Source organism: Aegilops tauschii, chromosome 4 (assembly GCF_002575655.3).
Source record: "Aegilops tauschii subsp. strangulata cultivar AL8/78 chromosome 4, Aet v6.0, whole genome shotgun sequence".
Taxonomy (NCBI): Eukaryota; Viridiplantae; Streptophyta; class Magnoliopsida; order Poales; family Poaceae; genus Aegilops; species Aegilops tauschii.
In genome coordinates, this window is record NC_053038.3 from 347,297,878 (window position 1) to 347,442,056 (window position 144,179).

Below are 144,179 nucleotides of genomic sequence, written 5' to 3' on the forward strand. Positions count from 1 at the left end.
TTCTGAAACTCCACAAAAGTTATTTTTGGAAATAATAAAAAATACTGAGCGGAAGAAATACCAGAGGGGGCCCACACCCTGGCCACGAGGGTGGGGGCGCGCCCTACCCCCCTGGGCGCGCCCCCCTGCCTCATGGGCCCCCTGTTGGCCCTCCGGTGCTCATCTTCTGCTATATGAAGTCTTTCGTCCGAGAAAAAATCATAAGCAAGCTTTCGGGACGAGGCTCCGCCGCCACGAGGCGGAACCTTGGCGGAACCAATCTAGGGCTCCGGCGGAGCTGTTCTGCCGGGGACACTTCCCTCCGGGAGGGGGAAATCATCGCCATCGTCATCACCAACGCTCCTCTCATAGGGAGAGGGCAATCTCCATCAACATCTTCACCAGCACCATATCCTCTCAAACCCTAGTTCATCTCTTGTATCCAATTCTTGTCTCTAAGTCTGGGATTGGCACCTGTAGGGTGCTAGTAGTGTTGATTACTCCTTGTAGTTGATGCTAGTTGGTTTATTTGGTGGAAGATCATATGTTTAGATCCTATATGCATATTAATACTCCTCTGATTATGAACATGTATATGCTTTGTGAGTAGTTACGTTTGTTCCTGAGGACATGGGAGAAGTCTTGCTATTAGTAGTCATGTGAATTTGGTATTCGTTCGATATTTTGATGAGATGTATGTTGTCTCTCCTCTAGTGGTGTTATGTGAACGTCGACTACATGACACTTCACCATTATTTGGGCCAGAGGAAGGCATTGGGAAGTAATAAGTAGATGATGGGTTGCTAGAGTGACAGAACCTTAAACCCTAGTTTATGCGTTGCTTCGTAAGGGGCTCATTTGGATCCATATGTTTCATGCTATGGTTAGGTTTACCTTAATACTTCTTTTGTAGTTGCGGATGCTTGCAATAGGGGTTAATCATAAGTGGGATGCTTGTTTAAGTAAGGACAGCACCCAAGCACCGCTCCGCCCACATATCAAATTATCAAAGTACCAAACGCGAATCATATGAACGTGATGAAAACTACCTTGACGATAATTCCCATGTGTCCTCGGGAGCGCTTTTCTCCATATAAGAGTTTGTCCAGGCTTGTCCTTTGCTACAAAAAGGATTGGGCCACCTTGCTGCACTTTATTTACTTTTGTTACTTGTTGCTCGTTACAAATTATCTTATCACAAAACTATCCGTTACCTATTATTTCAGTGCTTGCAGAGAATTCCTTGCTGAAAACCGCTTATCATTTCCTTCTGCTCCTTGTTGGGTTCGACACTCTTACTTATCGAAAGGACTACGATAGATCCCCTATACTTGTGGGTCATCACCTACCTTAATAGGCAAGAACTCCCTGAGGACCAGAATGAGGCCCTCCGCATTGTTCGGTGTTCGAAAGCCTAAAAAGTTCATGACGGAGAACTCTACAAGAAGAGTGCTACCGGAGTACTTCAAATATGTATCTCTGAGGACGAAGGGCGGCAGCTCTTGGCTGAAATTCATTATGTCTTGGCGGTCACCATGCCGCGGCTCGGGCCCTCGTAAGCAAAGCCTTCCATACAGGTTTCTATTGGCCAACGGCCCGAGCGGACGCACATGACCTTGTCCAACGTTGCGTCGGATGTCAGCTTTTCGCCAACCAAAGCCATATGCCACCCACCGCCCTACAAATGATCCCCATCACTTGGCCCTTCGCGGTCTGGGGGCTCGATATGGCCGGACCCCTTAAAGGGGGAAGCCATAACAAAAAGTATCTGCTGGTTATGGTGGATAAATTCACTAAGTGGATAGAGGCCAAACCAGTTAAAACGGCCGAGGCCGGGCCGGTGATAGAATTCATATCCGGCGTTGTGCACCGTTATGGTGTTCCACACAGCATCATCACCGACAACGGCTCCAATTTCACAGCCGACGAGGTGAAGAATTGGTGTGCTAATCTGGGCATTAAGCTCGATTACGCCTCTGTCTATCACCTGCAAAAAAATGGCCAAGTCGAAAGGGCCAACGGTCTTATTATGAGCGGCATTAAACCCAGACTAGTGCGGTCTTTGAAAGAATCAGACAAGCACTGGGTTGAGGAGCTCGACTCCGTACTCTGGGGGCTACGGACCACGCCCAACCGCACTACTGGATATACACCTTTTTTCATGGTGTACGGCGCAGAGGCTGTGCTACCCTGCGACATTATTCATGACTCACCTCGAGTGCGCATGTACGAAGAGAGAGAGGCCAAGCTCGATCGGCAGGACAACCTAGATGCCCTGGAGGAGGAGCACGACGTTGCAAAAGCCTGTTCTGCATTTTATCAGTAGCAGGCTCGCAGTTATCAACACAGAGAAGTGCGGGCCAAGACTTATAACGTTGGTGAACTGGTTCTACGCCTACCGGAGAAGAAAAAGGACAAACTCAAGCCCAAGTGGGAGGGTCCCTTCATCATTGATGAAGTTCTCACTGGAGGAGCGTACCGCCTGCGTGATGTGTCAGACAATCGCCTAGAGCCGAACCCATGGAACGCGGCCAGACTCCGAAGATTCTACGCCTAAGCGCCGAACTATTTGTTCGTCTCCTTCTCCCAATTGTTTCTATTATTTTTTCCTCTTTTTCGCCTTTTCTTCCTTTTTTAGCCTTCAAGCTTTTTTGTGCGGCTCGACCGCACACCCGCGACGAATACATACTCAACTATGTACGTCCACTATACCTGGGGGCTTCTTTAACAGAAGCTTAGTAATGTTATTCTCCGAGCATCAAGCTCATCACATATGCGTTTCTTTTTTTCCATATGTGCCTTTTCTTCGCCATTATATGCATCGATATGACTTAAGTTTTGGCCAAGTTGGGTTGCCTAGCTCCTGTGCTTATGCCCTACGTTCCCGTTAGTTCGGCTAGGGCATAAAGGGAGCACCTCTGCGATTGTTACTGCCGGGTCATTCGGATGTGTACCTCAGAATGGGTGAAGCCGAAAGCTAGCGTTCTTAAGGGAATATTCGATCGGTGAAATAAAGATGTTCTTGCACTCACTCCATTGTGAACCCCCAGAAGTTACATATACTGCGATATTTCAATCACAGTTCGGACATGCACGTTAACGCATGTACACCCAGGGAAAGGAACCCTTAACGGAACTATTCTCTCTGGAAGATGTTTCTTACAATTTTAATGTAATATAACATACTAGCCGGATACTCGTTTGTTCAAGCAACTATAACCCCTACGACTGGTTTCCAAGCATACCCCGGTCTACTCGGCCGCTCGGGTATTCGGAAACACTTCGCGCCTTTGGGCCCAGAGGTTGAAGTGAAAAGGTCTGCCATGACAAATGTTTTACAATTCAGCTAGAGTTACATATGAAAAGGAAAGTACATAGTCATTTAAGACTCAAAAACTTCCTGCTGAGAATAATTGGCGTCTACTTCTACTTGGTTATACACCAAAATCACGGGAATTTCCTTCCCATCTGACCCTAGAGGCCCGACCCGGGCCATATGATTTGGATCAAGCTTGGTATACCGTGTCTTCACCATGGCCCAGGCTTCTCGCGCACCCTTCCGGCAGGCCGATATCTTCCATAATCGGATACGCCGCCGTGCTCCCTTGTATAGCTCTACAAGCTCCTCCATACTTCCTGGAGGGGAGGCGGATGGCCATAAAGCCTTGGCAACACTCTGCATTGCCTGCCGAGCCTGCTCGTGCATTTGGGACAGCCCTTGAAGCAGATCGCTCGACGATCCGGATACCTCCGCCACGGGACGGCCAGTCAACATACCTATAGACATAACTCTGTTAGTTCCTTCCTTGCCGAATTACACGGTGGTAAGTTTGAACACATACTAAATATGCCGCCTCGCAGCCTCTTATTTTCCCTCACGGAGTCGGCTAGCTGAGCCCGCACGTCCTTCAGCTCTTCGCCCAGATGGGTCTTGGAATCCTGGAGCTGATTTTTCTCCGCAATGGCTTGTTTCAGCACACGTTCGCCCACAACACATAGCCTTTTGGCTTCTTTTTCATTCGCTTGCGCGACTTCCAGTGCCTCCGCCAGTTTATCTGACGATCATGCCATGATACATGCAAAATTGTTAGCATTACTGACATATACTTATATTTCCTCGCTGGAGGGGAATATTACCAGGTGACGCCTTCTCGGATTTCTCCAGTTCGGCGGTAACAGTGCTTAGCTGTGTCTGGCACTTCTCCAGCTCTTGAGACAACAGTCTGTTTTTCTCTGTCAACACCTGGGTACACAACGATCCTTAAATTAGTTGTGCCAACTGCTCCAAGTCTCGGGGGCTACTGGTATATAACCATTGCATTTGGACGAAGTAAAATTACCTGCACATCTTTCAAATATTGGTCCGTGGCTCCGGCAAGCCCGTCTCGGGCAGTCCGGATGTATGCATCAGCTGAGTTGAAGGCATTGAATGCCTCCGTTGAAAAGCCGGGGTCACGAAGAACGGCCCTCCGGTGCCGATGATTCATGGCGCTCTCCACTTCCGAGTTGGTGACGGACATATTGTCCGAATCCTCGGCCGGAGGACAATCCGGCGTCACCCCCATATCAGCCCCTGTCTTTACGGCAGGATTTGGATCCCGGCTGTGGGGAGTCCGACCGGCCGAACCCCCAGACATAGTCCGGCTTACTTTTTTCCTAATACAGGACAAATATATGAATCGCAATTCGATGCAACTACTGAAGCACATATTTGCAAACCCATACCTCTAGGACGAAGGCTCGGTCGTATCTTTGTCTGCCTTCCTCTTCGAAGGCTCGCCCGGTGTGGGGACCGCTCTCTTAGGAGACGCCCCTGGTGTGGCATGGCGCGCCGTACGCCTCCCCTTTTTAGCACAGGATGGTGCGGTGGGTGAGGCAGAATGATAAAACCCCTTCGGGGAAAATATCTCCCAATTACTTACATGGGAGGCGGGAAGAAGACCAGGGTAGTCGGCGATGATGGCCACTTCCGTGCCGTTGTAGCTCGCCTGGTAAAACATCCCGTCCGCGAGCGTCAGGAATATATCCGGATCCTCCTCGAATCCAGGGTCGAGGTCCCGCTTGTGGTCCTCTCGCTGGGGGGCGGGGCTGTGAAGCCCCTCGGAGACCTTTCGCCAGTGCTATAATAAACAGGCGGATTACTAATTCATTAAAAGATGACTTGAGGAGGGGAGTAAGCAGAACGGAGCAGAGGGGTTAAGACTTACCCAGCTAGGTGGATTGTACATGGAATATCCATCTCGGCGCTTGATATGAAGGAAATCCTCCTCCTCCCCTTTGTACAGTTCGGCCAATATTTTGGCCAGAGCGGCGGGGGTGTCCGGACCCTTCCTACCGCAGCGGGAGGCGTCATCTTCCCCGTTGTAGTGCCACATGGGAAGCACTCAATATTGGAGTGGCTGAACCCCCCGCACTATTGAAGTCGCCATTACTTCGACTATTGATAATCCGGACTGGGCGAGCGTCTTTATCTTGCCCATGAGTTGATGAACTTCCACGTTGTCGTCTTCTTCAAGACTCCGGGGGCGCCAGCTGTGGCGTTTCTTCAAAGGAACTCTCGCAAATTCGGGGAGACCCCTCCGAACTGGTTCCGGAAGCGCGACGTCCTCAATATAAAACCATTCGAACGACCACTCTTCGGATGCCTTCTTTGGTGTGCCGGATAGGTATCCGCTCTCGGCGATGCGCCATATTTTGCTCCGCCCACTTCAAATATTGATCCCTCGTGGTTGCGCATGACAAGACAGAATAACTTTCTCCACAATTCAAAATGGGCCTCACAACCCAGGAATAGCTCACAAAGGGCCACATAGCCAGCGATATGCAGGATGGAGGCCGGAGTAAAGTTGTGCAGTTGGAGGCCATAATACTCCAAAAGCCCGCGGAGGAATGGATGAAATGGAAATCCGACACCTCTTAGCAGATAAGGGACAAAGCACACCCGTTCCCCCGGATGGATTGGGGAAATCTTCAGCCTGAGCCCCGCCATTGAAGACGGTCAATCCTGCTCGAACAGGGACTAGATCTACGGGGGGAAGAAATCCCTGTGTTTGTAGCTTCTCCAGCTGACCATGGGATACAGAACACCTCTCCCACTCGCCTTTTTCTGGGCTGCAGGGATGGGAGGAAGAGCTGGGTGCGCTCGCCATGTTGGGATGGTCTTTCCTGGCTGTCTCTAAGGATTTCTTCCGTGTGGTGCCGAATGGATCTAGGATCCAATCTCTTTAAGTAGAGGCTCTTTTTCATGGCTAGGGTGTTATATGCAAAAATACTATGACCTCTCGCATTTGCTCGACAGGTGGAAGCTGAAGCCGTTGACGCACAGAAGTCGAGGGGTACGACATTAAATGGAAGGCCGGATACATCACCTTGAGGTCATCGGAGGAAGAACTCGCCTTTCAATGTCGAAGACAATCTGCGCGCCGGACACCTCGTCATTGAAGCCTTGTTCGGGGGCTACTGAGGGAGTCCTGGACTAAGGGGTCCTCGGGCGTCCGGCCTGTTTGCCATGGGCCGGACTGATGGGCTGTGAAGATACGAAGACCGAAGACTTCACCCGTGTCCGGATGGGACTCTCCTTGGCGTGGAAGGCAAGCTTGGCAACCAAATATGAAGATTTCCTTTCTCTGTAACCGACCTTATGTAACCCTAGATCCCTCCGGTGTCTATATAAACCGGAGGGCTTAGTCCGGATCAAGACATTCATTACCATAGTCATACAGGCTAGACTTCTAGGGTTTAGCCATTACGATCTCGTGGTAGATCAACTCTTGTAATACTCATATTCATCAAGATCAATCAAGCAGGAAGTAGGGTATTACCTCCATAGAGAGGGCCCGAACCTGGGTAAACATTGTGTCCCCCGTCTCCTGTTACCATCGATCCTAGACGCATAGTTCGGGACCCCCTACCCGAGATCCGCCGGTTTTGACACCGACATTCACCTCGCGGGCAAATTGCTTGAAGATGCGCTGGGAGGTTGGGGCCTGAGCGCCACCCAAGATGCAAGCGATGGCGCGCGGCTCCTGGAAGCCCCCAGCCCCCTCGTCCTGATGATGGTCGTCGTTCCTCCTTGGCGGTGGTGGTAGCGGAGAGAGGCCAGCCTTGCCCTAAGGATGGTCCTCACGAGGCTGGTCCCTCCACGCGCCCTCGCGAGGCTGGTCCTGCCAGCGGTCCTCACAAGGCCAATCGCGCCACTCCTGGCGGGGGTCGCGGTTGTCCCAGCGTCCTCCACTTCGTCCTCCTCCTCGGTCGTAGCCTCGGTCGTTGCGCTCGGGGCGTTGACCGAAGCGCCTACCATGGATGGCCCTGAGCTCTTGACAGTCATTGGTGTTGTGGTTGTGTACGTTGTGGAAGGCGCAGAACGGTCGGCTGCCCTTGGACGACTCCGGGTGGTCACAGCCGCGCTTCATCTCTGGCTCGGCCATGAGCACGGCTGCTCCCTTGCGTTTCACATCCTTGGTCTTGGCCTTCTTGTCCTCTGGGTCGGCAGATGGGAGCTCGAGGAGAGAAAGGCGCCCTTCCTCAACTCTCGCGCACTTGGTCGCCATGTTGAACATCTACAGAGCTGTGCATAGGTCCTCGTGGATGGCGAGCTCTTCCTTCATCTTGACATCACGGACGCCATCGAAGAACGCTGAGATGATGGCCTCGTCCGTCACCTTGGGGATCTTGAGGCGAACGCTGTTGAAGCGCTGGATGTACTTCTGCAGAGTTTCCCCTGGCTGCTGCTTGATGCACTGCAGGTCAGCCACGGGTGGCGGGTGGTCGCGAGTGCCCTAGAAGTTGGCGACGAAACGCTCGCGCATGTCGCCCCAGGAGGAGATCGATCCTGCGGACAAGTTCAGAAGCCATGAGTGCGCGCCATCCGTGTGGGCCATGGGAAACCAATTCGCCATGACCTTCTCGTCGCTGTTGGCTGCCTCGTTTCTTAGCTCGTAGAGCTGCAGGAACTCGACTGGGTCGGGGGTGCCACCATAGCATGGAGGCAGGTCGGGCTTGAACTTGCGGGCCACACGACGCTGCGCAGCTCGGGAGTGAAGGCACGACAACCCGCTGTAGTCACTGGAGTCCGTAGCGGAGGCGGAGCCTGGTCCTGGTACCCACGCGCCGCTGCCACAGGCGGCACGCGGTCCTGACGTGGTGGTGCTGGGAGTGTAGGAGCGTCTTCTTGTGGCCGAGGGATTTCTTGGCATCTTCCTTCTTCGTGCACGGGCGCCCTGCGCGGTGGATCGCGCCGCGGGGCCGCGCGTCTTGGTGCAAGGGTGTCATCTTGATGCGGAGGCGGTGGAGGTGCTCCATGGGCTATGTCGCTCGCAGCAGGAGGTGGATGAGGCAGCGAGAGAGATGGCGCGGGAGAGCCCCCAGCTGTGCTGACGAGCTCGGCGATGCGGTCCAGCCAGTCCTCGTAGAGATTGTCGACGGGGCGGTAACGCAGGAGCTCGCATGCCATAAGCAGCACGGCCTGCGCGTCCATGGGGGCGCGACCAATGTGGGACAATGAGCCGTTCGGAGTCAGCGACGGGGTGGCGGTGCATCCGTCCTGCCGCACAGAGGTGTGCATTGACGAAGCTTGCTGCTTGTTTCCCGCTGGGCCGGTGGCGGCGTTGGCAGCAGGTGATGGAGAGCGACGGGGAGGCCCGCCGACGGGCGCCGTCTGGGCGACGCGGGCGTTGAGAGCGGTCTGGCGCTGTGACGCCCCCGATTCAATCGTACTCTAATCATGCACGCAAACGTGTACGATCAAGATCAGGGACTCACGGGATGATATCACAACACAACTCTAAAACATAAATAAGTCATACAAGCATCATAATACAAGCCAGGGGCCTCGAGGGCTCGAATACAAGTGCTCGATCATAGACGAGTCAGCGGAAGCAACAATATCCGAGTACAGACATAAGTTAAACAAGTTGCCATAAGATGGCTAGCACAAACTGGGATACAGATCGAAAGAGGCGCATGCCTCCTGCCTGGGATCCTCCTAACTACTCCTGGTCGTCGTCAGCGGGCTGCATGTAGTAGTAGGAACCTCCGGTGTAGTAGGAGTCGTCGTCGATGGTGGTGTCTGGCTCCTGAGCTCCAGCATCTGGTTGCGACCACCCGGAAGAAATGGAAAGGGGGGAAAGAGGGAGAAAAGCAACCGTGAGTACTCATCCAAAGTACTCGCAAGCAAGGAGCTACACTACATATGCATGGGTATATGTGTAAAGGGCCATATCGGTGGACTGAACTACAGAATGCCAGAATAAGAGGGGGATAGCTAATCCTGTCGAAGACTAAGCTTCAGGCCACCTCCATCTTGCAGCATGTAGAAGAGAGTAGATGGTAAGTTCACCAAGTAGCATCGTATAGCATAATCCTACCCGACGATCCCCTCCTCATCGCCCTGTTAGAGAGTGATCATCGGGTTATATTTGGCACTTGGAAGGGTGTGTTTTATTAAGTATCCGGTTCTAGTTGTCATAAGGTCAAGGTACAACTCCAGGTCGTCCTTTTACCGAGGGACACGACTATTCGAATAGATAAACTTCCCTGCAGGGGTGCACCACATAACCCAACACGCTCGATCCCATTTGGCCGGACACACTTTTCTGGGTCATGCCCGGCCGCGGAAGATCAACACGTCGCAGCCCCACCTAGGCACAACAGAGAGGTCAGCACGCCGGTCTAAATCCTATGCGCGCAGGGGTCTGGGCCCATTGCCCATTGCACACCTGCACGTTGCGTACGCGGCCGGAAGCAGACCTAGCCTAGCAAGCATTCCAGTCCAATCCGGCGTGCGCCGCTCAGTCGCTGACGTCAAGAAGGCTTCGGTTGATACCACGACGTCGAGTGCCCATAACTGTTCCTGCATAGTTGGTTAGTGCGTATAGGCCAGTGGCCAGACTCAGATCAAATACCAAGATCTCGTTAAGCGTGTTAATTGAAGTATCCACGAACGCCGACCAGGGCCAGGCCCACCTCTCTCCTAGGTGGTCTCAACCTGCCCTGTCGCTCCGCCACAAAGTAACAGCCGGGGGCCGTCGGGAACCCAGGCCCACCTCTACCGGGATGGAGCCACCTGCCCCTTCAGCCCCCATCTCCGAACAGTATCATAAGTAAGGTAACAGTATAAGGTATATAGTATATGCCTGTGATCACCTCCCGAAGTGATCATGGCCCAGTAGTATAGCATGGCAGACGGACAAGAGTGTAGGGCCACTGATGGAATACTAGCATCCTATACTAAGCATGTAGGATTGCAGGTAAAGGTAACAACAGTAGTAGCAAGGACAGGCTATGCATCAGGATAGGATAAACGGAAAGCAGTAACATGCTACACTACTCTAATGCAAGCAGTATAGAGAAGAATAGGCTATATCTGGTGATCAAGGGGGGGCTTGCCTGGTTGCTCTGGCAAGGAGGGGCCGTCAAGACCGTAGTCGAACTAGGGGGTCGCCGGCAGTCTCGGAGTCTACCGGAAAGAAGTAACGGAGGGGGAAACACAATAAATAACAGAGCAATCAAAGTATAACATGGCAATGCGCGATGCTAGAGGTGACCTAACGCGGTAGTAAGTGATACTGGTGAAGGGGGGCAAACATCCGAGAAAGTATTCCCGGTGTTTCGCGTTTTCTGATAGACAGGCCGGAGGGGAAAAGTTGCAGGTTTGATATGCTAGGGACGTGTGGCTGACAAACGGATTGCGTATACGGATTCGTCTTGTTGTTCTGAGCAACTTTCATGTACAAAGTATTTTCATCCGAGCTACGGATTATTTTATATTAATTTATAAAGATTTAATCATTATTGGAATTATCTTATAAATTTAATTAGAAAAAGCAATTATGATGTCAGCGTGATGTCATCATGAAGTCAGCAGGGTCAAAGGTGGACTAGGTCAAATTGACGTGTGGGTCCCATTCGTCATAGGCTCAGACTAACTAAACAGTGTTAATTAGCTTAATTACTAGATTAGGTTAACCCATTTAATTAGTTTAGTTAAATAGGATTAATTAACTTAATTAATTCGCTAATTAATTAATTAATTTTTTTATTTACTTTAAATTCTCTTCTCTTTTTTTAAGGGACGACCCCACATGTCAAGGGCACAATGTGCCCCTGCAGTGGCTGTGTGTACGCGGGGGGGGGGGGGGAAGGGAGACAGGTGACTCCGACGGCCTCATCCAGGAGCCGCGGCGAGCTCTGGCGGGGCGCGCGGCCGTTGGCCAAACGCGGCGACCAGAGGCACGCGAGGCGCGGCGTGGCATGCGGTAGCAGCAGGCAGAAGGGCGAGTGGGGCGGACGGGTGAGGCGCGGCGGGTGCAGCGGGACGGCGAGCCCGGGTCGTCCGGCGCGGGCGCAGTGATGGGGTGGCCGAGGCACGCGAGCGAGCAGGGCAGCGCATGGCGAGGTAGGCGGTTGCCGGAGCCGATGACGAAGCACGGGACCGAACGCGTCGGCGCGCGACGGACGACAACGGCGACAGAGAACAAGGGGAGAGGAGGCCTGTGGCCTCACCAGCGTTGCAGGTGATCGGGCAGCGAGGCTCGAGGGCGACCCGTGGGGAGGATGACGGGGACGACGTGTGGCGGTCGAGGCGGAGGAGCTCCAGTCGACGGCGGTGGTTGGCGCCGGGTGGCGATCCAGCGACGAGGGGCGACGGGCGGTGAACGACGAGGCCGATCCCCCAATCCCGATCTGGATCGAGAGGGGGAAGAGGGAGAGGCGATGTCGGGAGAGTGGGGTGTCGGTGGATAAGGTTGGGGTAGTGGGGGGGTTAAGGGAGGCGGGGTGGGCCTGCCCGGCTGGGCCGGTTGGGCTGGCCGGCTGGGCCGTTTGGCCTAGTTGACCAGGGGGATCCTTCTCTTTTATTTTTGTTTTCTGTTTTGATTCCTTTTCTTTTATTTATTTTTCCTTTGATATTTTCTTTTATTTCCTATATACTTTAGTTTAAGTAAAATACCAAAGTTGTATCTAATTTAGTATATGTAATTATGTCACTAACACATTAATTTGCTACCCAAACTAAAATAGTTTTGTAGTTATTTAATACTTAAAGCATTTAAATAATAGTTTTTACTTCTGTTTTATTACCATTTGAATATTTAAACATTTTTGTAAAATTGTGGTTTCTCCACCATAATTACTTAGGCATTATTTGGCTCACTCCGAACATTTTAGTTTTAATATTTGAAAACTTTTATTGTTTGCGAGATTTCGAACTTGAATTCGAATCGATTTTGAACTAGCGCGAGATTAGCAACTGTAACTGTGGTGACGTGGCATCATTAACGTGGGATTTTCTGTAGCTAATCATCCGGGCGTCACAATTCTCCTCCACTACAAGAAATCTCGTCCCGAGATTTAAGAGGTAGAGTAGGGGGGAAATTTTGGTTACGAAATTCTAACGAGTCTTCTCGTTCTTGGTTGCCCTTCTCGAAGAAGTTGAACCCTCTCGTTGATGTCTCCATTTCTCTGATTTGGTCATCATGATGAAGTCGTCATCCTTTCTTCGGAGTCTTCATCGTACTTACGAAAAGGGTAGAACGGGAAAATTATAAGGACAAATGTCGGTGAGGACTGACAATCGGTAATTATCTCAGGGAATGAAGCTCAAGGTATCCCTCGAGTTGAAATTCAAGGAAGTCATCGAGAGCAAAGTAAGAAGGTGCAATGAGAAGCTTCAAGTGGATAGGCAAACGTTCGTTGCCCGAAACAGAGTGTGAAAGGGCAGCAACCATAATAAGTATTGTGTCTGATACCAGAATTGATGAATTTTCAGAAGTGGCTCGTGAATTTACATACGAGGCCACGCGCAAGGAACAACCTTGGGATCAGGGGGGTGTACAGAAGAGTCAGGTTTCGATCCTGTGGAACAGTGGGTTATAGGCCCACCTTGTGAGTTAACAGTAGGAAGGGCGGTGACGTCTTGTATGACCATGTAGGCAAGACATGTCAGCGGATAGCCTCTCAGTATGTCGGCAACAACGTGGGTACCAAGGGCGAGGGACGAAGAGAACCATCTTCCTGCTCGTTGAACGAGGCGGACCAATAGGCAAAGTTCTCGTCCATCGGTGGTTACCAAAATGTCATCAACAATAGTAACATGGTCTTGCTGACAGAATTGTACACCGAGGTGTTTACATAAGCAGGAGAATATTACTGCTTAGATCACATAGATCACAAGGAAGGTTAAACCAAACAATGGAAAGGAAAATTATGATTGTCAGTTTAAACAGGACAATGGAAAGGAAAATGTGTTTAAGCACATACTTCAAGGGTATATCCTTGCCAAGGACAAGCAGAGCATGATATCCATGACAGGATATAATGTAGAAGACTCTTTAGGCAAGGGGAGAGAAATTGCATGTCGTTTCCCATACAACGGTGTTTGGATAATTGATGAAGAAAATTTAGCATTGTGCTTCAGATGTTCTTATTGAAATTCGGAGTACCAAAGACATGCTTCGAGATAGCATTGACATGGTCATTGGGTAAAGCTCAGACTTTGGGTACATAAAGGATCCATCAGGAACAACTTATAGGATAAGTTTTACAATTTTCCTCATGGGAGAATGGCTAACCTTGCTAAAATGGAACTATATCAATAGGTCCTTCGGCTAGGTGTGCTAAGCATGACATCAACTTACCAGGTCATATAAAGACCAATGTTATAACTCTTGGAAATATGTTCCAACCATCATATCTGACCGAGGTTCAGATCTGATTGGTGTCAGGATACCTCAGACATCAGGATGCCTGAGAAGAAAAGGTGCAACACAATTTGACGAGATGACATTGTCAGATTCTCGGAAATGATCTAGGAAAGCGAGTTCAGAAACCAGAGTTCATCATTAAACCAAGGAGAGGATGAGGGGGTGGCTGATGAACTAAACGACCATTCATCGAGATTTCCAAAAGATGGATTTCCACAATCATGTGAACAAAGAGATAACATTTGTCAGATCAAATGATATAATGAGGTATGCTCGAGGAAAACATACCCAGTTAAACATTGGTTGAAAGGTGCACCCAAAATATGGACTTAGGTAGCATGATCAATGTTAGAATGGTGATTCGATAACCAATGGTCTAAGAATGAAATATCGATCGTTAACTTCAAACAATAGGGTTGCTAGAAGTTTTGAATTCACACATCATAGTCTAGTTGTCGGTATTCCAGTTAGAAACAACAAGGAGGGACCAAGGAATGAACAGAGATGGCGAGAAGTAATAATATATCAAGAATTCTCAAGAGGTGGAGAAATTCTCACGACATTCTTGACATAACAGATGTTAATACTCCAAGGTAAAGAAGAACAAATGTTGGATAGCAATGAACTCAAGGTATAACACCAAACACGAACAAGTTTGTGTTGAACGTAAGGCAATAAAGTGGTCGATGATAACACAATTCATCGAGGGCAAGGATGGTATTTCTCATCATGAATTCAATTGATATCCTGGAAGAGCTCAGAATGCTGATGATTATCACGACACATTTGTCGAGAGATTTCATGAAGATGTAATCGATCGGCGATGACATCAAGCCAAACGGATTATGAAGTGAAAGGTTATTGCAACCATGGGTACGAGACAAACTCGAAATCCAGTTTGCTGTTCAAGGAGAAATGATATGACAAGGAAGACCGACGTAAGATTGGCTCACCGTCGAAATTTGTGCTCCGGGAAGAAGGACCAGGTAGCACCGTTAAAATTTAGCACAATAATGATATAGCCGATTAGGCTAGGAATGACCTAAAGGATTATTAAACTCATAAGCAACGAAAATTACTTGGGGTTATCGAACCGGAATGCGTAATCGGTTCACATATCGGTGTTCTCGGTTGATGACAACCCAGAACCGGGGGAAATCTGAAATCGGTGAGAAGCAATACTAGATGAAGACTCATAGGGAGCAACACAGTTCTTTGATATTCTTGAGATACCGGGGGTAATACTCGACGACAGATCAAAGTAGAGGTTGGACTGGGGTATTGCTCTGCAGAAGACAAGTGCTTAAACTTGCACGAGAAATGGTATTTAAAGGAGAACATGGTCGGAACCACGATTGCAAAAGACCAGATCCCAGATATAAGATGATCTTATACCGAAGGAATAATTAATTTAAGAGAAGCTTTAATGATAAGATCTACATCGTATCCATGGGCATGAACACCAAGTTCAAGGTCGACTCCCACTTCTCCAATGCATAACCTTTCATTCACTTCTCACTTTCGAAGAAGTTGTAGTGTTGAAATTTTATCTGGCAAAATACCAGAAGAATATGACTCGTGAAAACTCTCGGATTCCCACAGATTAACGAAGGCATAGGTTCAACCCTTAGGGGCATCTTGGGAACTTATACCACAAGCTTCAATAGTAAATAACGCAAGCTCGATAGTAGAGCATGGGTGACAAAACGAGAGGATACAATTTACCGAAGACATTATGTATCAGGGAAAGAACTTCTCGAGGTTTTTGTATACGAAGGACACTGTCGGATGATATTTCAACAAAGGATCCGATGGTCCATAGCGAAGCTGATGTGAGTATCGGCACACAACCAGAGGAAGAAACAATGCGAAGGCATTGGATTATAGAAGCAACAGGCTAATACAAAGCTCACATGTAAAGGAATTATGATTTCCAAATCAAAGGATCAGAAGCAAACGCTCTGATTACGCATGGATAAGTTGAGTAAGATTAGGGGTAAAATCGACAACAATTTGATTGGTCGAGATTCAGCTCATGTTTAAAATGACGTCTGAGCCGAAAGGATGAATTCTAGGATCTGATTGAGGATTGCGAGCATTCGCAACATTTTGAATCAACGGACTCAAAATGATAATGACAAGGGATGCCAATATGATTACGAGACTTATGGGATTAACCATAATGCAAGCAAGCAAGAATTTCAAGAGCAATAGGCTCCTGAGGATTTTTGGAAGATCGAATGGTATTTCGAAGATTGGTGACATACATGAATCAACTGGGAATAGTGGATACTCGGTAAGTGCGAGAAATTATCCGTAGGGATATTCATGTGGCAAGAACTGCAAGGCAGTAGGCACAAAGTATTCTCGGAATATTAGAGAGAATTTCGGGGTATCTTGTAATAACAAGATCAACTGGGAATAAAAGTAAGAACGACAGGTGTAAGTATTTATCCATAGGGATGTTTCGGTGGTAGGGAATTGCAAAAGCGACAGGCACAAGGTCTCGAGATAACATCGGAGAGTATCTTCGAATTCTTCTGGTTCATGGAGCAATCATCTGGAGTGAGGGGTTCTCCGGAAGGAAGTAGTAACGAGATCCTAAAGTTAGATTTTAGTAAATTCATTAAACCCGAATAGGAGAGAGATCAGAGTCCCAGAGTATAGGTCAAGGAATAAAAAGATCCTAATACCAACCAATGGCGACGTGGGCCCGTAAGCCACACAGCCATGTTAGTAAAACAGTTTTCACTGACTAGACTCAACTTCGGCCAAGGAGTTTGGAAGGGGGATTCCTACAGGCAGTCGGCTCTGATACCAACTTGTGACGCCCCCGATTCAATCGTACTCTAATCACGCACGCAAACGTGTACGATCAAGATTAGGGACTCACGGGAAGATATCACAACACAACTCTAAAACATAAATAAGTCATACAAGCATCATAATACAAGCCAGGGGCCTCGAGGGCTCGAATACAAGTGCTCGATCATAGACGAGTCAGCGAAAGCAACAATATCTGAGTACAGACATAAGTTAAACAAGTTGCCATAAGATGGCTAGCACAAACTGGGATACAGATCGAAAGAGGCGCATGCCTCTTGCCTGGGATCCTCCTAACTACTCCTGGTCGTCGTCAGCGGGCTGCACGTAGTAGTAGGCACCTCCGGTGTAGTAGGAGTCGTCGTCGACGGTGGCGTCTGGCTCCTGGGCTCCAGCATCTGGTTGCGACCACCGGGAAGAAATGGAAAGGGGGGAAAGAGGGAGAAAAGCAACCGTGAGTACTCATCCAAAGTACTCGCAAGCAAGGAGCTACACTACATATGCATGGGTATATGTGTAAAGGGCCGTATCGGTGGACTGAACTGCAGAATGCCAGAATAAGAGGGGGATAGCTAATCCTGTTGAAGACTACGCTTCAGGCCACCTCCATCTTGCAGCATGTAGAAGAGAGTAGATGGTAAGTTTACCAAGTAGCATCGTATAGCATAATCCTACCCGACGATCCCCTCCTCGTCGCCCTGTTAGAGAGCGATCACCGGGTTATATCTGGCACTTGGAAGGGTGTGTTTTATTAAGTATCCGGTTCTAGTTGTCATAAGGTCAAGGTACAACTCCGGGTCGTCCTTTTACCGAGGGACACAGCTATTCGAATAGATAAACTTCCCTGCAGGGGTGCACCACATAACCCAACACGCTCGATCCCATTTGGCCGGACACACTTTTCTGGGTCATGCCCGGCCGTGGAAGATCAACACGTCGCAGCCCCACCTAGGCACAACAGAGAGGTCAGCACGCCGGTCTAAATCCTATGCGCGCAGGGGTCTGGGCCCATTGCCCATTGCACACCTGCACGTTGCGTACGCGGCCGGAAGCAGACCTAGCCTAGCAGGCGTTCCAGTCCAATCCGGCGCGCGCCGCTCAGTCGCTGACGTCAAGAAGGCTTCGGCTGATACCACGACGTCGAGTGCCCATAACTGTTCCCGCGTAGTTGGTTAGTGCGTATAGGCCAGTGGCCAGACTCAGATCAATTACCAAGATCTCGTTAAGCGTGTTAATTGAAGTATCCGCGAACGCCGACCAGGGCCAGGCCCACCTCTCTCCTAGGTGGTCTCAACCTGCCCTATCGCTCCGCCACAAAGTAACAGTCGGGGACCGTCGGGAACCTAGGCCCGCCTCTACCGGGATGGAGCCACCTGCCCCTTCAGCCCCCATCTCTGAACAGTATCATAAGTAAGGTAACAGTATAAGGTATATAGTATATGCCCGTGATCACCTCCCGAAGTGATCACGACCCAGTAGTATAGCATGGCAGACGGACAAGAGTGTAGGGCCACTGATGGAATACTAGCATCCTATACTAAGCATGTAGGATTGCAGGTAAAGGTAACAACAGTAGTAGCAAGGACAGGCTATGCATCAGGATAGGATAAACGGAAAGCAGTAACATGCTACACTACTCTAATGCAAGCAGTATAGAGAAGAATAGGCGATATCTGGTGATCAAGGGGGGGCTTACCTGGTTGCTCTGGCAAGGAGGGGTTGTCAACACCGTAGTCGAACTGGGGGGTCGCCGGCAGTCTCGGAGTCTACCGGAAAGAAATAACAGAGGGGGAACACAATAAATATTAGAGCAATCAAAGTATAACATGGCAATGCATGATGCTAGAGGTGACCTAACGCGATAGTAAGTGATACTGGTGAAGGGGGGCAAACATCCGGGAAAGTATTCCCGGTGTTTCGCATTTTCTGATAGACAGGCCGGAGGGGAAAAGTTGCAGGTTTGACATGCTAGGGACGTGTGGTTGACAAACAGACTGTGTATACGGATTCGTCTCGTCGTTCTAAGCAACTTTCATGTACAAAGTATTTTCATCCGAGCTACGGATTATTTTATATTAATTTATAAAGATTTAATCATTATTGGAATTGTCTTTTTAATTTAATTAGAAAAAGCAATTATGATGTTAGCATGATGTCATCATGAAGTCAGCAGGGTCAAAGGTGGACTAGGTCAAATTGACGTGTGGGTCCCATTCGTCATAGGCTCAGACTAACTAAAAAGTGTTAATTATCTTAATTACTAGATTAGGTTAACCCATTTAATTAGTTTAGTTAAACAGGATTAATTAACTTAATTAATTCGCTAATTAATTAATTAATTTGTTTATTTACTTTAAATTCTCTTCTCTTTTTTTAAGGGATGGCCCCACCTGTCAGGGGCACAATGTGCCCCTGCAGTGGCTGTGTGTACACCGGGGGGGGGGGGAGGAAGACATGGGACTCCGGCGGCCTCATCCAGGAGCCGCGGCGAGCTCCGGCGGGGCGCGCGGCCGTTGGCCGAACGCGGCGACCAGAGGCACGCGAGGCGCGGCTTGGCATGCGGTAGCAGCAGGCAGAAGGGCGAGCGGGGCGGACGGGTGAGGCGCGGCGGGTGTAGCGGGACGGCGAGCCCGGGTCGTCCGGCGCGGGTGCAGTGATGGGGTGGCCGAGGCACGCGAGCGAGCAGGGCAGCGCACGGCGAGGTAGGCGATTGCCGGAGCCCACGACGAAGCGCGGGACCGAACGCGTTGGCGCGCGGCGGACGACAACGGCGACAGAGAACAAGGGGAGAGGAGGCCGGTGGCCTCACCAGCGTTGCAGGTGATCGGGCGGTGAGGCTCGAGGGCGACCCGTGGGGAGGATGACGGGGCTGACGTGCGGCGGTCGAGGCGGAGGAGCTCCAGTCGACGGCGGTGGTTGGCGCCGGGTGGCGATCCAGCGACGAGGGGCGACGGGCGGTGAGCGACGAGGCCGATCCCCCCAATCCCGATCTGGATCGAGAGGGGGAAGAGGGAGAGGCGATGTGGGGAGAGTGGGGTGTCGGTGGATAAGGTTGGGGTAGTGGGGGGGGGGGGTTAAGGGAGGCGGGGTGGGCCTGCCCGGCTAGGCCGGTTGGGCTGGCCGGCTGGGCCGTTTGGCCCAGTTGACCAGGGGGAATCCTTCTCTTTTATTTTTGTTTTCTGTTTTGATTCCTTTTCTTTTATTTATTTTTCCTTTGATATTTTCTTTTATTTCCTATATACTTTAGTTTAAGTAAAATACCAAAGTTGTATCTAATTTAGTATATGTAATTATGTCACTAACACATTAATTTGCTACCCAAACTAAAATAGTTTTGTAGTTATTTAATACTTAAAGCATTTAAATAATAGTTTTTACTACTATTTTATTACTATTTGAATATTTAAACATTTTTTATAAAAGTGTGGTTTCTCCACCATAATTACTTAGGCATTATTTGGCTCACTCCGAACATTTTAGTTTTAATATTTGAAAACTTTTATTGTTTGCGAGATTTTGAACTTGAATTCGAATCGATTTCGAACTAGCGTGAGATTAGCAACTGTAACTGTGGTGACGTGGCATCATTAACGTGGGATTTACTGTAGCTAATCATCCGGGCGTCACAGGCGCTCAGCGTGGGCTCGACGAGCATCAACCATGAAACTGGCGGAGCAGTGGAGCGTGGATCGACGGAGAAAAAGCCTCGGCGCACCCCTACCTGGCGCGCCAAATGTCGGATTCAGGGTTCCCGCAAACCCTTGTGAGGTTCGAACTCTAGGGTGCGCACGAAGAACTCTCTCTCCCTAGTTCGCTCGCTCAACGATCTCACAGCCTAGCTCAACGAACCCAAAGAACACGAGACACAGAGGTTTATACTGGTTCGGGCCACCGCGTGGTGTAATACCCTACTCTAGTGTGGTGTGGTGGATTGCCTCGCGGGCTAAGGATGAACTAGTACAATGGGTGAATAGCCTCAGGAGGAGAGGTGTTCTTGAGCTTGGTGAGCTGGTGTGTGTGGGGGTGATTCGAATGATCCATCCCCTTCCTACGGTGGTGGCTAGTCCTATTTATAGAGGCCCTGGTCCTCTTCCCAAATGTAGGCGGGAAGGGATCCCACAACGGCCAATTTTGAAGGGAGACAACTAGTACAAGCTATCCTGATAAAAGGTGGTCTTCGCCTGCCAAAGGCTCTGGTGGTGACGCTGTTGTGGGCTCCGTGGTGACCTCCGTCCTGCCGTCCTGCTGGTCTTGGTCTCGCTGCACCGATATGGAAACCTTTGCCTGATGCCTCGGGACTCCTCGCCTGCGCTTGCCTCTTTAGCACCAAAGAGGAAACTGGTACACCGCGCCCTCTGGCACCCGCCTGGCCTTGGTCGTCATGGCTCACATCACGGGAACCTCGTGAGGTGCCCCTTGCATAGATATCTCCGTTCCTCGGGAGCCGGCCTAGTGAGGCCGCCCCCAGGGAGGTCTTGGTGTCATCCGCCTTGCGAGGCTTGGCCCCTCGCGAGGGTCTTGAGTTGTTGCTACCGAAGCTGGGCCGTACAGGGCCGTCGGTGGAGCCACGCCATGGGCCGCAGGCAGGCAAGTCTGGGTACCCCCGTTCCCAGGACGCCGACAGACACCTCCCCTGCCTTTCCCCCCCACTCCAAATAAGGAAAGAAGGGGCGCGGATTGGGAGGGACCCCTGTAGGTGTCAAAACCAGCAGATCTCGGGTAGGGGGTCCCAAGATGTGTGTCAAAGGATCGATGGTAACAATGGACAATAGGGACACAATGTTTACCCAGGTTCAGGCCCTCTTAAAGGAGGTAAAACCCTACGTCCTGCTTGATTGTATTCGAAGAGTACGTATAGGGGTTACAAGAGTTGATCTACCTCGAGATCGTAATGGCTAAACCCTAGCTGTCTAGCTTATGATTATTCTCCTAGCCTCTATAGACTAAACCCTCCGGTTTATATACACACTGGAGGGGCCTAGGGTTGGACAGAGTCGGTTTGCAGAGGAAGGAAATAACATATCCGGACACCAAACTTTCCGTCCACGCATGTGGGAGTCCTTCCCGGACACGGGGGATAGTCTTCTACTTTATCTTCACGGCCCATCAGTCCGGCCCATATCGAATAGTCCGGACACCCGAGGACCCCCTAACCCAGGACTCCCTTAGTAGCCCCTGAACCAGTCTTTGATGACGATGTGTTCGGCATGCGGATTATCTTCGGCATTGCAAGGCGGGTTCCTCCTCCTGAATACTTTAAGTTAACTTCCTGCAGCAAAGGAACTGTATCCGGCTCTGCATAATCAATACATCCCTTGGCCACGAAGGCAAGATGTCAAAATAAAAACAGTGACTTTTGCTGACAACTTTTTCGGTGAAGCGTCACACTTGACTCTTTAACATTTTGAACCATTTTCACGCCTCCTGTTTCGCATTTCGAGGCTTAGCCTCCATTGGCACATCCTATCAAAACAGAGATCGTGCCCGCCCATTACATGATTCTATCAATACGGTTTGGGTAATCTAAATGCGCCTTATGCACGATCTCTTTGGGAACATGTGAGGTTTAAGGCTTGAGAGGGGGACGGTTGGTATTTTCACCGTCTATAAGAGGATAAAGATCCCTCCTTTTTCCCCACGCCTTCTTCTAGCTCCTGTCCTCCAAGCTCAAGCACCCACAACTTCAATCTTTCCTACTGAGGGAGTCCTGGATTAGGGGGTCCTCGGACAGTCGGATTATATACTTTAGCCGGACTGTTGGACTATGAAGATACAAGACTCAAGACTTCGTCCCGTGTCCGGATGGGACTCTCCTTTGCGTGGAAGGCAAGCTTGGCAATACGGATATGTAGATCTCCTCCCTTGTAACCGACTCTATGTAACCCTAGCCCCCTCCGGTGTCTATATAAACCGGAGGGTTTAGTCCGTAGGACAACGACAATCATAATCATAGGCTAGCTTCTAGGGTTTAGCCTCTACGATCTCGTGGTAGATCAACTCTTGTAATACTCATATCATCAAGATCAATCAAGCAGGAAGTAGGGTATTACCTCCATCGAGAGGGCCCGAACCTGGGTAAACATTGTGTCCCCCGCCTCCTGTTACCATCCGCCTTAGACGCACAGTTCGGGACCCCCTACCCGAGATCCGCCGGTTTTGACACCGACATTGGTGCTTTCATTGAGAGTTCCACTGTGCCGTCGCGATAAAGGCTTGATGGCTCCTTCGATCATCGACAAGGATGCGATCCAGGGCGAGGCTTTCCTCCCCGGACAGATCTTCGTATTCGGCGGCTTCGTACTGCGGGCCAACTCGCTTGGCCATCTGAAGCAGATCGAGAGCTACGCCCCTGGCCATCAGGTCAGGTTTGGAAACTTGAACTATACTGCCGACATCCGCGGAGACTTGATCTTTGACGGATTCGAGCCCATGTCAGGTGCGCTACACAGTCACGACGAGCATGACTTAGCCCTGCCGTCGGACAGTGTTCGGGAGATCACACCTGCAACTACTCCGGCCCTCAATCCGGAGCAGATCGTGCCATCCGAGGAAGGGTGGATAGACCCCGCCGCGGAGGCCGCGCACGCAGCGGCGATAGAGCCGAATACTGACTTCACCTCTTATGAGACTCGTGTTGCCGGACACTTGGATTTGTCCCCGGCCACGGGCTTCGAACCGCCTGCATCCGTGCCAATCGAATCTGATTGGGCACCGATCATGGAGTTTTCCTCCGCGGATATGTTTCAGCACTCACCACTGGGCGACATGCTAAACTCATTAAGATCTCTCTCCTTGTTAGGAGACCCTTGGCCGAACTATATCCGGCTAGAGTGGGATGCGGACGATGAAGAAATTCACTCCCCACCCACCACCCACTTAGTAGCCACTGTCGACGATTTAACCGACATGCTCGATTTCGGCCTCGAAGACATCGACGGTATGGACGAAGATGCAGGAGAGGAACAGGAAACACCGCCCACAGGGCGCTGGACAGCCACTTCATCACACGATATATATATATGGTGGATACACCCAAAGAAAACAACGACGAGGAACGGAAGGATGCAGCGAAGGATAATTCCCTCGAGAAGCAACCAAAGCGACGGCGTAGGCGCCGCTCAAAATCCCGCCTCGGCAAAAACAGCGCAAGAAAAAATAACACCCCGATCGACTCCAGAAGAAACAACGACCACATGGACCCAGCGACAGAGCAAGATGAGCCAGCGGACGGTGAACATAGTACGGAGCCGCCGTCCGACAACGGTGACGCCGAGGGTAAAACTAATCAACCTGTCTCCGGAGAGGAGAACAGTCCGGACAACGATGCACACATCATCCCAGAAAGGCACTTGGAGCAAGAGAACCTCCATAGAAGGCTTCTTGCCACCGCGAGGAGCCTAAAGAAGCAGAAACAAAGGCTCAAGGCCGTGCAAAATACACTCAACAGTAGATGGAACAAAGTGCTCGACACTGCAGAAAAGTACGGTGGCAGTCGCCACACAAAGAGCTATCCAAAGCGCAAGCTGCTGCCTGAATTTGATGACGAGGCTTTAGAGCCCACACAGCCAAAAAATAAAACGGCCAATCAGCCGGATCGACCACCCCGTGGCCGCGATAGGGCGGCTAACGATGTCGGTATGACCAGGTCCATCTACGGATCTAGGAAGCGCGCTCTGGCACAGAATCAAAACCGAACACTACAACCGTCAGAACGTCATGACACGCCCAAGTACAGGGGTGCCGTGCACCCCCTATGCTTCACCGATGAGGTGCTGGATCACGAATTCCCAGAGGGATTCAAACTCGTGAACATAGAGGCGTACGACGGAACGACAGACCCTGGGGTCTGGATTAAGGACTTTATACTTCATATCCATATGGCTCGCGGAGATGTTCTCCACGCCATCAAATACTTGCCCCTCAAGTTGAAAGGACCAGCTCGGCATTGGCTGAAGAGCCTCCCTGAAAACTCAATTGGAAGTTGGGAAGAGCTTGAGGATGCTTTTAGGGCTAATTTTCAAGGGACCAATGTCGGACCTCCGGATGCAGACGATTTAAGTCATATAATTCAATAGCCCGGAGAGTCAGCCCGAAAGCTTTGGAACAGATTCCTCACTAAGAAGAATCAAATCGTCGATTGCCCAGACGCCGAAGGTTTAGCAGCTTTCAAGCACAGTGTCCGGGACGAATGGCTCGCCAGACACCTCGGCCAGGAAAAACCGAGGACAATGGCAGCCCTGACAAGCCTTATGACCCGCTTTTGCGCGGGCGAAGATAGTTGGCTGGCCCGTAGCGGCACCAGCGACCCAGGCACATCCGAAGTTAGGGATGGCAATGGAAAACCACGACGCAACAAAAGCAAGCGTCGAAACAATGAAGACAACCCAGACAAAACGGCGGTGAACGCCGGATTCAGGGGCTCACGATCCGATCAACGGAAAAAGCCATTTAAAGGCAGCAGAGATGGACCGTCCAGCCTAAACAAGATTCTAGACAGATTATGTCAGATTCATGGCACCTCCGACAAACCTACGAATCACACCAATAGAGAATGTTGGGTTTTCAAGTAGGCCGGTAAGCTAAACGCCGAACACAAGGGGAGGGAGACACCAAGTGAAGACGAGGATGAGCCTCGCCAGCGAAATACTGGGGGACAGAAAAAATTCCCGCCAGAGGTCAAAACAGTGAACATGATTCACGTAATGAAGAGGAGGAGCAAACGCGCACTCCGAGACGTATGCGCCGTGGAGCCCGTCACCCCCAAATTCAACCCTTGGTCGGCCTGCCCGATCACTTTCGATCGTAGGGATCACCCGGGTAGTATCCGGCACGGAGGATCTGCTGCCTCGGTGCTAGACCCAATAATTAACGGATACCATCTCACCCGAGTCCTTATGGACGGCGGCAGTAGTCTCAATCTGATATATCAGGACACAGTCCGCAAAATGGGGATAGACCCGACAAGGATTAACCAAAGCAATACTACCTTTAAAGGAGTAATACCAGACCCAGAGGCCCGCTGCACGGGCTTTCTAGTACTAGAGGTTGTATTCGGTTCTCCCGACAACTTCTGAAGTGAAAAGTTAACCTTCGACATCGCTCCATTCCGAAGCAGCTATCAAGCACTACTCGGAAGAACGGCCTTCGCTCGTTTTAACGCAGTACCGCATTACGCTTATCTTAAGCTTAAGATGCCCAGTCCACGTGGCACCATCATAGTTAGCGGAAACGCACACTACAAAAAAAATACACTTCCGTGATGATACGTGTTTGTCACAGTAGGTCGCGTTTTCTTTCATGCATGTACATCCATGACAAATTTATGACATAATCAAGATAGTCATACCTGTGCCATCGTAGAAGTGTTCCATGACATTGCCAAAATTATCATCACGGAAGTGTCCACTTCCATGACGATAAATCGCGCGTCACAGAAGTGCTTTCGTCAAGGGTGACGGACACATGGCATCCACCGTAACGAAACGCCGTTAAGCTATCGGGTCGGGTTTTGGATCCGATAACCCGTTAACAGCCCCGACCAATGGGGATTTTCCACGTGTAAAATCATCATTGGCTGGAGGAAACACGTGTCGGCTCATCGTTGGGACAGATGTCATCCACTCATTGGACGGAAGGCGTCTATGATACGTCGACACATGGCACGGCCCAACAGAGGCCCATTCCTGTGAAAAGGCCGGCCCGTTTGACTTGGTCAAAAGGTGGCGGGCCGGCCCATGGAAAGCCTGTTAACGGCCTGTTCGCATATAGCCCATTTACAGCCCGCTAACCCAAGGCCCGTTACGCCCTATCCGAATTAGGCCCAGTAGCGTCATCTGGGCCATCCAATATGATTCCAGCCCGTTTTCACTTCTGGCCCATGTATGGCCCATGACGTCTTTCGGCCCATATGAGGCCCTATGTAACTCTTGGCCTATTAACGGCCCGTGGTGAAACTGGCCCGTAATGAACAATGTATCACTTTACACCCATTAACGGCTCATGGTGAAACTGGCCCATAATGAACAGCGTATCACTTTATACCCATTAACGGCCCGTTATTCCGTTGGGCTGTTTCCAGCCCATGTTATCTTTCGGCCTTCTCAGAGCCCATTTATTCTTGGGCTCATTTCCAGCATTCGTTTACTTACGGCCCGTTACTGTCATTTTCTGCTTGTGGGCCAAATTCAGCCCGTGGTTACAGTCGGCCCGTTTGTGGTCCGTTAATACGTTGGGCCATTTTCATAGCGTCATCAAATACGGCCTATTAATGATGGCCCGTTATGGTCGGCCCATGAACGGACGATTCCAACTCTAGCCCGTTTACGGCGATAATGCGGCCTGTTATTGGCCCATGTTTGGCCAATCGATCATACGACCCGTATAAGGCCCATTGATGATACGGCCCGTAGAAGGCCCATTGTTTCTACGGCCCATAGAAGGCCTACTGTTTCTACGGCCCGTAGAAGGCCCACTGTTTCTACGGCCCGTAGAAGGCCCACTGTTTCTACGGCCCGTAGGAGGCCCAGTGTCACTACAGTAAATATTAGCCCATGGTTATTGTGGCCTAGTTTTAAAAAATAGGTTATTGCAGCCACTAGCAAACCGCAGAAAAAGAACTGCACTGACTACAAGCAAAAAAATAAACAAGACAACAAGGAAATAAATAAGCAAGCAACTTATGCTAGGCTATCACGGCTATTACACATATTACATCCACTGGGCATCAAAGTTCGCCACCAGTGCAAATATAGGGAACAAAGCAGCATATAAACGCCGCAGCAAAACAAGTCCAGAACTGAAACCACTTCAGAAGAGTTCAAGAAACAATATCCTGGGTACCCATAATGCTGGCAAGATGCTTAGCAAGCTTATTAACTTTCTCTTGTTTGGCGCTTAAATCCTCCAGCGCTTGCTGTTGCACAAGAAAGTACGCATCTGAATTCTGCAGGGACTTCCTCAGTCCTTCGGCTTCTTGCCGCAGCACAGCTGACTGATGCCTTTCAGCTTGTAGCTGAGACTGAAGAAGCTGAAGTGATTCAGGCAGCAAGTTCGAAGAGCTTGTGCCAGCGGTACTGGCCAGTAACTCGAACACTACATCAACGCAGGACTGTGGGGTTTTCTCACTGTCTACAAGATCATTTTTATCACCTTTCTTGGAGACCAACAGGGTTGTCTCACTATCTTGAACCTTATCTACATTACTTTCTCTACCATTGCATAGTGGGGCGCTCTTCTCCAATATTCTGTTTGCATACTACAAGAGAAACAAGCAGACACATCACAGGTTTAGCTTGTAGTATACGAAACTCATTTTGGTAAACCGGTTCAGTAGTAAGGTGGACAGGATAACAACATGAAACAAACATATATCTATGTACTATGGTCACTGTATTGTCCATATCATTCTAGTTTATGTTCCCTAATCAAAATAGAGACACAGTTCAACTCATATATTTTTAAGACACAGCAGCATAGACAGAATATAAGTGTGAGAAACTACACAGCATTGGCAGCACTTGTAATGTGCATCACATGAGAACATAACTGTTTATACAACTTAAACTGAAATCAATATAGAGCAAGAAGTTAGAACAGCAATCCAGTTAAAGAAATAGGTTTAAAACATACCTGTTGTGCCATTGGAGTTTCAATTGGATCCTTCAAATTCGAAACTAGTTGGTATGAGTAAATACAGTGATGCAACAGCAAAGGAGTATGGACCATAGCTACGGAATCTGACCTGAGAACAGTTGCTCTTCTGCTTTAAACGTGGAGTTTGGGTTAGCTGTGGTGGTCTTCGTGCTTTGGGCACTGCAGTAGCTTTACAAACTGCTCGTGTGGGGGTACTCTGTGGTGGACATGGTGCTTTGTCAACTATAAGTGGGTTACTATCCGCTGGGGTTGCGGTTAGATGGGTTGTAGCTGGTTCTCTGCCCAACGGTGTAAGTGTGCAATCTGGAAGAGTCTCGATTATTTGTAGTGGGGCTAGTTTGTGGGCCAGTACAACCATGGTTCTATCTGCATCGACGGGTAGCACTGTCTTTTGTGAAGAACGGGTTTTTGCTCCCTTAGATACCGCCACCACCCCCTCCAATTCAAATGGCTGATAAACAAGAAAAGAAATTGAACGTACAGACATTGTATGATAGACAGATGTGGTAATTCACATATATGTTGTCTAACCAAACAGGACAGCATGACACAATTTCACATATATGATGCCTAACTAAACAGGATAGCATGACACAGTTTCAGATATATGATGGATAACTTAACAGGATATAATGGCATAATTCAACATATGATGAGTACCTAAACAGGATGACATGACAAAACTATATGATGTCTTTCTAAAATAGGTTGGGATGAAATAATTCACATACATGTTGTCTAAGTATACAGGATGGCATGATATAATTGACATAATTGATTCATATACTAAGCAGCTGGCACTCGCATGTATGATCTCTAAACTAAGCAGATAGAATTCAATATTGTGCATATGATGTCTAAACTAAGCAATGCAAGACACCATATGCATCATATGAGAAATATAAACATTGCAACTTAGAGCATACACCTCAGGTGGGATATAGGACTGGTCATCTGTCTCTGAATCCTCCTCTGAGGAGCTCCCTGTAACCATCGAGATATATGCTTCAACAGGTACCATTGCCTGCTCTGAAGACCTTGTTTTCACTCCAGATTTTTCCATAACCGGCTCAAATGGCTGATACACATGAAGAGTAGTTCAATATACACAGATTGTCGACAAATGGAATACGTAATGAAAAAAAAGATGGCATGAGATAATTCACATATATGATGCCTGGCTCCATGGCGGTGCATAATTCACATATATGATAACTGGCTGAAAAACATGGCATTGCATAATTCACATATCTGATATAGAAAGCAAACAGGAGGCGTTCACACAAAGCATGTCTAATCTAAGCAGATGGCATGGCAATGCAAGACACCATATGCATGATATGAGCAATATAACCCAGCCAAGTTAGAGCATGCACCTCGGGGGGGGGGGGGGATACGACTGGTCATCTCTCTCTGAATCCTCCTCTGAGGAGCTATCTGTAAGCAGCAAGAAATCTGCATCGACAGGTAGCACTGACTGCTCAGAAGACCTTGTTTTCACTCCAAATTTTCCCATGACTGACTCAAATGGCTGATGCACAGGAAGAGTAGATGAATGTATAACATTGTTGACAAATGGAATACATTATGGAAAAAATATGGCACAATACAATTCACATATACGATGACTGGCTAAACAGGATGGCATTGCATGATTCACGTATATGATGCCTGGCTAAAGAAGATGGCATTGCATAATTCCCATATACTCCCTCCGTTCCTAAATATTTGTCTTTTTAGAGTTTTCAAATGGACTACCACATACGGATGTATATAGACATATTTTAGAGTGTTGATTCACTCATTTTGTTACGTATGTAGTCACTTGTTGAAATCTCTAAAAAGACAAATATTTAGGAATGGTGGGAGTATGATATAGAAACCAAACAGGTGGCATTCACACAAAGCAAATCTAAACTAAGCTGATGACATATAAGATGTATAATGTAAGCAATGCAAGGCGCCATATGCATGATATGACCAACATCAGCATGCCATGTTAGAGCAAACACCTCAGGTGGTAAACAGGCGTGGTCGGCTCCTTCTAAATCTCCATCTGAACAGTTATCTTCCTCTGGAATACAATCTGGAAATGCAGGAGGGGGGGGACTTCGCCCACCATGGAGCGGCGTCTGCATGACATTATATTCGCACGCAACGGTCTTCTCTTTTTCTCTACATGTTCAGTACGATTGTGTACAATATCTGACATGCATAATAATAAAAAATAGTTAGATTTTGTAAGGCCTAAGGGGTGCATGCAAAAATCAAGACTGATGGTAGCAAACGAGTGGATGGATCAAAAACTAATGATAACACGTAGATTATAGCTTTAGTTTAAAAAGATAGACAATGGATCATCTATTGTTTGTTGCCCACCCAACATGAACCACATAGAAGACCCCAGATGAACCAGATAGTAGACAGATACTATTCGTTGCTGGCTCGATATGAGACCCATGGGCAATTCAAAACTCAAGATTGAACGATAAAGTAGCAGGTAATAATAACCGATGTATAACGTAAGCAAACACGAAAGACTGCGACCTCTCTTCCGGAACTGTGTAGTCCTCAGGTTCATCTGCTCAGTCGATGATGGTAATGCAGTTGGCGTGGCTGCCGGCAACGGGGAAGATGATCTGAGGCGGCGAAAGGAAGTCTGCAGGGGGATCTCTGCTGCAGTGAACGCTTCTGTCGATGGTGCACCTCAGGTGGGGTGGATGACGGCACGGCAGGTGCAGGACATAACACACAGAGTTTTCTTTGACGCCTATCTGAAAATGAAGTAAATCTGTAAGGGCTCCTTAGAATTGGAGGATTCGATAAACGCAGGGACAGGAAAAACACAAGAATAGGATAGGAATGCACGTGCAAAACAGAGCATTTGGAAACATAGGATTTCAGTCAACCTGGGTGTTTGGCTCACATGAATTGGAAGAACAGAGGAATGGAGAAACAAAGTGATGCGACGAGTGTACAACCTCTTTGGCATAGCCTTGTGGACCTCAGCATCATTGGGTTGGACGTGCAGGATGGTGATGATGCTGGTGTGACTGTCGGAGGCGGGGAAGAAGATCCGAGGCCTCTGGAAACGGCGCCGAGGGTACTGCTCCGCTGTGATGGACGGTTCCGTCGTTGGAGCAGCTCCGCTAAGGTGTACGGCGACGAGGCTGAAGCATGACAAGACAGACAACGTTAATCTGAAGTGGGAACCTAATATCATCTGCAATAGATGATGTAAAATACATCACCAAAAAGTGCTAGATGTAAAACGCATCAGCCGCGCCACGGCCGCTCTGACAGATGTTGTAAGTATTGTTCACTCCGAACTTAACTGAAGAAAATGAACTTCACAGTAAAAACTGAATTTTACTGTCGAAACTGATTGAACTAGTAACAGAGCATTGCAGTAGATGTTTAGGGTGTTCGAGCACTAGTAGCAGAGAAGCAGTGATCTAAAACAGCAGACGCTCGAGCAGGGAACGCACTAGCAGAGAGCAAGTCGTGCAGTAGCACCGCGAGCGAGTGCTAAAGCAGCAACTCCTGTAGCTGTCGGAGGTCGTGCAGCAGCAGCAGCAGCGCAAGCGAGAGCAAGAGTAGAGCAGCAGCACGAACGAAAGCAGGAGCAGTGCAGCAGCGCGACCGACAAAGAACAGAGCCGCAGTGCAAGCGAGAGCCGGAGCAGCTGCAGCTAGTGCCGTTGTGGAAGTCGCCGCCGAGGAAGCAACGACATGGGGGAGAGACGCCGTGGATGATGTGGCCGGCGATGGCGCCGTCGATGGAGACACGCCATGTCTTCTCGATATCGAGCACCGGCAGCCCCGTAAGATCGAATAAAAGATAAAATGCAGCGGTGAGTGCAGAACCTCCTTGGTGGCGCCGAGTTGGCCTCGGCTTCATCGGAGGAATTGGTGAGGGTGCTGCGGTTCCGGTGGGGCAGGTCAAGACGGTGCTGTGGGGATTGAGGGGTTGCGATAGACGAGGCGAATGTCGGGGCAACTCCTTGGAGGTGGAGGACGGGGCGGCTGATCCGGTGGGACGACGAGATCGACAACGGATCCTCATCCAGTGCGGTGGATGAGGGACGGCGAGCTGTTGCGGTGGACGACGTAGTCGGGGAAGAGTCTCCGGCTGGGCGGCGGTCGGGAGGCCGACGGAGGAGCGTGGGGTTTCGCGGGTTTTGGCGGCCTCGGTGTACGAATGGGGGGGGGGCGAAGGGGGAGGGGGGAGCCAAGCTTAGGGCGCGCTTGTCCGAAATGTAGGGTAAGTTACCAGTGTACCCCCACCGGTTTTGACACCGCGACGTGGAGCTTTAGTTCCGGCTGAGGGGTAGAAGGGGGATTTCGCGTGTCTGGGCTGCGGGAGCGATTTCGGATGAGGAGGGAGTTCTCGCGCGCGTCCAAATTTCGGGATAACAAGGCGTGGCGCGGGTTGAAGAAGCGGGAGTTTAAAAGCAGGTGAGACAAAAGATACTCGAGGTTGAAAATTTCGGGATAACAAGGTGCGGATTCCTTGTTCGGCAGAACAAACTTAACATGTAAAAAAAACAATTCATACAAGACACAAGAGAGTCATGTCCCCTTTTACTATATTGCTATAGATGCCATTGAAAAAACTACAAGAAAAATGTAAACAAAATCGGGAGAACAAGATTACCCTGCACAGTACCAAATCGATTCGCACTTCCCTCAACAACAACAAAAAACAAATCAATTCCCACCAAAGAAAGAGTAATGTCCCTTTTTATATGATTACAGATGCCATGATCTCGAATTTCAATTTTTGAATCCACGTTATGGTGAATTCGAATATATCGTTAGGTGACCTTGCGGTTTATAATTGATGTAGTCGTACATTTTGATCTTCCATCATATATGAACATTTTACTCCACCATGTGAACATATATATTGTCGTCTACCATATGGACTAAATTTGAATCAATTTTCCTTATTTGAATACGATTGTTGTCAAGTTATACAATAATTTAAATATTATCTTGATAACAAAAAACATACATATAGCAGTAATCATATTTCACTATGAACTACATGTACCATACGCTCTCCAATTCAAATATTTGTATCCATTTTATGGTGAATTCAAATCATAGTACATTATTGGTCTAGGTAGCGAGATGTTTGGGATAATCAAAACCCTGATTTCATACGTATAATTTTTGGCTGAATTGGGACAAGTTTTGGTATAAGCCTCTTGCAAAACCGGAGATTCTCTCAACAAGCCTCATGGTTCCGAGAGGGAACGTGTCACCTTTGTGTGCGAAACGATATACGCTGCCTCCCCCCTGATTTTATTTACAGAGGCAACATAGAACTATATGAGTGCCCTGTTAAATTTTGGAATTATTTCGGGTTCATTTGGCCTTTTTATACATTAATTGAGTTTCTGGACTTTTAATGTGCATAATCTAAATATGAATTGCATGCACATGCTTCGGTGCACCAAAGTGGGTTGAAAAATCACATGTGTGTCCTTGGTTGAATTTCTAGGTCCCATGGAAGAAATGAGAATGAAATTCAAACACCTGGGCGTCATGACTCGGCTGAGAACATCGAGAAACTTTGATTTTAAATTCATGTAAATCCAAAACTCGCCTGGAAATCATGAAACTTGGCATGGTGTCATGTCATGGCACTAACATGTTGTGGTAAAAAATTGGGCCGATTTGGAAGCTCGTGGTTCTAAGAGGGAACGTGCCACCTTTGAGTGTGAAACGATATACGCTGCCCCCCCTTCAGTTTCTTAACAAAGGCAACATAGAACTACATTAGTGCCCTGTTAAATTTTGGAATTATTCCGGGTTCGTTTGTCATTTTTATACATTAATTGAGTTTCTGGTCATTTAATGTGCATAAGTCAAATTTGAACTACAAGCACATGCTCTCGTGCACCAAAGTTGGTTGAAAAATCACATTTGTGTCCTCGGGTGAATTTCTAGGTCCCATGCAAGAAATGAGAATAAAATTAAAACATCTGGGCATCGTGGCTCGGCCGAGAACATTGAGAAACTTGGTTTTAAAATTCTTGTAAATCCAAAACACGTCTGAAAATCATGAAACTTGGCATGGATGTCATGTCATGGTACTACCATGTTGTGGTAAAAAAATTGGCCGAATAGGAACAGATTTTGGTATAAGCTTCTTGCAAACCGAAGCTTCTCTCAAGAAGGCTCGTGGTTCTGAGAGGGAACGTGCCACCTTTGAGTGCGAAACGATATACGTTGTCCCCCTTGAGTTTATTTACAAAGGCAACATAGAACTACATGAGTGCCCTGTTAAATTTTGGAATTATTCCGGCTTCGTTTGGCCTTATTTACACATTAATTGAGTTTTTGGTCATTTAATGTGCATAATTCAAATTTGAACTACAAGCACATGCTCTCGTGCACCAAAGTTGGTTGAAAAATCACATTTGTGTCCTCGGGTGAATTTCTACTCCCTCCTTCCATCTATATAGGTCCTAATGCGTTTTTTGAGGCTAACTTTGACCAAACGTTAGAGCAATAATATATGACATGCAACTTACACAAAGCATACCTTCAAATTTGTATGTCAAAGGAGCTTCCAATAATATAATTTTCATAGTATACATCTCATATGCTATTAATCTTGTCAATAGTCAAAGGCTGTCTTGAAAACACATTAGGCCCTATATAGATGGAAGGAGGGAGTAGGTCCCATGCAAAAAATGAGAATAAAATTCAAACATCTGGGCATCGTGGCTCGGTCGAGAACATTGAGAAACTTGGTTTTAAAATCATGAAACTTGGCATGGTGTCATGTCATGGTAGTACCATGCCGTGGTAAAAAAATTGGCCAAATAGGAACAAATTTTGGTATAAGCTTCTTGCAAATCGGAGCTTCTCTCAAGAAGGCTCGTGGTTCTGGGAGGGAACGTGTCACCTTTGTGTGCATAATTCAAATTTGAAATACAAGCACATGTTCCAGTGCACCAAAGTTGGTTGAAAAATCACATGTGTGTCCTCGGGTAAATTTCTAGGTTCCATGCAAGAAATGGGAATGAAATTCAAAATTCTGGGCGTCGTGGCTGGGTTGGAAACATTGAGAAACTTAGTTTTTTAATTCCTGTAAATCCAAAACACGCATGAAAATAATGAAACTTGGCTTGGTGCCATGACATGGCACCAACATGCTGTGGTAAATTTGCAGTCCGATTTGCGAAGGTGCACACATTAACAATCAACAAAGTCATTTTGGAACAAGTGCTATCACGTTACAATCGGAAACACAAGTATTATTGAAACCGTGGGCGTTCTTACTAGTACCATTTACGTGCCGCCACGCGTCCCCATTTTTATTAGCTAGGAGGCGCCGTGCAGGGTAGCTATTTGAGTACGAGAGGCGTGCGATCAGACCCCTGCGCGTGCTTATCGGGAGGAGAGCCCTTTAACCTCCATCTGCCGTCCACCTCTCTCCCAAGGTCTCCATTAATGGCGCCCGAGCCTCTGTTTAATGGTGTGGCTATGTCTCACTCGACTGAGATTTAAGAGAGAAAAAAGAAAATCTGAAAGCACGGTTCTTGATGTAAGATCCGACGGACCTATATAGCATCTACTGCGACTTATAGCAAGACTGATGAATATATAAGGACGATTAATTTTTTATATCAAAGAAGGGCTTGCCCCTTCCGATTTTCGTTACTGAAAACCACCACAATTCACAAGAAGTTCAGCACAACTCCAGCCTAACACGAAGGACTAAAAGCTACCAGACTGAAATCGCAACATCCCAAGAGGCCAACAAAGGCCAAACATCCGCGCTAGAACCCAACATTTCACAACCGACGACACAATCCACATCCTAAACCGATTATTACATCAAAAGAAACCAGGAAACTGAAGGAAGCCCAACAGCAACTAGAAGAACAGCAACGCCAGGGTCGCCACAGCAAGAGTTTTCTTCATTCCAGCCTCGCAACATTGATCTTCCACAGAAAGATAAGGATGACTAATTGTCTTACATAATTAGAAAGATAATTAAAAAAGCCACATGCGGCTACGCCCGAAATACACAAGGGCAAAAGAAGAAGGAAGACAAGGATCTGGCTCGCTGATCTCTACTTTCTTGATGCGTTGCTGCAGGCCGCGGGAACTAGTCTCCGCGGCGAGCGGCGATGAGCTCTTTCGTGTCCTCAAGACGCTGCTTGAGAACATCCACGGATTCCTCCACCAGCCTTTGGCGCTCGTTGCGGAGCATGTCATTCTCGTCCATAAGTTTCTTGACGATGACGCCGATCCTCTTCAACAAGGCGCTGGTCTCCTCCTGCTGGTCTGCACTTCGGACGATCTTCTCCCTCAGCAGGTCGCGCTCGGCCCGGAGCCTCTCATTGCCCTCCCTTAGTTGCCGGATGATGCCGGTAGCCTGTTCAAACGAGGCTTTCATGTCATCCTGCAACCTCGCCCAGCCGGAGATCTGATCCATCTGGCTATGGACGATCGCATGCATGCGCCTGTAATAGTCGTCGCCTGCCCGCGAGAAATTTTCCCAGGCCGCCGCGGCGCGGCGGGACATCTCTGCTGCATTCGTGGCGCGGCGGGACATCTCTGCTACTTCCGCGGCGCGGCGCGACCAGTCTGCTGCATCGACGGCGCAGCGGGACCTCCGTGTTGCTTGAGCGGCACGGCGGGACCTCTGTGCTGCTACTTCCGCGCGGCGGGACATGTCGGCTGCTCTTGCAGCGAGGCGGGACATCTCTCGTGCTTCCGCTTCCATGCTCGCCTCTCCCTGGTGGCAATCTCTCGACCCAGAACTCACGCTGGCCATGGCAGACGCAAGGGAAGGATGCTAAATGACTTGTTTGTTTTTGTGGATGAGGAGTTGAGGAGGAATGTGCAGTCATCTTGGCATACTAGTATTTATAACCGAGTACTAATGCGCTCCTAAGTGGGAAACCGTTTAGGTTGTGATCGGTGTGAACAGGTTTGCAATTCAATATAGTGTGGTACTAATACGCTCCTAAGTAGAAAACCGTTTAGGTTGTGATCGGTGTGAACAGGTTTGCAATTCAATATGATGGCGTGGAGTAATTTGGAATGTGACGAGACGCAAGCTCAAAATTTATTGACGGTTCTAGTTTCGAAGTGCGGCACTATTCCCGAATGGAGTACTTCTTTTTCTACTCCCTCCTTTCCGGTTTTATAGGGCTTATCTCAAAATTTTAGTTTTTCCATTTTATAAGGCTCAATTTGGTTGTTCCCCAACACATGTTCAGATTCCAAGGTGCATTAAATCAGTGCATGCAAGTATTAAGAGAAAATTGACCAATCCATGTACTTTATGCATGCATGCATTGCAATTAATGCATTGATAAACATATTTTTTTGAGAAAAACAAGAGCATTAATTAGGTGCTTTTGCAAACTATAAAAAATATTCCACCACTCACCATCTTGGTTGGTGAGATTTTTGAATTAAGCCCTATAAACCGGAAAGGAGGGAGTACTGCTGTGTACGTGCAATAACTGGCACCGTCGTATACATATCTTACGGTTAATGGGGCGTTCGACAGGAATAGCCGCGTGGCGAGCTCTCACACTCGCGTCTGTTTTTTCTCGAAAAGGAGGATGATGACCCCCGGCCTCTGCATCTGGGAGTCACACACGCATCTGTAGCTACGAATTGTAGTGTTCTCAACCATCCGATTGGCTCTATCATGGATGTACCTATATACTAAAACATGTCTAGATGCATCTATATTTTGACAAATGGAAGGCATGTATTGTGGAACGGAGGGAGTGCTTGTCATCAAAATGGATAAAAAGGGACGTATCTAGAACTAAAATACGTCTACATACATCTCCTTTTATCCATTTTGATGACAAGTAGTACTTCTTACCCAAAGGAACTTTATATCCAACAGACACAAAATATCCGTTCGACTGTTGGAAATTACTGATCTGATGTGGAAGTAATTGCTGCATCGCCACCAAAACCCACCATTTCTTAAGCTAAAGTAGACCAAGGTAATCCCTATATTAGCATATTACTAAGATAAACAGAAGGCACTGTAGAAACATTTAGGACGTGAGCTTGTCAATCTGAATGTGGAGGGACACAAGCTTAGCCCCGGCCAGCAGCTTGGGCGGTACTGTCAAGAAGGTCAGCTCCTGCACGTCGACGTCGCCGGGATCCTTGCTGCTTGTCACCTCCATTTCCACCTTGACGGCGTCGGTCATGCCTTTGGGCTCCCCTGGCGGGCTGTTCGCCCACAGCTTGGCCACGTAGTGCGGCAGTGGGGACGCCCCCACTCTGATGCAGATGACCGACACGGCGATAGGCACGCCGATGTCGAGCATGCCGCCGACCAAGAAAAACGCGCGGCGGTCCTCCTCCACGAACAGCAAGAGCCGTGGCTCTGACAGTGGCACTTGCAGCTGGAGCACCTTGCCGTACTAGATCCTGTGCACGGGCATGGGATGCGCGGTGCTGATGTGGTGGTAGAGTGCCGGCGGCGGGCCTTCGTAGCCGCATACGGGCACGGGGCATTTGCAGGGCGTGAGCGGACACACGCTCTGGTGATCGGCGAGCTTGTGGTAAGTGACGTAGAGCCCACAGCCTTCATGCGGGCACTCCACCCTCACCGACGAAAGGACGGAGTCCACCGCCGTGTTCCGCACGTCGAAGCCACTGCCGCGCTTGCACTTCTTGCACTGCCGCTGGTTCCCGTGGCGCTCGACGCGGCAGTCCGCGCAGGCCAGGTGCCCTCCCTTGCACTGCAGAAATCAATCGAACAACACATCAATCAAGAAACCTGCACCTTGCTCAATCAGCCGAACGGACGAGGTGTATTCGAACCTCATACACTGGAGGCGTCAAGGGGCGGAGGCACAAGGGGCAGTGGAGCACGGTGAGGTCCATCGAGACCTTAGAGAGCTCCATCGTCGGGTCCTGTTCGGTCTGCATGATCTCGCCCTCCTCGTGCACAACCATCTCTCGACTTGGGCCGGGGTATTACAAAGCTTTACCGTCACATATTTTATACTACTTCAAGGTGCATTAAATCAACACATGCAAGTATCAAAAGGAGAGTCACGGCATGCATGCATGCGTTGTAATTAATGCATCGGTAAACGCAAATTATTGAAATATATCGAGTGCAGTGCTTTGATGTGTTGCGTCAACTCGTACACCAACGAGAAGTTTGATTATCCTCTCCTCGCGGACTTAACTGCACCTGCCTTTGGCTGTATGACAGGTTGGCCACACACCTGTCGGGCCCACCTGTCATACACGCAAAGGCAGGAGCGTCCCTCCCTCGCCCATGAGCGTGGTGGCTGGCAAGACTAGGAGAAGCTTTCGCTACACGCTCTCCCTCCCGCACGTGGTGGACATGCAGCAGTTCAATCGGTGTCAGATGGCCAGAAGCGTACTGTAGTACTCCTCCAGTGCAGTAGTACTCCATCATTGTTCGACTTCCCGAAGAGGCGAAGAGCCAAGCGCAGCCCGGACGCTCGTGTGGCAGTTTCATGTGTAGAGTAGTCTAGGATAGCGTGTACCGTGCATGTAAGCTTAAAATCGTTGGGGTCGGCTCCATGCTATGTGGCCATCTCGAAGTTTAAAAATAAATAAATTAAAATAGTCTTCTGGCCCTACCTAACACCCTGGTGATTGTAGTTTGCACGCTCATCTGGTCAAGACAGGAATATATATTTTAATTTCTTTTTTTTCGAAAAGGGGGGACTCCCCGGCCTCTGCATCAGAACGATGCATACGACCACATATATTTTAATTTGTGGTGGGTAAATGTTAGAGGTTGCAGCAAATATATTGTACACTGCGGGTCTTTCAGCCAAGTTTAGAGGCAAGCATGTGGGGCCAGTGCTATGATGTGTCGCGTCAACTCGTACAACGAGGAGAAGCTTGATTTTACTACACGCCTTCTCCCTCACCCATGCGCGCGGTTGCTCGCAAACGAGGACAGGCTTTTGCTTAGTAGTACTTCTACAACAAGCTATCCGTCCCGCTCGCGGTGGACGGACACGCGGCAGTGGATTCGACACTGTAGAAGCAGTAGTAGTAACATCATTGTTCGTCTTCTCGAAGAGGCGAAGAGCCAAGCGCAAACCGAACGTTGCAGTTGCGAACATTGGAGCACGCATATAGCCAGGCTCTTGCATGAGACAAAATTGCTATGTGAGCCCACTATTGTACTAGTACGTACAACTACTTGCTAGTATAGCCCTTTAAACCAGAAAAGAGTATTTGCCCTTCTAGAGATTTCAACAAGTGACTAGACTACACCGAGACGGAGTACATATGGAGCAAAATGAGTGAATCTGCACCGTAAATAAATACGTACTAGTTCTATTGTTTTCCTCTCCGAGGTGCACAGTATTGAGTATACTGACTAGTCTCTTTTTGACACGCATTTACTTTTTTTTACACAGTACAGACGCAAGCGCTCATATACACGCGCATACACTCACCCCTATGAACGGACGCGTGCACGACACTATCATCTTGAAATTTACGAGGTCACCATAGGCACCTCGTCGTCGACGGGTCCATAGGTGCTTGAATGCCAAGGAGGGAGAGGGTAGCGGTTCTCGAGACGTTGAACGGTCAATGATGCATCCTCAATTACATGCAGAGGGAATTAATTGGAGAAGCAGAATAGAGCCAGCACGATGTGAATGCAACACAGTTTGGACTCTCATATAATAAAGGCGCCCCACCACTCCAATCCATCTACTCCCAAGTCTCTGCGCAACACTGCTCACTCCAATCCAAGACCAAGTGACCAGAAGCCACAAGCACCTATGGAGGCGATGGACGCGAGCGGCAGTTGGCTATGCCAAATCATCCAAGGCGCCGGCCTGCGGCCCCGCACCGCGCAGCGTTTCCAGACGGTGCTGGCGACCGCAGGCATCGTAGCCCTCGCCGACGCCGGCTTCGCCTCTCGCATGGACGACATGATGGTCAACTCCATCCGCAAGTTCACCGCCGTCAAGAAGCGCGCGGACGACCTTGCCGTACTGCTCCAGCCCGCACGCCCAGGCTCCTCATTGCCTGCCACCCTCATCGGCCTCCATGGTGACGAACTCTTTCAAGCCCTGGTGGCCCTGCAGGTGCCGGAGGTCGCGACGAAGAATGTGCACCTCGAGGCCGCGCTCGCCGTGCAGCGCCTCGCCATGCAAGAAACCGTCGACCTGCACATCCACGTCTACGAGGAAATCGTCTACATAGGCCACTACAAGGCAAGCGAGGACAGAAAGACGTTGGCCTTCTTCCAGCGGCTGGAAGCTTTGGACGCCATTGTTCAAAAGCACGTCGACCTGGCCACGAAAGCCGCTGCTACTTAGGCGCCGTTCGGTGGGACGGCGCCCTGAGTCGAGGAGGTGGACGTTGTCGATGGATGCATCTCTTCTTGCCTCCTATAACCAGCACTGCATGGCCTCGTGGCCTTAATGTTTTATTAGTATAGTACTCCCTCCGTTCCCAAATATAAGTCTTTCTAAAGATTCCAGCAAGTGACTACTACATACGGAGCAAAATGAGTGAATCTACACTCTAAACTATGTCTACATACATCTGTATGCTGTATTCCATTTGAAATAGTATCTAAAAAGGCTTATATTTATGAACGGAGGGAGTATATGGCATTTTTATTCCAGTCGTAACGTTTTCACTGTGAGGTGGGGCCGCAGTTGAGCAAACCCACCCCGCCCACCGGGCGTCGGCCGAGTTTAGAATTAGAAACGAGAAACGAGGGAGGAGAGCTAGCTGTAGCACGGACGCTGTTGTCAGATGGGACTCGTGTTTATAGAATAGGAGTACCGAGCACTCGTGCCTCTTTTTTTTTTGAGGGAAAAATTAGTCGTATGTCTAGTACCACTAGTTGGGTGCGTGCGACCTATAGCTGTCATCACTTTAGGTCTCCTTTTCGAACCGCGGCTACGCTTCACAGTACATATTATTTCACGCATTTATCCTCCTATATGTACTCCTAGGCTATTTCCACGTGCTCCCATTCGCCGACATGTGGGACATAGAGCATCTGGGTCGTAGTGCATGCACGACTCGGAGCATATGCTGGGGTACTTTACATTTCAGACCTCATGAATTACATGCAAACCCCCGCAGAAGAATAAATAAATGAATGAATTACTACATGAAACCGGATTATTTTCGTGGAAACCGGATCACGTTCATTAAATTTTGGACATAACACGTTTATAAAAAATGACCGGACCGAAACCAGTCTAAGGGCCTCTTTGATTTTTCCCGCAAAAAAAGGGCCTCTTTGATTCCCAGGATACTGAAAACACAGGAATGGGGAAAGTATGATGGCGATGAACCGAGACGAGGAGAACTCTAACTCAGTTAGAGGTTAGAGTTAGATTCTAACCCTGAACTAACTCTAAACCAAAGAGGTGTATGGATGGCAGGGTTAGATTGACAATAAATGCTCTATCTCAATCATTTGAATACTTTGGACCCTATTTCCTGCCGGATTTGGAGGGTGCTTGGATACGTTTTAGTTCCATGACTAAAAGTAGTGGGACTAAAACTTGCTAGCCTCACCCATGCTTGGATCCAAATACTAAAGAGAATAAAATCAAGTTAATGAGCATTTATTATCCTCCAAACCCTCCAATCCAGAACTCGCCTGTGTTAAAGGAGAGGAGTTAAATGAGGGGAGAGGGGACTAATCCACATTTTAGTAGGGGTACCTGTCGTGGAATAGTCACGGCAGATGCCCTCATGAAAGGACTTAGTCATGGAGCCATCGCAACTAGGAAGCTTAAAGGGGTTAAAGCGGGATAAAGGACACGAGGGTTATACTGGTTCGGCCCCCTTACGGTGAAGGTAAAAGCCTACTCCAGTTGAGGTGGAATTACTAGGGTTTCGATGACCAGGGAGCGAATCCGCTATGCCTGGCTACCGATTTGATGTTACTTGCCTTAAGCCGCCGGTGAGTCATCCCCTTATATACACGGGTTGACGCCCCGCGGCCTACAGAGTCCCGGCCGGCTTATAAACAGTATCCGGCTCGGTGACTAGTTAATCTTGCCTTACAACACAAGTCATGCCATTACGGCGGTTTATCACTACGGGCCTTAAGTCGTCTACAGGCTTTAAGCCCTTTATTGAACCGCCATCTTCAAGCTTGATATTGGGCTTCATATAATGAATTGCTATAGCGCAACCCGGCCCCTCCTGGGCGGGTTACACCAGTAGTTATATCCCCAACATTAGGCCCCAGATTGATTTGAACCGGTTCATGTCAATCTTCAATACTTTAAGAAAAAACCTTCTGGCTTCTGTCTGTGCAAAAGTTATAACCCGCCATGACGTCATCTTCTGGATTCATGATAACCCGCCATGACGTCATCTTCCATTAATTTCATTTTTATTCTGTCATATCTCAACGGATCTTTATCTTAATGACCATCCGAAAATCGAGGCTTCGCTGTAGTTGGATAATCATGTTTCCGGCCTCCTCATTTTTCGCGCCCACTTATCAGTCTTCCCTTATAAATACGCACGGCCTTTAGGTATTTCTTCATTCTCCCCCTTTCTGTCGTCTTCTTCCTCTCGCGATTCCGCTGCTGCTCGAGCTCCGCCGCCGCCGCCGCAGCAGAGCACCTCATCTTCATCTATCTTGGCCGCTGCATCAACCTGAATCGACCAGAGAACGGCGGCGATCCTCCGCAGTAGATCTACAGCTGTAAGTCTTCACCTTCCCGCACTTCAGATCTGCATTTAGGGTTTTCAAGTTCTTTCGTGTTCTTCATGGTTCAACACAGTTTCTTCATAGCTCCTCCACCGCGGCTTTATTTGATCCAAAAGTAGTATGGTACTCATGCGGTAGTTGCTTCGCATCCATTTTCAATACTAGCAGATCCCTTTTGCTTGTGAAAAGACCTTATTAGAGCTCACGAACTCATCTGTACTAGTTTTTAGGTCTAGAATATTTTCTTTTCTGAACCACCGTTTGATCCAAAATAGCAGCTGCAACCTGTGAAACCTGTTTGTGCGATACTTCGGCAAAAAACTGTATCCGTTAGCCATGGCGGCTCTTATCGCCGGCTTAGCGAGACAATGCTCAATGAATAATCCTGATCACTCATAGTGGACTTAAATAACTTAATTGCTTATGATGCCCATGGCGGCTTAAACAATCTGACACAATTAGCCATATATCATTAGGCCCCTTCGTAAGCCGCCATCTTGAATATGATTTGAAATATTTTCTCTGGCTTAAATTTGAACCGGAAATTTTTATTTTGTCATAGGCTTCCCAAAGCACCCATCACATGCAACTGGGTTAAATCCACCGTCACTGATAACATCTTAGATGGTTTTGTGAAGAGTGGTCATCTGCCGAAGAAAGAGATCTTGTCTTATCATGCTGCTGACCCGTCAGAAGAAAAACCTCAACCCAAGGATGGGGAAGTTTTCATTTTTACTGATCACATGAGCCGGGGCTTTGCTCCACCCAGCTCAAAAAATTTCAGAGACGTCTTGCACTTTTTTGACCTGCGGCCTCAAGACATCGGACCCAATTCCGTGTCAAACATCTGCAATTTCCAAGTATTCTGTGAGGTGTATCTTGGAGAAGAACCCAGCATACTACTCTTTAGAGAGTTATTTTATCTGAACCGTCAAAACGAATGTGCCCACGGGCCCAGCTTGGAGCTTGGCGGAATCTCAATCCAGCGACGTAGAGATTGTCTCTTCCCTTATGCCGAGCCGCCGAGTCACCCTAAAGATTGGAACCAGACGTGGTTCTACTGTCAAGACACTTCTCCGGCTAATGAGAACCCTTTGCCCGGCTTTCGCACCCTGCACCTGGAGTCAACTCATCCCTTACCAGATAAATTATCTCCAGCTGAACGTCAGACACTTGCCCCCACCATAAACAAGATCAAAGCTCTTCTGGGGAATGGCCTAAACGGCATTGACTTGGTCCGGGTTTGGATTGCCTGGCGGGTGATTACTTTGAGCCGCCGCCCCGGCTTGATGTGCGATTATACAGGCCAGAAAAATGATCCTCTACGGCACAGTCCTGACGACTTACCTGAAGATGTCGTTGATGACATGACCAAGTCTCTTCTGAACGAGAGCCTGGCAGATTGCGGGAAAGCGGGCTTAAGTCCTTTCTGCAAGGCTAACCCGGCTCCAGCGGTAAACCATTAACTTGAGCATCTTACTTTCCACTTCGATAATTTCATCTTTACTCAAAAACTCTTGCTATATTTTATAGGTTGGTGATAAATTCTGGAAGGTCAAGTATGACCATGAGGCTGCAAAGAAGGCCAGAAAAGCCAAGAAAGCCGGCAGGAAAGCCACTGCCCGTAAGAAGGGAAACAAACCTAGCGCCTCAGATATGTTTCATCTGGACGATACCTCCGAGTCAGAGGTAACTCTTGACTCTTTAGGCTCCTTCTTTAACCATCTTATTGACACTGATTATCAGCAGGAGGATACGGGAGCAAGTCATGCAGTAACTGAAGAGGTAACTATAATTTCCTCCGACTCCGAGCCTTTGCCGAGACAGAAAGTCCGAAGGGTAACCCGAAAACTAAGATTTTCACATCCTTTAGCTTATCAAGATCCTCAATTTCTTTTGAAGCAAAAGATTCACGAGAGTCGGAGGCAGACCCGGACCAGTAAAGATGCGGACGTCTCCTCCGGCTTACCCGATGCAACAAGAAAACGCCGGCCTGAGGTTATCTATGATTTATATTCTTTGTATCCTTTAGCGGGTTTCACTCGTCAACCACTCAATTCCTCTGACTCAAACTATCAGGGAACTTCACCTTCCTCCGGCGAATCAATGCAGTCCAGCATGCCAGCTTTCAAAACCGTTCCAGGGTAATGATAATCTGTTTATCTTGTGCTTATCTTACTCATGTTTTTGTACTAACCCTTTAATTTTCAGTGTACAAGTAAAGCCCAGCAAGAGGACGAAGAGAAGTAAGCCGGCCGAAGAGCCAGTCTTTGCTAAACCGGAGCTCAGAGCGGCTGCTCCTGATACTTCCGCTCATGAGCCGCCGCCTGAACCAGCCCATGATACTCCAACTCTCACCACTGATCCGTCCATCGAACAAACTATGGAAGGTTCTGAGAACCCGGAGAACCCTAGCCCGGCCAAGGCGGATGACCCGGACGTCGAAATCATCCGGACTGACTTCGTTGAACCGGGGAGACCCACCACGCTGGCCAAGTGCTCCGCCAAAGAAGAACTTCTGGAACGTCGCAAAACCCGGCTGGATGTCACTGATTATGCTCATCTGAGTATTGGAGAAATCGTCTCTGGTTATGTAAACCAAGTGCACAACAGCCAGGATCTGGAAGTTGATATGGTGAAACAAATACACCAAAAATCTGAGGTATAACTCTTGTTGCTTGTTCCTTAGTTATCCTTACTATGCCAGCCCCCAAGTCTATTACTTATGATGAAATATGTTATAGACTTATCACCAGCTTAATAATCACTGCAAGAAAACCGGCTTATCCGGTAGCACCCAAGGGCCGGTTTAGACAACATATTTGAACCGGTCTTCACCGTATTTTAACCAAGTACTTGAACAACAATATGCATTAGCCCCCAAGTGCCAAGTATCTTTGCTTGCAAAATGCTTGGGACTTTATTTCCATGAACCACCACTGTAATTAGAGCTCTTTAGCATACATTAGCCCCCAAGTGCCAAGTATCTTTGCTTGCAAAGTGCTTGGGACTTAATGTTGCATTATGATAATCCTAACTGTAACCCAGAATTTATACAGGCCGCCATTAAGCAATTTGAATCGGAGATCTCCGACTTGAAGAATCGCCTGAAAACACAAGAAAGTGAAACCCAAAAGGTGAATTCCAAGTTTGAAGTTAGTGTATCTGCACAAGAGAAATTGAAAAAGAAGTTTGAGGCAGAGAGAAAGGCCTGGGCGGATGAAAAGACCGCTTTACTCAACCGGGCTGAACAAGCGGAGGCCACTCTTGCAGAAACAACCGCCGAGCTATCCGGCTTAAAATGCCATATATCTCAGATGGTCTCAACAATCTTTGGTAAGTTATTCTATAAGTGTTAGCTAGCTTGAATCTTTTTCAACAAACATCTCAATTGTCCTCAGCTCACCTGACCTTGTAATGCAGGCTCCAGGAGTGCCAATCTCAACCAGAATATGCTGACAAAACTGAAGGGCGTTTATACCCTGGTGGAACAACTCTACACCGGGTCACAACGTGCCTTAGCCGTCGTGGCTCTGTCCAAATGAAGTTCCCACTCATCTGGCGGATGTGCTAAGGCGGCTTGCCGTGCTACCTCAACGTTTCCAGGAATTGAGACGGGCTTCTGCGAGAGCCGGAGCCATAGCTGCTTTAAGCCGGGCCAAGGCGTGGCTACCGGAGCTAGACCCGACCGACATCGCCCTTGGGTATCCCAGTTTGAAGGAGGACGGCACCCCATTTGACCAGAAGGATTTCGCCGCTTGCGTGAAGGACGTACGTCCTGTGGCCACTCTGATCGGTAATGATACGGATCTTACCAAATACCAACCGGGTTATGACGCCGATAATCAGAGAATTCCAACACCACATTATGAGGCAATCAGTCTGATCCCTCCCCCTCGTAAGCATACTTTCGCCCCTGAAGTTGATCCGGCCGGGTTAATTGATGATGAAGCTGAATTTGAAGCCTTGAGTGGCATTGACTGGAAATCATCAACCTTCCAGGACAAGGAAACAGACGGAGGAGCGGAAAGGGATGAACCGGAAGCTTCAGCCCAACAACACCTTTGATCCCTCAGGCGGCTCATATTTATGTCTTGATAAAAAACAATGCTTCACTATTTGGACTCGGGGAGTCATGTAATAGAGTAGGAAAACACTTATTTTTGTCGTGCCATCACGCATTTGTGTGGCGCTCAACACTGTTTAAGCCGCCATCTTATATTCCCCTGTTTTATGCCGATCCTCTTCTTTCCTTATGTTTAAAGGGCTGCCTTTAACTGTCCTGCATAGAGAACAAATTACAAGTCCCTTGGCGGCTTACCGCATAGAGGGTCATATATTTTACATATAACCCGGAGTATGAATCAAAATCATAAAAAGCCGGTTCTCAATTATATCTTTGAGACAACCATAACAGCATACCTATGACCCTTCAATTATACTTCCAGTTTATGTGACCCGAACAATGAGGGTGAGAACCCAACTCTGTAATACGATGTTTATTATATGCAATCATCTTTATTGATCAAGGTTAAGCCGGTGGAATAGGAACCACCCTTGAAAAGTTTAGACATGATCAAAAGAACTTCAAATGGAATCCAAAAAATTGTTTACAAGAAGAGACTTCAAAAATTTGGAAGCTTCTAATTCGAATACGACCAGAAAACCATCCCAAAGGGGTTAAGCTAAGATTCGAATACGATCATATAGCCCCCAGTGGCTTTGGCATTGCCGATCAAGAGGGTACCGACAGCTATGTTCTCTTTGGTTCGAATACGACCTATGTTTCAACAGGAAGCCCCCAAATGACCTTGAGAGTTGTTTAACGACGCTGATTCGAATACGATCCACGTTGGTTCCCAAAGGGGGTTGAGCTATGATTCAAATATGATCAAGAAACTCCCCAGTGAGCTCGGCAGTGTGCCGATCAAAAGGGTATCGACAGCTATGATCTCTTTGGTTCGAATACGACCTATGTTTGAACAGGAAGCCCCCTAGTGATCATGATTTTTAACGGCTAGATTCGAATACGATCATAAGCCGGATCAGCCCCCAAGTGATCATGTGATATCATAATGAAAATAACAATGACACATTTACCTTTGAGGGGAAAAAGGACAGAGGTCCTGCTTTATTATTTATCACAATATATACATTGTCACGGAAGTATGTACATTATGAGAGCCGGTGGCTCAAGTGTAAAAAGGCAGAAGCTGAGCTATATTCCACGGCCGGCGGGTCTCCTCCTCCGACTTACGTGAATCTTTGTGTTCTCGAACATCGATGAGGTAGTATGACCCGTTGTGCAAGTTCTTGCTGACCACAAAGGGCCCTTCCCAAGGCGGGGATAACTTGTGTGCATCTGTTTGATCCTGGATGAGCCGGAGTACCAAGTCACCTTCCTGAAAGGTTCTGGACTTAACCCGGCGGCTGTGATAGCGGCGCAGGTCTTGTTGGTAAATCGCCGAGCGAGCTGCTGCTATGTCACGTTGTTCATCCAACAAGTCAAGAGCATCCTGACGCGCTTGTTCATTGTCCGTCTCAACATAAGCCGCCACACGAGGCGAGTCATGACGGATGTCGCTAGGTAGAACCGCCTCGGCTCTGTAAACCATGAAGAAAGGCGTATAACCCGTAGACCTATTAGGAGTAGTATTGATGCTCCATATCACAGAGGGTAACTCCTCCACCCAACAACCCGGCGTCCGCTGCAAAGGGACCAAAAGCCGGGGCTTGATGCCTTTCAAGATTTCCTGATTGGCTCTCTCAGCTTGACCATTGGATTGGGGGTGAGCCACTGATGAAACATCAAGTCGAATATGCTCTCGTTGACAAAATTCTTCCATGGCGCCTTTAGACAGATTGGCACCATTGTCAGTTATAATCCTGTGTGGAAAACCAAAGCAAAATATCACCTTTTTCATGAACTGAACCGCCGTGGCTGCATCACACTTACTAACTGGTTCTGCCTCAACCCACTTTGTGAACTTGTCAACCGCCACCAAGAGGTGGGTCTTCTTATCCTTGGACCTTTTGAAAGGTCCAACCATATCAAGCCCCCAGACTGCAAATGGCCAAGTGATTGGAATCATCCTCAACTCTTGAGCCGGCACGTGAGCACGTCTTGAGAACTTCTGACAACCGTCACATTTACTGACTAAGTCCTCTGCATCAGCATGAGCCGTCAGCCAATAAAAACCGTGACGAAAAGCTTTGGCCACAAGGGATTTTGAGCCGGCATGATGGCCACAATCCCCCTCGTGAATCTCGCGTAAAATTTCTTGACCTTTCTCAGGGGAAACACAATGCTGAAAAGCCCAGTGACACTGCGATGATGCAACTCGCTATTGGCAATTATCATTGACTTAGACCGCCGGGTTATTTGTCTGGCCAAAATTTCATCCTTAGGCAATTCTCCCCGGGTCATATAAGCCAAGTATGGCACTGTCCAATCTGGGATAACATGAAGAGCCGCCACCAACTGTGCTTCAGGGTCCGGAACAGCCAAGTCTTCCTCTGTAGGTAACTTGACAGAAGGGTTATGCAGAATATCCAAGAAAGTATTAGGCGGCACCGGCTTTCGCTGAGAGCCAGCCGGCTTAAGGCATCAGCCGCCTCGTTCTTTCTGTGGTCAATGTGCTCTACTTGGTAACCCTGAAAATGTCCGGCAATGGCATCAACTTCACGGCGATAAGCCGCCATGAGGGGGTCCTTGGAATCCCACTTGCCTGATACTTATTGGGCCACCAAATCTGAGTCGCCAAAGCACCTTACCCGGCTTAAGCTCATCTCCTTAGCCATCCGAAGACCATGGAGCAAGGCCTCGTACTCAGCTGCATTGTTAGTACAGGGAAACATCAACCGTAGTACATAACAAAATTTGTCACCTCGAGGGGAAGCTAACACGACTCCAGCCCCCGAGCCCTCCAATTGCCTGGACCCGTCGAAGTGAATAGTCCAGTATGTGTTATCCGGTTTCTCTTCAGGCATCTGCAGCTCTGTCCAATCGTTGATGAAATCTACCAATGCTTGTGATTTGATAGCCATGCGTGGCACATACTTTAGACCATGAGGCCCAAGTTCAATGGCCCACTTAGCGACTCTTCCTGTGGCTTCTCTGTTTTGGATGATATCTCCTAAAGGAGCAGAACTAACCACAGTGATAGGGTGGCCCTGGAAATATTGCTTAAGCTTCCGGCTTGCCATGAATACCCCATAAACAAGCTTCTGCCAATGTGGATACCGTTGCTTGGACTCAATAAGTACTTCGCTGACGTAGTAAACCGGCCGCTGAATCGGATGTTCCTTACCCACCTCCTTGTGCTCCACCACGATGGCCACACTGACGGCTCGTGTGTTAGCGGCTACATACAATAATAAGGGCTCCTTATCAACAGGAGCAGCAAGAACTGGCGGTTCAGCTAACTGTCTTTTCAAATCCTCAAAGGCGGTGTTGGCAGCATCACTCCAGACAAAGTCATCTGTTTTCTTCATCATCTGATACAGTGGTATGGCCTTTTCACCCAACCGGCTTATAAATCGACTTAAAGCAGCGATCCGACCCGCCAGACGCTGGACGTCATTTATATACGCCGGCTTAGCCAGAGAGGTGATTGCCTTGATCTTCTCCGGGTTAGCTTCAATGCCTCTATGAGAAACCAGAAAACCCAAGAGCTTGCCTGCAGGAACACCAAAAATACACTTGGCCGGGTTAAGCATCATCTTGTAGACCCGGAGATTACCAAAGGTCTCCCTCAGATCGTCTATCAAGGTCTCCTTCTCTCTGGATTTTACCACAATATCATCCACATAGGCATGAACGTTGCGCCCAATCTGATTATGAAGACAATTCTGTACGCACCGCTGGTAAGTCGCCTGGGCGCTCTTGAGCCCAAAAGGCATAGACACATAACAGAAGGCTCCAAAAGGGGTAATGAACGCCGTCTTCTCTTGGTCCTTAACTGCCATTTTGATCTGATGGTATCCAGAGTAAGCATCCAAAAAACTCAAACGCTCACAACCCACCGTAGCATCAATAATTTGATCAATACGGGGGAGAGCAAAAGGATCAGCCGGACAAGCCTTGTTTAAATCCGTATAATCCACACACATACGGCAGGTGCCGTTCTTCTTGAGCACGAGCACCGGGTTAGCTAGCCATTCTGGATGAAAGACTTCAACGATGAACCCGGCCGCCAAGAGCCGGGCTACTTCCTCACCAATGGCTTTCCGCCTCTCCTCATTAAACCGCCAGAGAAATTGCTTGATTGGCTTAAATTTTGGATCAATATTAAGAGTGTGCTCAGCGAGTTCTCTCGGTACACCCGACATGTCAGAAGGTTTCCATGCAAAGATGTCCCGGTTCTCACGGATGAACTCGATGAGCGCGCTTTCCTATTTAGGGTCCAGATTGGCACTGATGCTGAACTGCTTAGACGAGTCGCCTGGCACAAAGTCTATAAACTTAGTCTCATCGTCCGACTTAAATTTCATTACCGGCTCATGCTCCGTGCTCGACTTTTTCAAAGACGTCATATCTGCCGGGTCAACATTATCCTTATAAAACTTTAATTCCTCTGTCGCACAAACAGATTCAGCGTAAGCAGCGTCACCTTCCTCGCACTCCAAAGCTATCTTTCGGCTGCCATGAACCGTAATGGTCCCATTGTGACCCGGCATCTTGAGCTGCAAATATACGTAACACGGTCGTGCCATGAACTTGGCGTAAGCTGGCCGCCCAAATAAAGCATGGTACGGGCTTCTGATTTTGACCACCTCAAAAGTCAGTTTTTCCGCCCTGTAGTTGTACTCATCTCCAAAGGCTACTTCCAGCTCGATCTTACCAACTAGATACGTCGACTTACCGGGCACCACACCATGGAAACCAGTATTGGACTGGTTGAGGCTTTTATCAGTTAATCCCATACGATGGAAGGTCTCATAATAGAGGATGTTGATGCTACTACCTCCGTCCATGAGTACCTTAGTGAATTTATACCCACCAACCTGAGGAGCCACCACCAAGGCCAGGTGACCAGGATTATCAACCCGGGGAGGGTGATCTTCCCTACTCCATACAATCGGCTGCTCAGACCATCGCAAGTAACGTGGATCTGCCGGCTCAACATCGTTCACAACCCTCTTATGAGGCTTCTGGTCTCGCTTGCACAAACTGGTAGTAAACACATGATACTGTCCACTGTTGAGCTGCTTTGGATGGGTCTGGTATCCCCCCTGCTGCTGCTGCTGATTACCCTGGCCAGATTGCTGGTTAAAACCACCTTGATTACCTTGAGAATTCTAAAAATTGGAATTTGAACCGCCGCCCGGGCCATGAAAGCCGCCGCCACCTGAGCCGCCGCCCTGCCCATTGTTACCGTTGAACATGTTGGAATTCTTGAAAGCTTTCATGATCGCGCAGTCTTTCCATAGATGAGTGGCCGGCTTCTCCCTAGAGCCATGCCTTGGACATGGCTCATTTAACAATTGCTCAAGCGTCGGGCCAGACCTGCCAGACCGGGGAGGTGGTCTCCCCTTACGTCGGTGATTGTTACCCTGCGCGTTGGTGTTAGCCACAAACTCCATACCATCATCAGCCTTACGTTTATTACCTCCTTGACTCGCCGGGTTATGCTGAGGGCCCTTGCCGTTGCCATTCTTCTTTCCCTTCGCTGTCTTTTCATCATCAGACGCGGGATCCTTGGTACTATCAGAGTCGGCGTACTTGACCAGAGCCGCCATCAGCGTACACATATCGTTGCAATCGCGCTTGAGCCGCCCAAGTTTCATCTTCAGGTGCGCAAAACGACAATTTTGCTCCAACATTAAGACCGCGGAGCCGGCATCCATCTTATTGTTAGAAATATGCCCTAGAGGCAATAATAAATTGGTTATTATTATATTTCCTTGTTCATGATAATCGTTTATTATCCATGCTAAAATTGTATTGATAGGAAAGTCAGATACATGTGTGGATACATAGACAACACCATGTCCCTAGTAAGCCTCTAGTTGACTAGCTCGTTGATCAATAGATGGTTACGGTTTCCTGACCATGGACATTGGATGTCATTGATAATGGGATAATATCATTAGGAGAATGATGTGATGGACAAGACCCAATCCTAAGCCTAGCACAAGATCGTGTAGTTCGTCTACTAAAGCTTTTCTAATGTCAAGTATCATTTCCTTAGACCATGAGATTGTGCAACTCCCGGATACCGTAGGAATGCTTTGGGTGTACCAAACATCACAACGTAACTGGGTGGCTATAAAAGTGCACTACAGGTATCTCTGAAAGTGTCTGTTGGGTTGGCATGAATCGAGACTGGGATTTGTCACTCCGTGTAAACAGAGAGGTATCTCTGGGCCCACTCGGTAGGACATCATCATAATGTGCACAATGTGACCAAGGAGTTGATCACGGGATGATGTGTTACGGAACGAGTAAAGAGACTTGCCGGTAACGAGATTGAACAAGGTATCGGGATACCGACGGTCGAATCTCGGGCAAGTACTATACCGGTAGACAAAGGGAATTGTATACGGGATTGATTGAATCCTTGACATCGTGGTTCATCCGATGAGATCATCATGGAACATGTGGGAGCCAACATGGGTATCCAGATCCTGCTGTTGGTTATTGGCCGGAGATATGTCTCGGTCATGACTGCATGGTTCCCGAGCCCGTAGGGTCTACACACTTAAGGTTCGATGACGCTAGGGTTATAGGGAAAGTATGTATGCGGTTACCGAATGTTGTTCGGAGTCCCGGATGAGATCCCGGACGTCACGAGGAGTTCCGGAATGGTTCGGAGGTAAAGATTGATATATAGGAAGTGAGGATTTGGCCACCGTATGTGTTCCCGGCATCACCGGTAATGTACCGGGACCACCGGAAGGGTCCGGGGGTCCACCGGGAGGGGCCACCAGCCCCAGAGGCTTGCGTGGGCCAATAGTGGGAAGGGACCAGCCCCTAGGTGGGCTGGGGCGCCCCCCACCAAGGCCCAAGGCGCCTCAAGAGAAGATGGGGGCAAACCCTAGAGCAGATGGGCCCTAAGGCCCACCCAGGTGCGCCTCCCCCTCTCCCCCCTTTGGCCGCCACCCTAGATGGGTTCTGGGGCTGCCGCACCCCTTGGGGTGGGAACCCTAGAGGGGGCGCAGCCCCCTCCCCTTCCCCTATATATAGTTGAGGTCTAGGGGCTGCCCAATACACGAGTTATTCTCTCCCAGGCGCAGCCATACCTCTCTCCCTCCTCGTCTCTCGTAGTGCTTGGCGAAGCCCTGCTGGAGTTCCGCGCTCCTCCACCACCACCACGCCGTCGTGCTACTGCTGGACGGAGTCTTCCCCAACTTCTCCTTCTCCCTTTGCTGGATCAAGGCGTGGGAGACGTCACCGGGCTGCACGTGTGTTGAACGCGGAGGCGCCGTGATTCGGCGCTTAGATCGGAATCAACCGCGATCTGAATCGCTATGAGTACGACTCCTTCATCCGCGTTCTTGCAACGCTTCCGCTTAGCGATCTACAATGGTATGTAGATGCACTCCCCTTCCCCTCGGTGCTAGATTACTCCATATATTGATCTTGGTGATGCGTAGAAAATTTTAAATTTCTGCTACGATCCCCAACTGTGGCATCATGAGCTAGATCTATGCGTAGTTTCTATGCACGAGTAGAACACAAAGTAGTTGTGGGTGTCGATTTTGTCAATTTACTTGCCGTTACTAGTCTTATCTTGATTCGGCGGCATCGTGGGATGAAGCGGCCCGGACCGACCTTACACGTACACTTACGTGAGACAGGTTCCACCGACTGACATGCACTAGTTGTTGGTAATCGTAGCATAATTTAAAATTTTCCTACGCTCACCAAGATGCATCTATGGAGTCTACTAGCAACGAGGGGAAAGGAGTGGATCTACATACCCTTGTAGATCGCGAGCGGAAGCGTTCCAATGAACGTGGATGACGGAGTCGTACTCGCCGTGATCCAAATCACCGATGACCGAGTGCCGAACGGACGGCACCTCCGCGTTCAACACACGTACGGTGCAGCAACGTCTCCTCCTTCTTGATCCAGCAAGGGGGAAGGAGAGGTTGATGGAGATCCAACAGCACGACGGCGTGGTGGTGGATGTAGCGGGTCTCCGGCAGGGCTTCGCCGAGCTTCTGCGAGAGAGAGAGAGGTGTTGCAGGGGAGGAGGGAGGCGCCCAAGGCTTGGATCTTGCTGCCCTCCCTTCCCCCCACTATATATAGGGCCAAGGGAGAGGGGGGGGGGGCGCAGCCTTGCCCCTTCCTTCAAGGAAGGGTGCGGCCAGGGGGGAGTCCTTCCCCCCCAAGGCACCTCGGAGGTGCCTTCCCCCTTTAGGACTCTCCCTTCTTTCTTATCTCTTGCGCATGGGCCTCTTGGGGCTGGTGCCCTTGGCCCATATAGGCCAAGGCGCACCCCTTACAGCCCATGTGGCCCCCCGGGGCTGGTGGACCCCCTTGGTGGACCCCCGGACCCCTTTCGGCACTCCCGGTACAATACCGATAAAGCGCGAAACTTTTCCGGCGACCAAAATAAGACTTCCCATATATAAATCTTTACCTCCGGACCATTCCGGAACCTCTCATGACGTCCGGGATCTCATCCGGGACTCCGAACAACTTTCGGGTTTCCGCATACATATATCTCTACAACCCTAGCGTCACCGGACCTTAAGTGTGTAGACCCTACGGGTTCGGGAGACATGCAGACATGACCGAGACGCCTCTCCGGTCAATAACCAACAGCGGGATCTGGATACCCATGTTGGCTCCCACATGTTCCACGATGATATCATCGGGTGAACCACGGTGTCGAGGATTCAATCAATCCGTATGCAATTCCCTTTGTCAATCGGTATGTTACTTGCCCGAGATTCGATCGTCGGTATCCCAATACCTAGTTCAATCTCGTTACCGGCAAGTCTCTTTACTCGTACCGCAATGCATGATCCCGTGACTAACGCCTTAGTCACATTGAGCTCATTATGATGATGCATTACCGAGTGGGCCCAGAGATACCTCTCCGTTTACACGGAGTGACAAATCCCAGTCTCGATCCGTGCCAACCCAACAGACACTTTCGGAGATACCCGTAATGCACCTTTATAGTCACCCAGTTACGTTGTGACGTTTGGCACACCCAAAGCACTCATACGGTATCCGGGAGTTGCACGATCTCATGGTCTAAGGAAAAGATACTTGACATTGGAAAAGCTCTAGCAAACGAAACTACACGATCTTTTATGCTATGCTTAAGTTGGGTCTTGTCCATCACATCATTCTCCTAATGATGTGATCCCGTTATCAATGACATCCAATGTCCATAGTCAGGAAACCATGACTATCTGTTGATCAACGAGCTAGTCAACTAGAGGCTTACTAGGGACAGGTTGTGGTCTATGTATTCACACATGTATTATGATTTCCGGACAATACAATTATAGCACGAATAATAGACTATTATCATGAACACAGAAATATAATAATAACCATTTATTATTGCCTCTAGGGCATATTTCCAACAGTCTCCCACTTGCACTAGAGTCAATAATCTAGTTACATTGTGATGAATCGAACACCCATTGCGTCCTGGTGTTGATCATGTTTTGCCCTAGGGAGAGGTTTAGTCAACGGATCTGCTACATTCAGGTCCGTGTGCACTTTACAAATATCTATGTCTCCATTTTGAACACTTTCACGAATGGAGTTGAAGCGACGCTTGATATGTCTGGTCTTCCTGTGAAACCTGGGCTCCTTCGCAAGGGCAATAGCTCCAGTGTTGTCACAAAAGAGAGTCATTGGGCCCGACGCATTGGGAATCACCCCTAGGTCGGTAATGAATTCCTTCATCCAGACTGCTTCCTGTGCTGCCTCCGAGGCTGCCATGTACTCCGCTTCACATGTAGATCCCGCCACGACGCTTTGCTTGCAACTGCACCAGCTTACTGCTCCTCTATTCAATATATACACGTATCCGGTCTGTGACTTCGAGTCATCCAGATCTGTGTCGAAGCTAGCGTTGACGTAACCCTTTACGACGAGCTCTTCGTCACCTCCATAAACGAGAAACATATCCTTAGTCCTTTTCAGGTACTTCAGGATATTCTTGACCGCTGTCCAGTGTTCCTTGCCGGGATTACTTTGGTACCTTCCTACCAAACTTACGGCAAGGTTTACATCAGGTCTGGTACACAGCATGGCATACATAATAGACCCTATGGCCGAGGCATAGGGGATGACACTCATCTCTTCTATATCTTCTGCCGTGGTCGGGCATTGAGCCGTGCTCAATTGCACACCTTGCAATACAGGCAAGAACCCCTTCTTGGACTGATCCATACTGAACTTCTTCAATATCTTGTCAAGGTATGTACTCTGTGAAAGACCAATGAGGCGTCTTGATCTATCTCTATAGATCTTGATGCCTAATATATAAGCAGCTTCTCCAAGGTCCTTCATTGAAAAACACTTATTCAAATAGGCCTTTATACTTTCCAAGAATTCTATATCATTTCCCATCAATAATATGTCATCCACATATAATATGAGAAATGCTACAGAGCTCCCACTCACTTTCTTGTAAACACAGGCTTCTCCATAAGTCTGTGTAAACCCAAACGCTTTGATCATCTCATCAAAGCGAATGTTCCAACTCCGAGATGCTTGCACCAGCCCATAGATTGAGCGCTGGAGCTTGCATACTTTGTTAGCATTCTTAGGATCGACAAAACCTTCCGGCTGCATCATATACAACTCTTCCTTAAGGAAGCCGTTAAGGAATGCCGTTTTGACGTCCATCTGCCATATCTCATAATCATAGTATGCGGCAATTGCTAACATGATTCGGACGGACTTCAGCTTCGCTACGGGTGAGAAAGTCTCATCGTAGTCAACCCCTTGAACTTGTCGATAACCCTTAGCGACAAGTCGAGCTTTGTAGATGGTCACATTACCATCTGCGTCTGTCTTCTTCTTAAAGATCCATTTGTTTTCTATGGCTCGCCGCTCATCGGGCAAGTCAGTCAAAGTCCATACTTTGTTTTCATACATGGATTCTATCTCGGATTTCATGGCTTCTAGCCATTTGTCGGAATCCGGGCCCGCCATCGCTTCTTCATAGTTCGAAGGTTCACCGTTGTCTAACAACATGATTTCCAAGACAGGGTTGCCGTACCACTCTGGTGCGGAACGTGTCCTTGTGGACCTACGAAGTTCAGTAACTTGATCTGAAGTTTCATGATCATCATCATTAACTTCCTCCCCAGTCGGTGTAGGCACCACAGGAACATTTTCCCGCACTGCGCTACTTTCCGGTTCGGAAGGGGTGAGTATCACCTCATCAAGTTCCACTTTCCTCCCACTCAATTCTTTCGAGAGAAACTCCTTCTCTAGAAAGGACCCGTTCTTGGCAACGAAGATCTTGCCTTCGGATCTGAGGTAGAAGGTATACCCAATAGTTTCCTTAGGGTATCCTATGAAGACGCATTTTTCCGATTTGGGTTCGAGCTTTTCAGGTTGAAGTTTCTTGACATAAGCATCGCATCCCCAAACTTTTAGAAACGACAGCTTAGGTTTCTTCCCAAACCATAATTCATACGGTGTCGTCTCAACGGATTTAGACGGTGCCCTATTTAAAGTGAATGCGGCAGTCTCTAAAGCATAACCCCAAAATGAGAGCGGTAAATCGGTAAGAGACATCATAGATCGCACCATATCCAATAGAGTGCGATTACGACGTTCGGACACACCATTTCTCTGAGGTGTTCCAGGCGGCGTGAGTTGTGAAACTATTCCACATTTCCTTAAGTGTGTACCAAATTCGTGACTTAAATATTCTCCACCACGATCTGATCGTAAGAATTTTATTTTCCTGTCACGTTGATTCTCGACTTCACTCTGAAATTCCTTGAACTTTTCAAAGGTTTCAGACTTGTGTTTCATTAGGTAGACATACCCATATCTACTTAAATCATCAGTGAGAGTGAGAACATAACGATATCCTCCGCGAGCCTCAACACTCATTGGACCGCACACATCGGTATGTATGATTTCCAATAAGTTGGTTGCTCGCTCCATTGTTCCGGAGAACGGATTCTTGGTCATCTTACCCATGAGGCATGGTTCGCACATGTCAAATGATTCGTAATCAAGAGACTCCAAAAGTCCATCTACATGGAGCTTCTTCATGCGCTTGACACCAATGTGACCAAGGCGGCAGTGCCACAAGTATGTGGGACTATCGTTATCAACTTTACATCTTTTGGTATTCACACTATGAACATGTGTAGCATCACGTTCGAGATTCATCAAGAATAAACCATTGACCAGCGGGGCATGACCATAAAACATATCTCTCAAATAAATAGAACAACCATTATTCTCAGATTTAAATGAGTAGCCATCTCGAATTAAACGAGATCCAGATACAATGTTCATGCTCAAAGCTGGCACTAAATAACAATTATTGAGGTTTATAACTAATCCCGTGGGTAGATGCAGAGGTAGCGTGCCGACGGCGATCACATCGACCTTGGAACCATTCCCGACGCGCATCGTCACCTCGTCTTTTGCCAGTCTCCGTTTATTCCGTAGTTCCTGATTTGAGTTACAAATATGAGCAACCGCACCGGTATCAAATACCCAGGAGCTACTACGAGTACTGGTAAGGTACACATCAATTACTTGTATATCACATATACCTTGGGTGTTGCCGGCCTTCTTCTTGTCCGCTAAATATTTGGGGCAGTTCCGCTTCCAGTGACCACTTCCCTTGCAATAAAAGCACTCAGTCTCGGGCTTGGGTCCATTCTTTGACTTCTTCCCGGTAACTGGCTTACCGGGCGCGGCAACTCCCTTGCCGTCCTTCTTGAAGTTCTTCTTACCCTTGCCCTTCTTGAACTTAGTGGTTTTATTCACCATCAACACTTGATGTTCTTTTCTGATCTCTACCTCAGCTGATTTCAGCATTGAATACACCTCGGGAATGGTCTTTTCCATCCCCTGCATATTGTAGTTCATCACAAAGCTCTTGTAGCTTGGTGGAAGCGACTGGAGGATTCTGTCAATGACCGCGTCATCTGGGAGATTAACTCCCAGCTGAGACAAGCGGTTGTGCAACCCAGACATTCTGAGTATGTGCTCACTAACAGAACTGTTCTCCTCCATTTTACAGCTGAAGAACTTGTCGGAGACATCATATCTCTCGACCCGGGCATGAGCTTGAAAAACCAGTTTCAGCTCCTCGAACATCTCATATGCTCCATGTTTCTCAAAACGCTTTTGGAGACCCGGTTCTAAGCTGTAAAGCATGCCGCACTGAACGAGGGAGTAATCATCAGCACGCTGCTGCCAAGCGTTCATAACGTCTTGGTTCTCAGGGATTGGTGCTTCACCTAGCGGTGCTTCTAAGACATAATCTTTCTTGGCTGCTATGAGGATGATCCTCAGGTTCCGGACCCAGTCCGTATAGTTGCTGCCATCATCTTTCAGCTTGGTTTTCTCTAGGAACGCGTTGAAATTGAGGACAACGTGGGTCATTTGATCTACAATACATAGTGTAAAGATTTTAGACTAAGTTCATGATAATTAAGTTCATATAATCAAATTATTTAATGAACTCCCACTCAGATAGACATCCCTCTCGTCATCTAAGTGAAACATGATCCGAGTTCAACTAGGCCGTGTCCGATCATCACGTGAGACGGACTAGTCAAGATCGGTGAACATCTCCATGTTGATCGTATCTTCTATACGACTCATGCTCGACCTTTCGGTCCTCCGTGTTCCGAGGCCATGTCTGTACATGCTAGGCTCGTCAAGTCAACCTAAGTGTATTGCGTGTGTTCCGAGGCCATGTCTGTACATGCTAGGCTCGTCAACACCCGTTGTATGCGAACGTAAGAATCTATCACACCCGATCATCACGTGGTGCTTCGAAACGACGAACCTTCGCAACGGTGCACAGTTAGGGTGAACACTTTCTTGAAATTATTATAAGGGATCATCCTACTTGCTACCGTCGTTCTAAGCAAATAAGATGCAAAAACATGATAAACATCACATGCAATCAAATAGTGACATGATATGGCCAATATCATCATGCTCCTTTGATCTCCATCTTCGGGGCACCATGATCATCTTCGTCACCGGCATGACACCATGATCTCCATCATCATGATCTCCATCATTGTGTCTTCATGAAGTTGTCACGCCAACGATTACTTCTACTTCTATGGCTAACCGTTTAGCAACAAAGTAAAGTAAATTACATGGCGTTATTCAATGACACGCAGGTCATGCAAAATAATAAAGACAACTCCTATGGCTCCTGCCGGTTGTCATACTCATCGACATGCAAGTCGTGATTCCTATTACAAGAATATGATCAATCTCATACATCACATATATCATTCATCACATCTTCTGGCCATATCATATCACATATATCACTTGCTGCAAAAACAAGTTAGACGTCCTCTAATTGTTGTTGCAAGTTTTTTACGTGGTTTGTAGGTTTCTAGCAAGAACGTTTTCTTACCTACGTATGACCACAACGTGATTTGCCAATTTCTATTTACCCTTCATAAGGACCCTTTTCATCGAATCCGTTCCGACTAAAGTAGGAGAGACAGACACCCGCTAGCCACCTTATGCAACTAGTGCATGTCAATCGGTGGAACCTGTCTCACGTAAGCGTACGTGTAAGGTCGGTCCGGGCCGCTTCATCCTACAATGCCGCCGAAACAAGAAACGACTAGTAGCGGCAAGAAGAATTGGCAACATCAACGCCCACAACTTCTTTGTGTTCTACTCGTGCATAGTAACTACGCATAGGCCTGGCTCATGATGCCACTGTTGGTAATCGTAGCATAATTTAAAATTTTCCTACGCTCACCAAGATGCATCTATGGAGTCTACTAGCAACGAGGGGAAAGGAGTGGATCTACATACCCTTGTAGATCGCGAGCGGAAGCGTTCCAATGAACGTGGATGACGGAGTCGTACTCGCCGTGATCCAAATCACCGATGACCGAGTGCCGAACGGACGGCACCTCCGCGTTCAACACACGTACGGTGCAGCAACGTCTCCTCCTTCTTGATCCAGCAAGGGGGAAGGAGAGGTTGATGGAGATCCAACAACACGACGGCGTGGTGGTGGATGTAGCGGGTCTCCGGCAGGGCTTCGCCGAGCTTCTGCGAGAGAGAGAGAGGTGTTGCAGGGGAGGAGGGAGGCGCCCAAGGCTTGGATCTTGCTGCCCTCCCTTCCCCCCACTATATATAGGGCCAAGGGAGAGGGGGGGGGGGGGCGCAGCCTTGCCCCTTCCTTCAAGGAAGGGTGCGGCCAGGGGGGAGTCCTTCCCCCCCAAGGCACCTCGGAGGTGCCTTCCCCCTTTAGGACTCTCCCTTCTTTCTTATCTCTTGCGCATGGGCCTCTTGGGGCTGGTGCCCTTGGCCCATATAGGCCAAGGCGCACCCCTTACAGCCCATGTGGCCCCCCGGGGCTGGTGGACCCCCTTGGTGGACCCCCGGACCCCTTTCGGCACTCCCGGTACAATACCGATAAAGCGCGAAACTTTTCCGGCGACCAAAATAAGACTTCCCATATATAAATCTTTACCTCCGGACCATTCCGGAACCTCTCATGACGTCCGGGATCTCATCCGGGACTCCGAACAACTTTCGGGTTTCCGCATACATATATCTCTACAACCCTAGCGTCACCGGACCTTAAGTGTGTAGACCCTACGGGTTCGGGAGACATGCAGACATGACCGAGACGCCTCTCCGGTCAATAACCAACAGCGGGATCTGGATACCCATGTTGGCTCCCACATGTTCCACGATGATATCATCGGGTGAACCACGGTGTCGAGGATTCAATCAATCCGTATGCAATTCCCTTTGTCAATCGGTATGTTACTTGCCCGAGATTCGATCGTCGGTATCCCAATACCTAGTTCAATCTCGTTACCGGCAAGTCTCTTTACTCGTACCGCAATGCATGATCCCGTGACTAACGCCTTAGTCACATTGAGCTCATTATGATGATGCATTACCGAGTGGGCCCAGAGATACCTCTCCGTTTACACGGAGTGACAAATCCCAGTCTCGATCCGTGCCAACCCAACAGACACTTTCGGAGATACCCGTAATGCACCTTTATAGTCACCCAGTTACGTTGTGACGTTTGGCACACCCAAAGCACTCATACGGTATCCGGGAGTTGCACGATCTCATGGTCTAAGGAAAAGATACTTGACATTGGAAAAGCTCTAGCAAACGAAACTACACGATCTTTTATGCTATGCTTAAGTTGGGTCTTGTCCATCACATCATTCTCCTAATGATGTGATCCCGTTATCAATGACATCCAATGTCCATAGTCAGGAAACCATGACTATCTGTTGATCAACGAGCTAGTCAACTAGAGGCTTACTAGGGACAGGTTGTGGTCTATGTATTCACACATGTATTATGATTTCCGGACAATACAATTATAGCACGAATAATAGACTATTATCATGAACACAGAAATATAATAATAACCATTTATTATTGCCTCTAGGGCATATTTCCAACACTAGTTGCATAAGGTGGCTAGCGGGTGTCTGTCTCTCCCACTTTAGTCGGATCGGATTCGATGAAAAGGGTCCTTATGAAGGGTAAATAGAAATTGGCATATCACGTTGTGGTTTTGGCGTAGGTAAGAAACGTTCTTGCTAAGAAACCTATAGCAGCCACGTAAAAATTTGCAACAACAATTAGAGGACGTCTAACTTGTTTTTGCAGCATATGCCGTGTGATGTGATATGGCCAAAAGGATGTGATGAATGATATATGTGATGTATGAGATTGATCATGTTCTTGTAATAGGAATCACGACTTGCATGTCGATGAGTATGACAACCGGCAGGAGCCATAGGAGTTGTCTTAATTTATTTATGACCTGCGTGTCAACATAAACGTGATGTAATTACTTTACTTTATTGCTAAACCGTTAGCCATAGTAGTAGAAGTAATAGATGACGAGACAACTTCATGAAGACACGATGATGGAGATCATGATGATGGAGATCATGGTGTCATGCCAGTGACGACGATGATCATGGCGCCCCGAAGATGGAGATCAAAAAGGAGCAAAATGACATTGGCCATATCATGTCACTATTAGATTGCATGTGATGTTTATCATGTTCTACATCTTATTTGCTTAGAATGATGGTAGCTTAAATAAGATGATCCCTCACTAAAATTTCAAGAAAAGTGTTCTCCCTAACTATGCACCATTGCGAAGGTTCGTTGTTTCAAAGCACCACGTGATGATCGGGTGTGATAGATTCTAACGTTCGAATACAACGGGTGTTGACGAGCCTAGCATGTATAGACATGGCCCCGGAACACATGTGAAACACTTAGGTTGACTTGACGAGCCTAGCATGTACATACATGGCCTCAGAACACGGAAGACCGAAAGGTCGAACATGAGTCGTATAGAAGATACGATCAACATGAAGATGTTCACCGATGATGACTAGTCCGTCTCACGTGATGATCGGACACGGCCTAGTCGATTCGGATCATGTATCACTTAGATGACTAGAGGGATGTCTATTTAAGTGGGAGTTCATTAAATAATTTGATTATATGAACTTAATTATCATGAACATAGTCTAAATTGTCTTTGCAAATATGTTGTAGATCAATAGCTCGCGTTGTAGCTCCCTGTTTCAATACGTTCCTAGAGAAAGATTAAGTTGAAAGATATTGTAAGCATTGACGCGGACTAGGTCCGTTGCCTGAGGAGTGTCCTCACTGCTACACAGAAGGCTTATGTCTTTGATGCACCGCTCGGTGTGCTAACCCCTCCAGCGTCGTCTGTGGATGTTATGAACATCTAACAGATACGTCCTATTGACTACTTGATAGTTAAGTGCACCATACTTTACGGCTTAGAATCGGGATTCCAATGACGTTTTGAACGCCATAGAACATATGAGATGTTCCAAGAGCTGAAATTGGGATTTCAGGCTCATGCCCGTGTTGAGAGGTATGAGACCTCTGACAAGTTCCTTGCCTACAAGATGGAGGAGAATAGCTCAGCTTGTGAGCATGTGCTCAGAATGTCTGGGTGCTACAATCACTTGAATCAAGTGGGAGTTAAACTTCCAGATAAGATAGTGATTGATAGAGTTCTCTAGTCACTATCACTAAGCTACTAGATCTTCGTGATGAACTATGACATGCAAGGGATGGAGATGATCCCGGAGCTGTTCGCGGTGCTTAAGACCACAAAAAAAGTAGAAATCAAGAAGGAGCATCAAGTGTTGATGGTTTAACAAGACCACTGGTTTCAAGAAGGGCAAGGGCTAGAAGGGAAACTTCATGAATGGTAAACCAGCTGCCGCTCCAATTAAGGAACGCAAGGTTGAACCCAAACCCGAGACTAAGTGCTTATATTGTAAGGGGAACGGTCACTGGTAGCGGAACTACCCCAAATGCATGGTAGATAAGAAGGCTGGCAACTTCAACAAAGTATATACGTGTTATTAATGTGTACCTTACTAGTACTCCTGGTAGCACCTGGGTATTGGATACCGGTTCAGTTGCTATTATTGGTGACTTGAAGCAAAAGCTACGGACTAAACGGAGACTGGCTAAGGGCGAGGTGACGATGTGTGTTGGAAGTGTTTCCAAAGTTGATGAGATCACCATCGCACGCTCCATCTGCCTTCGGGATTAGTATTGGACCTAGATAAATGTTATCAGGTGTCTACGTTGAGCGTGAATATGATTAGATCATGTTCATTACAATACGGTTATTCATTTAAGTTAGAAAATAATGGTTATTCTATTTACATGAATAATACCTTTCCTGGTCATGCACCCTATGTGAATACACATGTTCACGCCAAAAAGATGTAGAGTTAATAATGATAGTACCACTTTCTTGTGACACTGCCGCTTAGGTCATTTTGGCATAAAATGCATGAAGAAACTCCATGCTGATGGATGTTTGGAGTCACTTGATTTTGAATCGCTTGACACATGCGAGCCATGCCTCATGGGCAGGATGACTAAGATCCCGTTTTCAGGTACAATGAAACGTGCAAGTGACTTGTTGGAAATCATACATGCTGATGTGCGTGATCCAATGAGAATTAAGGCGTGTGGTGGATATCGTTATTTTCTCATCTTCATTGACGATTTGAGTAGATATGGGTATATTTACTTAATGAAGCACAAGTCTGAAACGTTTGAAAAGTTCAAGCAATTTCAGAGTGAAGTTAAGAACTATCATAACAAGAAGATCAAATTCCTACGATCTGATCGAGGGAGAATTTCTGAGTTATGAGTTTGGCAATCACTTAAGACATTGTGGAATTGTTTCATAGTTGAAGCCACCTGGAACACCACAGCGAAATGGTGTGTCCGGACGTTGTAATCGAACCTTATGAGATATGGTGCGATCTATGATGTCTCTTAGCGATCTACCGCTATCATTTTGAGGTTATGCGTTAGAGACAGCTGCATTCACTTTAGATAGGGCACCATCTAAGTCCGTTGAGACGACGTCATATGAACATTGGTTTGGCAAGAAACCAAAGTTGTCGTTTCTTAATGTTTGGGGCTGCGATGCTTAAGGCTTCAGCCGGAGAAGCTCGAACCCAAAGCGGACAAACACATCTTCATAGGATACCCAAAGGTGACAGTTGGGTATACCTTCTATCTTAGATCCGAGGGCAAATTGTTTGTCACAAGAACGGGTCCTTTCTCGAGAAGGAGTTTATCTCGAAAGAATTGAGTGGGAGGAAGATAGAACTTGATGAGGTTGTTGAACCTCTACTTCAACCGGAAAGTAGTGCAACACAGAAAGATGTTTCTGTGGCGCCTACGTCTGTTGAAGAGGAAGTTAGTGATAGTGATCATGAAGCTTCGGATCAAGTTGCTATCGAACCTCGTAGGTCGACAAGGATATGTACTACTCCTGAGTGGTACGGTAATCCTGTCTTAGATATCATGTTGTTAGACAACAATGAACCTATGAGCTATGGAGAAGCGATGGTGGGCCCATATTCCGACAAATGGTTAGAAGCCATGAAATCCGAGATAGGATCCATGTATTAGAACAAAGTATGGACTTTGGTGGACTTGCCCGATGATCGGCAAGCCATTGAGATAAATGGATCTTTAAGAAGAAGAAGGACGTGGACGGTGATGTTACCGTCTATGAAGCTCTACTTGTGGCAAAGAGTTTTTCACAAGTTCAAGGAGTTGACTACGATGAGATTTTCTCACCCGTAGCGATGCTTAAGTCCATCGGATTCATGTTAGCATTAGCTATATTTTTCGATTATGAAATCTGACAGATGGATGTCAAAACAAGTTTTCTTACCAGTTTTCGTAAGAAAAAGTTGTATGTGATACAATCAAAGGTTTTGTCGATCCTAAGGATGCTAAAAGGTATGCTGGCTCCAGCGATCCTTCTATGGATTAGAGCAAGCATCTCGGAGTCGGAATATATGCATTGATGGAGTGATCAAGGTTTTTAGGTTTATACAATGTTTGCTAGAAACTTGTATTTACAAGAAAGTGAGTGGGAGCACTACAACATTTCTGATAAGTATATGTGGATGACATATTGTTGATCCGAAATGATGTAGAATTTCTGGAAAGCATAAACGGTTGTTTGAAAAGTGATTTTCAAAGGAAGACCTGGATAAAGCTGCTTACATATTGGGCATCAAGATCTATAGAGATAGATCAAGACGCCCGATGATACTTTCAAAAGAACACACACCTTTGACATGATTTTGAAGGAGTTCAAAATAGATCAGTCAAAGAAGGAGTTCTTACCTGAGTTGTAAGGTGTGAAGTTGAGTAAGACTCAAAGCTTGATCACGGCAGAAGAAAGAGGAAGGACGAAGGTCGTCCCCTATGCTTTTGTCATAGGCTCTATACGGTATGCCATGCTGAGTACCGCACCTGATTTGTGCCTTGCCACATGTCTGGCAAGAGGGTACAAAGGTGATCCAGGAGTGGATCACTGGACAGTGGTCAAAATTGTCCTTAGAGGAATAAGGAAATATTTCTCGGTTATGGAGGTGATAAAGAGTTTGACGTTAAGAGTTACGTCGATGCAAGCTTTAACACCTATCCGGATGACTATGAGTAGAAAAACCGGATATGTATAATGGAGCAACCATTTGGAATAGCTCCAAGTGGAACGTGGTAGCAGCATCTACGATATGACATAAAGTTTTGCGAAGTACATGCGGATCTGATTGTTGCAAACCCGTTGACTATAACCTCTCTCACAAGCATAACATGATCAAACCCAGAACTCATTGAGTGTTAATCACATAGTGATGTGAACTAGATTATTGACTCTAGTAAACTCTTTGGATTTAGTCACATGGTGATGTGACCTATGAGTGTTAATCACATGGCGATGTGAACTAGATTATTGACTCTAGTACAAGTGGGAGACTGTTAGAAATATGCCCTAGAGGCAATAATAAATTGGTTATTATTATATTTCCTTGTTCATGATAATCGTTTATTATCCATGCTAAAATTGTATTGATAGGAAACTCAGATACATGTGTGGATACATAGACAACACCATGTCCCTAGTAAGCCTCTAGTTGACTAGCTCGTTGATCAATAGATGGTTACGGTTTCCTGACCATGGACATTGGATCTCGTTGATAACGGGATCACATCATTAGGAGAATGATGTGATGGACAAGACCCAATCCTAAGCCTAGCACAAGATCGTGTAGTTCGTCTGCTAAAGCTTTTCTAATGTCAAGTATCATTTCCTTAGACCATGAGATTGTGCAACTCCCGGATACCATAGGAATGCTTTGGGTGTACCAAACGTCACAACGTAACTGGGTGGCTATAAAGGTGCACTACAGGTATCTCCGAAAGTGTCTGTTGGGTTGGCACGAATCGATACTGGGATTTGTCACTCCGTGTAAACGGAGAGGTATCTCTGGGCCCACTCGGTAGGAATGTGCACAATGTGACCAAGGAGTTGATCACGGGATGATGTGTTACAGAACGAGTAAAGAGACTTGCCGGTAACGAGATTGAACAAGGTATCGGGGTACCGACGATCGAATCTCGGGCAAGTACTATACCGGTAGACAAAGGGAATTGTATACGGGATTGATTGAATCCTTGACATCGTGGTTCATCCGATGAGATCATCGTGGAACATGTGGGAGCCAACATGGGTATCCAGATCCCGCTGTTGGTTATTGGCCAGAGATATGTCTCGGTCATGACTGCATGGTTCCCGAGCCCGTAGGGTCTACACACTTAAGGTTCGATGACGCTAGGGTTATAGGGAAAGTATGTACGCGGTTACCGAATGTTGTTCGGAGTCCCGGATGAGATCCCGGACGTCACGAGGAGTTCCGGAATGGTTCGGAGGTAAAGATTGATATATAGGAAGTGAGGATTTGGCCACCGGAAGTGTTCCGGGCATCACCGGTAATGTACCGGGACCACCGGAAGGGTCCGGGGGTCCACCGGGAGGGGCCACCAGCCCCAGAGGCTTGCGTGGGCCAATAGTGGGAAGGGACCAGCCCCTAGGTGGGCTGGGGCGCCCCCCACCAAGGCCCAAGGCGCCTCAAGAGAAGATGGGGGCAAACCCTTGGGCAGATGGGCCCTAAGGCCCACCCCAGGTGCGCCAACCCCTCTCCTCCCTTTGGCCGCCACCCTAGATGGGTTCTGGGGCTGCCGCGCCCCTTGGGGTGGGAACCCTAGAGGGGGCGTAGCCCCCTCCCCTTCCCCTATATATAGTTGAGGTCTGGGGGCTGCCCAATACACGAGTTATTCTCTCCCAGGCGCAGCCATACCTCTCTCCCTCCTCGTCTCTCGTACTGCTTGGCGAAGCCCTGATGGAGTTCCGCGCTCCTCCACCACCACCACGCCGTCGTGCTGCTGCTGGATGGAGTCTTCCCCAACTTCTCCTTCTCCCCTTGCTGGATCAAGGCGTGGGAGACGTCACCGGGCTGCACGTGTGTTGAACGCGGAGGCGCCGTGGTTCGGCGCTTAGATCGGAATCAACCGCGATCTGAATCTCTACGAGTACGACTCCTTCATCCGCGTTCTTGCAACGCTTCCGCTTAGCGATCTACAATGGTATGTAGATGCACTCCCCTTCCCCTCGGTGCTAGATTACTCCATAGATTGATCTTGGTGATGCGTAGAAAATTTTAAATTTCTGCTATGATCCCCAAGACTTATCAGACGAGTGTATTATTCCTTTGACCTGGCGTACCCAATGGGTTGTAGACTTGCCTTCTTGCTGCTTACAGTTAGTCAAATCCACAATTGACATAGATTGCCTACATGTATCTTTGAAGTTTTGGATGAACCGGGCTTTCAGCTCTGCCCATGACCCGATGGAATTAGGTGGCAGTCCCTTCAACCAAGTGCGGGCAGTCCCATCCAACATCATGGTGAAGTATTTGGCCATCGCCGCTTCACTGACCTCCAGCAACTCCATAGCCATCTCGTAGCTTTCAATCCATGCTCCGGGCTGTAAATCAGCCGTGTAATTAGGTACCTTCCTAGGTCCTTTGAAATCTTTGGGCAGACGTTCGTTACGGAGAGCCTGCATCAGACAAGGGACACCTCCGGTCCTCGTGGCTATGCCCGCCTCGATAGAAGCTGTTGGGTGAACCGGAAAAGGCTGATAAGCCGTCAGCTGAGCCACCTGCTCAGCCTCTTGACATGCTCTGTCTTGATCTACCACGTTAAAGGCTCCATTATGCGCCGGGCCATGGCCAGCTGGCAAGTCACGGCACCGGATGTTGCTTGAGCCGGCCGCTGAAACCATTTGTCTGCTATAACTTGGGCTCCGGCTTGGACGAGGGGTTGAATGAATCCTGTCCCGGCTATATGGATATGCCTCCTGTTGTGCCAAAGCCGTCTGAAGAAGTTCTCTGACCTTGCGGGTTTCGACCGCCGTTGGAGAATCACCCTCGACTGGGAGAGCCGCCAGTCGCGCCGCTGCAGCGATCATGTTTTCCAATGGATTAGAATAATGACCCGGTGGTATTGGCACGTATTGAGCTGGGGCAATATTCACATGGGGAGGCCACATCACTTGCGGCTGAACCAGCGTTCCAGCCCCGGGTGCCGTGATTTCTGGCGGGTTACTAGGCCCTGCACCAGGCGTGTTGAAGAGGTTTCGAGGATCATAAACCGGAGGGAGCCGAGATTGAGCCTTCTGATGCCTCCTTCTCATGACCTCATTGGATGCGTTCTGATCCATCGTGAGCCGGAAAGACTGCGCCTGAATCAGCTGAGTCCGGGCGTCCAGAGCCGCCCGTTCTGCAGCCATCCTGATTCCTTCCGCTGCCAGATCTTCCTTGGCTCGTGCTATATCTAGCTTTAACTGTGCCACCTCTGCATCATGTTGAGCTTGATCCGCTGGGACGACCATGGCGGTTAACAGGGCAGTCATCTTATCCGTGAGATCCATCAGCACCTGAGCCGGCGAGTGCACAGGGCCTCCTTCCCCAGCGGCGGAGTTTTGAACAGGTTGCGTGCCGGCCATGAAGATTCCAACCTGGCTTGGCGGCTCAAAAGGGTCCGGAATACTGTCGCCATCGGAACAACCCCCGAGCCTGCCGTCTCGAAGTTGATACAACGAGTCCGTCTCACCTGTGGATGATTCACCATCAGAGCAGATGGCTGTCTCATCGCTAGATCTAGATCCTTCAGAGAGTCCTCCGTGGATGCATCCCACGAAAGCACGCTTCAAGGCAGGCAGAGTCCGGGCGGGTCTCGCACGCTGAGCCGTCTCGATGAGGTCGGTGCAGATGTCCGGCTTAGGGCCCGGCTCGCCGATCTTGCCAATGAAAACGTGGATTCCGCCGAAGGGGACCCGGTACCCATACTCGATTGAGCCGGCATCGGGGCCCCAGCCTGCGTCGTCGATGTAGAGCTTGCCGCGACGACTCTTGGTCATCCGGCCCACAGCGTATCCCTTGAGCCCTTCGAAGCTGCCCTTCAAGAACTCAAATACATCGTGCGCTGGCCCCACGGTGGGCGCCAACTGTCGTGGAATAGTCACGGCAGATGCCCTCGTGAAAGGACTTAGTCGTGGAGCCATCGCAACTAGGAAGCTTAAAGGGGTTAAAGCGGGACAAAGGACACGAGGGTTATACTGGTTCGGCCCCTTACGGTGAAGGTAAAAGCCTACTCCAGTTGAGGTGGAATTACTAGGGTTTCGATGACCAGGGAGCGAATCCGCTATGCCTGGCTACCGATTTGATGTTACTTGCCTTAAGCCGCCGGCGAGTCATCCCCTTATATACACGGGTTGACGCCCCGTGGCCTACAGAGTCCCGGCCGGCTTATAAACAGTATCTGGCTCGGTGACTAGTTAATCTTGCCTTACAATACAAGTCATGCCATTACGGCGGTTTATCACTACGGGCCTTAAGTCGCCTACGGGCTTTAAGCCCTTTATTGAACCGCCATCTTCAAGCTTGATATTGGCTTCATATAATGAATTGCTATAGCGTAACTCGGCCCCTCCTGGGCGGGTTACACCAGTAGTTATATCCCCAACAGTACCCCTGACTAAATTTTTTTAGTCTCAAGACTAGTTTTAGCCCCTCTTTAGTCAGGGGTGCTTGGAACTTTAGCCTCTTAAAGAGACTATTTTTAGTCAGACTAAAATAAGTCCCTTGGATCCAAGCACCCTCTTGGTGTGGCCGGCTCTTCTGTGGCCTCCTCCCGCTCACAATTGACATAAACGAACCATCTATACAAATCAAGCATGCAAAACATGATAATTTTTACTTTGTCCATACAAATGAGATATCCCACTTAAACATACAAGTCATCAATCAAGCTTCACAAAATAAAAAAACACTTCATGAAACAAAGAATGAGCTAACTCATCACGGAAGTAATTCATGATAGGGAGGGAGCCCGGAGCCCCTCACGCACCGAGGGAGGAGCTCGCCATCGTCGCTCTGGAGGAAGGCTCTGTAGAGCCCAAGCCCCGGGAACCCCTCCGACGCCGGCCCTTGCGAGTTGAGGTCGACACCGGCATGGGTAGCAGGGCCGCTTGCCGCCGACTGGGAACTTAATCTTTGGGCCTCTAGAAATAATGCAAGCCTGTAACTAAAATACCTAGAAAGGTGAACTGAATCTCTGGGCCTCTAGAAATAATGCAAGCCTGAAACTAAAATACCTAGAAAGGTGAACAGAATCTTTGGGCCTCTAGAAATAATGCAAGCCTGAAAGTGAAATACCTAGAAAGGTGAACTGAATCTTTGGGCCTCTAGAAATAATGCAAGCCTGAAACTGAAATAGCTAGAAAGGTGAACTGAATCTTTGGGCCTCTAGAAATAATGCAAGCCTGAAATTGAAATACCTAGAAAGGTGAACTGAATCTTTGGGCCTCTAGAAATAATGCAAGCCTGAAATTGAAATACCTAGAAAGGTGACCTGAATCTTTGGGCCTCTAGAAAGATTTATTACCTCCTCCAGCAGCATCAAACAATTCCATGCGTGCACCACAAATCTATACCAAGTTTGATCAGGATCTACTTTTCCAAATCAGAATTAGCGCTAGAGCAAGCAAGATCAATGATATGGCCATGAGACAGAGAAGGAACGAACAAACTCACCCCTCTCACGACCTCCCTGGTAGATGCGCCACCGCCGCGCACGACAGAGGGTGAAAAACGACTGGTGAAGGGGGAACGGGGCGACCTTCGAAGGCCGGAGGGAGAGGGCGGCCGGAGTAGGGCGGCGGAGGCCGGAAGGAGAGGGCGGCCGGAGGAGAGAGAGGGCGAGCGGCCCTATGGGGAACAGAGAGGAGTCGTGCGAGAGGGGGGGGAGCGATCTGGTGCGGGCAGGGGAGATTTTTTTAATTCTCTTTTAGTGGGCCCGAGGCTAACTAACCCAATTAAACCTCTCCACCGGGCTAGTTGTTTTAGCTGGGTTAGAGCAAACTAGCTCAAACTAACCCCTCTTGTTTCGATAATTTGAGGCTATTTCAACCCAAACTAGCTCGAACTCAGGGATCCAAACAAAGAGGAGTGTTACTGTACATGCTACAGTGTGGACCGTAGCACATTGTTTTTTATGGCCATATCACCACATTGTTTTCTACTGCCGGTTCACTAGGCTACCGTGGTTCGCACTGCTGGTTCACTGGGCTGCCGTGGTTCGCACTCCTCCGACCTGAGTAGTACTCTAGTATAGTACTAGTATATACCGCATCATTCTTTGCTCCTTCTTACTACTCCGACATGTGGGAGAGCCAGCATCGGGTCGACGTGTCATGCACCAGATTAGAGCGCGGAACGGAAGAGGGGCATCACCCCGGTCGGAGCGCCAGTAATTCATGACTATAGTGAGTGGCCATATCACAAGTCTTTCCAGTAGTAACACGCCGTCAAATCGCACAGCCCCACTCGCTCACCCTCCTTGCCTCTCTGTCAAACCGCCTACCCGAAAACTGCCGCGCGTACTGCCCGGGAAAAGCCCCGCCCTCAACTTTTAACTACGCGAAAATAGTTCGAGCTTGTTCGTTCTATATAAATACAGTACTTACTGTATGTTTATTCACCCGTGGGGTTGTTCAATGAATGGAGGGGTGGGGAGCACAAGTGAACAATACTGTAGTACTACTAGTAGTAAGTAGGAGTCGTACAGTAGTCACCTTAAATAGAGAGTTTCTTTTCTTTAATGCCACGTACACAAATTGAAACGTTTGTTGTGGAGAGAAAAAAGATAATCACTCCACTATATATGGACGCAGGGGCCTGAGCGCTTGCTTTACTAGGGTTGCTCTCTTCATTCTCTCATCCTCTCCAGATATAAACAAGACAGCGGTAGCGACATTTTCTCTCTGCTCACCGCTGGTCACAGATTCGGCCGGATCCCTTCGGCCGGTGTGTGTAGAGGACTAAAAGGTGCATCGTTCACACGGTCATCGCCGCCGAGGGAGGAAACCCATAGCTGCCGGAGGGGCCCGATCCTCTGCCCGTGCCGTTCTCTCTGACACAGCGCCGGCTCGGGAGGTCCTCCGACCCTTCTTCCTCCCTGCCGTATTGTCCGCAGATCCGACCTGCCGCCGCCGACATCCCGGTGACCCTCGGGTATAAGTTCTTCGAAAGCGGCCTTGCTCTACTGCCCCAGCTCCCCACGTGTCTGCATGTGCATCTTTTTCTACTCCCATCAGCTCTTCCAAAGCCACCTAAATTTTTAGTATTATTAGAGGTAAAGCTAGTTCATGCATTCAAATCTAGGACTTTGTTCAAACAACGAAGAAAGGGGGGAAAGTTGTAGCATGAATCTAGGACTTGATTCAAAGAGGAAATAATATGGTGAAAGTAGTAGAGACCGGATACCCAACCGGTCTCTTGGTTGAAAAGGGAAATAATGGGAAAACGCGGTACAAACTGGATAAGGAATAGATCTATTATTGGTTGAAAAAAGGATAGAAAGTGGCAGCTGGTGGACAAGTCAACAGAGTATGTCCAGGATTAGATTTGCTGCCATCACATAGTAAAAGGTCTCCAGGATTAGATTTGCTGCCCTCACATAGTAAAAGGTCTCAGGATTAGATTTGCTGCCCTCACATAGTAAAAGGTCTCATGATTAGATTTGCTGCCCTCACATAGTAAAAGGTCTCCAGGATTAGATTTTCTGCCCTCACATAGTAAAAGGTCTCTAGGATTAGATTTGCTGCCCTCACATAGTAAAAGGTCTCATGATTAGATTTGCTGCCCTCACATAGTAAAAGGTCTCCAGGATTAGATTTTCTGCCCTCACATAGTAAAAGGTCTCCAGGATTAGATTTGCTGCCCTCACATAGTAAAAGGTCTCCAGGATTAGATTTGCTACCCTCACATAGTAAAAGGTCTCCAGGATTAGGTTTGCTGCCCTCACATAGCATGAACAAACTCGGCATCACCACTCTATGCCTCCTTGTAGGTACATTGTGCTGATGCGTCCACTGTCGCATGTCCTTATACCAACCTTTTGCTGTTGTTAATGTAAGGGCGCATGTAAAATGAAGCGATCACACTGTTACCTTAGGGACATGTCTAACCAGTGTTATTGTTAATCTAATGCCTCTAGTGATAAGATGCAATTAAACTGTGTTACAAATGGCACTACTGCTGTTTTCCCCAGTATGATAAGTAAGTTGCTCCTTTACGCTGCTGAGTGTCCTGGTGTCCCCACGGTCCCATGCCCTTAAACCAACTCTTTAGCTGCTGTTGATTTACTGTGTCTGGTAAACAAGCAATGCCACCATTAAAGTAATCCCATATTTGAGGAATCTCATTGCTGATCGTAATGCTTCTGGTAACATGAAGCATTGCTGACGTTTTAAAATTTCTACTGTCCTTGCATGATTGCCATGAACATAATTAAGATGCTACTTTTCATTTTGTATATGTTTCGTATATTCTTATTGACCAGCAACTGTTTACTTTCTATCTTTTTGTGCAGATAGGGATATCCATTTCACCTTGTTGCTATTGTGACCTTTTGGTGAACTGCACAAACACTTTTTTGGAATGAGTGTCTTGTGCAGTTGAACTAAAATGTTACATGGGCAACATCTCTCAATTTTGGTGGAACTGCACAAAATGGTGATTGGAGTTTCCAAAATCTCCATCAAATTCTACTGGTAATCTCGTGCAACATTTTATTAGCCTTTGCAAGATGAGCCGTAGCTGAATGATGCAATCTTTGCTTCATTTCAGGCGAACTGCAGAAAAAGTGGCATGAATTGAATCATCGGGTGGAGCTGCAGGTTGACTTCCATTAGTGCCAGTATTATAGTAATCATGCTCTTTATTATCTGTGTTGTGCAAATAGGAATACTCAACTACAGATGTTGTGACGGTCAAGAGCATTCGCCAAGTTCTTCGATTGTATGACATGGCTAGCCAAGACGGATTTAATCCCGATATTCACTTTATCAAAAGGCTCTAATGGGTTGGTTCTGAATCTTGCAAGCTGGGAATCAGTGAGATGTGTAGGCATCTTTGTTGTACTTATTATTTGAATCTTATTTGTTGGTTCTGAATCTTGCAAGCTGGGAATCAATGAGATGTGTAGGCATCTTTGTTGTACTTATTATTTGGATCTTATTTGTTGGTTCTGAATCTTGCAAGCTGGGAATCAATGAGATGTGTAGGCATCTTTGTTGTACTTATTATTTGGATCTTATTTGTTGGTTCTGAATCTTGCAAGCTGGGAAACACGGCATGATGATGCAGAGGACAACAACCATAACAAACAGTTCAAACTTGGTAGTATTATCTTTGTGAAAGTGCGACAAATGTGCTGATCGTGAGCGTCCTGAGAATAATAATTCTAATTGTTGTGCATGTTGATCCTGTGGCACTGATAGAACGAGCGAATGCATTTCTTGTTTTAAGTATAAATTTCTATTAAAGCTAATTAAATTTAAGTAAAGTGACCACTAACTCCTGTTATTACAGTACCAATACAGACCCGCTCGTGAACCGACGTGTGGCCGAGGGTGCATCTTCTGCCGGGCGTGCAGCGGACGAGGGAGGGGTAGTAACTGTTGTCGCGTGTACACACTCAGCTTACTGTTGAATCTAGTTCCCCAAGAGCTGAAAAATGAACTGCTGCCGCCGCCTACACACTCGTTCACTCGAAGAGACTCCAATGGCGATCCGAGGGGTGAGCCTGCTGGATATGGACTTCAGCAAGGAGTTCCCCTTTGAGTTCGCCATTCAGTCCTATGGCTGCACCAAGTTGAATGTGATGTACACCAACGATACGGACTCGGTGAAGCTCTGCCTCGCCTCAGTCCTATGGCTACACCAGGTTCTGGAGCATTCGCCCGTTTCATCGGCAGCGCCGACTGCACCTTCGCTACGGTGGAGAGAAGGAAGAACGCGACGATTCGGCCATCTGGTGCAACAAGCTTGTCGACATTCAGAAGCAATACAAGATCATCAGCAACGGGCAGGAGAAGGACTCCGTGGTTGACCTCGCTGAGACCATCATCGACCCCTGATACGCCAACATGAAAGAAGACGACCTGAACACGTGGGAGGTACCTCTGAATCTAGCCTACATAAGCTATGCGGCCAAGGACGCATACGCATGCTACGACATGTACAGGCAGATCTTGGACATGAGGGCGTGTCTGCTTCCCGTAACCGACGAGTACACGAACAGCCGCAGCGTCATGATCAAGCGTGCCGGGAAGGTCTAGATGTTGTACTTTATCTGTTTATAAGCACCTTTATCATCTGAGTGTTTCATGCATTAGCCTATGTGTCGTAATTATCTGTTTTGTTCGAAATATTTCTTTTAAGAACCCATTAACCTGATTGCTTTTTTTAGTGCCTATTTGCTTATGTATGTGAACTAGTTCACTTGTCCGTAAAAAAAACTAGTTCACTCGGCTGCCGTGCTTTGAATCTCCTTTCTCCCAACATATTCCCCTCCTCAGGTGGACCCAGCAGGTCTCTGAATTTTCTCTCACTTTCTTTTTCGATGTAAACTGTGTTTTCTCCCAGTACTTTCCCCTAGAACCAACTCAACTGTCCCACGTCTAGCCTAAAAAATAATAATACCCCACGTACTATTAACTCATCAAATTAAAATGATATTTTATTTCGTAAGTTGAAAGTTCTTACAAAATAATAATAATAATTGTTTATATATAACTTGGCAAGTTAACTCCTAGTGATTGCGTACATAAGCTTGCAAAGATTTTGCTGACGTGCAATCATGTGTTTATGTTTTTATAACATTTCTCTGTCTAGCCCAACATGATATTTTCACCCAGCCCAGCAAGTCCGCGGATTTCGAGAAAAATGCAAATGGGATTTAAACGGGCTGCATAGATGCTACATCATTGTTTCACCCAGCCCACCAAATGGACTAAAAAACAAATGGACTGGCTGACATGTGGGCCAGTAGGTCTTCTTCCCCCAGCACTGCCGAAACCGCCTGCTCCAGCCTTCGGCGTCCAGCGGCGTTGTTTCGCGCTCCTCAGCGAAACGCTACCCCGCCGACGGCCAGGCCATCCCTCCACTCCGCACCTCCTGTTATTCTCTGCCGAGTGTAGGCCCACCCCGCACCCGAACCAGTCAAGTTTCCCACTCCTCTCTGTCTGCGACTCCACTACCGTGTCTTCCCCATCTCCGGGTCGTTCCAGTCTGGGGCCTCGCCGTCGTCCACCGCCTCGGTGCGCTCGGCGCGGCGTGGTCAACATACGAGAGTCATCGGAAGAGGACTGTACGTGGAGAGCCTGACGACTGGGACCCACGAGGTCCATGGTCGCACGCAAGGAAAGTTCCTCCTTATTACGCACTGTACGTGCACTGTACGTGGGAAGGGCTTCTGTATTTCGCGAAAAAACGTCCCCCCGCTGACAGGTCGGACCCACCAGCTATATCTTCGCACGCAAGGAAGTGCCTCCTTATTACGCACCAAAAAATGAATACCCCCTGCTAGCTGGGACCCACCATAGTGGGTGGCTGACTTGTTGGCCTACTAAGTTGACGAGGACGGAGGGCTTTGTCAACTTAGTCAATATGAACGATTCTAGCTCCAGTGACCGTACGGTGTCCATCCAACGGCCATAGTGCTTCTTCAACCTCTGGTCTTATTGCTCCAGCCGCCCAAAGCAGCGTCGGTCGTGCCGCGTGCTCCTGCCTCTCGTGGCCGGCTGTGATGCCGCGGAGTCCTCACCGCCCCCTACTACTCCCACCGCTGGCCCAGGGTATCCCTCTACTCACCCACACCCCCTGTTATTCTGCGGCGACGGCAGCCTCACACCGCAGCCGATCCAGTGAACCCTCGTACTCCTCTCCGCGTGGGCATCCACTGCCGCGTCTTCCCCGGCTCCGCGTCGTCCCCTTCCTAGGCCTCACCGTCGTCCACCGCCTTGGTGCTCTCGGCGCGGCGTGGTCAATGTGGTCAACGACCGACTTCCATCGGAAGAGTACTGTACGTGGAGAGGCTGACAGCTGGGTCCACGGCCACAGCCCAGTTTTTTTGTGATTTGCCAAGTAAGTCGCTTTGTCAGGCCTGTTGGGCTGCAAATCTTTCAAGACGAGGAGAGCTTCATTCGGCTGGCCGAGAAAATGGCCTATCAGTAATGAGAAATGGGCTGTACATTTTTAAAACACATCAAACCGGCAATTAGTTTCAAATATCTTTTTTTCATTTCAAGATTTTAAATTACATTAATTTTTATGCGTGGAGAATTTGTTGGATTTTATATTGATATACATTTATTTTTAAAATCAGTTTGAGTGCGATCAAAATTTCGGGATTAAAAACAGTTCGGACCGCACCGAAATATGCAAAATTTCGTATAATTTTTTAACCGTGGCCACAATATGGGCTGTAATGCTAACAAAAAGAATATGGGCTCCAAAAAAACCTTAAGAATTAGTAAATGGGCTGTAAATTATTAGAAATAATGGCAGATGGGTTGTATGCTGTTTTCCACAGATTTGAGGCTTTCCTAAAAAAAAGGTTGACACACAAGCAGTGACTGTTGGATGTCCATCGAACGGCCGTCGTGCTTCTTCAATCTCTGCTCTTCCTGCTCCAGCCGCTCAAACAAGCACCGGCGGGACTGCCTGCTCCCTCCTCCCCGCGGCCGGATGTGCTGCCGCGCAGGCCTCACCGCCCCACCGTACTCTCATTGCTGGCCTAGTCATCCCTCTACTCCCCCACACCTGCTGTTATTCTCCGGCGACGGCAGACGAACCAGTAAACCCTCGTACAGTCGTACTCCCCTCCGCGTGGGAAACAACTGCGGAGTCTTCCCTGCCTCCGTGTCGTTCCCTTCCTAGGCCTCGCCGTCATCCACCGCCCTGGTGCTCTCGGCGCGGCCTGGTCAACGTGGTCAACGACTGACATGCATCTGAAGTGGACTGTACGTGGAGAGGCCGACAGCTGGGTCCACGGCCGCACGCAAGGAAATGCCTCCTTATTACGCGCAAAATATGATTCCTTCACCTGACATCAGGGACCCACCGAAAGGGCCTCTGTATTTAGCGAAAAAAACGTTACCGCCGCTGACAGCTCGGACCCACCAGCTATATCTTCGCACGCAAGGAAGTGCCTCCTTATTACGCACAAAAAAATGAATACTCCCCCTGTTAGCTGGGACCCAGTATAGTGGCAGGCTGACTTGTGGGCCTACTAAGTTGACGGGGACTGAGGGCTTTGTCAACTTAGTCAATATGCACGATTCTAGCTCCAGTGACCGTACGATGTCCATCCAACGGCCGTAGTGCTTCTTCAACCTCTGGTCTTCTTGCTCCAGCCGTCCAAACCAGCGCTGATCGTGCCTCGTGCTCCTGCCTCCCGTGGCCGGCTGCGATGCGGCGGAGGCCTCACCGCCCCTACTACTCCCACCGCTGGCCAGGCCATACCTCTACTCACCCACACCCCCTGTTATTCTGCGGTGACGCCAGCCTCACACCGCAGCCGAACCAGTGAGCCCTCGTACTCCTCTCCACGCGGGCTTCCACTGCTGCGTCTTCCCCAGCTCCCCGTCGTCCCCTTCCTAGGCCTCGCCGTCGTCCACCGCCCTGGTGCTCTCGGCGCGGCGTGGTCAACGTGGTCAAGGAACGACTTCCATCGTACGTGGACTGTACGTGGAGAGGCTGACAGCTGGGTCCACGGTCGCAGCAAGGAAGTGCCTCCTTATTACGCGGAAAATAATGATTCCTCCACCTGACAGCTGGGACCCACCGGACGGGCCACTGTATTTCATGAAAAAAACGTTTCCCCCGACTGCTGGGACCCACCAGCTACATCTTCGCACGCAAGGAAGTGCGTCCGGGCAAACAAAAAATGATTCGCCCCCCTGACTGCTGGGACCCACCAGCTACATCTTCGCAGGCAAGGAAGTGCCTGACAGTCGGGACCCACCTGGTCGAAGCGTACATAGCGTTGTCATTCTGGTCGCGAACGTGTACGTACATATATACTGGTGGATGTAGAGGCGCGCACGTGTCGTAGTAGAGGCGCGCACGTAGCATGTACACATACGTACAGCGGCCAGTGTGCAAGAAAGAAAATACGGCCACGTACGTACATACGGGCAGGGTCTCGAACGCCTACTCGCGCATACGTACGGCCAGGGCTCGTGTACATGGCTGGGTTGGGACGGAGAAACAACCTCGTTGTCGTGTTCATGGGGAGCCAACCGGCTAGGTCGGAACGGAATGCGTCGTCGTGTTCATCGAGAGGGCTTGGACGGAACAGCCAATGGGAACGAGGCCTGGCGTACCGCAGAACGGAGGAAACGGCCTTGTGTTCGACCGGCCAAGTTTGAAACGGGATCCTGTTCATCGGGAGGGGTCTGGCGTACCGCAAAACGGAGGAAACGGACCTCCTACGGTTGAAACGGGGGTCCTGTTGATCGGGAAGGGTGTGGCGTACCGCAAAACGGAGGAAACGGACTTGTGTTGGAGCGCTACGGTCGAAACGGGGGTCCTGTTCATCGGGAGGGGTGTGGCGTACCGCAAAACGGGACTCCACGGGATACTGTTCATCTGCACCGTCGACCCCCTCCAGCCTCCACGGGCTACTGTTCATCCACCGTCGACCTCCTCGAGCCTCCACCTGTGACTGTTCATCCACGGGCTCCTGTTCATCTATCCTCCACCACGCGCTAGTCCACCGGCTACTGTTCAACCACCCCTCTCCACGGGCTACTGTTCATCCAGCCCTCCACCGTCTACTGTTCATTCTGCCCTCCACGGGGTGGTCCTGTTCATCCTACCCTCCACGGGGTCCTGTTCATCCAGCCCCAACCGGCTCGATCGATCGGGGTCCTGTTCATCCAGAGGCAACACCACGGGGTCCTGTTCATCCAGCCCCACCGGAAACTGTTCATCCAAACCCCCCAGCAACGCTCACTGTTCATCCAGAGGCAGCATCGATCGGCTTCAGTTAGCAGCAGTAGCGAAGGAATCGCTCTCTAACATCCCAAATTTTCAATTTGGGATGTTATACATTAGAGCATCATTGCATATCATATTTTATTTGCATTTTGATTTTGATCCTAGAAATTCTACGCAACTCAAGGACCCACGGAGAGAGTTGGGGATTTCGTTATTTTCATATTTGGGTTTCCTCAAATTTTTGAAAAGAGGATCATTTGATTTTATTTATTTTATCTTCAATTATTTCATTTATAAAAATACGAGAGAGGGAATAAAATGACTTTCCCAAAAATAAGACATATTGAGGATTTAATAAAAAAATCAAATATTATTTTATTTGGAAGTTTTTGCTATTTTATTTGAATTAGGAAAAATTGCACGTTTTTCAAAACTGCATTTTAGGGCCGAGAAAATGTTCATCTCGTTATAAATATTTTATTTAGACGGTGAAAATTTGTTTTGGCATTCTTAGATTTTTATTTTATTTCCTAGAATTTTTCTTAGTTTCGGCAGAATTGTTTAAAAAAAGAGTCGCGCGCCCGTCTGGGCCGAGGCCCAGCCGAGCCGGCCCGCCTTCGCGCCACCGTCTCCCGCGCGGAGACCGCGCGCGCGCCGCCACTGCCGACCCGGACAGAGTCTGAGCCGGACTCCACCTCCGCCGCCGCCTTGCCCCCTCCCCCAAGCCACCACACCCCCCCTCTTTAAATAGCCGCCGCCGCCGCCCCCTCACCCCGCCACCCGACCCGCCCTGCCTTCGCGCCGCCGCCGCCCGGAGGCCCGCAGCCCCACCGGACCCCGCCGGACTTCGCCGGAGCCCGACGAGGTAGCTGCCCGCCGTCCCCGCCGTTTTTTTAAACCCGTTCGGTTTTTTTTTGAAAACCAAGATCCGGTTTCTTTAGAAAACCCTAGTTTTCGTTTTTTTAGATTAGATCGGTTTTTTTCGGTTTAGTTTTTTTAGCGGACGTTCGTCCGTACGTTCGTTTTAACGAACGAGTTCGCCGTTTAGTCGCTGTTAACGAACGTTCATTCGTTAGCCTGTTCGTCCGTTTTGTTTTTCTCGGATTTTCCGCGATTATTTCTGATCGTGATTTCCGATCTGTTTTTCGTTTCCGTTTTTCTTTTCGCTCGTTTGTCGGAATTAGGTGATTCAAGCGCCTAGAGTTTCGTCTCAAAGCCCTCTTTCTGTTTAACCAACCCAAACAAGTTTTTGCTTTTGTAAAATTTGACTTAGGTCCAGATTAGTAAATGAAGCTTGTTTCTTTCACCGTTTGACTTTCGTTGCTTCGTTTGATTTGATTCTTTTTGCAAACCGGAGTTCTTAAGTTGAACTTTCTGGTTAGATCTCTTATTCGAGTTTTACCTGTGCATTAGATGAGTACTTATTGTATGCTTGTTTGTTTGCGATAGAGTACCCGGAGTGCGCCGCTTGCTACTTTGAATCCCTAGGTTTCACGGATCATCAGCAAGGCAAGTAACACTTTGATCATACTTTTCATACCCAGTTTTATTGCATTAGATCAATCCTCAAACACTGCATGGTTAGGATCTGATTAAATTGTGGGTTTTGGGAAGTAGACGAGGTAGTACCTATTACCTGTTTTGTATTCAAACCCTTGGGAGTTACTTCTATGTTTGCTTATATTGCTATGCTATGCTCGTAGACGTGGATTGGGTTTGAGTGTATCCATGACAGATGTGAGTTTGTTAATTAATGGTTCAAATTAAGGTGGCAACTTAAATACACATCTGGGTGGGTTGAGGCACCTGGGTATTCCAGCGATTGCCTGTTTTTTTATGGACCGCCACCCAGGCTCAAAGGGATCATAAGATTATTCATGCTAGAAACTTCCGTGTGCAGCCGCAAGCTATTATGGGCTCTAGCATAGTTGATTAAGTTGTGTGAACTCTTACAGTGGTAGACTAGCATATGTAGGGAAAGTAGGTGTAACTGTCTACCCGGTCGTAAGGTGCTAACGCTTCTGAAAGACTATGTCTCGGTCATCCGTTTCTCAAACACAATGTAGTGCGAGAATCCCAACGGAGGAGATTGAGTCTTGCGGGGAAAAGTGCGCAAACCTTTGCAGAGTGTACAATCTAATCATGGTTAGCCGTGTCCCCGGTTATGGACAACTTGAGTATCTAGTACTTGGATTTTCATGTGAATCTCATCATGTTACTTTAATTAATTTTGTTGGGATTAATGTTGAAACTTAATTGGGATTGAGATTGTGTCACCCATTCTCAATGTTTAACAACCACCATGATAGTTAAATAAAATTTATTCCTTTGCAGTAGGAAAAAATTGGCTTTTCGCAAAACTGTAACCATAGAGCTTTCCACCAGCCAAATATGCATGTAGTATAGCATTATTCTGTTCATTACTCTCTATGTGTTACATTGCCAGCATATTCCATGTGCTGACCCGTTTTCGGGCTGCAACGTTTCATGTTGCAGACATTTCAGAGGACGAGTAAGGTGCCTTAGGTCGTGGTCTTATACTCAGTGATGCCGTTGGAGTTGATGGACTCGCTTATCTTCCAAGTCTTCCGCTGTTATCGTTTTTAGATGGCCTTAAGCCATATTTATTGTATAATTTCTCTTTTGAGACATTCGATGTAATAAGTGTGTGATTGCTACTCTGTTATAAATCCTTCGAGTACTGTGCGTGTCAGCATTACTGATCCAGGGATGACACTGATGCACAGAGACTTGACCGTCTGAGGTCTGGTCGCTACACGCTCGATTGGGTTCAGTTAACAGCCATCGATCGATCGCTCGGGTCCAGTAACGCGTAGCCTGCAGTGCAATCGCTCGGGTTCAGTTAGAGCCCAACGCCTCGCTCGGGTTCAGTTAGAGCCAATGCCTCGCACACACGCGCGTACGTGTACGAGAGAAACGCGCATCGCTCGGCCCCCGACCTCCCACCGTAACCGGGAACTCCCCGAAATTTTCCTCCCCCTCGCTTCTACCATGGTTTTTTTCCGTCATGGACGGCCCAAAGAATGTCATGCAGCTGCGTCTCCGGCCCGCCCAGGACGAAAAGCCCATTTTCTGTCATGATTTTTTGTCATAGAAGTAGGAGCCCACCACATCTATGATGATACCGGGTTTTGTCACAATTATCGTCATAGAAGTGTCATATGTATGACAGAAAAAATTTCGTTCGGCCCAAAATGTCACGGATGTGTCTTTTTTTTGTAGTGGCAGAGCGTTCCTTGCGTACGGAAGAATGTGTGATGGCTTTAGCAGCCAAACACTGACTGGCCTCTCCAACCAGAACAAATGATCTGTCGTCAAGACCGCGGACACGGCTAGACGAGTCCGGCGCAACACTGGCTGTAACTGCTCAGATAAACCTGAGATTGGGTTGATGGATATATCCCCATAAGTGGCGCTAGGGGCTTCCCGCATGTAAAAATGAACTACAGTTCGGGTTGCCCTTATTTAGATTAAACTTTAATGGTTTATTAAGAATAACCAATTTTTCACACGAATACTTTCACCTGATTTTTTCTCTTTTACAGATGATAATCGTGCTACACCCTTCCAGGATACGGCACAACGGAGACACAGGCGCAGACGTGCAGCAGGGCCTCGCTCAAAGGTTTCTTTTTAGATTAAGACCCTGTGTAAACCTTTCTTACTGTCTCTTATTGCTTTACACCCTCCGGATACTAAACATAACCGAGAGGGATGCTGGCGTTATTGGCATTTCGCCACGCCAGACTAATGCATGTACCTGGAAATTCAGGGTTCATTATCAAGGGCGTTACTCAGCCCGGTATATGTTGTAAAGACCGAATACCTTAGGGAGTGTTCGGCGTCGCGAGTTTGGCCTTATATGCATCAGCTCCGAATCATGTCTTTGGTCAATTGTTGGGTTTTCCCGGCTCCCATGTTTTGGTACCTTACGTTCCACTATATCGGCTAAGGTAGCACTGGGAGAACTACTGCGATTGTGCCCCGGTTCATCCGGACGACCACCTAAGTAGAGAAAGCCGAAAACTGACTGTCATGATACAGCGCGAGACTGGTCAACCACTCGATGACTCATCAGAATCTTCGCGATTCCTCCGCATTAATGAAGGACCGATTTCCCGGTCATGTATGTACGCGCACCGTCTTCGGATAGACACGGAAGTACCAGGGGCTATATAGTAGCCCCACCGTCAAAATCCTATGGCTAAGTGAAAGTGTTAAAGCAATATAGTCCGATTGCCTTGTTCGCCGCGCTATCACCTCCTTAATGGAGCAAGACATTGGATCAAGTGTGAATACGCGCTTTTCCGAACACCCCCGCATTACATGCGTGGGGGCTGAAGCCGACGACTACAAACTTTCAGGTTATATACATATATAAACGACCGCACAGGAGGCATCATAATACTTTCAGGCAAAAGTATAAACACATCCTTTATAATCCTAATAGCATTGTTTTTACAATCGGGTTACATGTAACTAGAACATGATACTCTTCGAGCAGTGAGCCTCTATTAAACGAGCGCCTTCTAGGACTTCTTCAAAATAGTGCTCGGCCGATGCCTGGCCTACGGCCAGACTCTGGGTTGCAATAGCGGTGGCCTCCATCTCTGCCTAGTATGTCTTAACACGGGAAAGAGCCATCCGCGCACCCTCTATGCACGCCGACCTCTTTGCAGCATCGATATGCGGCACAGCACCAAGGAATCGTTGCACTAAACCAAAATAACTATTTGGCCTTGGTCCTTCTGGCCAAAGATGATACACGACAGACCTCATGGCAAGCCTGGACAACCTATGGAGCTCAGCCCACTCGGCCATTTGCTCATTCAGCAGCAGCGGACGCGTTGGAGCACTGAACTACGACTAGAACAACTTTTCCACTTCATGACCTTTTTGATCTTTGAAAAATTTAGTCGCATCAGCAGCACTCGTTGCCAAGTTCACGTACGCATCTGCAACACTCCATAATTGATCCAGAGGGGCATACTTCGGATCTCCGAACTTCGTCCGCAACAGAAAGGGCTTCCCAGCCGTGATATCTCCGGCTTGACGAAGCTCCTCCTTCGCCGCTCTGATTTTCGAGCGGGTCTCCTTGGCTGCTACCATGGCTTTCTCCAGGTCCGCCGCTTTCGCTTGATTGTCCTTTTCGAGAAGCTCATACCGGCTGGCGGCATCCTTCAGCTTAACAGCCATCTTGGCTATTTTATCTTTGCTCTGGCGATGAGCAGCCTGTTCGGCTCTTAATTCTTCGACTGCCTTTAGGGCGGCCGCATCACTTCTCCTGGCTTGTTCCTTGGCTTGGGCAAGCTCCGCCCGAAGGGTCTCCACGGCGGCAGCTCCATCTACAGTCACAACATATTATAGATACTAGCATCATGCTCCTCTTAATATCTGTTAACCACCGGAGAATACATACCCTGTGCCTCGTCAAGCCGCTTGTTTACAAGCACGATGTCGGCATCTGCTGCATCAAGTTGCCGCTTCAGTTCGGCAAACTCACCAGTCCGGCTAGCCACCGGACCCCCAGCCGCCTGCACATAAAAGTAGCATGATCATTACCTGGGACTATGATCCTCTGTTTGCCGCCTTTGGACAGCAACCAGAGTCTCAGGGGCTACTGTCTGCATAAGGGCACACCTAGCATGTGCGGTACCGTCAAAAAATATATATATTACTTTGCGTACCTCAAAACCTCTTAGGAGGCTCATAAAAGCCTCATGCAACCCACTTTCGGCGGATGCAATCCTCTCAACCACCGTACCCATTAAAGTACGATGCGCCTCTGAGATAGTCGCTTGCTCCAGAAGTCCCATTAGTACGTCCGGTTGTGCACCGGGCAGTCCCGAACTCTTTCTGTTGCTCTCCTTAGGAGCCGAATCCTCCGGACTTCGGGTGGCCGAAGGGTTACCTTCCGGCCTTGGCGGATCAGGAGAAATTCTCCGCGACGACACCTCAGGGGCGTCCGCCTCATGAGGCGAGGAGACAGGGGGATGCATTTCACTCTCCATCATCTCCGAAAGAAGGTCCCCCGAAGACGAACTCTGTCGAGAAGGGCTACGATCCGAACTGCAAGACATACGTCTCGGTTATTGTCCTCAGAGATGAAGGAGGATATATTTACCAAAAGTACTCTTGTTCACTTACAGCTCGGTGGAGGGCTGATCCCCTTGTGGGCATTGTGCGGTAAGGATGCCCTCTGGGGCAGGACCCCCTGGCGAAGGTTTCTTCCCTCGTTTGGAAACCCTCGTTTCCAAATCTTTAGAGGCGGTCCTCTTCCGTCCTTGGGGAGAGGGAATTTTAGATTCTTCTCCCCGGTTATCCTCCTTCGTGGAGTCAATAATTCCCCCGGTTCGGATGAGTAATGCGTGAAGCCCTCTTTTGGCTTCCTTATTCCTCCCTTTATCTTCCTCTGATGGCACCTGGTGAGGTGCATACTCAAGCATCCTCGCTAGTACAGGATCCAATGAGCCTTCAAGAAGGGGAGCCGAACACCTGATCATCTTCGCCTTTTTTATCCAGTCCTGGTCAAAGAGCGACTTTTTAGAATGATGTTGTGATAAATAAAAAGACAGTGTGTTCGGCCGCAGAATTACTTACCTGGGTATCTGGACGATTACAGTTTAGACCCGCATGCTTGGTGGTGTTCGGACACTTTATTCATGGTCCGAAGAACAATCCATACATCCCTTCGAGCGTCACACCGAAGAATTGCTGAATAGTTCGTGGTCCTTCCGGGTTGAACTCCCACATACGGAGAGGTCGACATTGGCATGGCAGGACCCGACGAACTAGCATGACTTGCATTACCTTGACAAGGCTGACATCTCTCTCGAGGAGATCTCAGATGCGACTTTGCAGTATCGGCACATCGTTAACTGGCCCCCAGTCTAGCCCCTTGTTGACCCACGATGCCAGTTGTGGCGGGGGGCCCGAACGGAAGGCGGGGGCAGCTGCCCACTTAGTGCTTCGGGGAGCCGTGATGTAAAACCACTCCCGCTACCATAAGTTGGACATCTCCGGGAAGGAACCCTCCGGCCATGGAGCATCGGTGCCTTTGCTTATTATGGCACCTTCGCACTCTGCATGTCGCCCATCGATCATCCTCGGCTTCACATTCAAGGTCTTGAGCCATAAGCCGAAGTGTGGGGTGACGCGGAGGAAGGCTTCGCACACGACGATGAACGACGAGATGTGAAGGATGGAATCCGGAGCCAGATCATGGAAATCGAGCTCGTAGAAGAACATAAGCCCTCTAACAAAGGGATCAAGACTAAAGCCTAGCCTCGGAGGAGGTGGGAAACAAATACGACACTCTCGTTGGATTCGGGAGTAGGGATGACCTGCCCTGGAGCAGGCAGCCTGTGCGAGATTTTAGCAGTCAGATACCTGGCTTCTCTTAGCTTCTTGATGTCCTCCTCTGTGATAGAGGAGGCCATCCACCGGCCTTGAAGGTTGGATCCAGACATGATTGAAGGTCCGAAGCGCTTAGCCGGAGCCTCGGGTGTTGGAATTCGAGGTGGGGGAAGGGAAGGATCGAGCGCGAGAAGAAAAGGACAGGCCTTGGCCCCTTTATAAAGGGGCTGAATACCGAGCGTCCTCCGCGTGGCCGTTTGGACCTTTCCTAAATCGAGGAGTCATACCAACAGGCGCGATTGGGTTACCACACCCGTATTGATGAGAATCCCGTGATAAGAGGAACACGATCTCTGCTTCGACAAGACTTGCCAATAAAACCGCCTCGCAACACGTGCAGTGGCAGGCTGGGAAAGACGGTTCGTCATGACCAGACCACGGCAGAACATCACTCTATGAAAAGTTGTCAGCAGATGTAGATTTGTGAAAATATTATACTCTCTACGGCGGTACGTGGAATTTATTTTACAGAGCCGGACACGATCCTTGTGTTCAAAATCTTCTATGGAGTATTCGGAGGAGGAACCCGCCTTGCAATGAAGAAGACAATCTGCGTGCCGGACTCATCGTCATTGAAGCCTGGTTCAGGGGCTACTGAGGGAGTCCTGGATTAGGGGGTCCTCGGACAGTCGGATTATATACTTTAGCCGGACTGTTGGACTATGAAGATACAAGACTCAAGACTTCGTCCCGTGTTCGGATGGGACTCTCCTTTGCGTGGAAGGCAAGCTTGGCAATACGGATATGTAGATCTCCTCCCTTGTAACCGACTCTGTGTAACCCTAGCCCCCTTCGGTGTCTATATAAACCAGAGGGTTTAGTCCGTAGGACAACGACAATCATAATCATAGGCTAGCTTCTAGGGTTTAGCCTCTACGATCTCGTGGTAGATCAACTCTTGTAATACTCATATCATCAAGATCAATCAAGCAGGAAGTAGGGTATTACCTCCATCGAGAGGGCCCGAACCTGGGTAAACATTGTGTCCCCCGCCTCCTGTTACCATCCGCCTTAGACGCACAGTTCGGGACCCCCTACCTGAGTTCCGCCGGTTTTGACACCGACACCCACCACTGCCACCCTCCCCAGCAATGGCCGGGTCCAGTTCCAAGGGCAAGTGGGAGGCCTCCTCCGTCACTGAGAAGGACATCAAGGATCTCCGGAGCGCGAGCTATCTGTCCGCGGATATTGCGCATAGGCTCCCTGACAAAGATCAGGTTATCCCCACTCTAGAGCCTGGTGAGAGGGTCGTGTTCATCCCCCATTTCCTCCGAGGGGCTAGAGTTTCCCCTCCACCCCTTCGTCTGAGGCCTCATGTTCTACTACAGGTTAGATTTCCATGATCTAGCCCCAAATTCCTCCTCCACATATTGGCGTTCATCGTCGTGTGTGAGGATCTCCTCCGCATCCGCCACACTTCGACCTATGACTCAAGGTTTTCAATTTGAAGCCGAAGGTGGTCGACGGACAGCATGCGGACTATGGCGGGGCCATGGTAAGCAAGCTCCCCAACACCGTCTGGCCCAAAGGGGCATTCGTCGAGACTGTCAAGGTGTGGCAGCAGGAGTGGTTCTACATCACCGAACCCCGCGACGCCAAATGGGCGGCCATGCCTGACTTCAGATCCGGACCCCCCACGAGGCTCACCTCATGGACTGCCAAGGGCCTTGATTGGGGGTCCGAACCGGAGGTGCAGATGCTACAAAAACGCATCTCCAACATGCTAGGCACAAACACCAGTCTCACAAACGTGATTCAGGTGATGCTCTTCTGCCGCATTCTCCCCTGCCAACTCCGGGCCTCCCCCATCTGGGAGTTTGATTCGGAGGAGCCACGGACCTTGAAGCGCTTTTTCGGCACCACGCACAAAGACATATGGAAGCAACTCTTCAAGGCCCAGAAAACGTGGCTGAAGAAGGCCGAGGACATCGGACTCGACATCGAGAACCCAACCTCAGCGGTAAGCACAACCTTTCCAAAGACTTATCCGGTCAATACTTCAGACATAATGAAGATTATATTGCTTGCTTTCCGTACAGGGCTGGATGGCAAAGGCGGAGCAGATCAACTGTCCGGCACTGCTGCCTGAGAACCTGGCCACACCCCAGCTGACGAAGATGCTGGTCTCGGCGCCCTACCAGGCGCCGGAGAAGAAGGCCAACAAGAAGAAGGGCAAGGAGGCCAAGGGCAGCCCCCGCCACAAAGGTCCTTCGGATGCAGTGTCCGGAGAGACCGAAGCCCTCTCTTCCCACGAGGAAGACGAGGAGGAAGAGGAGGAGGAGGTGGAAAGCGACTCCCCTCATAAGGGGAAGAAGAAGAAGAAGAGGGCGGCCTCCGAAGACCCGGAGGGCGAGGCGCCCAAGAGAGGGAAGGTGACCCTCCCGGACAGTTCGGACTCAGAGTCCGGACTAGTCCCCAAGAGACCGCCCAGGGTGAAGCCCCTGGCCGAATCATAAGTATCCAGAAACTTACTCATTTATCTTCGGTCTACCTCTTTTCATCATATAAGTTATTTTGTTATTTGCCTTTCAGCCCTCCCCGCGAGCTCCCACAAACTCCGTTATCAGAGGGGAACTCTCAGCCCCCCGAAATGGCAGAGAGTGACACGCCGCCGCGAGCCCCCTCGCCTATCACCATGGAGGACACCGAAGTGTCATCCCGAAGGACCTCTCCTAGCCGAAGGGGACGAGCGAGGCCGTCGAGAAAGCGCCCGAGGTTAATACCTCGGTCGCCGAAGACCTAGGGGAGGCGGCTCCTACGACAACCGACGGCAGGGAGCCCCAACAATCTGGGTCCTAGCCGAACACCGTTCTGGAGACCAACACGGCTCCAGGATCGGATGAGCAGCCCCCTACGAAAGAGGGGGGAGGAGCATCAGCTCCACCGGCGGCCTCCACTAATCCGGAGGCGCCCAACGCTCTGGAGGAAGCACTGCAACGTGCTTCCATCGTGGCAGAGCATCGCACCCTGATGGCTGCTGTGGTAGAGAAAGTTCAGTCTGCTAAAAGTGGATTGAACGAAGCCTTCACCAGCCTACTGACGGGCTTTGAGGTATGCGACATAATGCTCTAAAAAACTATTTCATATAGAGGGATATAACTGTCTACAGCCAGTGGCCCCTGAGGCTCTGTCCGGTTGAAAAGAGACCGGTCAGAGGATCCACATATTATTCGGTAGATTAACATGTTGTGTTGTTATTGTAACAGGCTTCCCTGTTGGTGGCAACCGCCCAAGCCGCAGAAGTTTCCGTACTCAATCGAAAGCTTCAGGTGGCAGACGAGGAAATCGACCGCATTAATAAGCGGTTCGACGAAACGCAAGGTATGCGTACAATGTTAAATATTTGTTATATCAGAAGTGATATGTATATTGAGAGGTTAACCCATGGAATGCTTTGATTATGATTGCAGCTGGCGCAGCCGAGGTCGAGACCCTCAAGGAGCCCTCGCCCAGGCCAAGAAAGAGGCGGAGGCGAATAAGGCAGCCGTTGACAACGCGGCTGGCGAACTAAAAAACGAGCAAGCTGCCCGCCGCCAACATGAAGCTTGGGTGGCCGAAGTCGAGCAGGAGCTGAGGGATGCCATCATCAAGTGTGAAACCCTGGAGCAGAAGACTTCAGACCAGTCGACCGAGCTTGCCAAGGCTCTCCATGATGCCAAGGAGGCTCGGATCGAGTCCCGGAGTGCTCGTGAAGAGATCCAGCAGGCGAGGCATATAGCAGCTGGTAAGGCCTTTCTTTTGTAGAGTATCTTTGGAGGTCAGAGGTATCATTTGCTCACCCGAGTATGGAGTTCTCCAGGCGCGTTTGCGGATCTTCCGAGGAGTGCCGCCGATGTCGCACAGTTCTTCCGAGCCAAGGAGGGGAACTCGATCGAGAAGTTGTTCTGGTCGCAATTTCTCGCGCCGAAACACCCGACGCCTCTGAACGACTAGCTGAAGCAGCTGACGGAGCTGCATAGGGTGGCGGGCTTGGCCATGAAGGACCCGATAGTCCAGCTCTCGCCGGCCGAGCCGATCCCTAGTAGCTACTTCGGTTTGGTGAAGTGACTTATCGATGCGCGGCCTCGGATTGATGTTGTGAAGCGCTCGGCCTGCATAGAGGGTGCCCGGATGGCCTTCGCCCGTGTCAAGATGCAATGGGCAAAAATGAAGGCCACCGAAGTGGCAACCGCGGGCCCGCCCGAAGGCAAAGATCATTGGAAGCCGGCGAGGTACTTCGACGACGTCCTAGAAGGAACCCGAGTAGTAGAGGGCCAATGTTCTAAGGACACAATATTTGATTAAATGTGTTCGGGTTGTACAAACAATGTGCTGTACCCATGCTGTTTATATATCTATGTTTGCGCCTTTGGTTTTAAGCGATTTGTCCTCCTGTGCGGCTGTTTATTGTTTTATTTCTGAAAGTTGCCAGTCGTCGGCTTCAGCCCCCATGTAGATGCTACAGGGGTGTTCGGCGTAGACCACACTTTATCCAACGTCTTGGTCCGTAAAGGAGGTGTCCAGGAGGTGAACTAGGCAATCAGACTATGCGGCTTTAGTACTTCCACTTAGCCATAGGAGTTTGACTGTGGAGCTAAGTACTAGCCCCTGGTGCGTGTGCGGCTATTCGGACTATGGTGCCTTTTCCACGCAGCTGGACGAAGACCAGCCCCTCGTATAACACGGAGTGAATCGCTAACGATTTGTAGTATAAGACTAAGTCGCCGAATCGCCGACCAGCTCTCGCTTATCATGACAGTCTGTTTTCGGCTTTCTCTACTGAGGCACTTGACCGGACGAACCAGAAATACAATCGTAGTAGTTCTCCCTTTACTACCTTAGCCGAATGAGCGGAACGTAAGGTGGTAAGCACAGGAGCCGGGCAACCCAACTATAGACCAAAGACATGATTCGGAGCCGATGCATATAATGCAATATCCGGGACGCCGAAGAGCGCCCTATAGGTGTTCGGACTTTAAAATGTGCAGGACTGAATACAACCCCCGGTGTAAGGCTAGACTAAAGCACTTGCGGCAGTCTGAAGTAGGGAGGGAATACAGATGACAATAATAAATGAGAGCCAAAAGGTGGTGATCAACTGTTTCCTTTATACCCTGATGAATACATCGAGTCGTGTTATTACAGATAATGCCATAAATATCGAGGCTATTTTACATGCCAAAAGTTTACACAAGGGAAAGGTTTGCACATGGCCTAAAAGTAGTGGTTTGAAGATCCCAATGGTGCCCTGCCGCACGTCTGCGCCGTTCCTTCTTGGTATGAAATCCTTTGAGAGGAGGTGATGGTCGTCTGTAAGAAAGAGGGACCTGGAAAAGAGCCTCCGTAGACCTGAAAAATAGTTAAGGTCTGAATAGGGTCAAGCCGTACTACAGACCTTTTTCCGCAGTGTGCCTCCGGCACTGCCCAAGTTATTTTAAGTGCGTAATTATGTACGCGTGGTGCGTATGACGCAACCTTATGGGGCAGTCGGCGGAGGCTAAATTGCTATTCAAGCTCCGGCTGCGCCGGGCTATCGCATTGTAATGCAGATTGAGCCCGCTTAGCAGGGTCGTGGGTCTTGACGACCAGTGAGTTGTTCGGCTTGATGAGGCTGCTTTGTACTTTGGCTGCTAGGACCGCGGTGTGTTCCTCTGTATGGAGGGAGCGCTCCATATTCCCATTTACTTCGATGATGCCACGAGGTCCAGGCATTTTGAGCTTCAGATAAGCATAGTGCAGGACCGCATTAAAGCGGGCAAAAGCCCTTCGTCCGAGTAGTGCATGATAACCACTGCGAAAAGGGACGACGTCGAAGATCAAATCTTCGCTTCGGAAGTTGTCTGGAGAGTCGAATACGACTTCCAGTGTTAAGGAGCCCGTGCAGAAGGCCTCTATGCCGGGTATTACTCCTTTAAAGGTAGTGTTGCTAGGCTTGATTCTTGATGGGTCGATACCCATCTTACGGACAGTATCTTGGTAGATCAAGTTGAGGCTGCCGCCGCTGTCCATAAGGACTCTAGTAAGATGGTATCCATCAATGATAGGATCGAGTACCAGGGCCGCCTAACCTCCGTCAGGATATTGGTTGGGTGGTCCCTGCGATCAAAGGTGATCGGACAGGCTGACCATGGGTTGAATTTTGGGGCGACAGGCTGTACAACATAGACATCCCTTAACGCGCATGTGTGCTCCCTCTTGAGGATGTGGGTGACATAGATCATGTTCTTTGTTTTCACCTCGGGGGGAAACTTTTTCTGTCCCCCGGTACACGATAGGCGAGGGTCATCCTCGTCCTTGCTTTGAGGTCCTTTCCCCTTGTGTTCGGTGTTTAATTTACCGGCTTGTTTGAAAACCCAGCAGTTTCTGTTGGTGTGGTTGGCAGGCTTGTCAGGGGTGCCATGAATCTGGCAGGGTCAATCCAGTATCTTGTCCAAGTTGGATGGATCGTCCCTATTACCTTTGAATGGCTTCTTCCACTGACCGGGTTTAGAGCCACTGAATTCGGCATTTACGGTCGTATCCTCTGTTTCTTCGTTGTTGTTTCGACGCTTGTTTTTGTTGCGTCGTGGCCTTCCATTGCCACCCCGGACCTCAGAAGTGCCAGGGTCACTGGTACTGTTGCTTCTGCGAGCCAACCAGCTATCTTCGCTCGCACAGAAGCGGTTCGTGAGTGTAGTAAGAGCTTCCATGGTCTTCGACTTTTCCTGACCGAGGTGTCGGGCGAGCCATTTGTCACGGACGATGTGCTTAAAGGCCGCTAAGGCCTCGGTGTCCGGACAGTCCATGATTTGGTTCTTTTTAATTAAGAACCAATTCCAAAGTTTGCGAGCTGACTCTCTGGGTAGCTGGATTATATGACTTAGGTCATCAACATCCGGTGGCCAGACATAAGTACCCTAAAAGTTGTCGCGAAAATCATCCTCTAAGTCTTCCCAACTTCCAACGGGGTTCTCTGGGAGGCTGTTCAACCAGTGCCATGCTGGACCTTTCAGCTTTAGAGGTAGGTATTTAATGGCGTGGAGATTATCTCCGCGAGCCATGTGAATGTGGAGAAGAAAATCGTCAATCCATACGGCAGGATCCATCGTTCCATCATATTGCTCGATGTTCACAAGTTTGAACCCCTCCAGAAATTGGTGCTACATCACCTCATCGGTAAAGCACATAGGGTGTGCGGCACCTCTGTACCGGGCGACATCGCGACGGAGTTCAGATGACATCTGTGTTCGGTGCTGATCCCGGACTTGGTTATGTTTGTCGCGCCAGGCTTGATGGCCGTCATCTCGTGCAGGGGCACGTCCTGTTGATCCATATATTGATCTGGTCTGGCCGGCTCTATTGCCCAGATCCTGACGTAAGTCATACGTATAGCCCGGAGCCGCTGTCTCCTTGCCTCTATGGCGAGGTGGTGCAGGCTGTTGTTCGGCATAATTAGCCGTTTTGTCCTGTCCACGTGGTGGTCGGTCCGGTTGATCAGCCTGATTGTATCTTGATGGTATTGACTCAAAGGCCTCATCGTCGAATTGTGGCAGTAGCCTACTCTTAGGATAACTTTTTGTTTGCCGCTCAAAGCCCTATCCTTCTTTGGCGGCTAGGACCATGGTCCATCTGTCATTGAGCGTATCCTGGTCGGCTTGAATCTGCTGCTATTTCTTTTTCAGGATCCGTGCAGTGGTGATGAGCCGTCGCTTAAAGCATTCTTGTTTGAGGGGTTCCTTTGGGACGATGAATTCTTCGTCACCAAGGCTAACATCCTCTTCGGAGACAGGTAATAGTTACTATCCTCCGAATCCTCGTGATCGGCGTGTTCGGGGCTGTATTGACCCTCTTCCCTTTCATCCTGCTTGAACGCAGGCTCAACGGGGTGATCGGGGTCTTCGGCGTTGTCCGAAGTGTTATTATCTCCGGTGTCGGTATTGCTTTCCCTTGCCTGACGCGATCGTGAGCGGTGCCGCTAACGCCGGTGTTTTGGCGGTTCATCGACGGGCTTATCCTCATCTGGGTCTTGAGTTCCATCGTCGTCCTTCTTCTTAGGCGTGTCCACCATGTATACATCGTAAGTAGAAGTGGCCATCCAACACCCAGTGAGGGGCGAGTTTTGACCTGGTTCTGCTTCGACATCGTCGTCCATGCCATCGATGTCTTCGGAGGCGTAGTCTAGCATGTTGGTTAAATCCATGATAGTGGCTATTAAGTGGGTGGTGGGTGGGACGTAAAATTCCCTACTCTTAGCCCCCAGTCCAAGTTGGGCGTAGTTCGGGGGTGACACCTCCGTGACGGCGAGAGATTGTATTAAGTCCAGCGTTTCGTTCAAGAGCGACATCTGGACAGGCGTCTGAGGATCTGTGGAGCTAGGCTCGGTGATAACCAATTGGTCGAGCTCGATGGACGCAAACCTCGAGAGTTCGGAGTTAGTGTCCAGAGGCGAGTTTGGCTTCCCGATGACGGGAGAGTCCCGTTTGATTCTGGGTCCGCCGATGATGTGATCGCATATGGGTCTCTCGCTAGAAGCTCCGTGATGGGAGAGAGTCCGGCGGGGTTCATGCCCCCGTCTTCGGACGATGTGCTTCTCCCTGGATCTAAGGCCAGGGCGGACATGGGCGTTGACCCCTGGACGGGATCTGATAGTAGATCTGAAGGGCCTGCTTCGTGTGGGCGGGGAGCGACGACCGAGGTCGTGAACCCCTCGAAGATCAGGTCTCCTCGGATATTGGCGATGTAGTTCAAACTTCCAAAGCTGATCTGGTGACCATGGGTGTAGCTGTCGACCTGCTCAAGGTGGCGATCGAGTTGGCACATAGCACGAAGCCGCCAAACACAAAGAGTTGGCCAGGGAGAAAGGTCTCCCCGGAAACGGCGTCATCGTTGATGACGAGGCGAGCCATCGATTCTTCTGTCGACAACACAACGGAACTCTCAATGAAAGCACCAATGTCGGTGTCAAAACCGGCAGATCTCGGGTAGGGGGTCCCAAGATGTGTGTCTAAGGCTCGATGGTAACAATGGACAATAGGGACACCGTTTTTACCCAGGTTCGGGCCCTCTTAAAGGAGGTAAAACCCTACGTCCTGCTTGATTGTATTCGAAGAGTATAGGGGTTACAAGAGTTGATCTACCTCGAGATCGTAATGGCTAAACCCTAGCTGTCTAGCTTATGATTATTCTCCTAGCCTCTACAGACTAAACCCTCTAGTTTATATACACACCGGAGGGGCCTAGGGTTGGACAGAGTTGGTTTGCAGAGGAAGGAAATAACATATGCGGACACCAAACTTGCCGTCCACGCATATGGGAGTCCTTCCCGGACACGGGGGATAGTCGTCTACTTTATCTTCATGGCCCATCAGTCCGGCCCATATCGAATAGTCCGGACACCCGTGGACCCCCTTAACCCCAAGTAGGATTCCTCCTACTTGGGCGCCTCCTTTGGCTGCTCCTCCCTCCCTCCCACCTATATATATGTGGGAGGGGGCGCCTAGCACACACCAGACAATTGTTTAGCCGTGTGCGGCACCCCCTCCACCGTTTACAACCCCAGTCATATTTTCGTAGTGCTTAGGCAAAGCCCTGCGAGGATCACTGCATCGTCACCGTCACCATGCCGTCGTGCTGACAGAACTCATCTACTACCTTGATGTCTTGCTGGATCAAGAAGGCGAGGGACGTCACCGAGCTGAACGTGTGCAGAACGCGGAGGTGTCGTGTGTTCGGTACTTGATCGGTTGAAGCGCGAAGAAGTTCGACTACATCAACCGCGTTGAGAAATGCTTTCGCTTATAGTCTATGAGGGTACGTAGACACACTCTCCCCCTCGTTGCCATGCATCTCCATGGATACATCATTGCGTGCGCGTAGATTTTTTTTGTTTTCCATGCAACGTTTCCCAACAGTGGCATCGTGAGCCAGGTCTATGCGTAGATGATATGCACGAGTAGAACACAAAGAGTTGTGGGTGGTGATAGTCATACTGCTTATCACCAACGTCTTATTTTGATTCGGCGGTATTGTGGGATGAAGCGGCCCGGACCAACCTTACATGTCCACGCACATGAGACCGATTCCACCGACAGACTTGCAACTAGTTTTGCATAAAGGTGGCTGGCGGGTGTCTGTTTCTCCTACTTTAGTTGAATCAAATTTGACTGTGGCCGGTCCTTGAAGAAGGTTAAAACAACAAACTTGACGAAACAACGTTGTGGTTTGATGCGTAGGTAAGAACGGTTCTTGCTAGAAGCCCGTAGCAGCCACGTAAAACTTGCAACAACAAAGTAGAGGACGTCTAACTTGTTTTTGTAGGGCATGTTGTCATGTGATATGGTAAAGACATGATGTGATATACGTTATTGTATGAGATGATCATGTTTTGTAAAAGTTATCGGCAACCGGCAGGAGCCTTATGGTTGTCTCTTTAGTGCATAAAATGCAAACGCCATGTAATTGCTTTACTTTATCACTATGCGTTAGCGATAGTTGTAGAAGCAATAGTTGGCGAGACGACCAAGACGCAACGATGGAGATCAAGGTGTCGAGCCGGTGACGATGGAGATCATGATGATGCTTTGGAGATAGAGATCAAAAGCACAAGATGATGATGGCCATATCATGCCACATATTTTGATTGCATGTGATGTTTATCTTTTATGCATCTTATTTTGCTAAGTACGGCGGTAGCATTATAAGCTGATCCCTTAACTAAAATTTCAAGATATAAGTGTTCTCCCTGAGCATGCACCGTTGCGACAGTTCGTCGTGTTGAGACACCATGTGATGATTGGGTGTGATAGACTCTATGTTCACATACAATGGGTGCATGATACGTCTCCAACGTATCTATAATTTTTGATTGCTCCATGCTATTATATATTCTGTTTTGGATGTTTAATGGGCTTTATTTTACACTTTTATATTATTTTTGGGACCAACCTATTAACCCAAGGCCCAGTGCAAATTGCTGTTTTTTGCCTATTTCAGTGTTTCGCAGAAGAGGAATATCAAACGGAGTCCAAACGGAATGAAACCTCCGGGAGAGTTATTTTTGGAACAAACCTGATCCAGAGGACTTGGAGTGGACGTCAAGCAATCAACGAGGAGGCCATGAGGCAGGGAGGCGCGCCTGCCCCCCTGGGCGCGTCCCCCCACCCTCGTGGGCCCCTCATGGCTCCACCGACCTACTTCTTCCTCCTATATATACCTACGTACCCGAAACCATCGATGGGCACCACGAAACCCTATTTCCACCGCCGCAACCTTCTGTACCAGTGAGATCCCGTCTTGGGGCCTTTTCCGGCGCTCCGCCGGAGGGGGCATCGATCATGGAGGGCTTCTACATCAACACCATAGCCTCTCCGATGATGTCTGAGTAGTTTACCTCAGACCTTCGGGTCCATAGTTATTAGCTAGATGGCTTCTTCTCTCTCTTTGGATCTCAATACAAAGTTCTCCTCGATCTTCTTGGAGATCTATTCGATGTAATTCTTTTTGCGGTGTGTTTGTCGAGATCCGATGAATTGTGGGTTTATGATCAAGATTATCTATGAACAATATTTGAATCTCCTCTGAATTCTTTTATGTATGATTGGTTATCTTTGCAAGTCTCTTCGAATTATCAGTTTGGTTTGGCCTACTAGATTGATCTTTCTTGCAATGGGAGAAGTGCTTAGCTTTGGGTTCAATCATGCGGTACTCGATCCCAGTGACAGTAGGGGAAACGACACGTATTGTATTGTTGCCATCGAGGATAAAAAGATGGGACAATTCCATTTAGCCCCCTAACTTGAGCCACCACCTGGCATTTGCCCCTAATTTTCAGGTATGCTAAAAAATACCCCTCTTCTGTCAAGTCACCTTACAGAAATGCCCTTCTGTGCCGTTACCATCCGGTCAAAGGGGTTTGACCGTCTGGTGAATAGTAAATGGTGAACAGTAAATTCGAAAAATAGCAAAAAAATTCAAAAAAATCTGAAATTTTGTGAGATCAAAGATACTCAAGGGAGCAAGGCGCGTGCAAATTTTGGCATAGTTTGGACATTCCAGCAGCCCGTGTCAAACGAAAAACTTTAAAATGTACGCTGTGAGCAGTGAATTCAAAAAAAATAGCAAGAAAATTAAAAAATATATGAAATTTTTTGGCATAAAAAAATATGAAATTTTCTTGCTATTTTTTTGAATTTACTGTTCACAGCATATAGATTTAAATTTTTTCCTTTCCCACGAGTTCCTGGAATGTCCAAACAACGCGAAAATTTGCACACACCTTGCGCCCTTAAGTATATTCGATCCCACAAAATTTCAGATTTTTTTGATTTTTTTGCTATTTTTTTCGAATTTACTGTTCCCCATGTTACTATTCATCAGACGGTCAAACCCCTTTGACCGGACGGCAAGGGCATTTCTGTAAGGTGACTTGATGGAAGAGGGGTATTTTTGAGCATACCTGAAAATTAGGGGCAAATGCCAGGTGGTGGCTCAAGTTAGGGGGATAAATGGAATTGTCCCTAAAAAGATGGGGTTTATATCATATTGCTTGAGTTTATCCCTCTACATCATGTCATCTTACCTAATGTGTTACTCTGTTCTTATGAACTTAATACTCTAGATGCATGCTGGATAGTGGTCGATGTGTGGAGTAATAGTAGATGCAGGCAGGAGTCGGTCTACTTGTTGCAGACGTGATGCCTATATACATGATCATGCCTAGATATTCTCATAATTATGCACTTTTCTATCAATTGCTCGACAGTAATTTGTTCACCCACCGTAATACTTATGCTATCTTGAGAGAAGCCACTAGTGAAACCTATGGCCCCCGGGTCTATTTTCCATCATATTAATCTCCCGTCAACAAGCTATTTCTATCACCGTTTTTTTGCAATCTTTACTTTTAAACTTTATCATAAAAATACCACAAATATTATCTTATCATCTCTATCAGATCTCACTTTTGCAAGTGGCCGTGAAGGGATTGACAGCCCCTTTATCGCGTTGGTTGCAAGGTTCTTATTTGTTTGTGTAGGTACGAGGGACTTGCGTGTGGCCTCCTACTGGATTGATACCTTGGTTCTCAAAAACTGAGGGAAATACTTACGCTACTTTGCTGCATCACCCTTTCCTCTTCAAGGGAAAACCAACGCAAGCTCAAGAGGTAGCAAGAAGGATTTCTGGCGCCGTTGCCGGGGAGTCTACACACAAGTCAAGACATACCAAGTACCCATCACAAACTCTTATCCCTCACATTACATTATTTGCCATTTGCCTCTCGTTTTCCTCTCCCCCACTTCAGCCTTGCCGTTTTATTCGCCCTCTTTTCCGTTTGACTTTCTTTCGCCATGGCGGAATCAAAAAGGGTTAAGGGTTCTCTCCCGGGTTTTAGTACCTTGGATAGTCCCTCTGTCCTCTCTAAGCTCATAAATAATGATGCTATAGAAATACCTACCGGGGTCATCAATGAGAGTCCGAATAATTTTAATGAAGATGATCCCGGAATTTTTCGTTATTTACTTGATGAATCTTTGAAAGACGCGTGGGATAGGCTATTAAGAATCCGGGCTAGCTATGTACCCCAATATCAAATTGAGATATACTTAAAAAGCTTTTATGTTGCCTTACCCTCTTCGTTTAAGCACGTCTTACATTCTATTTTTGAGGAAGGTTTTCTTGAGGGGGATGCCGTAGATACCTATGAAAAGATGAAAACCATATTTGGGCATCCCATGAATGAGAAGGTAGAATCAACCTCTCTTTTTTTCTTTTATCAAAACGAAACTACCAAAGAAATGAAGGCTAGCTTAGATGCAAATTTCCGTAGCATGCTTAATCTTTCTTCTACCATTAATGGCCATGTGCTTTATCAAAATAGAAAGATAAATGCTATAGATAAGAAGTTTTCTCTTTTCTTTCCCAATACCAAAGATGATAATACCTAGATCTATCCTTGCCTTTATGCCTAGCTAGGGGCGTTAAACGATAGCGCTTGTTGGGAGGCAACCCAATTTTATTTTATTTTCTTGCTTTTTGTTTCTGTTTAGTAATAAATCTTTGATCTATCCTCTGGTTAGATGTGGTTTTATGTTTTAATTAGTGTTTGTGCCAAGTTAAACCTATATGATCTTCTTGGATGATAGTTATTTGATCTTGCTGAAAATTCCAGAAACTTTCTGTTCACGAAAAAATTGTTAAAAATCACCAGAACGTGATAAAATACTGATTCCAATTGCAGTAGATCAATAAACAAATTTTCTAGGTCTCCCTATTTTGGTAGATGTTTCTAATTTACAGAAGTTTGCGTTTGATACAGATTAATACAGACTGTTCTGTTTTTGACAGATTCTGGTTTTCGTGTGTTGTTTGCTTATTTTGATGTATCTACGGCTAGTAATGGAGCTTATGAACCATAGAGAAGTTGGAATACAGTAGGTTTAACACCAATATAAATAAATAATGAGTTCATTAAAGTACCTTAAAGTGGTGGTCTGTTTTATTTCGCTAACGGAGCTCATGAGATTTTCTGTTAAGTTTTGTGCTGTGAAGTTTTCAAGTTTTGGGTAAAGATTTGATGGATTATGGGACAAGGAGTGGCAAGAGCCTAAGCTTGGGGATTCCCAAGGAACCCCAAGTTAAAATCCAAGGACAACCAAAATCCTAAGCTTGGGGATGCCCCGGAAGGCATCCCCTCTTTCGTCTTCGTCCATCGGTAACTTTACTTGGAGCTATATTTTTATTCACCACATGATATGTGTTTTGCTTGGAGCGTCTTGTATGATTTGAGTCTTTGATTTTTAGTTTGCCACAATCATCATTGCTGTACACACCTTTTGGGAGAGACACACATTAATCAGAATTTATTAGAATACTCTATGTGCTTCACTTATATCTTTTGAGCTATATAGTTTTTGCTCTAGTGCTTCACTTATATCTTTTAGAGCACGGCGGTGGTTTTATTTTATAGAAACTATTGAACTCTCATGCTTCACTTATATTATTTTGAGAGTCCTTTAGAATAACATGGTAATTTGCTTTGGTTATAAATTTAGTCCTAATATGATAGGCATCCAAGATAAAAAAACTTTAAAGTGCATTGAATACTAAGAGAAGTTTGATACTTGATAATTGTTTTGAGATATGAAGATGGTGATATTAGAGTCATGCTAGTTGAGTAGTTTTGAATTTGAGAAATACTTGTGTTAAAGTTTGTGATTCCCGTAGCATGCACGTATGGTGAACCGTTATGTGATGAAGTCGGAGCATGATTTATTTATTGATTGTCTTCCTTATGAGTGGCGGTCGGGGACGAGTGATGGTCTTTTCCTACCAATCTACCCCCCTAGGAGCATGCGCGTAGTACTTCGTTTCGATAACTAATAGATTTTTGCAATAAGTATGTGAGTTATTTATGACTAATGTTGAGTCCATGGATTATACGCACTCTCACCCTTCCACCATTGCTAGCCTCTCTAGTATCGCGCAACTTTCGCCGGTACCATACACCCACCATTACCTTCCTCAAAACAGCCATCATACCTACCTATTATAGCATTTCCATAGCCATTCCGAGATATATTGCCATGCAACTTACCACCGTTCCGTTTACTATGACACGTTCCCTCATTGTCATATTGCTTTGCATTATCATGTAGTTGACATCGTATTTGTGTCAAAGCCACCGTTCATAATTTTCATACATGTCACTCTTGATTCATTGCATATCCCGATACTCCGCTGGAGGCATTCACATAGAGTCATTTTTTGTTCTAAGTATTGAGTTGTAAGTAAATAAAAGTGTGATGATCATCATTATTAGAGCATTGTCCCAAGTGAGGAAAGGATGATGGAGACTATGATTCCCCCACAAGTCGGGATGAGACTACGGACGAAAAAAAAGAAAAAAAGGAAAAAAAAGAGGCCGTAAAAAAAGAGAAAAGGCCCAAATAAAAAAATTGAGAGAAAAAGAGAGAAGGGACAATGTTACTATCCTTTTACCACACTTGTGCTTCAAAGTAGCACCATGATCTTCATGATAGAGAGTCTCCTATGTTGTCACTTTCATATACTAGTGGGAATTTTACATTGTAGAACTTGGCTTGTATATTCCAATGATGGGCTTCCTCAAAAATGCCCTAGGTCTTCGTGAGCAAGCGAGTTGGATGCAAACCCACTTAGTTTCTTTTGTTGAGCTTTCATACACATATAGCTCTAGTGCATCCGTTGCATGGCAATCCCTACTCACTCACATTGATATCTATTAATGGGCATCTCCATAGCCCGTTGATACGCCTAGTTGATGTGAGACTATCTTCTCCTTTTTTGTCTTCTCCACAACCACCATTCTATTCCACATATAGTGCTATGTCCATGGCTCACGCTCATGTATTGCGTGAAGATTGAAAAAGTTTGAGAACATCAAAAGTATGAAAAAATTGCTTGGCTTGTCATCAGGGTTGTGCATGATTAAATACTTTGTGTGATGAAGATAGAGCATAGCCAGACTATATGATTTTGTAGGGATAACTTTCTTTGGCCATGTTATTTTGAGAAGACATGATTGCTTTGTTAGTATGCTTGAAGTATTATTATTTTCATGTCAATATTAAACTTTTATCTTGAATCTTTCGGATCTGAACATTCATGCCACAATAAAGAAAATTACATTGAGAAATATGCTAGGTAGCATTCCACATCAAAAATTCTGTTTTTATCATTTACCTACTCGAGGACGAGCAGGAATTAAGCTAGGGGATCCTTGATACGTCTCCAATGTATCTATAATTTTTGATTGCTCCATCCTATTATATATTCTGTTTTGGATGTTTAATGGGCTTTATTTTACACTTTTATATTATTTTTGGGACTAGCCTATTAACCCAAGGCCTAGTGCAAATTGCTGTTTTTTTTTCCTATTTCAGTGTTTCACAGAAAAGTAATATCAAACGGAATGAAACCTTCGGGAGAGTTATTTTTGGAACAAACGTGATCCAGAGGACTTGGAGTGGACGTCAAGCAATCAACAAGGAGGCCACGAGGCAGGGAGGCGCGCCTGCCCCCTGGGCGCGCCCCCCACCCTCGTGGGCCCCTCGTGGCTCCACCGACCTACTTCTTCCTCCTATATATACCTACGTACCCGAAACCATCGAGGAGCACCATGCGACCCTATTTCCACTGCCGCAACCTTCTGTACCCGTGAGATCCTGTCTTGGGGCCTTTTCCGGCGCTCCGCCAGAGGGGGCATCGATCATGGAGGGCTTCTACATCAACACCATAGCCTCTCCGATGATGTGTGAGTAGTTTACCTCAGACCTTCGGGTCCATAGTTATTAGCTAGATGGCTTCTTCTCTCTCTTTGGATCTCAATACAAAGTTCTCCTCGATCTTCTTGGAGATCTATTCGATGTAATTCTTTTTGCGGTGTGTTTGTCGAGATCCGATGAATTGTGGGTTTATGATCAAGATTATCTATGAACAATATTTGAATCTCCTCTGAATTCTTTTATGTATGATTGGTTATCTTTGCAAATCTCTTCGAATTATCAGTTTGGTTTGGCCTACTAGATTGATCTTTCTTGCAATGGGAGAAGTGCTTAGCTTTGGGTTCAATCATGCGGTGCTCGATCCCAGTGACAATAGGGGAAACGACACGTATTGTATTGTTGCCATCGAGGATAAAAAGATGGGGTTTATATCATATTGCTTGAGTTTATCCCTCTACATCATGTCATATTACCTAATGCGTTACTCTGTTCTTATGAACTTAATACTCTAGATGCATGCTGGATAGCGGTCGATGTGTGGAGTAATAGTAGTAGATGCAGGCAGGAGTCGGTCTACTTGTTGCGGACGTGATGCGTATATACATGATCATGCCTAGATATTCTCATAATTATGCACTTTTCTATCAATTGCTTGACAGTAATTTGTTCACCCACTGTAATACTTATGCTATCTTGAGAGAAGCCACTAGTGAAACCTATGGCCCCCGGGTCTATTTTCCATCATATTAATCACCCGTCAACAAGCTATTTCTATCACCGTTTTTTTGCAATCTTTAATTTTAATCTTTATCATAAAAATACCAAAAATATTATCTTATCATCTCTATCAGATCTCACTTTTGCAAGTGGCCATGAAGGGATTGACAACCCCTTTATCGCGTTGGTTGCAAGGTTCTTATATTTTTGTGTAGGTACGAGGGACTTGCGTGTGGCCTCCTACTGGAGTGATACCTTGGTTCTCAAAAACTGAGGGAAATACTTACGCTACTTTGCTGCATCACCCTTTCCTCTTCAAGGGAAAACCAACGCATGCTCAAGAGGTAGCAAGAAGGATTTCTGGCGCCGTTGCTGGGGAGTCTACACACAAGTCAAGACATACCAAGTACCCATCATAAACTCTTATCCCTCGCATTACATTATTTGCCATTTGCCTCTCATTTTCCTCTCCCCCACTTCACCCTTGCCATTTTATTCGCCCTCTTTTCCGTTTGACTTTCTTTCGCCATGGCCGAATCAAAAAGGGTTAAGGGTTCTCTCCCAGGTTTTAGTACCTTGGATAGTCCCTCTGTCCTCTCTAAGCTCATAAATAATGATGCTATAGAAATACCTACCGGGGTCATCAATGATAGTCTGAATAATTTTAATGAAGATGGTCCCGGATTTTGTCGTTATTTACTTTAGGAATCTTTGAAAGATGCGTGGGATAGGCTATTAAGAATCCGGGCTAGCTATGTACCCCAATATCAAATTGAGATATACTTAAAAAGATTTTATGTTGCCTTACCCTCTTCGTTTAAGCATGTCTTAGATTCTATTTTTGAGGAAGGTTTTCTTGAGGGGGATGTCATAGATACGTATGAAAAGATGAAAACCATATTTGGGCATCCCATGAATGAGAAGGTAGAATAATAAGGAGGAACTTTCCTTGCGTGCGACTATGGACCTCGTGGGTCCCAGCCGTCAGGCTCTCCATGTATAGTCCTCTTCCGATGACTCTCGTTTGTTGACCACGCCGTGCCGAGCGCAGCGAGGCGGTGGACGACGGCAAGGCCCCAGACTGGAATGACCCGGAGATGGGGAAGACGCGACAGTGGAGTCGCAGACGGAGAGGAGTGGGAAACTTGACTAGTTTGGGTGCGGGGTGGGCCTACACTCGGCAGAGTATAATAGGAGGTACGGAGTAGAGGGATGGCCTGGCCATCGGCGGGGTAGCGTTTCGCTGTGAGTCACGCAAAACAATGCCGCTGGACGCCGGAGGCTGGAGCAGGCGGTCCTGGCAGCGCTGGGGGAAGAAGACGAGAGATTGAAGAAGAATGCCGGCCGTTGGATGTAAATCCAATGCCTTGCTTAGGCTTCGACCTACTGGCCCACATGTCAGCCAGTCCATTTGTTTTTTTAGTCCATTTGGTGGGCTGGGTGAAACAATGATGTAACATCTATGCAGCCCGTTTATATATATGGTAGAATTTAAAGCCCATTTGCATTTTTCTCGAAATCCGCGGACTTGCTGGGCTGGGTGAAAATATCATGTTGGGCTGGACGGAGAAATGTTATAAAAACATAAACACATGATTGCACGTCTATTACTGCATTGGTCAGTAAAATTTTGCAGGCTTATGTACGCAATCACCAGGAGTTAACTTGCCAAGTTATATATAAACAATTATTATTATTATTTTGTAAGAACTTTTGATTTATGAAATAAAATATCATTTTAATTTGATGAGTTAATAGGACGTGGGGTATTATTATTTTTTAGGCTAGACGTGGGACAGTTGAGTTGGTTCTAGGGAAAAGTACTGGGAGAAAACTCAAATTACATCGAAAAAAGAAAGTGGGAGAAAATTCAGATATAGGATTAACGAAAACAAAAATAAAGGAAGTGGGAAGGTCTATAAAATGGCAAGACGAACGATAGGTTTAACAGAACCTTATGTTGTTTCTATTATATATATGTAATAAAATAAGATATAAATATAAATATATATGCTATTATAGAAGGGAAAACATAGGTTCAGTTTTGCATTGTCATAGAAAAATAGAACTGAGCTATGCGTCGTCTTGAAAAAACAAACATAACTTGGGCTGCTGATGTTATAGACAAGCTAGGCTGGGAGGCCCAGATGCCGCTTGATACCTACTGGATCCAAAAAAAGTTGAAACATGTCGTGGGCTGTGCATGTTAAACAACAAAACCTAGGCCATGGACCTGGTGGGCCCGGGACTGTCAGCCTCTCGACGAACAGTCGTCTCCCGATTCCTCTTGTTTTGTTGACCATGTTGGGAACAACAGACGGCGGCGCCGCGGCGAGAGCACCAAGGCGGAGGACGACGTTGAGACCTCGGACCGAACGAACCGGAGCGGGGAAGACGCAGGTGGAGGGGTGTCGGAGTAAATGGCCACGGGTAGCCTAACCGACTCCCCCTGGCTCTTCGAAAAATTATCAGGCCAATCGAGCCTTCAAGCATCCAGAGCATGGGGCCGCCTTCCTCTGGCCGGCTATCCCCATGGCCGACTACCAGAAGGCGACCCGGCCTCAAAAACCTTCCCGAAGAAAGCTACGAGATGACCGACTCCAGGAAGCCGGCCCCAAGAGGACCGACTCCCAGAAGCCGGCCATGAAGAAGGCCGACTCCCAGAAGCCGGCCAAGACTGCACCCACCAGGGCTGCACCCACATAACGGTGATAAGACGGGGCGTGGCCGCAGTATAGCCTACCACCCCCGAATCTCGGAATATGCATGGCCACAGGGCGCCGTACGGGTCAGCCATCCCCCGTCCGGCACAGCACTGTAGCCATGTTGACCTCGACGTCACCCACGACAGGCGCCAGTACGGCCCACGGGCGGCGGGCCCCTTTAGCCAGAGAGACGCTCGAAGGCGGCCCAGGCTCCCCTAGTCGTCCTGGGGCGTAGCCGGCTCCCAATAGCCGGCTACCTCCCTCCCTCGAAACATGTGCATCATTAAGGAGGCAAGACAAGGTGAGGCTATAGTGAGAGCCCGCAAGGCGGCGGCACTGTAGCCACGCTTACCTCGACAAAGCCCTCGTCATCAGGGGTGAGGCAACAGTAACCAGCCACCGACAAGGCCCCCAGGCGGCGGGGCCGGCCTGCCGGCCAAGAGGCCGGCAGCCGGCGGGACCCACCAGTCGGCGGGCCCCAACGGCCGGCGGAGAAGCCGGCGAGCACAGACACTGACGGCTGGGACCCGCACCCAGCCGGATTACCATTGTACCCCTGGGGGTAGGCCTATATAAATCCCCTGGGACACCCATGCAAAGGGTTGATCTGATAGAGTTTTACACACCACATAGAGAGAAAAGGAGAGCTAGCCTTGCCCTTCTTCTTCCCCTAGCCAAACAGCTCAAGGAGCACTTGTAGCTACTTGTGTTGATCTAGTGATCATGTGGAGACCCCGCAGAGCAGGACTAGGGGTGTTATCTCCACGGAGAGCCCCGAACCTGGGTAAGATTCGCCGGCATGCATGTCTTCGCCTTATCCCGTTTCCAGGCACCGGCGATGTCTTACTGACTCCCACAATGATAAGACACCCGTTGGCATATGTCGCACCTACCACCCGACATTTGGCGCCCACCATGGGGCCAGGTGCACCCTCGTCCGGAGACCTGTTCTGGACGGGAACCCTTTTCCTCCCCCGCGAGCGTAGCCAGCCCGCTACGCCCGATGGCGCTTGCCCTAACGCGCTGCAAGGCGTCGACGACGCCTGCGCGGCAAGCTGCCTCGCCGACCTTCTTGGCAAGACTCGCATCTCCGACGAGCCCGCGTCCGACGCGGGCACAGACTACCCTGAGAGCCGCCTCGTCAGCCTCCTCGACCAGCTTCACGTCTCAAGCGAGCTTGCTGTGGACTTGGAGTCGGTCGGCTCCACCGACCCGATGCTTGTCGACTCCGACACGGCATCGCTTGATGCCTTCCCCACCGACGTGGTGATCATCGACGACCCTCTCCCTCGGGCCGACAGTGGCAGTAGCGTTGTCACTGAGGTGCTGGTCATCAGCCACGGCGCCGTCTCGGGCGATAACGCCCACGACGCCCTACAAGCGGCGCGGCACGACTTGTCCGTCCCCATCCCGGCCGACGCCGACGCCGAGACTCTGGAGGCACACCGCCTCGCCCTCATCGCGGAGGGCCAGAATATAGCATCCACGAGATGCCTCACTAAGGCTCACCAGCGCGAAGTCGACCACGCCGCCTTTGGTATGCCGCCTCCTGGCAGGCCGAGCCGAGCCGGCCTCGTCAAGAAGCGCGGCGTGGCCATCGCCAGCATGCTGGGAGCAGACCGCCCAGTCTACGCCACGCCACTCGAGAACCTGCGTGCCGCTCAGGCGGCCGTAGACGAGCTGAACGGGCTGGGGGCTGATGAGCTCCCCTACATGACTAGACGCATCCATCAGCATATCGACGCGGCCGCAGAATGGCATGAAGCCGGCGCCCGCACTGAGATTCCTCCCCCACGCCGAGAGCACGCCGCGACATCCCGGACGCCGACTGCAAGCGGCGCCTGCGCAAGGAAAGACAAGGAGCCGGCTGCTAGCCGCAGCCGGACTCGGGTCACCATTGAGCGCGACGCGGAAGGCCGCCCCCGAGCGGTGGAACGACAAGGCAATCTGCCTTCCCCCCGCCTCATGGGGAGAGATATCCCACCCCGCCGCCTGTCACGCATCCGACTCACGGTGGCCGACTAGGCCACCGCGAAGGAGTCGGCGAGAATGATGCCCGCCACCGGATCGACCGCCTAGCGCGATCCCTGGAGCTAGAAGAAGAAGATGATGTCGGCCCACCTTGCTTTGGCCCCCGCATCCGCGATGAGCCCTTCCCCAAAGGGTTCTCACTCCCAAGAGACACGCCAAAATACAACGACTCCGTGAAGCCGGAAGATTGGTTGATCGACTACTCTACCGCAGTCAGCATAGCAAACGGCAACAGGATACTGTACCGCGACACGATGGAGAAGTTGAACCTCAAGGCGAAGCAGCTCATGCCAAGCCGGACTGTGTTCCATGGCATCGTACCCGGCCTGTCCTGTTCCCCAATCGGCAAGATCAAGATGGATCTTCTCTTTGGAGACAAGGATCACTTTTGTCGAGAAGCGATCTAGTTTGAAGTAGTGGATCTAGAGAGCCCTTACCACGCCTTGCTTGGCCGACCTGCCCTGGCCAAGTTCATGGCTATGCCCCACTACGCCTACCTCAAGATGAAGATGCCGAGTTCAAAGGGGATCATCACCATAGCCGGAGACTACAAGAAGTCCATCGAGTGCATCGCGGCCAGCAGCCGACTGGCCGAGTCCCTCGTGATTGCTGAAGAGAAGAAGATGCTGGACCGAGTCGTAGCCATGGCTGGCAAGCAGCCGGCCCTGTCCCCCAGCCACAAGGAATATGATGCTCAGGGCTCCTTCCAGCCGGCCAAGGAGACAAAGAAGATACCTCTGGACCCGGAGAACCCGGAGAGGTTTGCTGTCATTGGTGCAAACCTGGACAGTAAATAGGAAGGCGAGCTCGTCGACTTCCTCCATGAGAATCGGGACATCTTTGCATGGTCCCCAAAGGACATGCCGGGTGTTCCGAAGGATTTCGCCGAGCACAAGCTACACGTCTGAGCGGACGCGAAACCAGTCAAGCAGCCTCTCCGCCGACTGTCGGAGGAGAAAAGAAGGATCGTAGGAGAAGAGATAGCCCGGCTCCTGGCCGCCGGCTTCATTATGGACGTGTTTTTTCCAGAATGGCTTGCTAACCCGGTCTTGGTGTTGAAGAAGAACAATAAATGGCGTATGTGTATAGATTACACCAGCCTTAACAAAGCCTGTCCCAAAGATCCGTTTTCCCTACCACGGATCGATCAAGTGATAGACTCCACGGCCGGATGCGAGCTGTTGAGTTTCTTGGATGCTTACTCAGGATACCACCAGATCAAGTTGGACCCAGCCGACCGCCTGAAGACCGCCTTCATCACACCATTCGGAGCTTTCTGCTACCTGACTATGACATTCGGCTTGAGAAATGCCGGTGCCACTTTTCAGCGTTGCATGCAGAAATGCCTCCTCAAGCAACTCGGCAGAAATGCCCACGTCTATGTGGACGATATCGTGGTGAAGACGGAGAAACGCGACACCCTGCTGGAAGACCTCGGAGAAACATTTGCCAACTTGCGCCGATTCTAGATCAAGCTCAACCCCGAGAAATGCGTGTTCGGAGTACCAGCAGGCCAGCTTCTAGGCTTTTTGGTCTCCGAACGCGACATTGAGTGCAACCCAGTGAAGATCAAGGCCATAGAGAGAATGGAGATTCCTACCAAGTTGCGAGACGTTCAGAAGTTTACCGGGTGCCTGGCCTCCCTAAACCGCTTTATCAGCCGGCTAGGGGAGAAGGCTCTCCCCCTGTATCGACTCATGAAGAAGTCCACCCACTTCAAGTGGAACGACCAAGAAGACCAAGCTTTCCACGAGTTGAAGAAGATGCTGACCACACCACCTGTCCTGGCAGCACCGACTGAGAAAGCGCCCATGCTCCTTTACATTGCTGCGACTAGCCGAGTGGTCAGTACAGTCATCATGGTCCAGCGCCCAGAAGAAGGCCGAGCTCAGTTAGTCCAGAGGCCGGTGTATTATTTAAGCGAAGTACTGTCCACCTCGAAGCAAAACTACCCGCATTACCAGAAGATATGCTATGGAGTGTACTTCGCCGCCAAGAAGCTGAAGCCCTACTTTCAAGAGCATCCCATCACGGTCGTATGCACTGCCCCGCTTGCCGAGATCATAGGCAGCCGGAATGCATCCGGCCGGGTGGCTAAGTGGGCCATTGCGCTGGCTCCTTACACGATCTTCTACCAGCCCCGCACCGCCATCAAGTCCCAAGCATTGGCCGACTTCCTTGTCGACTGGGCCGAGACCCAGTACCTACCGCCGGCTCCCGACTCCACTCATTGGTGGATGCACTTCGACGGATCCAAGATGCGCACCGGCTTGGGAGCCGGCATCGTCCTCACCTCTCCCAAGGGTGACAAGCTCAGATACACATTGCAAATCCATTTTTCCGCCTCCAACAATGTGGCTGAGTACGAGGCGCTCATACACGGGCTCCGACTAGCCAAAGAACTCGGCATACGCCGGATCCTGTGTTATGGCGACTCGGATTTGGTGGTCCAGCAGTCATCTAGCGACTGGGACGCCAAGGACGCAAACATGGCAAGCTATCGATTCCTCGTCCAGCAAATCAGCGGATACTTTGAAGGGTGCAAGTTCCTCCACGTGCCACGGGCCGACAACGAGCAAGCAGATGCCCTGGCACGGATCGGCTCCACCGGACAAGCTATACCAACCGGCGTCTCTCTCCAGCGCCTCCTCAAACCGTCTGTCAAGCCGTCTCCAGAATCGGACTCCATCTTCGTACCGCCTACCCCTGATGCAGTCGGATCCGACTGGGGGAATCCAGCAGGCGGCTCGGGGACTTCGACAAGCGGCCCGGGGACTTCCGTAGTCGCACCCGGCTCGGGGACTTCGGAACCCGGTCCGGGGACTGCAGTAGTCGGCCCAGGGACTGCAGCAATCGGCCCGGGGACTGCAACGACACAACAGGTGGTGGCCGACTCCAACTCTACACCATGCAACCCACCCACCCGGGTCACAGTAGCCATACTGACAACAGAAGAAGTCACAGCTCCTTCATGGGCCCAACCCATCCTCAACTTCCTAGTAAACAGAGAGCTGCCGACTGATGAGATCTCGGCAAGACTAGTTCAACGCCGAGCCGGAGCATACGCAATAATAAACAGAGAACTTGTTAAGCGTAGCGTCACTAGAGTCTTCCAACGCTGAGTCGAGCCAGAGAAGGGCATAGCAATCCCCAAGGATATCCATCAAGGCAAATGCGGCCACCACGCGGCCTCAAGATCACTTGTCGCCAAAGCTTTCCGCCATGGTTTCTTCTGGCCGACTACTTTGGAAGACGCCAAGGAATTAGTCAAATGCTGCAAAGGATGCCAAGTCTTCAGCTCCAAGCAACACCTGCCGGCTTCTGCACTCAAGACCATCCCCCTCACCTGGCCCTTTGCCGTTTGGGGGCTGGACATGGTGGGCCCATCAAAGACAGCCCGCGGTGGCATGACACATCTTCTTATCGCCGTGGACAAATTCACCAAGTGGATTGAAGCGAAGCCAATCAAGAAGCTGAACGGGCCGACTGCCGTGACATTCATCACAGACATCACCACTCGGTATGGTATACTACACAGCATCATCACCGACAACGGCACGAATTTTGCCAAGGGAGCACTGGCACGTTTCTGCGCGACACAGGGCATCCGACTGGACTTAGCGTCTGTTGCCCACCCGCAGTCAAACGGCCAGGTCGAGCGAGCAAACGGCCTCATCCTCTCTGGCATCAAGCCCCGACTGGTTGTACCACTGGAGCGTTCGGCTGGCTGCTGGCTCGATGAGCTTCCGGCTGTCCTCTGGAGTCTGCATACTACCCCTAACAAGTCAACCGGCTTCACTCCTTTCTTCCTTGTATATGGTGCCGAGGCTATCATCCCAACTGACATCGAGTTCGACTCGCCTCGGGTCACCATGTACACGGAGGCGGAGGCCAAGGAAGCGCGAGAAGACGGTGTCGACCTGCTGGAAGAAGGCCGGCTGTTAGCACTCAGCCGGTCCGCCACCTACCAGCAGGGTTTGCGCCGTTACCAGAACCGGAAGGTCAGGACAAGATCCTTCCAAGAAGGCGATCTTGTGCTCCGGCTGATCCAGCGAACAGCCGGCCAGCACAAGCTCTCGGCCCCTTGGGAAGGCCCTTTCATCATCAGCAAGGCCCTAGGAAACGACTCCTACTACCTGATCGACGCACAGAAGCGGAGGGCATGCAAGAGGGATGATTCCGGCAAGGAGTCAGAACGACCATGGAACGCCAATCTCCTAAGAAGATTTTACAGTTAAAAGCAGTATGTATCACGCTACCTTTTTGTATTAAATACAAGACAACGGGCCCCCCGAGGCGCACTCGGGGACTACCCTCCTTTATCTATGAATGACGAACGTCATACCTATGAATGTACTATTACATTTGATTCTATATCTGGCATCGGGTTCGACTAGTCGGCCCGGGGACTGGCCGCCTTGAGTTATATTAAAAGTTCTACATGAAGTCAGACAAGTAGTGTGCCAGCACCCGAGCCCTCTCTTGTTGTAAGTCGCAGCTCGAAGAACCGACTGCCGACTGGCAAGAGCCAAAGGCAGGAAAGGATGCCCACACAAAAAACGGCTAAGGACTAACGAACTTATATAACACAAGCCGGCCTCCAACCACGCCTACCGGCTGTCAGAACAGCCGGCTGGCCGGCTTCCCAGTCACTTCACTACAATCCAAGAAATCTAGAGTACTTGCCCTCCCAACCGGCCAATCACCTCTCCAGCCACAGACTGCAGAGCAGCTGTCCGGCTGGGAAGGCGGCAACCAAGGGAGGGCGGCAAAGGAAACATCCAAAGGATGAAAAGCAAAGAACAATGGAAAGCCAAACACATGCATGATTATATTTACACATAAAGCCTTCAACAGGCCAACAGTCAATATAGTTTGAATACACGCCCAGTGGGTGGAACTGCGCAAACTTAACAAAATATTGTTCAAAGAGTAATAAAACAGGAAAGTAAAGGCGGCAGATTAGGCTAAGGGCGCAACAGGGGAGCCGGGCTGGTCGGTGGAGACGGCAGCGCCGGCTGGAGGAGTGGCCGGCTAGCGAATCTCGGCTTGATCATCGCCGGCCGCAGGCGGTGCGCTCGCACGCGCCTTGTTGCTGGAGGCATGGTCAAGCTGAGGCTGGCTGGCTGCTCCACCATCTGGCACGGCGTCTTCACCCTCCTCCTCCTCCTCCTCCTCGCCCTCGTCGCTGGAGTCGATCTCCTCCGCCGAGTCCTCACCATCTGCTAGGTTCAGCCCGAACCACTCCTCCGGCTGGGCAACACCGTTATCATCCACCTCAGGAGCAAAGGCGCTGGTGTCGGTATAGTCGGCGATCGCCGAGGCACGCTGGATGATAGCCGGCCGCGCCGGCTCCAGCTCCGTGTCGGCCTCCTGCTGCCAGGTGGCCAGCTGGTCCAAGCTCAGCTCAGGATACCAGGCTTTGACGAACTCCAGCGCCCGCCTGGCACCTGACCGAGCTACAGAAGCCTTCCAGGCCTCGAAGCGGCCGGCCGCTACCTCCAGCCAGTCGGCAGTCCGACTGGGGGTGCGGGGAATCACCTCGCCGGGACAGAGGGCGGCCAGCACCTGCGCCCCAACACGTTGAAGCCGGTGGAGCATGCGGTGAGCCGGCTGGAGGCGGGCTTGAATCGCCAGGAGCTGTTCCTCAAGCGACCGGCGAGCGTTCGGCGCGATCTCAGCGCCAGCCTACCTTTGCGCCTCGCGGTGGGCCTCGACGACCTGGTTGGCGGCAGTAGAGTAGCCAGGGAGGTACTCTGCACAATAAAGAAAGAAAGAGAAAGAAGAGAAAAATACAAAGTTAGAGAGTGAACCAAACGGCAAGCGGCAAGCAAGGAACGAAGAAGAGGGCAGCCTACCGTCAACCAAGTCTTCGATCTGGCCATAGCCATTGATCAACGACTGCCTCGCCTCGGCCCAGCTCGCCGCCTCGGTCTCATATTTGGCTTGGAGGGCGGCCTCGCTATCCTGCACCGCCTTCAAGGCCGCCTTATGGCTCTCCTCCTGGTCGGCCAGCTTCTTGACCAGGCGGTCACGCTCCTGAGACAAGGCGTCGAACTCGGCTTCCTTAGCACGAAGGGCGGCCTGGGTCCCACCCAGCTGCTCCCTCAGTTTGGCGTTGGCCGCTGCAGATATGGCAGAGAAGAAAAGAGCAATAAGAAAGAAGTCATCAAGAAAGATCCGACCCGACTGCTCAGCAGTCGGCCCGAATCTCGGGGACTACACCCAGTGGGTGCACTGACGCGCCCCCACATGAGATAAAAGATGAAGCACTTACCCCGGCTCTCAGTTAGATCAGCAGTCTTCTGGGTCAGCTCCCGAGCCTGGGAGTTGAAGGCAGCCGCACGGAGGTTGTGGTAGTCCTGCAAGTCGGACAGAGAAGCGAATGAGAACAAGATAGCAAACAAAGCCTACCGAGAAGTTCCAAGCCGCCTGCTCAGCAGCCGACTCGGAACTCGGGGACTACACCCAGTGGGTGTGCTGATGCACCCCACGGAAGAAACCAAGATCAAGAAGCAAAAAACAGGAAGACTCACCCGAATGGCCGCCCGGGTCGCGAGGAACTCGTCATTATACTGCCTCAGCACTGCGGCCTGGGACTGAAGCCGGTTCCGGACTTCTTGCACCACCACATTCACCACGGCCGTCCCACCACCCGACATCCACCCCGAGCTGGCGCTGGCCATCTCCATGTCCTGGGCCGACGAGCAGGAGCCCGCGGCCTTCTGCGGGTCCGGAGCCGAATTTGCCTTCCCCGCGCGCTGGCGCGATGGCGACCGGACCACCAGGTCCGTCCTCACAGCCAGCTCGCCTCCAGCAGATTGCGCAGGCGGCGCGTTAGGCCGGCTGCATTGGGCCGCCCCGGTCGGCGAGGGTGGTGCCGCCTCCCTCTCCTGGACGACGACGTCGTCCTCCCTCTCCAACCCTGGCAGGTCGCCGCCGGTTTCCTCCGGCGGGGGCTCCGGGATCTCGGGCGCCGCGACACGCAAGGGGGTGACAAGCAAGGCCCCCTCCGCTGCCGCTGCGGCTGTAGCCTCCGCCTAGGCCTTAGCCGCCGCGTCGGCTCGTGCCTTCGCCGACTCCTCCGCCTCCTCCTGCGCCGCCTTGGCGGCAGCCGCCCTTAGCTCTTCCGCTTCCCGCTCCTCCCGCGCCTCCCGCACATTTCGCTCCATCGCGGCTTGAAGCTCGGCGCGGGGGTCCACACGACGGGTGCTCCCGGGTCCTCCCAGCGATCCAACCACGGAGGCGGCAGCAGCCCGCTCAAGAGAAAGCAGAGCCCTGATATTTGAGACAAGACAAGGATTCAGAAATCAACAAGAAAAGAAGAAGGAGTATGCAAGAGAATCTACACTTACACCGAAACCGTTTGCGGCTGCTTCACCACCTTGCGGAAGCGGGCCGCCTTCGCGGCCGCCTCATCCCGTCTGGTCGCCATCGCCCCGCCCTTGGGCTTCTTTGGCCGACTGCCGAACAAGCCCGACGCGGCCCGACGCTTCTGCGCGCCAACCCGAGCAGGCGGCGCGGCGGAGGAACCCGCGCCATGGTCGGACGTCGGCTGGCGGCGCGGGACGATTTCCGACTCGTCGTCATCCGGCCAGTTGTCGAAGCTGGCTCCAAGCCCGGAGCCGCCTGCGTCGCCGCCTGCTTCACCGCCTCCCGCCTCGGTGTTGTCGTCCATGGCGGCCGCCCCCAAGTCAGGGTCCTCCAAGTCATGCTCCGCCCGGTCGGGGAGAAATCGGCGATCCGCCCCCGCTGTCCCGGCCGCAGGTCGATGGAGAGGGATCTGCCAAGACGTGCCGACTGGTCAGAGTCGGCCAAGAAAAACTTGGTGACAAAACTAAAAGAAGAAAAGATAAAGAAAGCATACCATAGGCGGGGGATGAGCACGGGAGTACGGCTCCTTGCCAAACTGCCACTCCGCGGAGAGCTTGCAGTTCGCGAGATAATTCACCATATGAGCCACCTCGTCATGAGGCATCTCCTTGGTGCACATCCGACTCGGATCGAGTTGCCCGCTCATCTGACAGATCAGATGAGGGCGGCTTTGAAGCGGGAGCACCCGGCGCATGACGAAGGCGGCCAGCAGGTCGGACCCAGTCAGGCCCTCCGACTGGATCATTACCCGGAGTCAGGCGACAGCGTCACGGCCCGATAGGACCACTGGGGCCGCCTCCCAGCCGGCGGGCCGGCTACGTAAGCCGGCAAGTTGACATAGTCGCCTTGCGGGGTGACTTTCTTCACGTAGAAGTACGATTTCTTCCAGCGCTTCACCGACTGGATCAGCGTGATGACAGGGAAGGGGTTGTCGGCTGCCGGCCTCCGCATCGCGATAAAGGCGCCGCTCTGAGCCGGCACGCCCTGCATGCGGGTGCCGAGCTTGGTTTGGAAGAATTCCCCCCAGAGCTCGAGGGTGGGAAGAACGCCAAGAAAGCCCTCGCACAGAGTGACGAAGGCGGACAGCAGCACCACCGTGTTTGGAGTGAGGTGGTGCGGCTGGAGCTGATAAAACTCGAGGAAGGAGAGGAAGAAGGCGCTCGCGGGCAGACCGAGGCCGCGCAGGAAGTGCGAGCGAAAGATTACCCGCTCGCCTTCCTCCGGCGCGAGACGGACCCGCACCTGGTCCTTGCCGGGCAACCGCCGCGTCTTGCGGAGGAAGTTGATGTGGTCCGTATGGACGTTGGAGCCGTCCCAGTCTCCACCGTACTGCATGATGGCGAGAAGCTGGCGAGAAAGGGTGCGTCGGCGGGGTGGTGCGAAGATTGGTGGGACGGCGCAGCGGCAAGATGCTGCTGTGATGGAAAGGAGGAGGAAGAAGATGGCAGAGAGAGGATGAGCGTGCGAGTGTCTGCCGCTTCCCTTCCTCCCCCTACTTATAGCCTCGTGCGGCGAAGCCGAGGAGGCGAGGCGTGGGGGGAACGTGGGATTAACTGCGCCCACTCCCCCACGTCCCGCGATTATTGCGCCCTAACGACGTGCAGAAACTGCCGCCAGAAGGCGTGCGGCCCACTTTGGGCCACAGAGAATCCGCGCCTGGGCCTAGGCGTAGGAGTGATGGCCCCCGGCCTGCGGCGACGTCCTGTCGCGCGCGTGGGTTGGCAGGCTTTTTTCAGCCAGAGGGTGCCACGTGGTATGCGGGCGGCGAGCAGCCGGCCCGCAACCCGGCGTGCGCACCAACCGACTCCCGCCTTCAGACTTCAGAAGTTTCGCCAAGACGGCGCACCCAACCGAAGCCGGCTCCCAGCTGCTGGCTCGTCAAGATAAGAAGCTGACCGAGCTTCTCGACTTCCTCTCAGCCTCGAAGCCCAACCAGCTTCGGGGACTACTGTCGGAGTAAATGGCCACGGGTAGCCTAACCGACTCCCCCTGGCTCTTTGAAAAATTATCAGGCCAATTGAGCCTTCAAGCATCCAGAGCATGGGGCCGCCTTCCTCTGGCCGGCTATCCCCAAGGCCGACTACCAGAAGGCGACCCGGCCTCAAAAACCTCCCGAAGAAAGCTACGAGATGACCGACTCCAGGAAGCCGGCCCCAAGAGGACCGACTCCCAGAAGCCGGCCATGAAGAAGGCCGACTCCCAGAAGCCGGCCAAGACTGCACCCACCAGGGCTGCACCCACATAACGGTGATAAGACGGGGCGTGGCCGCAGTACAGCCTACCACCCCGAATCCCAGAACATGCATGGCCACAGGGCGTCGTACGGGTCAGCCATCCCCCGTCCGGAGCGGCACTGTAGCCATGTTGACCTCGACGTCACCCACGACAGGCGCCAGTACGGCCCACGGGCGGCGGGCCCCTTTAGCCAGAGAGACGCTCGAAGGCGGCCCGGCCTCCCCTAGTCGGCCTGGGGCGTAGCCGGCTCCCAATAGCCGGCTACCTCCCTCCCTCGAAACATGTGCATCATTAAGGAGACAAGATGAGGTGAGGCTACAGTGAGAGCCCGCAAGGCGGCGGCACTGTAGCCACGCTTACCTCGACAAAGCCCTCGTCATCAGGGGCGAGGCAACAGTAACCAGCCGCCGACAAGGCCGCCAGGCGGTGGGGCCGGCCTGTCGGCCAAGAGGCCGGCAGCCGGCGGGACCCACCAGTCGGCGGGCCCCAACGGCCGGCGGAGAAGCCAGCGAGCACAGACACTGACGGATGGGACCTGCACCCAGCCGGATTACCATTGTACCCCTGGGGGGTAGGCCTACATAAATCCCCCGGGACACCCATGCAAAGGGTTGATCTGATAGAGTTTTACACACCACATAGAGAGAAAAGGAGAGCTAGCCTTGCCCTTCTTCTTCCCCTAGCCAAACAGCTCAAGGAGCACTTGTAGCTACTTGTGTTGATCTAGTGATCATGCGGAGACCCCGCAGAGCAGGACTAGGAGTGTTATCTCCACGGAGAGCCCCGAACCTGGGTAAGATTCGCCGGCGTGCATGTCTTCGCCTTATCCCGTTTCCAGGCACCGGCGATGTCTTACTGGCTCCCACAATGATAAGCCACCCGTTGGCATATGTCGCACCTACCACCCGACAAGGGGAGTACGAGGGTTGACTTGTTCGGGTGCAGGGTGGGCCGGGTGGAGCTGCCGCCGCCGGACAATTTGTGGGAGTAGAGGGATGGCCTGGCCAATGCCATAGGCTATGATGGATCACCGAGGCGTGCGCGGCAGTGCCGCTAGCCGCTGTATAGGAAGAGGACGAAAGATTGAACAAAATAAAGAAATACAAATAGATAGGTGGTTGGTCCCAGATGCCTGTGTACGAGACCTAGTGGGTCCACCTGAGAAGGGGAATATGTTGGGAGGAAGGAGATTCAAAGCATGGAAGCCCAGTGAACTAGTTACATACATAAGCAAATAGCCACTAAAAACAGGTTAATGGGTTCTAAGACGAAATATTTCGGACAAAACAGATAATTACGACACATAGGCTAATGCATGAAACACTCAGATGATAAAGGTGCTTAAACAGATAAAGTACATCATCTAGACCTTCATGTCACGCTTGATCATGATGATGCGGTTGTCCATGTACTCGTCGGTTACGGGAAGCAGACATGCCCTCATGTCCAAGATCCGCCTATACATGTCGTAGCATGCTTATGCATCCTTGGTCGCGTAGGTTATGTAGGCTAGATTCAGAGGTACCTCCCACGTGTTCAGGTCCTTGCTATCGTTGTCTTCTTTCATGTTAGCGTAGTAGGGGTCGATGATGGTCTCGGCGAGGTCAACCACAGAGTCCTTCTCCTGCCTGTTGCAGATGATCTTGTATTGCTTCTGGATGTCGACCAGCTTGTTGCACCAGATGGTTGAATCATCGCGTTCTTCCTTATCTCCAGCGTAGCGAAGGTGCAGTCAGCGCTGCTGATGAAACGGGCGAATGCCTCGAAACCTCTAATGGCCCTATAGCAGTGGTAGACGAGAACCTCACCTCGCACGCATACCTGGGAAACAGTGATCCGCTGGTTCCTGTCAGGAGTCGAATGGATGGGCACGAGGTCTAGTCCTGCGACCTTGTGCTTCTGCTTTCTCGTCCTGTAGGTACTGCTTGAACTCAGCGAGGGAGAGCTTCAACGAGTCCGGATCATTGGTGTAGATCACATTCAACTTGGTGCAGCCATGGGACTGAACGACAAACTCAAAGGTGAACTCCTTGCTGAAGTCCATACCCAGCAGGCTCACCCCTCTGATCGCCATTGGAGTCTCTTCAAGTGAACGAGTGGGTAGGAAGCGGAAGCAGTTCGTTTTTCAGCTCTTGGGGAACTAGATTCAACAGTAAACTGAGTGTGTACAGGCGACAACAGTTACTACCCCTCCCTCGCCTGCTGCACGCCCGGCAGAACATGCACCCTCGGCGCATTCAAACGCCTCCATTAAGAAACTATTCCGGCCACACGTCGGTTCACGAGCGGGTCTATATTGGTACTGTAATAACAAGTGTTAGTGGTTACTTTACTTAAATTTAATTAGCTCAGTGCATTGGCTCGTTCTATCAGTGCCACAGGATCAACATGCACAACAACTAGAATTATTATTCTCAGGATGCACACGATCAACACATTTTCGCACTTTCACACAGATAATACTACCAAGTTTGAACTGTTTGCTGTGGTTGCTGTCCTCTGCATCATCATGCCGTGTTTCCAAGCTTGCAAGATTCAGGACCAACAAATAATATTCAAATAATAAGTACAACAAAGATGCCTACACATCTCATTGATTCCCATCTTGCAAGATTCAGAACCAACAAATAAGATTCAAATAATAAGTACAACAAGGATGCCTACACATCTCATTCAATCCGCTTGCAAGATTCAGAACCAACAAATAAGATTCAAATAATAAGTACAACAAAGATGCCTACACATCTCATTGATTCCCTGCTTGCAAGATTCATAACCAACCCATTAGAGCCTTTTGATAAAGTGAATATCGGGATTAAATCCATCTTGGCTAGCCATGTCATACAACACAAGAACTTGGCGAATGCTCTTGACCATCACAATATCTGTAGTTGAGTATTCCTGTTTGCACAACACAAATAAGAAAGAGCATGATTACTATAATTGTGGCACTCCTTGAACTCAACCTGCAACTCCACTCTATGATTCAATTCATGCGCCTTTTTCCGCAGTTCACCTGAAATGAAGCAAAGATTGCATCATTCAGCTAGCAAGAAGTACTTGCTCTCGTGAGCTGGCAGGTTCTTCTTTAGTAGTTGCACTAAAATTGAGCAACATTAAGGTTGGCTGTCCTGCTCATGTAAGGTGCAACTATAATTTGCTTATCCTTTTGTGCAGTTGCACTAAAATAAAGTGCCATTGTGGTGACAGTGACGACTCATCTTGCAAAAGCTAATAAAATGTTGCACGAGATTACCAGCATAATTTGATGGAGATTTTTGAAACTCCAATCACCATTTTGTGCAGTTCCACCAAAATTGGGAGATGTTGCCCACGTGACATTTTAGTTGAACTGCACAAGACACTCATTCCAAAAAAGTGTTTGGTGCAGTTCACCAAAAGGTCACAATAGCAGCAAGGTGAAATGGATATCCCTATCTGCACAAAAAGATAGAAAGTAAACAGTTGCTGGTCAATAGGAATATGCAAAACATACACAAAATGAAAAGAAGCATCTTCATTATGTTCATGGAAATCACACAAGGACAGTAGAAATCTTAAAACATCAGCAATGCTTCATGTTACCAGAAGCATTACGATCAACTATGACATTCGTCAAATATGGGATTACTTTAATGGTGGCATTGCTTGTTTACCAGATACAGTAAATCAACAGCAGCTAAAGAGTTGGTTTAAGGGCATGGGACCGTGGGGACACCAGGACACTAAGTAGCGTAAATAAGCAACTTAGTTATCATACTGGGGAAAACAGCAGGAGTACCATTTGTAACACAGTTTAATTGCATCATATCACTCGAGGCATTAGATTAACAATAACAATGGTTAGACATGTCCTTAAGGTAACAGTGTGATCGCTTCATTTTACATGCGCCCTTACATTAACAACAACAAAAGGTTGGTATAAGGACATGCGACAGTGGACGCATCAACACAATGTACCTACAAGGAGGCATAAAGTGGTGATGCCGAGTTTGTTCATGCTCTGTGAGGGCAGCAAATCTAATCCTAGAGACCTTTTACTATGTGAGGGTAGCAAATCTAATCCTGGAGACCTTTTACTATGTGAGGGCAGCAAATCTAATCCTGGAGGCCTTTTACTATGTGAGGGCAGCAAATCTAATCCTGGAGACCTTTTACTATGTGAGGGTAGCAAATCTAATCCTGGACATACTCTGTTGACTTGTCCACCAGCCGTCACTTTCTATCCTTTTTTCAACCAATAATAGATCTATTCCTTATCTAGTTTGTACTGGGTTTTCCCATTATTTCCCTTTTCAACCAAGAGACCGGTTGGGTATCCGGTCTCTACTACTTTCCCCCTGTTATTTCCTCTTTGAACCAAGTCCTAGATTCATGCTACGACTTCCCCCCTTCTTCGTTGTTTGAACCAAGTCCTAGATTCGAATGCATGAAGTAGCTTTACCTCTAATAATACTAAAAATTTAGGTGGATCTGGAAGAGCTGATGGAAGTAGAAAAAGATGCACATGCAGACACGTGGGGAGATGGGGCAGTAGAGCAAGGCCGCTTTCGAAGAACTTGTACCTGAGGGTCGTCGTGATGTCGGCGGCGGCAGGTCCGATCTGTGCACAATACGGCAGGGAGGAAGAAGGGTTGGAGGACCTCCCGAGCTGGCGCTGTGTCAGAGAGAACGGCACGGGCAGAGGATCGGGCCCCGCCGGCAGCTGTGGGTTTCCTCCCTCGACGGCGATGACCGCGTGAGTGATGCACCTTTTAGTCCTCTACACACACCAGCCGAAGAGAGAAAATGTCGCTACCACTGTCTTGTTTAGATTTGGAGAGGATGAGAGAATGAAGAGAGCAACCCTAGTAAAGCAAGCGCTCAGGCCCCTTCGTACATATATAGTGGAGTGATTATCTTTTTCTCTCCACAACAAGCGTTTCAATTTGTGTACGTGGCATTAAAGAAAAGAAACTCTCTATTTAAGGTGACTAACTGTACGACTCCTACTTACTACTAGTAGTAGTATTGTTGACTTGTGCTCCCCAGCCCTCCATTCATTGAACAACCCCACGGGTGAATAAACATACAGTACTAGTATTTATATAGAACGAACAAGCTTGAACTATTTTCGCGTAGTTAAAAGTTGAGGGCGGGGCTTTTCTCGGGCAGTATGCGCCACAGTTTTCGCGTAGGCGGTTTGACAGAGAGGCGAGGAGGGTGAGGGAGTAGCGGATTCAACTTACTTACTGCTGGAAAGGTCGGGCTGTGCGGTTTGACGACGCGTTACTACTGGAAAGACTTGTGATATGACTACTCACTATAGTCATGAAATTACTAGCGCTACGACCGGGGATATGCCCCCCTTCCGTTCCACACTCTAATCTGGTGCATGACACGTCGACCCAGATGCTGGCTCTCCCACATGTCGGCGAAGTACGTAGTAAGAAGGAGCAAAGAATCATGCGGTATATACTAGTACTACTACTCACGTCGGAGGAGTGCGAACCACGGCAGCCCAGTGAACCAGCAGTGCGAACCACGGCAGCCCAATGAACCAGCAGTAGAAAACAATGTGGTGATATGGCCATAAAAAACAATGTGCTACGGTCCAGACTGTAGCATGTACAGTACTACTCTTCTTTGTTTGGATCCCTGAGTTAGAGCTAGTTTGGGTTGAAATAGCCTCAAATTATCCAAACAGGAGGGGTTAGTTTGAGCTAGTTTGCTCTAACCCAGCTAAAAAAACTAGCCCAGTGGAGAGGTTCTAATTGTGTTAGTTCTCCTCGGGCCCACTAAAAGAGAACTACAAAAATCTCCCCTGCCCGCACTAGATCGCTCCCTCCCCCCCTCGCACGACTCCTCTTTGTTCCCCATCGGGCCGCCCGCCCAAGCGCCGCTCCGCCGCTCGCCCTCTCTCTCCTCCGCCGCCCTCCCCCAGCTGCCCTCTCCCTCCGGCCTTCAAAGCTCGCCCCGCTCCCCCTTAACCGGTCGTTTTTCTCCCTCTGTCATGCGCGGTGGCGGCGCATCTACCAAGGAGGTCGCGAGAGGGGTGAGTTTGTTCGTTCCTTCTCTGTCTCACAGCCATATCATTGATCTTGCTCGCTCTAGCGCTAATTCTGATTTGGAAAAGTATATCCTGATTAAACTTGGTATACATTTGTGGTGCACGCATGGAATTGTTTGATGCTGCTTGAGGAGATAATAAATATTTCTTGAGGCCCAAAGATTCAGTTCACCTTTCTAGGTATTTCAGTTTCAGGCTTGCAGTATTTCTAGAGGCCCAAAGATTCGGTTCGCAGTCGTCGGCAAGCGGCCCCGCTACCCATGCCAGTGTCGACCTCAACTCGCAAGCGCCGGCGTCGGAGGGGTTCCCGGGGCTTGAGCTCTACAGAGCCTTCCTCCAGAGCGACAATGACGAGCTCCTCCCTGGGTGCGTGCGGGGCTCTGGGCTCCCTCCCTATCGTGAATGACTTCCGTGATGATTTAGCTCATGCTTTGTTTCATGGAGTGTATTTCTTTGTGAAGCTTGATTGATGACTTGTATGTTTAAGTGGGATATCTCATTTGTATGGACAAAGTAAAATTTATCATGTTTTGCATGCTTGATTTGTAAAGATGGTTCGTTTATGTCAATTGTGAGCGGGAGGAGGCCACACAAGAGCCGTCCACACCAAATCCGGCAGGAAATAGGGTCCAAAGTAGTCAAATGATTGAGAAATAGCATTTATTGTCAATCTAACCCTGCCATCCATACACCTCTTTCATTTAGAGTTAGTTCAGGGTTAGAATCTAACTCTAACCTCTAACTGAGTTAGAGTTCTCCTCGTCTCGGTTCATCGCCATCATACTTTCCCCATTCCTTTGTTTTCAGTATCCTGCGAATCAAAGAGGCCCTTAGACTGGTTTAGGTCCGGTCGTTTTTTATAAACGTGTTATGTCCAAAATTTAATGAACGTGCTCCGGTTTCTACAAAAATAATCCGGTTTCATGTAGTAATTCATTCATTTATTTATTCTTCTGCGGGGGGTTTGCATGTAATTCGTGAGGTCTGAAATGTAAAGTACCCCGGCATATGCTGCGATTCGTGCATGCACTATGACCCACAATGTCTATGTCGCACATGTCGGTGAAGGGGAGCACGTGGAAATATCCTAGGAGTACATATAGGAAGATAAATGCGTGAAAAAATATGTACTGTGAAGCGTAGCTGCGGTTCGAGAAGGAGACCTAAAGTGATGACAGGTATAGGTCGCACGCACCCAACTAGTGGTACTAGACATACAACTAATTTTTCCCTAAAAAAGAGGTACGAGTGCTCATTACTCCTATTCTATCAACACGAGTCCCATCTGACAATAGCGTCCGTGCTACAGCTAGCTCTTCTCCCTCGTTTCTCTCTTCTAATTCTAAACTCACTCGATGCCCGGTGGGCGGGGTGGGATTTTTCGATGGTCGGTTTGCTCAACTTCGGCCCCACCTCACAATGAAAACGTTACAACTAGAATAAAAATGCCATATACTCCCTCCGTTCCTAAATATACGCCTTTTTCAGACATTTCAAATGGAATACAACATACGGAAGTATGTAGACATATTTTTGAGGGTGGCAAGGGCTACGACACCGGCGGTCGCCAGCACCATCTGAAAACGCTGCACGGTGCGGGGCCGCAGGCCGGCATCTTGGATGATTTGGCATAGCCGACTGCCGCCCGCGTCCATCGCCTCCATAGGTGCTTGTGGCTTCTGGTCGCTTGGTCTTGGATTGGAGTGAGCAGTGTTGCGCAGTGACTAGGAGTAGATGGATTGGAGTGGTGGGGCGCCTTTATATGAGTGTCCAAACTCTGTTGCATTCACATCATGCTGGCTCTATTCTGCTTCTCCAATTAATTCCCTCTGCATGCTAATTGAGGATGCATCATTGACCGTTCAACGTCTCGGGAACCACTACCCTCTCCCTCCTTGGCATTCAAGCACCTATGGAGGCGACTGCCGCTCGCGTCTATCGCGTGTCAGGCTGGCCATAGTGGGGGTAACATAAGTAGTATCATGCACTTGGGACTCACAAACATGCTTATGTGGCAGTCAATTAAAGAAGAGAGAGATGGTTATAGTAACATAGGTAGATACCGTAACATAAAAAATGTTATGCTACTATGTGTCATGCATGGCAATAAATGAGACCACCTATGATACTAATCTATGTTACTATGCACTATGGATGTAGTATCATACACTAGTATCATATGCATGATACTAATATATGATACTCCCCACTATGACCAGCCTCAGGAGACGTTCCCGTTGACGACGAGGTGCCTATGGTGACTTCATAAATTTCAAGATGATATGCCGGCTTAGTCTTTCAGAGGTGCTCATAGGGGTAGGGTGTGCGTGTGTGCATTCATAGGGGTGAGTGTATGCGCGTGTATATGAGCGCTTGCGTCTGTACTGTGTTAAAAAAACGTAAGTGCGTGTAGAAAAGAGACTAGTTGGTACTAGTATACTCAATATTGTACACCGCGACCAAGGTGGAGAGGAAAACGAGAGAACTACGTATTTATTTACGGTGTAGATTCACTCATTTTGCTACATATGTATTCCGTCTCGGTGTAGTCTAGTCACTTGTTGAAATCTCTAGAAAGGCAAATACTCCTTTCTGGTTTACAGGGCTATACTAGCAAGTACTACAATAGTGGGCTCACATAGCAATTTTGTCTCATGCAAGAGCCTGGCTATATGCGTGCTCCAAGGTTCGCAACTGCCACGTTCGGGTTGCGCTTGGCTCTTCGCCTCTTCAAGAAGACGAACAATGATGTTACTACTAGTACTTCTACAGTATCGAATCCACTGCTGCATGTCCGTCCACCTCGTGCAGGAGGGATAGCTTGTTGTAGTAAGCAAAAGCCTGTCCTCGTCTGCGAGCCACCATGCACATGGGCGAGGGAGAAGGCGTGTAGTAGTAAAATCAAGCTTCTCCTCGTTGTACGAGTTGACGTGACACATCATAGCACTGGCCCCACATGGTTGCCTCTAAACTTGGCTGAAAGACCCGCAATGTACAATATATTTGCTGCAACCTCTAACATTTACCCCACCACAAATTAAAATATACATTCCTGTCTTGACCAGATGAGCTTGCAAACTACAATCACTAGGATGACAGGTAGGGCCAGAAGATTATTTTAATAAAAAAAGCATGGAGCCGACCCCAACGGTTTTAATCTTACAGGCATGGGACACGTTATCCTAGACTACTCTACACATGCAACTGCCACACGAGCGTCCAGGCTGCGCTTGGCTCTTCGCCTCTTCGGGAAGTCGAACAATGATGGAGTACTACTGCAATGGAGGAGTACTATAGTATGCTTCTGGCCATCAGACACCGAATGAACTGCTGCATGTCCACCGCGTGCGGGAGAGAGAGCGTGTAGCGAAATCTTCTCGTAGTCCTGCCAGCCACCACACTCATGGGCGAGGGAGGGATGCAACTTCATTGACTTACTGCTCCTGCCTTTGCGTGTATGACAGGTGGGACCAACCGGTGGGTGGCCCACCGGTCATGCAGCCAAACACAGGTGCAGTTAAGGCACCGGAGCTCAGTCCGCGAGGGAGAGGGCGTTGTAGTAATCAAACTTCTCATTGTTGTACGAGTTGACGCGACACATCAAAGCACTGCACTCGATATATTTCAATAATTTGCGTTTACCGATGCATTAATTACAACGCATGCATGCATGCATGCCGTGACTTTCCTTTTGATACTTGCATGTGTTGATTTAATGCACCTTGAAGTAGTATGAATATGTGATGAAAAGCTTTGTAATGCCCCGGCCCTAAAGCGAGAGATGGTTGTGCACGAGGGGGGGGGGGCGAGATCATGCAGACGGAACAGGACCCGACGATGGAGCTCTCTATGGTCTCGATGGACCTCACCTTGCTCGACTGCCCCTTGTGCCTCCGCCCCTTGAAGCCTCCAGTGTATGAGGTTCGAATACACCTCGTCCGTTCTGCTGATCGAGCAAGGTGCAGGTTTCTTGATTGATGTGCTATTCGATTGATTTGTGCAGTGCAAGGGAGGGCACCTGGCCGGCGCGGACTGCCGTGTCGAGCACCCCGGGAACCAGTAGCAGTGCTAGAAGTGCGAGCGCGGCCTTGGCTTCGACATGCGGAACACGGCGGTGGATGCCGTCCTCTCCTCGGTGAGTGTCGGAGTAAATGGCCACGGGTAGCCTAACCGACTGCCCCTGGTTCTTCTGAAAAAATTATCAGGCCTTCGGGCCTCCAAGCACTCCGAGCATTGGGCCCCCTTCCCTGGCCAGCTACCTCTGAAGCCGACTCCCGGAAGGCGACCCAGCCTCACCAACTCCTCCCCAGGACGACTACGGGGTGGCCGACTCCGAGAAGCCGGCCAAGAAGGACGCCGACTCCAAAGAGCCGGCCGAGACCACAACCACCAAAGCTGTTCCCACATAACGGCGACACGACGGGGTGTGGCCACAGTGCGGCCCACTACCCCCGAAGCCCGAGGCGGGCATGGCTACAGGAGGCCGTATGGGACAGCTGTCTTCCGTGCGGCTCGGCACTGTAGCCATGCTAGCCTCGACGTCATCCACGACAGACTCCCGTACGGCCTGCGGGCGGCGGGCCCCTTCAGCCAGAGAGAGGCATGAAGGTGGCCCGGCCTTTCCCAGTCGGCCAAGGGCGTAGCCGGCCCCCAGAAGCCGGCTACTCCCTTCCTCGAAGCAGGAGCCCCCATTAAGGAGACAAGACGAGGTAAGGCTACAGTGATAGCCCCCGAGGCGGCCCACTGTAGCCACGCTTACCTCGACAAAGCCCTCGACATCAGAGGCGCGGCTACAGTAAGCAGCCGCCGACAAAACCCTCGGCGGTGGGGCTGGCCTATCGACCAAGTAGCCGGCAGCCGGCGGGACCCACCGGCCGACAGGACCCAGCAGCCGGCGGAGAAGCCGGCGAGCGTAGACACTGACGGCTGGGACCAGAGCCCAGTCGGATTACCATTGTACCCCCGGGGGGTAGGCCTATATAAACCCCCCGGAGCACCCATGCAAAGGGTTCGCGGCCAAGCATAGTTGGCCTCTGAGCATAGAGTTGCCTTCTTAGCATAGCACACACACCATAGATAGAGAGAAGCAAGAGCTAGCCTTGTTCTTCTTCTCCCTTGATTTCAACAGCTCTAGGAGCGATTGTAGCTACCTTTCATCGATCTAGTGATCATGCGGAGACCCCGCAGAGCAAGACTAGGGGTGTTATCTCCTCGGAGAGCCCCGAACCTGGGTAAGATCCGCCGGCGTGCATGTCTTCGCCTCATCCCGTTTCTAGGCACGGCGACGTTTTATTGGCTCCCACAATGATAAGCCATCCCTTGGCATATGTCGCACCAACCACCCGACATTTGGCGCCCACCGTGGGGCCAGGTGCACCGTCGTCCGGAGACATGTTCTGGACGGGAACCCTCTTCCTCCCCCGCGAGCGCAGCCAGCCTGCTGCGCCCGATGGCGTTTGCCTCGACACGCTGCAAGGCGTCGACGACGCCTGCGCTGCGAGCTGCCTCGCCGATCTGCTCGGCGAGGCTCGCATCTCCGACGAGCCTGCGTCCGATGCAGGCACCGACTACCCCGAGAGCTGCCTCGTCAGCCTCCTCGACCAACTTCACGTCTCCGGCGAGCCTGCTGCAGATGTGGAGTCGGTCGGCTCCACCGACCCGATGCTCATCGACTCCGACACCGCGTCGCTTGACGCCTACCCCTCCGACGTGGTGGTCTTCGACGACCCCCTCCCTCGAGTCACCGAAGTGCTGGTCATCAGCCACGTCTCCAACTCGGGCGAGAATGCCCGCGACGCTCAGCAAGCGGCGATGCACGACCTCTCCGTCCCCATCCCGGCCGACGCCGACGCCGAGACCCTGGAGGCACGCCACCTTGCCCTCATCGCGGAGGGCCAGAAGATAGCCTCGATGAGACGCCTCACCGAGGCCCACCAGCGCGAAGTCGACCGCGCCGCCTTCGGCACGCCGCCGCCTAGCGGCCCGAGCCGAGCCGACTTCGTCCAGAAGCGCGGCGCAGCCGTCGCCAGCATGCTGGGCACAGATCGCCCCGTCTACGCCACCCCGCTCGAGAATCTGCGAGCCGCTCAGGCGGCTGCAGAAGAGCTCAATGGGCTGGGAGCCGATGAGCTCCCCTAAATGACGAGACGGATCCAACAGCTGCTCGACGCGGCTGCAGAACGGCACGAAGCCGGCGCCCGTGCTGATAGTCATCCCCCACGCCGGGAGCACGCCGCGACGTCCCGCTCGCCGACTGCGAGCGGCGCGCGCCAGAAGAAAGACAAGGAGCCGGCTGCCAGCCGCAGCCGGACTCGCATCACCATCGAGTGCGACGCGGATGGCCTCCCTCGAGCTGTAGAGCACCAAGGAAATCTGCCTCCTCCCCCGCCTCGAAGAGAAAGACGCCTCACTCCGCCGCCTATCACACACCCGACTCTTGGCGACCGACTCGGCCGCTGAGAAGGAGTCGGCGAGAACGACGCCCGCCACAGGATCGACCGCCTTGCTCGATCCTTGGCGTTAGAAGAAGAAGACGATGTCGGCCCGCCATGCTTTGGCCCCCGCATCCGCGACGAGCCCTTCCCCAAAGGGTTCTCGCTCCTCAGAGACACGCCCAAGTACAACGGCTTGGTGAAGCCGAAAGATTGGCTCATCGACTACTCCACGGCCGTCAGCATAGCCAACGGCAATCGGCGCGTCGCCGTGAAGTACGTCCCCCTCATGCTGCAAGGCACGGCGCGCACATGGCTCAACAGCCTCAAGCCCTACAGCATCAACAGTTGGCTGGACTTCACCGAAGTTTTTGTCCGCAACTTCACCAGCACCTACAAGCGGCCTCCCAAGCCTCGCCAGCTCTCCCTCTGCGTCCAGGGGCCCAACGAGTCGACCCGCGACTACCTCACGCGCTGGGCCGAGCTCCGCAACTCCTGCGAGGGAGTGCACGAGGTCCAGGCCATCAAGTACTTCACTGCCGGGAGCCGAGAGGGCACCCTCCTCAAGCACCGACTCCTCTGCGACGAGCCAGCTACCCTCGACGAGTTGCTAGTCATCACCGACAAGTACGCCACCGCCGACTCCTCGATGAAGACCGAGCTCCGAGTAGACGCCTCGGGGAAGGTGATCACTCCGGCTCCCAAGACGCCGGCTGGCGACCCTAATCGGCGCCCCTACCAGAACGACCACAAGCGCAAGGGCCCCATGCCGACTTCCTCCAGTCGGCAGGTGGCCACAGTTGAAGACGAGCAGCCCGAAGATCGGCCTGCTCCCAAGAAGAAGGGTGGCCGGCCGCCTTAGCAGCCGTCTTTCTCCTACGAGCAAGCCCTAGATGCCCCCTGCAAGTTCCACAGCGGCGCGAAGCCGTCCAACCACACAACCCGGAAATGCCACTGGCTCACCCGCATCACCACGGGCGAAGGGATGTTGTCGCCTCCGCCTCCCGACCCGCCGCCTCCAGCCCCCCAGCAGCCGGCGGCTCGGCCGGCAGTCGGCGCCATCCAAGACGAATTTCCCGAAGAGCACGCCGCCTACGTCGTCTTCACAAGTCAAGCCGATGACAAGCGCAGCCGACGCCGGCAGCACCAAGAAGTGAATGCAGTCGCCTCTAGCACCGCCGAGTTCATGCACTGGTCAGAAAAGCCAATCAGCTGGAGCCAGGCCGACCACCCAGAGGTGATGCCTTCGCTTGGCTCCTATGCGATGGTCTTGGACGTCACCCTCGCGACGGAGAGGCGAGCTGCCAGATTTTCCCGCATCCTGATAGACGGCGGAAGCAGTATCAACATACTGTACCGCGATACCATGGAGAAGCTGAACATCAAAGCGAAGCAGCTCATGCCGAGCCGCACCATCTTCCATGGTATCGTACCCGGCCTGTCTTGCTCTCCAATCGGCAAGATCAAAATGGATGTTCTCTTCGGAGACAAAGATCATTTTCGCCGGGAAGCAATATGGTTCGAGGTAGTGGAGTTGGAGAGCCCCTATCATGCACTGCTTGGCCGACCTGCTTTGGCCAAGTTCATGGCTGTGCCCCACTACGCCTACCTGAAGATGAAGATGCCGAGCTCGAAGGGGATTATCACGGTAGCCGGCGACTACAAGAAGTCCATCGAGTGAGCCATGGCCAGTAGCCGGCTGGCCGAGTCCCTCGTAGTGGCAGAAGAGAAGAAGATGTTGGAACTGGTTGTGGCCATGGCCGGCAAGCAGCCGGCCTTGTCCCCCAACCCCAAGGATTGTGATGCGCAGGGCTCCTTCCAGCCTGCCAAAGAGACGAAGAAGATACCTCTGGACCCGGAGAACCCGGAGAGGTTCGCTGTGATTGGGGCGAACTTGGACAGTAAATAGGAAGGCGAGCTCGTCGACTTCCTCCGTGAGAATCGAGACATCTTTGCATGGTCCCCGAACGACATGCCGGGTGTCCCGAAGGATTTCGCCGAGCACAAATTACATGTCCGAGCTGATGCGAAGCCGGTCAAGCAACCCCTCCGCCGACTGTCAGAAGAGAAGCGAAGAATCGTGGGAGAAGAGATAGCCCGGCTCCTTGCCGCCGGCTTTATCATGGAAGTGTTCTTTCCAGAATGGCTTGCCAACCCAGTTCTGGTTCTAAAGAAGAATAACAAGTGGCGTATGTGTATAGACTACACTAGTCTGAACAAGGCCTGCCCCAAGGATCCGTTTGCTCTGCCACGGATTGACCAAGTGATAGACTCCACAGCCGGATGCGAGCTGTTAAGTTTTTTGGATGCATACTCAGGGTATCATCAGATCAAGTTGGACCCGGCTGACCGCCTGAAGACTGCCTTCATCACACCCTTTGGAGCTTTCTGCTACCTGACAATGACATTCGGCTTGAGAAATGCCGGTGCCACTTTTCAGCGTTGCATGCAGAAATGTCTCTTGAAACAACTCGGCAGAAATGCCCACGTCTACGTAGACGACATTGTGGTGAAGATAGAGAAGCGCGGTACCTTGCTGGAAGACCTGAAAGAAACATTCGCCAACTTGCGCCGATTCTAGATCAAGCTCAACCCCGAGAAGTGCATGTTCGGAGTACCAGCCGGCCAGCTGCTAGGCTTCCTGGTCTCCGAACGCGGCATTGAGTGCAACCCCATCAAGATCAAGGCCATCGAGAGGATGGAGATTCCCACCAAGCTGCGAGATGTGCAGAAGTTCACTGGCTGCTTAGCCTCCCTGAATCGTTTTATCAGCCGACTAGGAGAGAAGGCCCTCCCCCTGTACCGACTCATGAAGAAGTCCACTCACTTTGAGTGGAATGATCAAGCCGACCAAGCCTTCCATGAGTTGAAGAAAATGCTGACCACTCCGCCTGTCCTGGCTGCACTGACTGAGAAGGAGCCCATGCTCCTCTATATCGCCGCGACTAGCCGAGTCGTCAGCACTGTTGTTGTGGTCCAGCGCCCGGAGGAAGGCCGAGCCCAGCTAGTCCAGAGGCCGGTCTACTATCTCAGCGAAGTACTGTCCAGCTCAAAGCAAAACTACCCGACCAAAAGATGTGCTATGGGGTGTACTTCGCTGCCAAGAAATTGAAGCCCTACTTCCAAGAGCACCCCATCACGGTCGTGTGCACTGCCCCGCTCGCCGAGATCATAGGCAGCCGGGATGCATCCGGCCGGGTGGCCAAATGGGCCATTGCCTTGGCGCCCTACACGATCTTCTATCAACCCCGCACCGCCATCAAGTCGCAAGCATTGGCTGACTTCCTCGTCGACTGGGCCGAGACCCAGTACTTACCGCCGGCTCCCGACTCTACCCATTGGCGGATGCACTTTGACGGGTCCAAGATGCGCACCGGCTTGGGAGCCGGCATCGTCCTCACCTCTCCCAAAGGCGACAAGCTCAAGTACACGCTGCAGATCCACTTCGCCGCCTCCAAGAACGTCGCCGAGTACGAGGCGCTTGTACACGGGCTCCGGCTAGCCAAAGAGCTCGGCATACACCGGATCCTGTGCTACGGCGACTCAGACTTGGTGGTCGAGCAATCATCTGGCGACTGGGACGCCAAGGATGCGAACATGGCGAGCTATCGTTTCCTCGTCCAGCAGATAAGCGGATACTTCGAAGGGTGTGAGTTCCTTCACGTGCCAAGGGCCGACAACGACCAAGCAGATGCCCTAGCACGGATCGGCTCCACCCGACAAGCCATACCGACTGGCGTCTCCCTCCAGCGCCTCCTCAAGCTGTCCATCAAGTCGTCTCCAGAGTCGGATTCCATCTTCGTACCGCCTGCGCCAGATACAGCCGGATCCGACTGGAGAAATCCCGCAGGCGGCACGGGGACTTCGACAACTGGCTCGGGGACTGCCGTAGTGGCACCCGGCCCGGGGACTTCAGAACCCGGCCCGGGGACTACAGCAGTCGGCCCGGGGACTGCAACGACTCCAATTCAATGCCCAACCCACCCACCCGAGTCATGGTGGCCACATTAACAGAAGAAGAAGTCACAGCTCCCTCATGGGCCCAGCCCATCCTCAAGTTCCTAGTCAGCAGAGAGCTGCCGGCTGATGAGATCTCAGCAAGACTAGTGCAACGACGAGCCGCAGCATATACAATAATCAACAGAGAGCTTGTGAAGCGCAACGTCACTGGAGTCTTCCAGCGTTGTGTCGAGCCAGAAAAAGGAGTGGCAATCCTCAAAGACATCCACCAAGGCGAATGCGGCCACCACGCAGCCTCAAGATCCCTTGTGGCCAAGGCTTTCCGCCATGGTTTCTTCTGGCCGACTGCCTTGGAAGATGCTAAAGAAATAGTCAAGAGCTGCAGAGGATGTCAAGTTTTTAGTTCCAAGCAACACCTGCCGGCTTCTGCCCTCAAGACCATTCCCCTTACTTGGCCTTTTGCCGTCTGGGGACTGGACATGGTGGGCCCTTTCAAGACAGCCCGCGGCGGCCTGACACATCTACTCGTTGCTGTGGACAAGTTCACAAAGTGGATCGAAGCCAAGCCGATTAAGAAGCTGAACGGGCCGACTGCCATAACATTCATCACCGACATCACTACTCGGTACGGCGTGCCGCACAGCATCATCACCGACAACGGCACGAACTTCGCCAAAGGAGCACTGGAACGTTTCTGCGCGACGCAGGGCATCCGACTAGACTTAGCGTCCGTTGCCCACCCGCAGTCAAACGGCCAGGTCGAGCGAGCAAATGGACTCATCCTCTCCGGCATCAAACCCCGACTGGTTGTGCCACTGGAGCGATCGGCCGGCTGCTGGCTCGAAGAGTTGCCGGCTGTCCTCTGGAGCCTGCGCACTACACCTAACAAGTCAACCGGCTTCACTCCATTCTTCCTCGTGTACGGTGCCGAGGCTGTCATCCCAACAGACATCGAGTTCGACTCGCCTCGGATCACCATGTACACGGAGGAGGAAGCCAAAGAAGCAAGAGAAGACGGCGTCGACCTACTGGAAGAAGGCCGGTTGTTAGCCCTCAGCCGGTCCGCCATCTACCAGCAAGGGCTGCGCCGCTACTACAACCGCAAGGTCAAGCCAAGATCCTTCCAAGAGGGCGACCTTGTGCTCCGGCTGATCCAGCGAACAGCCGGCCAGCACAAGCTCTCGGCCCCTTGGGAAGGCCCCTTCGTCGTCAGCAAGGCACTCGGCAACGACTCCTACTACTTGATCGACGCGCAAAAACCAAGAGCATGCAAGAGAGACGACTCCGGCAAGGAGTCGGAGCGACCATGGAACGCAAACCTCCTAAGACGATTATACAGCTGAAAAGCAGTATGTATCACGCTCCCCCTTTGTATTAAGTACAAACCAACAGGCCCCCCGAACAGTACTCGGGGACTGCCTTTTATTTTATCTATGAATGACGAGTGTCATATCCATGAATGTATTATTACATTTTGAATTCTTGTCCGGCACCGGGTTCGACTAGTCGGCCCGGGGACTGGCCGCCTTGAGCTATATCGAAAGTTCTTCCTGAAGTCAGCAAAGTAGTGCGCCGGCCCCCAAGTCCTCTCTTGTTGAAAGTCGCAGCTCAAAGAACTGACTGTCCGACTAGCAAGAGGAAAGACAGAAAGGACGCCCACACGAAAAACGGCTAAGGAACAACGAACCTATATAGCAAAGAGACAGCCTCCAAATATGCCTGCCGACTGTCAAAGCAGCCGGCTGGCCGGCTTCCTAAAAAACTTAGCTTTAGTCCAGCAGAGCTAAAGTACTTCCCCCTCCCCACTCGGCCAGGCACTCCCCGGCTACAGATTGCAGAGCAACTGTTTGACTGGGGAGGCGGCAACCAAGGGAGGGCGGCAAAGAAAAAGCAAAAGGACAAAGAGCAAAATACAAGGAAAGGCCAATTGCATAAGCTATAGATACATTAAGCCGCCAACAGGCCGGCAACAGACATAAGTTCGAATACACCCAGTGGGTGGAATTGTGCGAATTTAACCAAACATTGTTCTAAAGAGTAACAAGACAGGAAAAACAAAAAGACGGCAGACTAGGGCGCGACATGGAGGCCGAGCTGGTCGGTGAAGGCGGCCTCGCCGGCTGAAGGAGTGGCCGACTAGCGGGCCCCGGCTTGACCACCACTTGCGGCAGGAGGCGTGGAGGCGCGCAACGTAGTGCTGGAGGCGCGGTCAGGCTGAGGCTGGCCGGCTACTCCACCAGCCGGCTCGGCGTCTTCACCCTCCTCCTCCTCCTCTTCGCCCTCGTCGCTGGAGTCGATCTCCTCCGCCGAGTCCTCACCGTACGCCGGGTCCAGCCCGAACCACTCTTCCGGCTGGGTGACTCCATTGTCGTCCACCTCGGGGGCGAAGATGCTGGTGTCGGTGTAGTCGGCGATCGCCGAAGCCCGCCGAATGATGGCCGGCCGCGCCGGCTCCAACTCCGTGTCGGCTTGCTGCCGCCAGGTAGCCAGCTGGTCCAGGCTCAGGCCGGGATACCAGGCCTTGACGAACTCCAGCGCCCGCCTGGCGCCGGAGCGAGCCGCCGAGGCCTTCCAAGCCTCGAAGCGGCCGACTGCCACCTCCAGCCAGTCGGCAGTCCGACTGGGGGGGGGGGGGGGGCGAGGGACCACTTGGCCGGGCCAGAGGGCGGCCAAGACCTGCGCCCCAGCATGCTGAAGCCGGCGGAGCAGCCGGTGAGCCGGCTGGATGCGAGCCTGGATCGCCAGGAGCTGTTCCTCCAGCGAGCGGCCGGCAGTTGGCGAGATCTCAAAGCCGGCTTGCCTCTTCGCTTGGCGACGGGCCTCGATGGCCTGGTTGGCGGCAGTCGAATAGCCAGGGAAGTACTCTGCGCGAAGAAGAAGAAAGGAAGAAAGGAAGAAAGGAACACCAAAATCAGAAAACAAGCCAAAGTGGCAGATGGCAAGAAAGGACGAAGAGGTAGACGGCTTACCGTCAACCAGATCTTCGATCTGGCCATAGCCGGAGACCAGAGTCTGCCTGGCCTCTGCCCAGCCGGCCGCCTCCGTCTCGAACTCGGCCTGGAGAGTGGCTTCGCGGTCCTGCACCGCCTTCAGTGCCGCCTTGTGGCTTTCCTCCTGGTCGGCCAGCTTCTTGACCAGGCGGTCGCGCTCCTGCACCAAGGCGGCGAGCTCGGCGTCCTTGGCATGAAGAGCAGTCTGGGACTCCCCCAGCTGTGCCCTCAGACTGGCATTGGCCACTGCAGAAACGGCAGAAGAAGAAGAAAAATAAGAAATCGTCAAGGAAGATCTGACCCGACTGCTCACCAGTCGGCCCGAATCTCGGGGACTACACCCAGTGGGTGCGCTGACGCGCCCCCACATGAGATAAAGATCAAGTGACGCACCTCGGCTTTCAGTAAGGTCGGCGGTCTTCTGAGTCAGCTCCCGAGCCTGGGAGTTGAAGGCGGCCGCTCGAAGGTTGTGGTAATCCTGCAAGATGGTCAGAAGACCAAAGTAAGAACAAAAACAGCAAAAGCAAATCCTCCAAGAAGTTCCAAGCCGCCTGCTCAGCAGCCGACTCAGAACTCGGGGACTACACCCAGTGGGTGCGCTGACGCGCCCCCACGGAAGAAATCAAGATCAAGAAGAGAAATCAAGATCAAGAAAAAAACAAGACGGGAATACTAACCCGGATCGCCGCCCGCGTTGCAAGGAACTCATCGGTGAACCGCCTCAGCGGCGCGGCTTGGCTTTTGAGCCGGGTCCGGACGTCTTGCGCAGCCACGTTCACCACGGCCGTCCCTCCGCCTGGTGTCCACCCCGAGGTAGCGCTGGCCGCCTCCGCATCTCGGGCCGACGAGCTGGAGCCTACGGCCGGCTGTGGCTCCGACGCGGCCTTCTGCGGCTCCGACGCGGCCTTCCTCGCACGCCGGCTTGGCGGAATCCGGACCGCCACCTCAGCCCTCGCGGCCGGCTCGCCCTCCACTGACTGTGTAGGCGGCGAATCAAGCCGGCCGCCTTGGGCCGCCCCAGTTGGCGGGGTCGGCTCCGGCCCCTTCTCCAAAATGATGACATCGTCGCCGCTTCCTCCCAGCCCCGGCTGGGAGCCGCTGGCTCCCCCTGGCGAGGGCTCCACGTCCCCAGGTGCCATGACGCGCAGGGGGGTGACCATCAAAACCTCCCCTGGCGCCGCCGCGGCCTCAGCCTCTGCCTGGGCCCTGGTT